Source organism: Diplotaxodon limnothrissa, linkage group LG9 (assembly GCF_057381915.1).
Source record: "Diplotaxodon limnothrissa isolate DT_005_m linkage group LG9, D_limnothrissa_male_GT1.1, whole genome shotgun sequence".
Taxonomy (NCBI): domain Eukaryota; kingdom Metazoa; phylum Chordata; class Actinopteri; order Cichliformes; family Cichlidae; genus Diplotaxodon; species Diplotaxodon limnothrissa.
In genome coordinates, this window is record NC_140604.1 from 33,689,146 (window position 1) to 33,820,189 (window position 131,044).

Here is a 131,044-nt window from a genome sequence, read left to right on the forward strand (position 1 = left end):
TGAATTGTTGAGACTGACATGTAGAGCTGCAGAGGGATTTCCAAACATGCTTAGATATCATAGCCAGTTTAAGTCAGGGTGCAATTTTCCTGCGCCAAATTAGTCTGAACAGAATATCCTAGACTTATATAGTAAGTACAAAATTACAGGCTGAGAATTGTTAGATAATAGTGTAACCCATGTGAAATACAGGGCCGTAACCCCCCCCCCCCCCCCCCCCCCTTTTTTTTTTTTTAATCTAAGGCTATAGCCTGTTATTGTCAGAAGGGGGTGCTGTAATGCAGTTTTGTGTTCTGACAACCGTGCGTCTAGTGCGCAGGAAGCATTACCTGTCTCTTCCTATGAGATCTTCCCTCTCTGATGGCAGTCAAGTGTGTGTCGGAGCTCACCGAAAAGTATTTGGTAACCTGGTTAATGAGACCAGATTGTTTTACGTATAAATGCTAATAAGCTACTCTTTTATTAGGCCCCGAACTCTGACCACAAAGGGAATAACGTCTGTCCAGTTATTTGTGTTGGAATATCCCAGTGAGTGACATGCCGTTTGTTCATCAAATTTGGTGTGTTGTTTTACTTTTCTTGTTGTTCTTTACAGTGTGTTATAAGTGTTGAATGCTTTGAGCTAAAGGTGTTTTACTGCCGATGCTAGCTGCTAATAGCTGTTAGCTACCCTACCCCCACGAAGCCATATTCCGATCGGGGAGGTATTCAGATAGAAGCACTAGCTCTGTTTATATTAGAATGGTTAAGTCTTAATAGAAATGAGCATATTTCAAGTTCATTAGTACTTGCACTGTGAATTAAGTTACCTTTGCTTGTTAGCCTTATGGATGAATGTAACCTTGATTGCGATGACTATTTACATTACTGTTTAAGCTGCTGATGTTCTTTATTGTGATATAATTGTGATAAAATAGTTGATACTGGTACAAACAAGTTACTGTAACTCTTGTAACTTGGTAAAGCTAAATGGAATGCCATTTGTTATTAATACATTTGGAAAAGAAGTTCATGAGCTCATGTTAAGAACACAAGATGGAAAAGAAATTCATTGTTCTGCACTGTTTGTGTAGATTGGTTTTTTGAACTACTAGAAAGGATTCTGGAGAACCACTGACGGCGAGAACAGCCCAAATGAGATCCTGAATGATCATGAAATGATGTGGCCAGCCATGCGATCGGATTGTAGGATTTGCCTGAGAAACTGATTCAAGCATCCCTGTATTTCAGACAAGCCCTATCCCAGATAATAGGGTTTGCACACTGACACTTCCGCTACAGGTTTCAACGACTTTAAAGGACAATTCAGACTGGACAATTCAAACTTCACAACGGGAACACTTCCATCCGTTTTATTCATTCAAAAGAGTTCTGATACAATTCAGTATAAGTCTTTCATTCGACTGTCTTTATTTTATTTGGTTCTGCTTTATATCTATTCACCTTTAAAATGCACTATTAGTGTGCAGTTTGGTTTATTGTGCTGTATATGTTTATGAATGGTACTGAGGCAATAAAGGTCTCAGTTGTTCATTTCCAAGCCAATTCCTTTTGTGAGTCTCCAAAACAAAACCTCCTTCTGAACCTAGTAAGATGTTTAGGGTCTCTATTTGAAGTGAAAGTGTACTGGTCCTGAGTACAGGTGCTACACAAATGTGGCGCACCAGCCAGGAGGTTTAATTCCTTTTATTTTTGGAAGTTTAGCAACTGGTGCTTTCATGCCTTTTGGGTCAAATCATTACATTTGTCAATGACATTCTGGGTTGGAGTAATAAGAACATGGATGTAATCCAAACTGAAGGTGTCAAAGTACCTAACTCTGTCCTAGTAGGAGGGTAACAGGTGATGAGGTTGACAATGAGGTTATTGATTACTTAGGGTAGTTTGGTTCCATTGGAAGAGTAATTAAAATAACTAGCACAGAGGCACATTTTAAAAACACAGCCATTGTGGAGTTCCAATCAGGTGAACCAGTCCAGTTCCTTAAGGATAGCTTACCTTGCAAAAGACAAAGCCATAACCCAAGTGTTGTCCATCATATCCAGCTGCTGTCTGGCTGTATGCTGCAGACAGGGGTTCGTGTTTAATCCATTCTTACCCAACTGAACTAAAAGGTCTTGCCGAACTGAGTGGTGCAGATTTTGAGGTTTTGTTAGGTGAGCTGGCCAAAATGAAGAAGTCCACTGAGAGTAACCCCACAGTTGGACCAAATGCATCAGTGCCTAGTCAAAATCCGCAGTTCACTAGTGACACAGACTGAGATGAACCAACCATCATTGAGGATCAAAGTCCTGTTAAATTGGGCAGTGGTTCAACCCACTCGCCTGAGCATGGCTCTCACTCATCCTCTCCAAGTGTAGAGGTGACTGCCTCGCACAGAACAACCACTATCTACTTACCACCTGAACAGCTCACTCCACCTGAAGTACAGAGAGTAGTAGTTGAGGATGTCATTATGAACAATGAAATGCCTTCTCAAGGTCACGCAAAGGCCCTTCTCGGAGAAAACCCCTTGCTCTACTTTCGAAGCTGATTATGATACGTGGCGCAACAATGTTGAATTCCCCCTCACAGATCGTACCATATCTGACAAACTTAAGGTAACGAAAGTAGTTGAGAGCCTTCTTCCGCCAACTGCTGACATTGCAAAGCACCTTGGTCCTAACGCTTCTTGATTATATCAGCCTTCTTTTTCAAGTCAAGTCAAGTCAACTTTATTTGTCAATTCTGCCACATGTACAGGACATACAGAGAATAGAAATTTCGTTACTCTCAAACCCTAGATGAAATAGCAAATGAACATTTAAATATAAGAGAGTGATTAAAAAATGCAAATAAAATAATTAAAGAGTAAAAATTTTAATAAATACAATACAATTTTACGTATAACAAGAAAGCTATGCAATATACAATATACAATATTCAAGTAAGGGTAAATGACATTGAGTGTAAACCAGGCAGAGTAGTGCAAATAAGCAAATAGTGCAAATGGAGATTTAGTAATGTACGGTAAGAGATAGTGTAACAACAAAGTCTTATGAGGTAATGGCAGTCCAATGCTCCACAAAGTGACTGGTAACTGGTGCAGGCCAGTGAGTGAGTCAGAGAGAGAGTGTGTGTGTGTGTGTGTGTGTGTGTGTGTGTGTGTGTGTGTGTGTGTGTGTGTGTGTGTGTGTGTGTGACAGAGTTCAGTGAGACCGTGGTGGAGAAGAGGGGAGAGGGGGCAGAATCGGGAGGGAGTTAAGCTTCCTGACAGCCTGATGGATGAAGCTTCAGTCTGCTGGTCCTGGCCTGGAGACTCCGCAGTCTCCTCCCCGATGGCAGCAGCTTGAAGAAGCTTTGCATTGGGTGCGTGGGATCAGCCGCTATGCAAAGGGATTTTTTAGTGAGACGGGTGCTGTAAATGTCCTGGAGGGAGGGGAGAGAGACACCAATGATCCTCTCTGCAGCTCTCACTATGCGTTGGAGGGTTCTATGACAGGACGCATTGCAGGCTCCAAACCACACAGTGATGCAGCTCGACAGGATGCTCTCGATGGTGCCTCTGTAGAAAGTGTACATGATGGGGGCTGGTGCTCCTGCTCTTCTTAGTTTGCGGAGAAAGAAGAGACGCTGCTGTGATTTCTTGGCCAGTGCTGTGGTGTTGTACGTCCAGGAGAGATCCTCTGTGATGTGCACACCCAAGAACTTGGTGCTGCTCACTCTCTCCACAGACGCTCCGTCAATGGTAAGAGGAGCATGTTGGGTGTGCATTCTCCTGAAGTCCACGACAATCTCCTTCGTCTTCTCCACATTCAGAGAGAGATTGTTGTCAGCACACCACGTGGCCAGGCGTCTCACCTCACTTCTGTAGTCGGTCTCATCCCTGTTGCTAATGAGACCCACCACCGTTGTGTCGTCCGCAAACTTGACATATCTTGACATATCCTATGGCACTGTTGATGATGGGGATGAGCTTTTTGCCAAATTCTTGAGCACAAACCAGAACTCAGGTGAAAAGCCTTCTGCCTATTTACAGCGGTTGCAGATAACCCTGAGTAAAGTCATTAAAAGAGGCGGCATCACTACAAATGATTCACTTCCGCTTCCGGCTGCATGGAGTGAAGTAGTGGGTGTGTCCAGCTCCGCTTATTAATTCTAAATATTGCATTTTCCAGACAACGTAATTCTTATTCTTGGTTAGCTGAAACCACACTAAAATGGATACTAAGAAGACCAGAAAATGTCTGTGAAGGTTCTCAGTCATCCAGGTCATCGTAGTCAAAGGAGCTTGCAAAGAAAAGCGTCTGGACTTCTTTAAGCTGCTTGAAGACGTTTCACCTCTCATCCGAGAAGCTTCTTCAGTTCTACACATCAGAAAATACACACAAAAGACCATAGACATCGATTCGACCACCTCAAGGACCTGAAGGACAGAATTGTTTAATTCCATGTGTGTGTCTCTTGCAGTCCTCCATAAGAGTCCTTCCGGGCGTAACATTGTTACAGAGAGACGGGTGTAAGGCTGTTCCAATTCTCAGCAGCGCTCTTCGCTTTTCCTGAGTCCTTAGCAATTCTTCTTCCTACGATGACGTTTTCATCAAGGCCAATGAAAAGAAGTTAGGAAAAAAGGAGAATGGAGGAACTTTTGGAACATACCCCATGTGGTTAAAATGTGCTGCTGAGTCACGTGACTGCACAACAATAAGTCACAGCAGAGCAGTAAGAAGAAGGCGGAAGCTTGAATGAATACCCTGAGTGTATTCATGTGTTCACGGATGGTGCTAAAAGTCCAGATACTGGAAGTACAGGGTTTGGAATAGCAGTTCCGTCGAAAAATATTGAAATAAACAGACGCACTTCGGATGGACTGGCAGTGTACTCGGTTGAAATGGTAGCAGTTTTGGTAGCATTGAAATGGGTAGAGTGTTCAAAAATCAGGCAGGTGGTTGTGTGGTCTGACTCGGCAGCTGTTCTTTCAAGTCTACAATCATTTTGTTCGAAGACAAGGCAGGGCATGCTGTATAGTATTCTGGAGACTATAAGCAGAATAAGGTGTTGTGGTGGCAATATTCACTTTCTTTGGGTGCCAGCTCATGTAGGGATCAGTGGAAATGAAAAGGTGGATAGGTTGGCAAAAAGAGTGTTGACTAAAAATAGGACTGAGATGGAAATTACAAGCAGCGGATCTGAAGCGAAAGGTATTGTTTGGAGGCAGGTTGTTCAGGAGTGGCAGAAGCGGTGGGATACAGGGAGTACGGGCAGGCAATTGTATCATCTTAAGAAGGAGGTGGCAGTGAGTAGGTTGTATAGGGGTAATAGGAGAGATGAGGTGGTCATTACCAGGCTTAGACTGGGACATTGTGCATTAAATAAAACACTACAGATGATAGGAGAACATGAGACGGGGCTTTGTGGAGTGTGCCAGGAGGAGATGGAGACAGTAGAGCATGTAATACTGCGGTGTAAGGGTTATGATGTGGAGAGGTCAGTTCTGCAGAATAGATTGAAGGAGCGGGGAATTGGGAAATTTTTGTTTTTTGTTTTGTTTTTTGGATACAAATTGTAAACTCACTGTCTGACCCATACTCCGGAACAGTAGGAGGCGGTAATGCTCCTTTACGTTGGTTGCCAACCGCCGTTAAACACAAAGAAGAAGAAGAAGAGAAGAGGGCGGAGCAAAGTGTGTGTGCACGAGAGGAGCCGAGCAGAGAGAGCTCCTTTGTCATGAAACGGGAGTAAAGTAGTGAACTTAGAGGAGAGAAACAAACTAAAGCATCGATCATAAACCACTACCAACGTCCTGATCGATATCTGCATCGATCTGCCCACCCTTGTCTCCTGGATCGTAGCTGCGATCAGCGTGAACCACGTGGGTCTCTGCTCCCTGATCTGTTTCCTGTGTTTGGAAAGAGTTGCAGCTTCATCGCGGAGTTTCTCTCGGTTTGTGGGCTCATCTAAAGGTAAGCACCGAGCTAACTTTACTGTGAGTTCAGTTCATGTTGAGTTTAGCTCCTGAATGAGGTCTTCTGCTGCTCTCCTCGGTGTCTGTTCACAGTTTATTGTGAACACGTTGAGAGAAGAGTGAGAGAGTGTTTGGAGAAAAACACCAACTAATCATTAGCTCAGCATGCTGGGAGAAGTTGGAGCAGAAAAGTCTTTTCATTGTCCCTGCAGCTGTTTTTCTGCCTGCACCAAACCTCTACAGCCTCATTTCTATTTGAAGTGATAACAGGAAGTCAGAGCGATCTGCTGCAGTATCAGGGTCACTATAACTTTATTGTCCAGCTGCTGTGGATGAACACGTTGTTTTTGTAGATCTGGGGTTTATAATAGCAGCAGTATTAATGAGACAAGGACAGCTCTGTCTTAACATAGTGAGTCCCTTTATTGGCAGACCACAACACAAAAAACCAGACGGTGCTGCATGAACATTTAATTAGTCCCTACCATAACACCCCTCCTCTGAGTATTCAATTCAGTTATATTTATATTTTTTTTTATATAGCACCAAATCCTCAAGGCGACTGTTGTTGTGATTTGGCTTCTAGGATATCTTCTTTCCGTAGTTTGGTTACTTGGTGGTATATGAGACTTGGGTGGGTGGGGGATTGTCTCAATGAGATAATATCGTGGAGAATTCCGCTCTGCTTTATATTGTCCCGTTTTCTTTCATGTCCCAGATCCAAACTTGATCTCCTGGTTGTAGTCCAGTGAGGTCTTGTGCTCTCTGTTGTTGAACCATTTCCACTGTTTCTATCTCTCCTCTCTCTCTTTTTTTCTTTTTTATGTCTCTCAGCATAGTGATGTTTATCCTGCCTGGTTTGAGGCAGGATGGAAGTATAGGGGCTGTGGTACGAAGTTTCCTCCCCATTAGAATCTCTGCAGGGCTATGTCCATTGGCAAGTGGTGTGGTGCAATATGCCATGATGGTGAGAGATGGGTCTGCTTTCTGTAGAAGGCTTTTTACTGTTCTCATTTCTCTTTCAGTCTCACCGTTTCTCTGAGGGAATCTCAGGCTGGAAGCGGTGTGGGCAAAGCCCCACTCTAGAGCAAACGTTGGGAAGAGTTCTGAGGAGAATTGTGGGCCATTATCTGACTTTAATTATGTTGGTATGCTGTGGCGTGCAAATACGGACTTTAAGTGTTCAATCATTGCTGCTGATGTGTTAGAAGACAGCTCAGGTATTTCTGTGTATCTTGAGAAATAGTCCACTACAACCAAATACTGGCTGTTACTCCAGTCAAAAAGATTTTGCAGTAGAGTTGGACATGTTTTATTGTTTCTGTCATGATCCTGGGTCCTTTTGACCCAGCATTTTGTGTTTTCTCTTCGATTTTGGTTCTGTTCTTCCTTTGTTTAGTGTTTACTCTGTTCTGCCCGTGTGTTCCTGTTTTATTGTGAAGGTCTGCGTCTTATGTGAGTGTTTTCAGTTTGCCTCCCTAGTCTCGTCACGATAATCACTCCCAGCTGTGTTCCCCACCTGCGTGTAATCTCCCTGTGTTCTCTGGGTGTATTTAAGTTGTATTTTCTGTCTTAGTAATTGCTGGTTCGTCTGTGTTGTTTCCCCTCGGTCTCCCTGCGTCTTTTCATATGTATTTCCCCGGACCTCCCTGCATCTTCGTTTCTAGTTTGTTTTGTTAGTTTTACCCAGTTTAGGTTTTCCTGTTTCACCTTCACCCACGCCATTGCTGTTTGTATTTTCTTTTGTTAAATAAATACTCATCTGCACCAGAGCTGCTGCCTTTTGGGTCCTTCCTACATTCCACACGGCTTGCCCCGGCAATTCGTGACAGTACGAACCAGCCACCATGGACCCAGCGGCAGTAAATCCGTCCGAGGAGCTCCAGGACGACATCGCGTATAATGTGGAGATTCTCCTCGGGCTATGGCTAGAGAACCCTCCAGAGGAGCTTCGTCGTGCCGTGGAAAGTCGGCTACAACGGCTCTTTTCTGGCCTGCCATGGCTTCTGCAGTCACTTCCTCCGACCATGCAGACTTTTTTCCGGCTCACACCGCACCTTCTCTCAGCCACTCCTGCCTCGCTGCCCGACTCGCCGGATGTGGTCTTGCCCGGCCCGTCGGTGCCATCTGTGGGGAAGAAACGCCGATCGCGCCGCGGGCGCGCCACCCCACAGCCGGACGTTCGGACTTCTAATTCGCTGGCTGTGGTGAGTGAGGACTCCGTGTCTTTTCCAGACGTTGTGACTGTTCATTCGGGGGCTGTGTCTTGTGTGGCGGATGTCAACGCGAGCTGCTTATCGCCTGTGCAGCTACCAGCAGCCCAGTTAGCCGCCCCGCAGACACACTCTGCTCAGCCAGCTCGGTTAGCTCCCCCGCAGCTACTCCCAGTTCAGTTAGCTCCCTCGCAGCCACCCTCAGTTCAGTTAGCTCCCTCGCAGCCACCCTCAGTTCAGTTAGCTCCCTCGCAGCCACCCTCAGTTCAGTTAGCTCCCCCGCAGCTACTCCCAGCTCAGTTAGCTCCCCCGCAGCTACTCCCAGCTCAGTTAGCTCCCCCGCAGTCCTTCACAGCTCAGTTTCCAGCGTCCCCCTCAGCTCAGTTTCCAGCGTCCCCCTCAGCTCAGTTTCCAGCGTCCCCCTCAGCTCAGTTTCCAGCGTCCCCCTCAGCTCAGTTTCCAGCGTCCCCCTCAGCTCAGTTTCCAGCGTCCCCCTCAGTTCAGTTTCCAGTACCACCCGTGCCGCCTGTAGAGCAGGCCCCAGTAGCTCCAGTGCCGCCTGTAGCGCAGGCCCCAGTAGCTCCAGTGCCGCCTGTAGCGCAGGCCCCAGTAGCTCCAGTGCCGCCTGTAGCGCAGGCCCCAGTAGCTCCAGTGCCGCCTGTAGCGCAGGCCCCAGTAGCTCCAGTGCCGCCTGTAGCGCAGGCCCCAGTAGCTCCAGTGCCGCCTGTAGCGCAGGCCCCAGTAGCTCCAGTGCCGCCTGTAGCGCAGTCCCCGATAGCAGTACGGTCCGCTGGTCAGCTTAACATTCAGCCAGGGGTCTCAAATCTCTCTGGCTCTGCATCAGCTCCTGCTGGGAGCTCGGATGAGCTCATCCAGGACTCCGCGGCTCCCACGCCGCCATCTACCTCGTCAGCTGGAGGGTCCGAGGGGCCCGTTCAGCCTCCTGTCTCCGCTGGAGGGTCCGAGGGGCCCGTTCAGCCTCCTGTCTCCTCTGGAGGGTCCGAGGGGCCCGTTCAGCAACCTTCCTCGTCAGCTGGGGGTTCAGGAGAACCGCACCAGCACCATGCCACATCAGCTGGAGGGCCCGAGGAGCCCATCCAGCCACCTTCTGCTACGCCTGGTCCAGCCTGTGCTTCGTCAGCTGCAGCTCCAGCCTGTGCTTCGTCAGCTGCAGCTCCAGCCTGTGCTTCGTCTGCTGCAGCTCCAGCCTGTGCTTCGTCTGCTGCAGCTCCAGCCTGTGCTTCGTCTGCTGCAGCTCCAGCCTGTGCTTCGTCTGCTGCAGCTCCAGCCTGTGCTTCGTCTGCTGCAGCTCCAGCCTGTGCTTCGTCTGCTGCAGCTCCAGCCTGTGCTTCGTCTGCTGCAGCTCCAGCCTGTGCTTCGTCTGCTGCAGCTCCAGCCTGTGCTTCGTCTGCTGCAGCTCCAGCCTGTGCTTCGTCTGCTGCAGCTCCAGCCTGTGCTTCGTCTGCTGCAGCTCCAGCCTGTGCTTCGTCTGCTGCAGCTCCAGCCTGTGCTTCGTCTGCTGCAGCTCCAGCCTGTGCTTCGTCTGCTGCAGCTCCAGCCTGTGCTTCGTCTGCTGCAGCCTCAGAGCCTTCGTCTGCTGCAGCCTCAGAGCCTTCGTCTGCTGCAGCCTCAGAGCCTTCGTCTGCTGCAGCCTCAGAGCCTTCGTCTGCTGCAGCCTCAGAGCCTTCGTCTGCTGCAGCCTCAGAGCCTTCGTCTGCTGCAGCCTCAGAGCCTTCGTCTGCTGCAGCCTCAGAGCCTTCGTCTGCTGCAGCCTCAGAGCCTTCGTCTGCTGCAGCCTCAGAGCCTTCGTCTGCTGCAGCCTCAGAGCCTTCGTCTGCTGCAGCCTCAGAGCCTTCGTCTGCTGCAGCCTCAGAGCCTTCGTCTGCTGCAGCCTCAGAGCCTTCGTCTGCTGCAGCCTCAGAGCCTTCGTCTGCTGCAGCCTCAGAGCCTTCGTCTGCTGCAGCCTCAGCCTGTGCTTCGCCTGGTCCCGCCTTGACTGGTCCCGCCTCGACTGGTCCTGTGCCCACCGGGCCTCGGCCAGTACGCCTGACACTGGAGAGCCGCCGCCGCTGCCTTCCGCACGGCCGGCCCCCGGACCGCCATCGCCTGAGTGGCCGCCGTTGCCTTCCGCACGGCCGGCCCCCGGACCGCCATCGCCTGAGTGGCCGCCGTTGCCTTCCGCACGGCCGGCACCCTGAACTGTTTGGACTCCTGTGCTGTCGGCCCCCTGGCCGGCCCCCTGGTCTTTTCTGTTTTGGACTCGGTTTTCCTGTGCTTTGGTGTGCTTTTCTTTTGGTTTTGGACTTGTGTTTTGTTTTTCTTTTTGTCTTCTGGCCTTCTGGTGCTCCTGTTTTGTTTTGCCTCGAGCCCTCAGTCCTGGACCCCCTCCGCCCGCCCTGGTCGGGTTGTTTTCTGGTTTTTTTTTTTTTGTTTTGTTTTTGGGCTGTCGGGAGCCAGCCCTTGAGGGGGGGGGGGGGTTCTGTCATGATCCTGGGTCCTTTTGACCCAGCATTTTGTGTTTTCTCTTCGATTTTGGTTCTGTTCTTCCTTTGTTTAGTGTTTACTCTGTTCTGCCCGTGTGTTCCTGTTTTATTGTGAAGGTCTGCGTCTTATGTGAGTGTTTTCAGTTTGCCTCCCTAGTCTCGTCACGATAATCACTCCCAGCTGTGTTCCCCACCTGCGTGTAATCTCCCTGTGTTCTCTGGGTGTATTTAAGTTGTATTTTCTGTCTTAGTAATTGCTGGTTCGTCTGTGTTGTTTCCCCTCGGTCTCCCTGCGTCTTTTCATATGTATTTCCCCGGACCTCCCTGCATCTTCGTTTCTAGTTTGTTTTGTTAGTTTTACCCAGTTTAGGTTTTCCTGTTTCACCTTCACCCACGCCATTGCTGTTTGTATTTTCTTTTGTTAAATAAATACTCATCTGCACCAGAGCTGCTGCCTTTTGGGTCCTTCCTACATTCCACACGGCTTGCCCCGGCAATCCGTGACAGTTTCATCTCTGTGTTGCTGCTGTCTTATTTGTTGTTGTCTGTCCTCTATTTCAGGAAGGCCTGATGTGCATACAAGTCCATTTCATCTCTTAATGTCGTGTTAGAAACCGCTCTTTCTGGCACTCTGGGCAGCACGTCTGCAATTGCTGCGTGTATGACATGTGAGATGGTGAAAGAGAACCTCATTACCGTATTTTCATGACCATAAGACGCACTGTACTAAAAGGCGCAGTCTCAGTTATGTGTGCCATTACTGTATTTAACACACACATAAGGCGCACTGGATCATAGGGCGCATACAAGTACCGTATGCGTATTTAAAAATAAAGCGGGAGCAAACCTGAGTTCGGTACCTTACTCACATTTCTATTACCGGTAATCGTCATCATCAACAACACACAAGCATACAAGTGTGCGTATTTAAAAATAAAGCAGGAGCAAAACAAAGTTTGGTACTCACATTTTTATCATCAATCAAACCCATCGAAGTCCTCATCCTCTGTGTCTGAATTGAACAGCTGCGCTAAATCTCCATCAAACATGCCAGGTTCACTTTCTTCACTGTCAGAGTCACTTTCCGTGCCGTGCGGCTCCTCGGAAATGATGCCGGCTTTTGCGAAAGCTCGAACAACAGTGCCAGCAGACATGTTAGCCCAAGCATCTACAATCCATTGGCAAATTGTGGCGTAACTCGCCCGGCGCTGCCTTCCACTCTTGGTGAAACTGTGGTCTCCATCGGTCATCCATCGCTCCCAGGCCGCTCGCAGCCTTACTTTGAACGGGCGGTTCACACCGATGCCCAGCGGTTGGAGTTTCTTTGTCAGGCCTCCTGGAATGACAGCAAGCTCACAGTTCATTTGTTTCACTAGTTTTTTCACATCGGCTGTGAGATGGGCACGCGTAGAGTCACAGATTAAGAGCGATGGTGATGCGTGGAAAAAACCACCTGGTCTCCTTACATACACCTCCCTCAGCCAGTCTTTCATCATTTCCTCATCCATCCAGCCCTTTTCATTTGCCTTAATGATGATTCCTGCTGGAAACTTCTCTTTAGGCAAAGTCTTTCGCTTAAAAATCAACATAGGCGGCAGTTTCTGTCCATTAGCATGGTAGCCAAGCACAACAGTGAAAGAAGACTTTTCGTGCCCCGTTGTGCGTATCGCTACCGTGCTGGTCCCCTTCTTCTCCACAGTGTGACTCACCGGGATGTCAAAAGTGAGCGGGACCTCGTCCATGTTTGTGATGTGGCTGGGCTGGATGTGTTTGTCGCCGATGTGTTTGCTGCAGTAGGAGCGGAAGATGGCCAGCTTTTCCTTATAATCCGCTGGAAGTTGCTGCGCTACCGTAGTCCTGGTCCGGATGGAAAAATGGCACCGTTTCATAAAACGAAAGCACCAAGACGGACCTCCTTGGAAATGTTCAATGTTCATCTCTTCAGCTAGTGAAACTGCTTTTAGCCGAATGGTGACCGTCGAAACGCTTCTCCCGCTCGTTCTTTGCTCGATGATCCACCGCTCGAGTCTTTCTTCCAACTCGGGCCACCTCGCCTTATGTCCGCGGAAACTCAGCTGCGTTTTCTTGACCTGCCGGAGCTTGTTTTCCAGCTTCCTCCATTTGCGAACCATCGATTCGTTAATCTTAAATTCTCTCGCCGCTGCTCGATTTCCATGTTCCTCCGCGTAGCTGATGGCCTTCAGTTTAAACTGTGCTTCGTAAGCGTGTCTCTTTGCCATTTTCAGGGTTGTTAAAACAACGATGTCCTGCATAATGCACATACCTGTTCTTTTATACAGGTATGTGCGATTGTCCCGGTATATACGATCAACGCCCACACTTCAGCCTTTAACGTTCTCATGGTGTTCTCTACTACGTCCTCCTTACAACACATAGGGCGCACCGCGCTATAGGGCGCGCCGCACTTTTTGAAGAAAATCTAAGACTTTTAAGTGCGCCTTATGGTCGTGAAAATACGGTAGCCAGATTATATCGCTGCTGTGGGCCCGGGTCAGGGTAAGGGGTAAGCAAATAGGGTAAACATGGATACCCCCTATCACCAAGCAAGTAGCCAGTGAACTCTCCTAAGACAGAAGGATACACTTCAGTTCAAATGTCCCTGAAGCAATTGGTCTTTATATATTTTAAAGTATTCTCAACTCACCATGTCCACATTTTGTGCTCAGTGTACATTCACGGAATATTTGTGAGTCATGGACAGAGCCTGGCCACTTGGCTTCCACATTTGTGATAATGTTGGCAGCATCACATATGATCTTCACAGTGCAGAGAACACAAATTAGCATCCATTACTATAATGAAATAATTTGTTAGTTTGAAATGCTACAGGGAACTATGTACCTGTACATTAATGCTGTGGAAAGACTTCCTGTTCACATAGTCTCCTTCATTTACTGAAGGAGCAATGATTGGAATGTGAGTGCCATCTATACAGCCAATCACGCCTGGGAACCGTGAGAATAAATGTAAAATTTAAGTAGTAGTCCAAGTATCACCACATCATAAATTAAGTTTTGGTCATCCTGATACCTGCAACTTTGTGGCATCCCTCTTTGATGAATCTTGTGGGTCTATGACCGGGGAACACCACAAACGAGTACAGGAGACGTTTCAGTGCAACTGTAACATTCCTGACTGCCCGACAGACGGTAGCCTTGGAAACGTGCTCAGCGTCACCAATATTATACAGAAAGCTCCTGTTTGCAAAAAACCGAAGTGCGATACAAATAATATGTAATGAACTGAGAGCATGTCCGCGATGTCACATGCGTAATATATGGCCTGAGGATGTTATCCAAATAAATTATAGATTGTGCTGAGAAACGGTAACGTTCACACAGGAAATCATCAGGAAATGATAAAATGTCCAAACGCGCTCTGATCACTCTCTCCCGGCGGAGAGCTCTGCGGAGAATTTGGGCTTCACGATCTACTGGCTCTTCAAGGACGGGGCACGCCATGTCCGACACTTCCTACTGTCAGGTTTCCGACAAAGGGGCGGAGACAGTCAGGGTTAGTTGTAGTAAACCTGCTAGGGGGCAGGTTAGCTTCACGGAGTGTGTCGTCATAGTGACTCACTCAGAATTAATCTAAACTCGCTTTGTGAAACCGAAAACCCAGAGTTTTCGTTAACTCAGGGTATACTTACTCAGATTTTCCACTAAACCGGCTTCCTGAAATAGGGCCCAGGAAGACAACTGTGGAGCTCCATAAGTGTGGCTCAAGTTTGAATACAATTTGGTGCCATTTACAATTAATACAGATAGTTTCTCTCTTTACTCTTAAAGTTAACAAATATGTTTTTTATATTTATCAATCTAAAAAAATAAACATTTAGTCTGATTTGATGTTACAATTAAGAAAGTGTTTTTATCCGAAGAGTGTGTAAATATCTGGTTTCCACTGTATATTTGATGATGTTGGTGTTTGGCTTGATTGTCAGCACAGAGAGGGAGAGAGAGGAGAATGAGGACAGAACAGAGATGGAACAAGAGCAGGTGAGACACACATGTTAGTCCAGGAGTGGGCAATCTCAGTCCACGAGGGCCGGTGTCCCTGCAGGTTTTAGATCTCACCTTGGGTCAACACACCTGAATCACATGATTAGTTCGTTACCAGCCTCTGGAGAACTTCCGGACATGTTGAGGGGCTAATTTAGCCATTTAAATCAGCTGTGTTGGTTCGAGGACACATCTAAAACCTGCAGGGACACCGGCTCTCGTGGACTGAGATTGCCCACCCCTGTGTTAGTCAAATGGTTGTTTACCAAAAGTATCACTGTATCATAGGTCCTCATGTATCTCGTACCTAGTGTTTCTTTTTAGGTTTGTTATTTTTCAAATTCTATATTTATTAAGTTATGCAGCTTGTTTGCACAACAAGGCTAAATAATTATATAAACTTTTCTCAATCTAAATAGTGGACTTTGGTAGAATTAAAAAATAAGTGTAGTGCAGGTCTATGATGATTTTTAGTTCTACTATCATCTAGTTCTGATTCTGGTTCTGTCTTGGTTAAATCCTCATTAGTCCTGTTTTAATTCCGGATCAGTTCTGGGTCTGGTTGAATTGGGGTTTAGTCCGCGTGTCATGATACAGCCCTGGTTTTGTTCTGCCTTGCCTGCCAAAACGGAGCCTATTAATCTTTCAGTCATTTCTAAACCCCCCCCCCCACCCCCACCCTTTAGGGCTAAGCCCTGGGTGTATCAAATGTCTGCCTCCGCCTCTGCCTGAAACACTTCCTGCTTTTCCAGCCTCAGGCTCCTTTAGCTTAGCTGTGAACCAGAGCTGGTCAGTATTCTAACTCACCCTGGTGTGTGATGCTGTGCAGCTTCCTCACAGATGCTGATGTTACAGGACGTCACAGCATCTCTATAATAATCCAAACTGTTGGTAACAATCCTGAAAACCTCCCAGTCGGTGCAGTCCAGACACACCTGCAGATTCTCCACAGCCTCATCAGTCCACTGCTTGAGTGTCTTCACAAAAGCTTTAGACAGTTTCAGTTTGTGCCTGTTTGCAGGGATCAAGTGAACCGTGACATGGTCTGAGAATCTTGATGTAGTTTGAGATGATGATACTCTTACTATCAGCTCACCTTCTGTTTTGTAGAGTATTTTTTATCCATTTTGTTTAATAAAATCTATGAGGTTCAAATGAAGCACCAAACTGCAGTTACTCAGTGGAGGTTCATTACTGCAGTTTCTCACCACTGTTGTTAACTGTTCCAGCTGATCATCAGGAGGAGACGAGCCATTTAGACTCAGCTCAGCCACTACAGAGGAAACAATGACTTCAACCCAAAAGGTGAGCAAGAATATCTCTGTTATTGAACCTGTGTGCAAGTTACAACTCTCATTGTAGCTCATAATTGTAATGTCACACTATCACTAGAAGGTGGTGGTAACACACCTACGACGTGTTTGTTGACATCTTTGATTCCACTAATGGAGTCAGTTTGTTCCACGACTGCATTTCACTCACTGCCTCTGTTTGTATCTCTGTCACTGCAGGACCAACATGGAGCGAGAAGTCAGCGCTCTCAGGAGGCCGACAAACCTCACAGAAGAAAGGGGCAGAAAAAATACAGCTGTGACGAGTGTGGGAAGAATTTTACCCTGGCTGGAAACTTAAAAAAACACAAAGTCATCCACAGTGGAGTTAAAGCTTACATCTGTAAGTTGTGTGGAAAATCTTTCAACCGGGCTGGAAGCTTAAAAACACACCAACTCATCCACAGTGGAGTTAAAGCATACAGCTGTGACTTGTGTGGAAAATCTTTTACTTTGGCTGCTAACTTAAAAAGACACCATCTCATCCACAGTGGAATTAAACCGTACACCTGTGACTTGTGTGGAAAATCGTTTACTCACGCTGAAAGCTTAAAAACACACCGACTCATCCACAGTGGAGTTAAAGCATACACCTGTGACTTGTGTGGAAAAAGTTTTACTTTTGCTGCTAACTTAAAAAGACACCATCTCATCCACAGTGGAATTAAACCGTACACCTGTGACTTGTGTGGAAAATCTTTTGCCCACGCTGGAAGCTTACAAACACACCAACTTATCCACAGTAGATTTAAAGCATACAGCTGTGACTTGTGTGGAAAGTCTTTTGCCCACGCTGGAAGCTTAAAAACACACCAGCTCGTCCACAGTGGAGTTAAAGCATACACCTGTGACTTGTGTGGAAAATCTTTTGCCCACGCTGAAAGCTTAAAAAGACACCAACTCATCCACAGTGGAGTTAAAGCGTACACCTGTGACTTTTGTGGAAAATCTTATACCCACGCTGAAAGCTTAAAAAGACACCAACTCATCCACAGTGGAGTTAAAGCATACACCTGTGACTTATGTGGAAAATCTTTTACCCAGCCTGGAAACTTACAAACACACCAACTCATCCACAGTGGAGTTAAAGCATACACCTGTGACTTGTGTGGAAAATCTTTTACCCAGGCTGGAAGCTTAAAAAGACACCAACTCAGCCACAGTGGAGTTAAAGCATACAGCTGTGATCAGTGTGGTAAAGCTTTTACTCACAGTGGCCTCTTACAGCGTCATCAAGTTATCCACTCTGGATTTAAGGCGTACAGCTGCCACATATGTGGAAAAACCTTCCACTTGCTAGGCAGCCTAAATATTCACCTCCGCATTCATACTGGAAATGACGTTTACTGCTGTGATCAGTGTGGGAAACTGTTTGTGAGATATAAAGACTTAGAACGCCACATGTTTACCCACACTGTGGGGAGACCTTATAAATGTGACCTGTGTGAGAAGACTTTTAAAGCGCCACGTTACCTTAAAATCCACCAACAGAGCCACACCAGAAAGAAACTGCAAGTGCAGTTACTGTGAGGTATGTATGTATATTATTATCTTCTTGTTTAAGACTGACTGTTTCGTTCAACTGTGCTCATTAAATTGTGTTCGCATGTTAGTAATTCTACTGGACTCAATTTTGGAATTTTGGAAACAGTGCATTTAGATAATGACTGAAACCAGCCCACTGAAGGAACAATGTGCTGGGAGTTCAGTTCCTTAAGCTTAATTATGCAGATTCTCATGACCATTGATCAACAACCACTGACCATTATGCAAATGTACTGTTTATAAGATTGGGGGAAACTTGCAGTCAGCTGAGACTGAAGGAGTCACTTGGATGAGTGACGAAACGTTTCTCCCACAAAATTATATGTCCAGATGAACAGAATCAATTTTTGGAGGTTTACTTACCTGGATGATTGAGCATGCATCAAGATGGGTTGACAATGTTTCTTTCTCGCTGATATAACGGGACACCTCAACGAGTTACAAAATATGATCCCCAGATAACACAACTTTCAAATACAAAGCAGCGGCAGGGATCACATTAATCTGCAAATCCTTGTTTAAAGATAAGTCATATTAGCCCAGTTTATTTTTTCTTATCATTGTTTTTGGGGCGAATGTGGCTCAAGAGTTGGCAGTTCTTCTTGTAATCGGAAGGTTGCCGGTTCGAGCCCCGGCTCCGACAGTCTCGGTCGTTGTGTCCTTGGGCAAAACACTTCACCCGTTGCCTACTGGTGTTGGCCAGAGGGCCCGGTGGCGCTAGTGTCCGGCAGCCTTGCCTCTGTCAGCGCGCCCAAGGCAGCTGTGGCTACAATGTAGCTGCCATCACCAGTGTGTGAATGGGTGGATGACTGAATGCAGTGTCAAGGTCCATAGGGATTAAGTAAAGCGCTATACAGGCCATTTACCATTGTTGTGAGGCGACCATTAATAGCATCTGCATTTTCTGTTTGTATAGTTCCTTTGCTGTTATGGTGTTCTTGTTATGGATAAAAAAAAATTTTTTTGAAATATAGCAAATCTATTTCTATGAAGTTGTTCTATATAGTGTGTAAGATAAGATGACCTTTATTAGTCCCACAGGTGGGAAATTTGTCTCGTTACAGCAAAAGTGCAAAGTTATGTAGCACTTAGCAGTTATGTAACTGTTGATATGCAGCATTATTAAATTTATTGTTAATGCAATTGTTGATATGGTAAATTGACTTTTGAGGAAATTTTAGATGGCACTCATCATCAGAAAGGTTGCCTACCACTGGTAGAAAGGTTGCTCTACAACAAAGACATTTATTGAGTCTCAGTACCAGGTCACTTTACTCTAGCATGCAAAGTGCTTTACCGTGTTGTATAAAGCACTTTGAGTGCTCAGGCAGAGTAAAAAAGTGCTTTATAAGAATCAATCCATTTTACTTGTATTTACTAAATGAACAACGGGAGGGTCATCTAACTAAAACCAATCAGTGTATCCCACCTGACCCCCTCAGAATCAGCTTACTTTTTATTTCAGGCCACTTTCAGAATTAAAATGTTGAAGGAATTCCCTGACTTACACTGTCTTTGTGTCTTTGTTTAGAAGCAGACCGACACAGAAGGATCCAGTTCTCAACCCTGTCATCACTGTGGTGGTGGGAAAGAGTTTCACTGTGACCTTTTGTGGAAAAACTTTCACTCTGCAACAGACCCTAAAAATCTGGACTTCTTTAAATTGCTTGAAGATTATTTCACCTCTCAACCGAGAATCTTCTTCAGGTCTAAGGTCAAATGGTGGAGAGTTCCAGATTTAAGCTCTGTGGGAGCGTCCCCCTTAGAGGGACCTCCTAATGATCCTCTACCTAATCGCACAAGAGAAGGTGTGAAAACGGGTGTAGGTAGGATACAATTTATACAAGGAGTATAAAAGAGGTGATATTTTTGGTGTCAATGCTGGTGTGAAGATTGTGCTGTTTTGATTGCTTTGCAAATATTCATTTCAATAAATCCAAGGAAATATTTGGTTTCAACGTTCAGTTTATTTTTAGGAAATATTCCAACAGTTAAGTGTTGATAAATGAACTTGAGTCTCTAAAAATGGGCTAAAGGAGATGTGAAGTGCAAACATATGTACATTGTGTGTAATGGGATTTGGCAAGGTTGAGAGATCTCCCGGATATAAAGAAAAATGTAAATACGAGACTGACAAAAAAATTGATAATAAAGACTTAATAAAGCAAAACACTGGATGGTACAGCTCATGAAGGCACAAACATGGCCTGCTACTGGATGTGTGAGAGGCAGAGAGAAGGGGACGGGCTCCCAGACATCGCAGTGAAGGTCAAAGGTGAAAATAAGACATGCAGAGAGAAGTCACTCACTGTCTGTGCATGTTAGGAATATAGTGATTAAATAAAGTTCATTTAGTGAATTTTTAAAAAAAAAATTTTATATATATATATACATTGCAATGGTTCTCATTAAGAGTTGGCCCTCCATGTAATAATGGGTAAAAGAGTGAATTTGGCTCTATGATTGAACTGAATTATTGAGACTGACATGTAGAGCTGCAGAGGGATTTCCAAACATGCTTAGATATCATAGCCAGTTTAAGTCAGGGTGCAATTTTCCTGCGCCAAATTAGTCTGAACAGAATATCCTAGACTTATATAGTAAGTACAAAATTACAGGCTGAGAATTGTTAGATAATAGTGTAACCCATGTGAAATACAGGTCCGTAAAATCCCCCCCCCCCCCTTCTTTTTTTTATCTAAGGCTATAGCCTGTTATTGTCAGAAGGGGGTGCTGTAATGCAGTTTTGTGTTCTGACAACCGTGCGTCTAGTGCGCAGGAAGCATTACCTGTCTCTTCCTATGAGATCTTCCCTCTCTGATGGCAGTCAAGTGTGTGTCGGAGCTCACCGAAAAGTATTTGGTATGCAATGCTGCAACCTGATTAATGAGACCAGATTGTTTTACGTATAAATGCTAATAAGCTACTCTTTTATTAGGCCCCGAACTCTGACCACAAAGGGAATAACGTCTGTCCAGTTATTTGTGTTGGAATATCCCAGTGAGTGACATGCCGTTTGTTCATCAAATTTGGTGTGTTGTTTTACTTTTCTTGTTGTTCTTCACAGTGTGTTATAAGTGTTGAATGCTTTGAGCTAAAGGTGTTTTACTGCCGATGCTAGCTGCTAATAGCTGTTAGCTACCCTACCCCCACGAAGCCATATTCCGATCGGGGAGGTATTCGGATAGAAGCACTAGCTCTGTTTATATTAGAATGGTTAAGTCTTAATAGAAATGAGCATATTTCAAGTTTAATAGTATTTGCACTGTGAATTAAGTTACATTTGCTTGTTAGCCTTACGGATGAATGTCACCTTGATTGCGATGACTATTTACATTACTGTTTAAGCTGCTGATGTTCTTTATTGTGATATAATTGTGATAAAATAGTTGATACTGGTACAAACAAGTTACTGTAACTCTTGTAACTTGGTAAAGCTAAATGGAATGCCATTTGTTATTAATACATTTGGAAAAGAAGTTCATGAGCTCATGTTAAGAACACAAGATGGAAAAGAAATTCATTGTTCTGCACTGTTTGTGTAGATTGGTTTTTTGTACTAGAAAGGATTCTGGAGAACCACTGACGGCGAGAACAGCCCAAATGAGATCCTGAATGATCATGAAATGATGTGGCCAGCCATGCGATCGGATTGTAGGATTTGCCTGAGAAACTGATTCAAGCATCCCTGTATTTCAGACAAGCCCTATCCCAGATAATAGGGTTTGCACACTGACACTTCCGCTACAGTACACCTGTTTGGGTTTCAACAACTTTAAAGGACAATTCAGACTGGACAATTCAAACTTCACAACGGGAATACTTCCATCCGTTTTATTCATTCAAAAGAGTTCTGATACAATTCAGTATAAGTCTTTCATTCGACTGTCTTTATTTTATTTGTTCTGCTTTATATCTATTCACCTTTAAAATGCACTATTAGTGTGCAGTTTGGTTTATTGTGCTGTATATGTTTATGAATGGTACTGAGGCAATAAAGGTCTCAGTTGTTCATTTCCAAGCCAATTCCTTTTGTGAGTCTCCAAAACAAAACCTCCTTCTGAACCTAGTAAGATGTTTAGGGTCTCTATTTGAAGTGAAAGTGTACTGGTCCTGAGTAGAGGTGCTACACAAATGTGGCGCACCAGCCAGGAGGTTTAATTCCTTTTATTTTTGGAAGTTTAGCAACTGGTGCTTTCATGCCTTTTGGGTCAAATCATTACATTTGTCAATGACATTCTGGGTTGGAGTAATAAGAACATGGATGTAATCCAAACTGAAGGTGTCAAAGTACCTAACTCTGTCCTAGTAGGAGGGTAACAGGTGATGAGGTTGACAATGAGGTTATTGATTACTTAGGGTAGTTTGGTTCCATTGGAAGAGTAATTAAAATAACTAGCACAGAGGCACATTTTAAAAACACAGCCATTGTGGAGTTCCAATCAGGTGAACCAGTCCAGTTCCTTAAGGATAGCTTACCTTGCAAAAGACAAAGCCATAACCCAAGTGTTGTCCATCATATCCAGCTGCTGTCTGGCTGTATGCTGCAGACAGGGGTTCGTGTTTAATCCATTCTTACCCAACTGAACTAAAAGGTCTTGCCGAACTGAGTGGTGCAGATTTTGAGGTTTTGTTAGGTGAGCTGGCCAAAATGAAGAAGTCCACTGAGAGTAACCCCACAGTTGGACCAAATGCATCAGTGCCTAGTCAAAATCCGCAGTTCACTAGTGACACAGACTGAGATGAACCAACCATCATTGAGGATCAAAGTCCTGTTAAATTGGGCAGTGGTTCAACCCACTCGCCTGAGCATGGCTCTCACTCATCCTCTCCAAGTGTAGAGGTGACTGCCTCGCACAGAACAACCACTATCTACTTACCACCTGAACAGCTCACTCCACCTGAAGTACAGAGAGTAGTAGTTGAGGATGTCATTATGAACAATGAAATGCCTTCTCAAGGTCACGCAAAGGCCCTTCTCGGAGAAAACCCCTTGCTCTACTTTCGAAGCTGATTATGATACGTGGCGCAACAATGTTGAATTCCCCCTCACAGATCGTACCATATCTGACAAACTTAAGGTAACGAAAGTAGTTGAGAGCCTTCTTCCGCCAACTGCTGACATTGCAAAGCACTGTGGTCCTAACGCTTCTTGATTATATCAGCCTTCTTTTTCAAGTCAAGTCAAGTCAACTTTATTTGTCAATTCTGCCACATGTACAGGACATACAGAGAATAGAAATTTCGTTACTCTCAAACCCTAGATGAAATAGCAAATGAACATTTAAATATAAGAGAGTGATTAAAAAATGCAAATAAAATAATTAAAGAGTAAAAATTTTAATAAATACAATACAATTTTACATATAACAAGAAAGCTATGCAATATACAATATACAATATTCAAGTAAGGGTAAATGACATTGAGTGTAAACCAGGCAGAGTAGTGCAAATAAGCAAATAGTGCAAATGGAGATTTAGTAATATACGGTAAGAGATAGTGTAACAACAAAGTCTTATGAGGTAATGGCAGTCCAATGCTCCACAAAGTGACTGGTAACTGGTGCAGGCCAGTGAGTGAGTCAGAGAGAGAGAGTGTGTGTGTGTGACAGAGTTCAGTGAGACCGTGGTGGAGAAGAGGGGAGAGGGGGCAGAATCGGGAGGGAGTTAAGCTTCCTGACAGCCTGATGGATGAAGCTTCAGTCTGCTGGTCCTGGCCTGGAGACTCCGCAGTCTCCTCCCTGACGGCAGCAGCTTGAAGAAGCTTTGCATTGGGTGCGTGGGATCAGCCGCTATGCAAAGGGCTTTTTTAGTGAGACGGGTGCTGTAAATGTCCTGGAGGGAGGGGAGAGAGGCACCAATGATCCTCTCTGCAGCCCTCACTATGTGTTGGAGGGTTCTATGACAGGACGCATTGCAGGCTCCAAACCACACAGTGATGCAGCTCGACAGGATGCTCTCGATGGTGCCTCTGTAGAAAGTGTACATGATGGGGGCTGGTGCTCCTGCTCTTCTTAGTTTGCGGAGAAAGAAGAGACGCTGCTGTGATTTCTTGGCCAGTGCTGTGGTGTTGTACGTCCAGGAGAGATCCTCTGTGATGTGCACACCCAAGAACTTGGTGCTGCTCACTCTCTCCACAGACGCTCCGTCAATGGTCAGAGGAGCATGTTGGGTGTGCATTCTCCTGAAGTCCACGACAATCTCCTTCGTCTTCTCCACATTCAGAGAGAGATTGTTGTCAACACACCACGTGGCCAGGCGTCTCACCTCACTTCTGTAGTCGGTCTCATCCCTGTTGCTAATGAGACCCACCACCGTTGTGTCGTCCGCAAACTTGACATATCTTGACATATCCTATGGCACTGTTGATGATGGGGATGAGCTTTTTGCCAAATTCTTGAGCACAAACCAGAACTCAGGTGAAAAGCCTTCTGCCTATTTACAGCGGTTGCAGATAACCCTGAGTAAAGTCATTAAAAGAGGCGGCATCACTACAAATGATTCACTTCCGCTTCCGGCTGCATGGAGTGAAGTAGTGGGTGTGTCCAGCTCCGCTTATTAATTCTAAATATTGCATTTTCCAGACAACGTAATTCTTATTCTTGGTTAGCTGAAACCACACTAAAATGGATACTAAGAAGACCAGAAAATGTCTGTGAAGGTTCTCAGTCATCCAGGTCATCGTAGTCAAAGGAGCTTGCAAAGAAAAGCGTCTGGACTTCTTTAAGCTGCTTGAAGACGTTTCACCTCTCATCCGAGAAGCTTCTTCAGTTCTACACATCAGAAAATACACACAAAAGACCATAGACATCGATTCGACCACCTCAAGGACCTGAAGGACAGAATTGTTTAATTCCATGTGTGTGTCTCTTGCAGTCCTCCATAAGAGTCCTTCCGGGCGTAACATTGTTACAGAGAGACGGGTGTAAGGCTGTTCCAATTCTCAGCAGCGCTCTTCGCTTTTCCTGAGTCCTTAGCAATTCTTCTTCCTACGATGACGTTTTCATCAAGGCCAATGAAAAGAAGTTAGGAAAAAAGGAGAATGGAGGAACTTTTGGAACATGCCCCATGTGGTTAAAATGTGCTGCTGAGTCACGTGACTGCACGTGACTGGGACATTGTGCATTAAATAAAACACTACAGATGATAGGAGAACATGAGACGGGGCTTTGTGGAGTATGCCAGGAGGAGATGGAGACAGTAGAGCATGTAATACTGCGGTGTAAGGGTTATGATGTGGAGAGGTCAGTTCTGCAGAATAGATTGAAGGAGCGGGGAATTGGGAAATTTATTTATTTATTTTTGGATACAAATTGTAAACTCACTGTCTGACCCATACTCCGGAACAGTAGGAGGCGGTAATGCTCCTTTACGTTGGTTGCCAACCGCCGTTAAACACAAAGAAGAAGAAGAAGAGAAGAGGGCGGAGCAAAGTGTGTGTGCACGAGAGGAGTCGAGCAGAGAGAGCTCCTTTGTCATGAAACGGGAGTAAAGTAGTGAACTTAGAGGAGAGAAACAAACTAAAGCATCGATCATAAACCACTACCAACGTCCTGATCGATATCTGCATCGATCTGCCCACCCTTGTCTCCTGGATCGTAGCTGCGATCAGCGTGAACCACGTGGGTCTCTGCTCCCTGATCTGTTTCCTGTGTTTGGAAAGAGTTGCAGCTTCATCGCGGAGTTTCTCTCGGTTTGTGGGCTCATCTAAAGGTAAGCACCGAGCTAACTTTACTGTGAGTTCAGTTCATGTTGAGTTTAGCTCCTGAATGAGGTCTTCTGCTGCTCTCCTCGGTGTCTGTTCACAGTTTATTGTGAACACGTTGAGAGAAGAGTGAGAGAGTGTTTGGAGAAAAACACAAACTAATCATTAGCTCAGCATGCTGGGAGAAGTTGGAGCAGAAAAGTCTTTTCATTGTCCCTGCAGCTGTTTTTCTGCCTGCACCAAACCTCTACAGCCTCGTTTCTATTTGAAGTGATAACAGGAAGTCAAAGCGATCTGCTGCAGTATCAGGGTCACTATAACTTTATTGTCCAGCTGCTGTGGATGAACACGTTGTTTTTGTAGATCTGGGGTTTATAATAGCAGCAGTATTAATGAGACAAGGACAGCTCTGTCTTAACATAGTGAGTCCCTTTATTGGCAGGCCACAACAAAAAACACCAGACGGTGCTGCATGAACATTTAATTAGTCCCTACCATAACACCCCTCCTCTGAGTATTCAATTCAGTTATATTTATATTTTTTTTTATATAGCACCAAATCCTCAAGGCGACTGTTGTTGTGATTTGGCTTCTAGGATATCTTCTTTCCGTAGTTTGGTTACTTGGTGGTATATGAGACTTGGGTGGGTGGGGGATTGTCTCAATGAGATAATATCGTGGAGAATTCCGCTCTGCTTTATATTGTCCCGTTTTCTTTCATGTCCCAGATCCAAACTTGATCTCCTGGTTGTAGTCCAGTGAGGTCTTGTGCTCTCTGTTGTTGAACCATTTCCACTGTTTCTATCTCTCCTCTCTCTCTTTTTTTCTTTTTTATGTCTCTCAGCATAGTGATGTTTATCCTGCCTGGTTTGAGGCAGGATGGAAGTATAGGGGCTGTGGTACGAAGTTTCCTCCCCATTAGAATCTCTGCAGGGCTATGTCCATTGGCAAGTGGTGTGGTGCAATATGCCATGATGGTGAGAGATGGGTCTGCTTTCTGTAGAAGGCTTTTTACTGTTCTCATTTCTCTTTCAGTCTCACCGTTTCTCTGAGGGAATCTCAGGCTGGAAGCGGTGTGGGCAAAGCCCCACTCTAGAGCAAACGTTGGGAAGAGTTCTGAGGAGAATTGTGGGCCATTATCTGACTTTAATTATGTTGGTATGCTGTGGCGTGCCAATACGGACTTTAAGTGTTCAATCATTGCTGCTGATGTGTTAGAAGACAGCTCAGGTATTTTTGTGTATCTTGAGAAATAGTCCACTACAACCAAATACTGGCTGTTACTCCAGTCAAAAAGATTTTGCAGTAGAGTTGGACATGTTTTATTGTTTCATCTCTGTGTTGCTGCTGTCTTATTTGTTGTTGTCTGTCCTCTATTTCAGGAAGGCCTGATGTGCATACAAGTCCATTTCATCTCTTAATGTCGTGTTAGAAACCGCTCTTTCTGGCACTCTGGGCAGCACGTCTGCAGTTGCTGTGTGTATGACATGTGAGATGGTGAAAGAGAACCTCATTACCGTATTTTCATGACCATAAGACGCACTGTACTAAAAGGCGCAGTCTCAGTTATGTGTGCCATTACTGTATTTAACACACACATAAGGCGCACTGGATCATAGGGCGCATACAAGTACCGTATGCGTATTTAAAAATAAAGCGGGAGCAAACCTGAGTTCGGTACCTTACTCACATTTCTATTACCGGTAATCGTCATCATCAACAACACACAAGCATACAAGTGTGCGTATTTAAAAATAAAGCAGGAGCAAAACAAAGTTTGGTACTCACATTTTTATCATCAATCAAACCCATCGAAGTCCTCATCCTCTGTGTCTGAATTGAACAGCTGCGCTAAATCTCCATCAAACATGCCAGGTTCACTGTCTTCACCGTCAGAGTCACTTTCCGTGCCGTGCGGCTCCTCGGAAATGATGCCGGCTTTTGCGAAAGCTCGAACAACAGTGCCAGCAGACATGTTAGCCCAAGCATCTACAATCCATTGGCAAATTGTGGTGTAACTCGCCCGGCGCTGCCTTCCACTCTTGGTGAAACTGTGGTCTCCATCGGTCATCCATCGCTCCCAGGCCGCTCGCAGCCTTACTTTGAACGGGCGGTTCACACCGATGTCCAGCGGCTGGAGTTCCTTTGTCAGGCCTCCCAGAATGACAGCAAGCTCACAGTTCATTTGTTTCACTAGTTTTTTCACATCGGCTGTGAGATGGGCACGCATAGAGTCACAGATTAAGAGCGATGGTGATGCGTGGAAAAAACCACCTGGTCTCCTTACATACACCTCCCTCAGCCACTTTTTCATCATTTCCTCATCCATCCAGCCCTTTTCATTTGCCTTAATGATGATTCCTGCTGGAAACTTCTCTTTAGGCAAAGTCTTTCGCTTAAAAATCACCATAGGCGGCAGTTTCTGTCCATTAGCATGGCAGCCAAGCACAACAGTGAAAGAAGACTTTTCGTGCCCCGTTGTGCGTATCGCTACCGTGCTGGTCCCCTTCTTCTCCACAGTGTGACTCACCGGGATGTCAAAAGTGAGCGGGACCTCGTCCATGTTAGTGATGTGGCTGGGCTGGATGTTTTTGTCGCCGACGTGTTTGCTGCAGTAGGAGCGGAAGATGGCCAGCTTTTCCTTATAATCCGCTGGAAGTTGCTGCGCTACCATAGTCCTGGTCCGGATGGAAAAATGGCACCGTTTCATAAAACGAAAGCACCAAGACGGACCTCCTTGGAAATGTTCAATGTTCATCTCTTCAGCTAGTGAAACTGCTTTTAGCCGAATGGTGACCGTCGAAACGCTTCTCCCGCTCGCTCTTTGCTCGATGATCCACCGCTCGAGTCTTTCCTCCAACTCGGGCCACCTCGCCTTATGTCCACGGAAACTCAGCTGCGTTTTCTTGACCTGCCGGAGCTCGTTTTCTAGCTTCCTCCATTTGCGAACCATTGATTCGTTAATCTTAAATTCTCTCGCCGCTGCTCGATTTCCATGTTCCTCCGCATAGCTGATGGCCTTCAGTTTAAACTGTGCTTAATAAGCGTGTCTCTTTGCCATTTTCAGGGTTGTTAAAACAACGATGTTCCACATAATGCACATACCTGTCCTTTTATACAGGTATGTGCGATTGTCCGGTATATACGATCAACGCCCACACTTCACCCTTTAGCGTTCTCATGGTGTTCTCTACTACGTCCTCCTTACAACACACAGGGCGCACTGCGCTATAGGGCGTGCCGTACTTTTTGAAGAAAATCTAAGACTTTTAAGTGCGCCTTATGGTCGTGAAAATACGGTAATCTCATTCTCAGTCTTTGTACTCGTGGCGGTAGTTCATCTAAGTTCTTGGAGACTAAAAGTAGCTCTAAAGGCTTGTGATCTGTCACAACATGAAACTTGATGCTGATGAGAAAATCACTTGCACGCCCAGGTTATGGCTAATAGGGCTGCCAAAAATGATTCTTTTGATAGTCGACTAGATTATTTTTGCGATAATCACGTCATGCATCCATTGGATGGAAAATGAACTGCTATTTGCACCAGCATGCATCTGCTCTTATATAATTATCATTAGCTTATAGTGTTTAAAGTATGTGCTAACCAAAAATAAAGACAAGATGACAGTTTATTAAACTTTTAATGAAATTTGCAGATTGCCTCTGTGGAGTTCAATAACCTCAGCCTCCTGCCTCTTGCTGTCTAAAAAATAGCAGGACACTGGAGTAAATTCTACCATCTTACCCTTCTGTTTAACCAGTTTTCTGTTTGACGTTTATTCAGCTGTGTGAAAACTGTAACTTTAATCTCAGCCAAACCGATTTACCAAACGGTAACATTTTTACAATAATCTTTATTCTACACGAGGTAGTTTAGATGAACAGAAATTTGAAGCATTCTTTACTGATTTAAACCTGCCACAGCTTTCTGCTACTGACCAGCAGATTATAGATGCTCCAATTACAGTGGAGGAGATTACCCGTGCAATTAACAGTATGCCACTTAATAAAGCTCCAGGATTAGATGGGTTACCATTGGATTTCTATAGAGCATTTGAGGATATGTTAAGTCCCCTGTTGCTTGATGTTTTTAATGAGGCTTTTAAAGTAGGCTCATTACCTCAGTCAATGCACTCTGGACTGATAACATTTATTCCTAAAACTGGGAAAGACCCTTTAGACCCAAGTGGTTGAGCCCCATATCTTTGCTGAATTCTGACCAAAAAATCTTGTCAAGGGTCTTCGTGGGTCGATTAAAAGTAGTAATGGCGAAAAAATTATATATATGATTCAGTATATCCAAAAGTGGCCCTATCGCTGGATGCTGCTAAAGCTTTTGATTGTGTTGAGTAGGATTATTTGTTTAAGACAGACCTTCCCAAAGTGTGGGGCCCGCCCTTAGGGGGTCACAGAGCCATTGCAGGGGGAGAGCGGTATGAAAAGGGGGGAAAAAAACCAAAAAAACCCAATGTAAAACCTGAAGATAGAGACAAAATACTGTTAATCTGACTACCTGCCATTCTGCAATTCATCTCCTGTAAACAATAACGTGGCGCACAGCGTGACGTGAAAAAAAGGCACATACCTTTGACCTCTGTATTCCTTGTCCACACGTAAACAGAAAAAAAAGAGTTTTAAAAAAAATCTGTTTTCGGTGATTCGAAACGCCGTTTACGTGTGGACGAAACAGCTGCGTTTTCAAAAATACCCGTGTAGGTGCGGACGTATTTGGAATTTCGATGGTTAATAGTCAACATAAGCTTCTATGATATGCAGATGATATGTTGTTACTTATGACCCAGTCTGGGAAGTCAATTCCAGCCCTATCAGAATGTATAGAAAGCTTTACGCTGCTTTCAGGGTATTGCGTCAACTGGGATAAATCAGAGGCAATGCCTATGTCAGGACACTGCCCTCATACTTTATTTAAACAGTGGGAGTTTGGGTGGTCTGTGAATGGTTTGAGGTATTTGGTAGGGCTGAACGATTATGGAAAATAATCTAATTGCGATTTTTTTGCCCCAATATTGCGATTGCGATGCGATATGCGATTATTTTTTAAGGTATTTGTCTTCTGTATTATTAAACAAAGACAAGCAATACATCTTATAGTATGGCCAATACTATATTACATTAATTTTAAACTGTTCTTTCCTGGAAGACAGACCTCTGTTATGATGACATGAGGTGATGCATGAATTGATGACTGACATTTTTATTTAACTTCTTCAATCACAACAGTATATTTGAACATACACAATAGTTTATTTTTAGCTTACAAACATCTGAGCATAAAGTGCTGACAAGGAACCCTGGTGTAAACATTAAAATGAAAGTCAGTACAATGTGCAGATTGCAGAAATATACATAAACAAAACCAGTGGCTTTACCACACTCAGTTTTTCGACATCTGTGAACTACTAGACAGTCATTCAATTAAAAAATATTAAATAAATAAAACTAATAAATAAAAAATACACACATCTTACTGATCTCTGCAGTCAGTAACATTACACATAAAGTGCAAACATAATAGCAATTGTATAAACACACACACAAACACGCCTTTAAAATTTAAAGGAGTGAAATTGGACGGTCTAGCCTTCTGATTAGCTAATCAGAAGGCTAGTTCTGATTAGCGTCACCGCTGTCTCGGTGGAGTTTAATAAACTCGGCCGTCTGCTTCTTGCTATCTAAAATATAACCAGACACTGGCGTAAATTCTCGACTGTCTCATACTTCTGTTTAATAAGTTTTCTGTTTGACGTTTAGTCAGCTGTGTGAAAACCAAGGAGGAACCCACCCGGGGGATTAATAAAGTTTTATTTTATCTAATCTAATAACTTTAATCTCAGCCAAACCGATTTACTCACGAACAAACAAAACACTGAAAAAAGCCCAACAATAACATTTTTAGGTTGTCTAAGTGACTTATATATTACGTTTAACCCGAGCAGCGAAACTCCGCGGTGATCTGAAAATGATGTGCCGGGAGTTGTGCCGTTCTCGGCCGCATCAGTAACCCTCGAGCTCCCGGCTAGCTGTCGAGCTGGTGGGTAGCAGACGCCTCTGAAAACGTCGAAGCACTTTTGCAAATATGGGATATCTTGATAAACCGAGCAGATATTTGATGTTTACACAACTACTTTCTCGCCTGAAAATATTTTAAAAGTTTATTTTGTGACCCAGAAAGATTAGTATGAGTAATTTTAAAACTTAGTAGCGGCCGCCATTGTTGGAAACTGGAGTTTGGCTGGGCCGCGCTATGAATTCTGGGATATGGTAGTAATTTGGACAGCCTTCGGCGCGTCGCTGTGACGTAATCGGTCTACAAATGCGGCCTCAGGAGGATGCAGCCCATGAATTTGGACATGTCCAGAGTATAATCGCAGCCTTTGCGGTTAGAAAATTGCACTTGATCATGTCGCGATATTATCGCAAATGCGATATATCGTTCAGCCCTAGTATTTGGGGATACAAATGACCTCAGATTACACTAAGATGGTCTGAGCAAATATGGAGCCAATGTTTGAAAGAATAAAAATGGAATTTGGTAGATGGTCCGGAATACGTCTCACAATATGTGGTAAAATGAGTTGTATTAAGATGATGACTGCACCCATGATCTTTTATATTTTATCCAATATTCCATTACACATTCCAGATAAGTATTTCAAAGATCTAGATTTTTTGATTCGGCAGTTTCTTTGGGGTAGCTCACCACATCGTTTAAGTATTAAGAAACTTCAAGCGAGTACAAAACAAGGAGGTTTTTCATTGCCTAATTTCCAATGGTATTATTGGGTGAAGAATGTGAAACAACTTAGAGCATGGTTACCTACTGCACCAGTTAAACCCATCTGGTCCCATATAGAGACGGAAGTTAATGGCGGTATTTCTCCTTGGAGGGAGCTGTTTGATACCAGTCATAAACGTACCCATCCTATAATTGCAAATGCGAAGACATTGTGGTGTAAATTACATAGGGTGGGTCGCTGGGACTTTATTAAATCTCCTTCGGCATCCTTATGGGGAAATAAAATAATTTTAATTGGAGGGACATCGGTTGACTGGTTACAGTGGTGTAAGGCAGGCATCCTTAATGTATCAGATTTATTTGATTGTGGGACTAAATGTTTTTTAAGCTTTGATAAAATTGTGGAATTATATAAGTTGCAGCGTAATCAATTCTGGAGATATGTCCAAATACATAGTTCATTATCAAAGTGGTTGGGAACCTGTCCTGTGGGCAGCCCTGTGGAAGTCCTGCTCTCAAGACCATTACCTCTAAGATTTATCATTTATCGCAAGAACGGTCGGCTGACCCTCTCCTTAAAGTTAAGGGCTACTGGGCCCAGGACATGGCATTGGCCATATCTTCAGTTGAATGGGATTCATGTTTTCAAAATGTTAATACTAGTTATAAAGAAACAGGCAGTAGATTTATTCAACTTAAAATAATCCATTGGTGGCATCGAACACCGCAACAATTGTATAAATGGAACCTGGCCTCTACGGACGAATGTTGGAGATGTGATGGTCAAAATGTTTCGATTTTACATATCTTATGGAGCTGTTCGGGACTTCGGAATTGGTGGGAAAATATAATGGAGGTAATTTTCAGTGTTTTGAAAAGGAGATTTGGTATCTCACAAAAACTGTCCATACTTGGCATTTTCCAGTTATACAAAAAGATTAGGCCAAAATGCAAAACACTGTGTGGCTGAAAACTAACACTGCACATCACTCTCAACACACCATCCCCACTGTCAAATATGGTGAGGCAGCATCATGCTCTGGGGGTGCTTCTCTTTAGCAAGGACAGGGAAGCTGGTCAGAGTTGATGGGGAAATGGATGGAGCCAAATACAGAGCAATCTTGAAAGAAAACCTCTTGGAGTCTGCAAATGACTTGAGACTGGGGCGGAGGTTCACCTTCCAGCAGGGCACCCACCCTATACATAAAGCCAGGGCAACAATGGAATGGTTTAAAACAAAACCTATCCATGTGTTAGGATGGCCCAGTCAAAGTCCAGATCTAAATCCAATCGACAATCTGTGGCAAGATCTGAAAACAGCTGTTCACAAACACTGCCCATCTAATCTGACTGAGCTGGAGCTGTTTTGCAAAGAAGAATGGGCAAGGATTTCTGTTTCTAGATGTGCAAAGCTGGTAGAGACAGACCCTAAAAGACTGGCAGCTGTAATTGCAGCAAAAGGTGGTTCTACAAAGTATTGACTCAGGGGGCTGAATAATTACGCACACCCCACTTTGCAGTTATTTATTTGTAAAAAAAAAAATAAAAAAAATGTTTGGAATCATGTATGATTTTTGTTCCACTTCTCACATGTACACCACTTTGTATTGGCCTTTCACGTGGAATTCCAATAAAATTGATTCATGTTTGTGGCTGTAATGGGACAAAATGTGTAAAAGTTCAAGGGGCCAAATACTTGTGCAAGCAAAACTGGTGATCTCACTGATAATGTGGTCCCATTCAGCAAAATGGGCCAAAAAATTGCATAAAAAGCTTAATATCTCAAAGTATAAAAGTTATGTGCACCAGAAGATATAGCAGGCATTAGCAGAAGGAGCAGAACAGTTTAAAGTGTGAATGGTGAAAATCAGATGAAAACTGAGGGAGTAGTTAACCAGCAAATGTCTGAGCAACTAGAATAAGGTAGAACTAGAAAAGTTGCATTTCCTGCGAAAATCCAGTGTGAATGCCGTGTAGTGGAATCTGAAAACAGCAGAAGAAGGAGAAACCGCTGAAAAAACACTGCGTAGAAGCTGATTTTTTTCCTGAAAGCTGCTGCATTCACACAATAAAGAATAAAGAGAAACAGGAACACAATCGTGTGAATGCCTCACGGCATTCGCACTTCTGCTGTTTTAATTGTGTGAATGCCGTGTGGCATTCACACAATTAAAACTAAGTAGCTGCCACCATAGTTGAAAACTGGAATTGGCTGAGCCACGCTATGAATTCTGGGATAGGTTGGTCACGAAGAATACACCTGACCCATCCTTCAAATCTAGTGAAATGAAGCACGCATTTGTCGACTGCATTTGGAGAAGTCTTCTAGTTTGGACAGCCTTTGTTATCACCTACGATACTGGAAACTGCTTCTTCTTCTTTGGCGTTTAACGGCAACTGGGATTCTTGTAGATGTAGTGCTGCCATCTTCTGTTTCAGTCCGTTAGTACACTCTTGAATCCTACGTATTCCTGTGTCTTTCAGGATCTTACAAAGCTTCAAAGGATGCGTCAACTATTAAATTAGTTGTCAGCAAATTTAATAGTCGAAGTAATCGTGACTAGTTGACAAATCCTGGCAGCCCTAACGGCTAATGCCTCCTTCTCTATTTGAGTATATCTTTGTTGTGTGGGGGTTGATGCTTTTGAAGTGAAGGTCACTACCTTGGTTGAGTCGTCCTCTTGTTTCTGAAGTAGCACTGCTCCCAGTCCATAGGAGGATGCTTAAGGCTGATACTGTTGTTTGTGCTTTGGGACTGTAGACTGCCAGGTACTCAGTACTGACTTAATGCTGTCAAACACTGTTTGTTGAGCCTCACTCCAACAGTACTTTTTTGCTACGGAGTAGTTCTCTCAATAGCTGTGTTTTCTGCTTGGTGGGGAAACATTGCCTTGATGATTAACCATTTTCAGAAATTGTCTCGCTCCACTTACATCAGCCTCCATGTTGCTGACCATGTTCACTTTTTCTGGGTCTGCTTTGACGCTTGTACTGTCAATGATCTGTCCAAGGAACTTGATCAAGGTTTTTGCAAAGTCGCATTTCTCACTTTTCAATGTCACACCTGCTTTTGTGAACCACACAAGGACTGCGACTAGTCTCTTGTCGTGCTGGGCCTGTGTGTCCAAAATGTCATCCATTTGGCAGACAACTTCGTCCAGCCCCTCCAAGACTTGAGACATTCATTTTTGAAAATGCTCAGGAGCTGAAGATATGCTGAAACAGAGTCTATTGAAACAATACCTTCCAAATGGCGTGATGAAGGTTGTGAAAAGAGCTGACTGCTTGGAAAAAGGTATTTTCCACAATTCTGAGTTAGCATCGAGTTTTGAGAAGAACTTTGCGCCTTCTAGCTGTCCTAGGGTGTGCTATACTGATTGCAACATGTGTCTTTCTCTTTTCACAGAATTGTTACGTTTGGTCAAGTCAATACACACACTTCTTCTCTGTTTGGTTTGGGTACTGGAAAGATTCCTGCACAGCAGTCAGTAGACTGCTACACTCTGGAGATTACCCCTAACTCTTCTATACAAGCTAGCTCCTTTTTGATTTTAGGCAGTAGGGAAGTGGGACCCTTTTTGGGGTCAACAGATAAATGGCTTAGCATCTGCTTTAAGCTCAATTTTGTATTCCCCCTCCATTTGTCCTAAACAGCTAAGTAGCTTCAGAAACTGCTGCTTTACCGCCTCTGCTGAAGGGAGTGACGCTGCTTCTATTCTGTCCACTAACCCAAGCTCTACACTTGTTGGGCAGCTAAGTAACCCTTGTGTCAGGTCTGCTACTACATACACAGTATTGTAGTGTTGCCCGGAGTACTCAGGTTAGCTGTAAATTTCTCTGTAACTGCTAACTGCTTTCTTTTGTAACTGCTTTTTTCTTTCAGGCAAGACTGTTACATCCGCTCTTTTGTCAATTTTGAGCCAACAGGTCTATATTGTTAACTTTTTTTTTAGTCATCCATGCATCCTCAGTTCTACCAGATGCTACTGTGCTACTTCCCTCTCTTCAATGTCACCACCTGCTGCCCATATTTCTCCCAGTGCCCCCGACCTGCACACTCTTGCATAGTGACCTTTCTTTTTACACTGATTGCAGACTACCTCTTTGGCTGGGCACAGCTTTTTGCTGTGAGGTGTTGTCTTTCCACATCGATTGCATTGCCTTGTGTCATGTTTCATGTTCCTCTCTGTGTTTTGTGGCACAGTCTGTTCTGGTTTGAAATGTTTTATCTTTGCTAATGATGTCCACGTTGCAAGGATTCTCCTGCTTGAAGTTGTTTTTAAGAAGATGCTGGTGCTTCTTAACAAGCTCACTTTGGGGAATCCCTATCACTGCTTTTTCTAACATGAGCTCTGCATCCACTTGCAGTTCCTCCGAGAGCCTCTTGTCTCTCATTCCGACAGCGAGTCTGTCAATTATCATTTCACTGTACAGCGCCCCGTAGTCACAATGCTACGCCAAGGCATATAGGGATGTAATGAACCGATCTGCCGTCTCTCCCACTTCTTGCTGCCTTCGGTTGAACTTTTCACGTTTAAAAGATAATGTTTCTTCTGACTACAAAGTGTGCCTTAAGTTTGTTTTTGAGAGTGTGGTACTCACCTCCGTCAGGTTCATTGAAGTGATCATGTCTTCAGCTTTATAGCCCAATGAATATATTAGAGAACCAGGGCTGGCCATTATTCTAACTCACCCTGGTGTGTGATGCTTTGCAGCTTCCTCACAGAAGCTGATGTCACAGGATCTCTATAATAATCCAAACTGTTGATAACAATTCTGAAAACCTGCCAGTCGGTGCAGTCCAGACACACCTGCAGATTCTCCACAGCCTCATCAGTCCACTGCTTCAGTGTCTTCACAAAAGCTTTAGACAGTTTCAGTTTGTGCCTGTTTGCAGGGATCAAGTGAACCATGACATGCTCTAAGAATCTTGATGTAGTTTGAGATGATGATACTCTTACTATCAGCTCACCTTCTGTTTTGTACTGTGTGTTTTTTATCCATTTTGTTTAATAAAATCTATGAGGTTCAAATGAAGCACCAAACTGCAGTTACTCAGTGGAGGTTCATTACTGCAGTTTCTCACCACTGTTGTTAACTGAAGGCTGACACACTGACTGAAGACATTTAGTTTGAGTGGATTTGAGCTTTCCATCTCAGCTTCTTTTGATCAAGGATGAAATACATATAAATATATTTTTGTTCCAGCTGATCATCAGGAGGAGACGAGCCATTTAGACTCAGCTCAGCCACTACAGAGGAAACAATGACTTCAACCCAAAAGGTGAGCAAGAATATCTGTTATTGAACCTGTGTGCAGGTTACAACTCTCATTGTAGCTCATAATTGTAATGTGATAATATCAGCAGAAGGTGGTGGTAACACACCTACGACGTGTTTGTTGACATCTTTGATTCCACTAATGGAGTCAGTTTGTTCCACGACTGCATTTCACTCACTGCCTCTGTTTGTATCTCTGTCACTGCAGGACCAACATGGAGCGAGAAGTCAGCGCTCTCAGGAGGCCGACAAACCTCACAGAAGAAAGAGAGAGAAAACATACAGCTGTGATGAGTGTGGGAAGGATTTTACCCTGGCTGGGAGCTTAAAAAGACACAAAGTCATCCACAGTGGAGTTAAAGCGTACAGCTGTGACTTGTGTGGAAAATCTTTCAACCGGGCTGGAAGCTTAAAAACACACCAACTCATCCACAGTGGAGTTAAAGCGTACACCTGTGACTTATGTGGAAAATCTTTTACTTTTGCTGCTAACTTAAAAAGACACCATCTCATCCACAGTGGAATTAAAGCGTACACCTGTGACTTGTGTGGAAAATCGTTTACCCACGCTGAAAGCTTAAAAACACACCGACTCATCCACAATGGAGTTAAAGCATACACCTGTGACTTGTGTGGAAAAAGTTTTACTTTGGCTGTTAACTTAAAAAGACACCAACTCATCCACAGTGGAATTAAACCGTACACCTGTGACTTGTGTGGAAAATCTTTTGCCCACGCTGGAAGCTTACAAACACACCAGCTCGTCCACAGTGGAGTTAAACCGTACACCTGTGACTTGTGTGGAAAATCTTATATCCACGCTGAAAGCTTAAAAAGACACCAACTCATCCACAGTGGAGTTAAACCGTACACCTGTGACTTGTGTGGAAAATCTTATACCCACGCTGAAAGCTTAAAAAGACACCAACTCATCCACAGTGGAATTAAACCTTACACCTGTGACTTATGTGGAAAGTCTTTTACCCAGCCTAGAAACTTACAAACACACCAACTCATCCACAGTGGAATTAAACCTTACACCTGTGACTTGTGTGGAAAATCTTTTACCGAGGCTGGAAGCTTAAAAAGACACCAACTCAGCCACAGTGGAGTTAAAGCATACAGCTGTGATCAGTGTGGTAAAGCTTTTACTCACAGTGGCCTCTTACAGCGTCATCAAGTTATCCACTCTGGATTTAAGGCGTACAGCTGCCACATATGTGGAAAAACCTTCCACTTGCTAGGCAGCCTAAATATTCACCTCCGCATTCATACTGGAAATGACGTTTACTGCTGTGATCAGTGTGGGAAACTGTTTGTGAGATATAAAGACTTAGAACGCCACATGTTTACCCACACTGTGGGGAGACCTTATAAATGTGACCTGTGTGAGAAGACTTTTAAAGCGCCACGTTACCTTAAAATCCACCAACAGATCCACACCAGAAAGAAACTGCAAGTGCAGTTACTGTGAGGTATGTATGTATATTATTATCTTCTTGTTTAAGACTGACTGTTTCGTTCAACTGTGCTCATTAAATTGTGTTCGAATGTTAGTAATTCTACTGGACTCAATTTTGGAATTTTGGAAACAGTGCATTTAGATAATGACTGAAACCAGCCCACTGAAGGAACAATGTGCTGGGAGTTCAGTTCCTTAAGCTTAATTATGCAGATTCTCATGACCATTGATCAACAACCACTGACCATTATGCAAATGTACTGTTTATAAGATTGGGGGAAACTTGCAGTCAGCTGAGACTGAAGGAGTCACTTGGATGAGTGACGAAACGTTTCTCCCACAAAATTATATGTCCAGATGAACAGAATCAATTTTTGGAGGTTTACTTACCTGGATGATTGAGCATGCATCAAGATGGGTTGACAATGTTTCTTTCTCGCTGATATAACGGGACACCTCAACGAGTTACAAAATATGATCCCCAGATAACACAACTTTCAAATACAAAGCAGCGGCAGGGATCACATTAATCTGCAAATCCTTGTATAAAGATAAGTCATATTAGCCCAGTTTATTTTTTCTTATCATTGTTTTTGGGGCGAATGTGGCTCAAGAGTTGGCAGTTCTTCTTGTAATCGGAAGGTTGCCGGTTCGAGCCCCGGCTCCGACAGTCTCGGTCATTGTGTCCTTGGGCAAAACACTTCACCCGTTGCCTACTGGTGTTGGCCAGAGGGCCCGGTGGCGCTAGTGTCCGGCAGCCTCGCCTCTGTCAGCGCGCCCAAGGCAGCTGTGGCTACAATGTAGCTTGCCCTCACCAGTGTGTGAATGGGTGGATGACTGAATGCAGTGTCAAGGTCCATAGGGATTAAGTAAAGCGCTATACAGGCCATTTACCATTGTTGTGAGGCGACCATTAATAGCATCTGCATTTTCTGTTTGTATAGTTCCTTTGCTGTTATGGTGTTCTTGTTATGGATAAAAAAATTTTTTTTTGAAATATAGCAAATCTATTTCTATGAAGTTGTTCTATATAGTGTGTAAGATAAGATGACCTTTATTAGTCCCACAGGTGGGAAATTTGTCTCGTTACAGCAAAAGTGCAAAGTTATGTAGCACTTAGCAGTTATGTAACTGTTGATATGCAGCATTATTAAATTTATTGTTAATGCAATTGTTGATATGGTAAATTGACTTTTGAGGAAATTTTAGATGGCACTCATCATCAGAAAGGTTGCCTACCACTGGTAGAAAGGTTGCTCTACAACAAAGACATTTATTGAGTCTCAGTACCAGGTCACTTTACTCTAGCATGCAAAGTGCTTTACCGTGTTGTAAAAAGCACCTTGAGTGCTCAGGCAGAGTAAAAAAGTGCTTTATAAGAATCAATCCATTTTACTTGTATTTACTAAATGAACAACGGGAGGGTCATCTAACTAAAACCAATCAGTGTATCCCACCTGACCCCCTCAGAATCAGCTTACTTTTTATTTCAGGCCACTTTCAGAATTAAAATGTTGAAGGAATTCCCTGACTTACACTGTCTTTGTGTCTTTGTTTAGAAGCAGAGCAACACAGAAGGATCCAGTTCTCAACCCTGTCATCACTGTGGTGGTGGGAAAGAGTTTCACTGTGACCTTTTGTGGAAAAACTTTCACTCTGCAACAGACCCTAAAAATCTGGACTTCTTTAAATTGCTTGAAGATTATTTCACCTCTCAACCGAGAATCTTCTTCAGGTCTAAGGTCAAATGGTGGAGAGTTCCAGATTTAAGCTCTGTGGGAGCGTCCCCCTTAGAGGGACCTCCTAATGATCCTCTACCTAATCGCACAAGAGAAGGTGTGAAAACGGGTGTAGGTAGGATACAATTTATACAAGGAGTATAAAAGAGGTGATATTTTTGGTGTCAATGCTGGTGTGAAGATTGTGCTGTTTTGATTGCTTTGCAAATATTCATTTCAATAAATCCAAGGAAATATTTGGTTTCAACGTTCAGTTTATTTTTAGGAAATATTCCAACAGTTAAGTGTTGATAAATGAACTTGAGTCTCTAAAAATGGGCTAAAGGAGATGTGAAGTGCAAACATATGTACATTGTGTGTAATGGGATTTGGCAAGATTGAGAGATCTCCCGGATATAAAGAAAAATGTAAATACGAGACTGACAAAAAAATTGATAATAAAGACTTAATAAAGCAAAACACTGGATGGTACAGCTCATGAAGGCACAAACATGGCCTGCTACTGGATGTGTGAGAGGCAGAGAGAAGGGGACGGGCTCCCAGACATCGCAGTGAAGGTCAAAGGTGAAAATAAGACATGCAGAGAGAAGTCACTCACTGTCTGTGCATGTTAGGAATATAGTGATTAAATAAAGTTCATTTAGTGAATTTTTTTAAAAATTTTTTTTATATATATATACATTGCAATGGTTCTCATTAAGAGTTGGCCCTCCATGTAATAATGGGGTAAAAGAGTGAATTTGGCTCTATGATTGAACTGAATTATTGAGACTGACATGTAGAGCTGCAGAGGGATTTCCAAACATGCTTAGATATCATAGCCAGTTTAAGTCAGGGTGCAATTTTCCTGCGCCAAATTAGTCTGAACAGAATATCCTAGACTTATATAGTAAGTACAAAATTACAGGCTGAGAATTGTTAGATAATAGTGTAACCCATGTGAAATACAGGGCCGTAAAATCCCCCCCCCCCCCTTCTTTTTTTTATCTAAGGCTATAGCCTGTTATTGTCAGAAGGGGGTGCTGTAATGCAGTTTTGTGTTCTGACAACCGTGCGTCTAGTGCGCAGGAAGCATTACCTGTCTCTTCCTATGAGATCTTCCCTCTCTGATGGCAGTCAAGTGTGTGTCGGAGCTCACCGAAAAGTATTTGGTATGCAATGCTGCAACCTGATTAATGAGACCAGATTGTTTTACGTATAAATGCTAATAAGCTACTCTTTTATTAGGCCCCGAACTCTGACCACAAAGGGAATAACGTCTGTCCAGTTATTTGTGTTGGAATATCCCAGTGAGTGACATGCCGTTTGTTCATCAAATTTGGTGTGTTGTTTTACTTTTCTTGTTGTTCTTCACAGTGTGTTATAAGTGTTGAATGCTTTGAGCTAAAGGTGTTTTACTGCCGATGCTAGCTGCTAATAGCTGTTAGCTACCCTACCCCCACGAAGCCATATTCCGATCGGGGAGGTATTCGGATAGAAGCACTAGCTCGGTTTATATTAGAATGGTTAAGTCTTAATAGAAATGAGCATATTTCAAGTTCATCAGTACTTGCACTGTGAATTAAGTTACATTTGCTTGTTAGCCTTACGGATGAATGTCACCTTGATTGCGATGACTATTTACATTACTGTTTAAGCTGCTGATGTTCTTTATTGTGATATAATTGTGATAAAATAGTTGATACTGGTACAAACAAGTTACTGTAACTCTTGTAACTTGGTAAAGCTAAATGGAATGCCATTTGTTATTAATACATTTGGAAAAGAAGTTCATGAGCTCATGTTAAGAACACAAGATGGAAAAGAAATTCATTGTTCTGCACTGTTTGTGTAGATTGGTTTTTTGTACTAGAAAGGATTCTGGAGAACCACTGACGGCGAGAACAGCCCAAATGAGATCCTGAATGATCATGAAATGATGTGGCCAGCCATGCGATCGGATTGTAGGATTTGCCTGAGAAACTGATTCAAGCATCCCTGTATTTCAGACAAGCCCTATCCCAGATAATAGGGTTTGCACACTGACACTTCCGCTACAGGTTTCAACGACTTTAAAGGACAATTCAGACTGGACAATTCAAACTTCACAACGGGAATACTTCCATCCGTTTTATTCATTCAAAAGAGTTCTGATACAATTCAGTATAAGTCTTTCATTCGACTGTCTTTATTTTATTTGGTTCTGCTTTATATCTATTCACCTTTAAAATGCACTATTAGTGTGCAGTTTGGTTTATTGTGCTGTATATGTTTATGAATGGTACTGAGGCAATAAAGGTCTCAGTTGTTCATTTCCAAGCCAATTCCTTTTGTGAGTCTCCAAAACAAAACCTCCTTCTGAACCTAGTAAGATGTTTAGGGTCTCTATTTGAAGTGAAAGTGTACTGGTCCTGAGTAGAGGTGCTACAAAAATGTGGCGCACCAGCCAGGAGGTTTAATTCCTTTTATTTTTGGAAGTTTAGCAACTGGTGCTTTCATGCCTTTTGGGTCAAATCATTACATTTGTCAATGACATTCTGGGTTGGAGTAATAAGAACATGGATGTAATCCAAACTGAAGGTGTCAAAGTACCTAACTCTGTCCTAGTAGGAGGGTAACAGGTGATGAGGTTGACAATGAGGTTATTGATTACTTAGGGTAGTTTGGTTCCATTGGAAGAGTAATTAAAATAACTAGCACAGAGGCACATTTTAAAAACACAGCCATTGTGGAGTTCCAATCAGGTGAACCAGTCCAGTTCCTTAAGGATAGCTTACCTTGCAAAAGACAAAGCCATAACCCAAGTGTTGTCCATCATATCCAGCTTCTGTCTGGCTGTATGCTGCAGACAGGGGTTCGTGTTTAATCCATTCTTACCCAACTGAACTAAAAGGTCTTGCCGAACTGAGTGGTGCAGATTTTGAGGTTTTGTTAGGTGAGCTGGCCAAAATGAAGAAGTCCACTGAGAGTAACCCCACAGTTGGACCAAATGCATCAGTGCCTAGTCAAAATCCGCAGTTCACTAGTGACACAGACTGAGATGAACCAACCATCATTGAGGATCAAAGTCCTGTTAAATTGGGCAGTGGTTCAACCCACTCGCCTGAGCATGGCTCTCACTCATCCTCTCCAAGTGTAGAGGTGACTGCCTCGCACAGAACAACCACTATCTACTTACCACCTGAACAGCTCACTCCACCTGAAGTACAGAGAGTAGTAGTTGAGGATGTCATTATGAACAATGAAATGCCTTCTCAAGGTCACGCAAAGGCCCTTCTCGGAGAAAACCCCTTGCTCTACTTTCGAAGCTGATTATGATACGTGGCGCAACAATGTTGAATTCCCCCTCACAGATCGTACCATATCTGACAAACTTAAGGTAACGAAAGTAGTTGAGAGCCTTCTTCCGCCAACTGCTGACATTGCAAAGCACCTTGGTCCTAACGCTTCTTGATTATATCAGCCTTCTTTTTCAAGTCAAGTCAAGTCAAGTCAACTTTATTTGTCAATTCTGCCACATGTACAGGACATACAGAGAATAGAAATTTCGTTACTCTCAAACCCTAGATGAAATAGCAAATGAACATTTAAATATAAGAGAGTGATTAAAAAATGCAAATAAAATAATTAAAGAGTAAAAATTTTAATAAATACAATACAATTTTACGTATAACAAGAAAGCTATGCAATATACAATATACAATATTCAAGTAAGGGTAAATGACATTGAGTGTAAACCAGGCAGAGCAGTGCAAATAAGCAAATAGTGCAAATGGAGATTTAGTAATATACGGTAACAGATAGTGTAACAACAAAGTCTTATGAGGTAATGGCAGTCCAATGCGCCACAAAGTGACTGGTAACTGGTGCAGGCCAGTGAGTGAGTCAGAGAGAGAGTGTGTGTGTGTGTGTGTGTGTGTGTGTGTGTGTGTGTGTGAGAGACAGAGTTCAGTGAGACCGTGGTGGAGAAGAGGGGAGAGGGGGCAGAATCGGGAGGGAGTTAAGCTTCCTGACAGCCTGATGGATGAAGCTTCAGTCTGCTGGTCCTGGCCTGGAGACTCCGCAGTCTCCTCCCTGACGGCAGCAGCTTGAAGAAGCTTTGCATTGGGTGCGTGGGATCAGCCGCTATGCAAAGGGCTTTTTTAGTGAGACGGGTGCTGTAAATGTCCTGGAGGGAGGGGAGAGAGACACCAATGATCCTCTCTGCAGCTCTCACTATGCGTTGGAGGGTTCTATGACAGGACGCATTGCAGGCTCCAAACCACACAGTGATGCAGCTCGACAGGATGCTCTCGATGGTGCCTCTGTAGAAAGTGTACATGATGGGGGCTGGTGCTCCTGCTCTTCTTAGTTTGCGGAGAAAGAAGAGACGCTGCTGTGATTTCTTGGCCAGTGCTGTGGTGTTGTACGTCCAGGAGAGATCCTCTGTGATGTGCACACCCAAGAACTTGGTGCTGCTCACTCTCTCCACAGACGCTCCGTCAATGGTCAGAGGAGCATGTTGGGTGTGCATTCTCCTGAAGTCCACGACAATCTCCTTCGTCTTCTCCACATTCAGAGAGAGATTGTTGTCAACACACCACGTGGCCAGGCGTCTCACCTCACTTCTGTAGTCGGTCTCATCCCTGTTGCTAATGAGACCCACCACCGTTGTGTCGTCCGCAAACTTGACATATCTTGACATATCCTATGGCACTGTTGATGATGGGGATGAGCTTTTTGCCAAATTCTTGAGCACAAACCAGAACTCAGGTGAAAAGCCTTCTGCCTATTTACAGCGGTTGCAGATAACCCTGAGTAAAGTCATTAAAAGAGGCGGCATCACTACAAATGATTCACTTCCGCTTCCGGCTGCATGGAGTGAAGTAGTGGGTGTGTCCAGCTCCGCTTATTAATTCTAAATATTGCATTTTCCAGACAACGTAATTCTTATTCTTGGTTAGCTGAAACCACACTAAAATGGATACTAAGAAGACCAGAAAATGTCTGTGAAGGTTCTCAGTCATCCAGGTCATCGTAGTCAAAGGAGCTTGCAAAGAAAAGCGTCTGGACTTCTTTAAGCTGCTTGAAGACGTTTCACCTCTCATCCGAGAAGCTTCTTCAGTTCTACACATCAGAAAATACACACAAAAGACCATAGACATCGATTCGACCACCTCAAGGACCTGAAGGACAGAATTGTTTAATTCCATGTGTGTGTCTCTTGCAGTCCTCCATAAGAGTCCTTCCGGGCGTAACATTGTTACAGAGAGACGGGTGTAAGGCTGTTCCAATTCTCAGCAGCGCTCTTCGCTTTTCCTGAGTCCTTAGCAATTCTTCTTCCTACGATGACGTTTTCATCAAGGCCAATGAAAAGAAGTTAGGAAAAAAGGAGAATGGAGGAACTTTTGGAACATACCCCATGTGGTTAAAATGTGCTGCTGAGTCACGTGACTGCACAACAATAAATCACAGCAGAGCAGTAAGAAGAGGGCGGAAGCTTGAATGAATACCCTGAGTGTATTCATGTGTTCACGGATGGTGCTAAAAGTCCAGATACTGGAAGTACAGGGTTTGGAATAGCAGTTCCGTCGAAAAATATTGAAATAAACAGACGCACTTCGGATGGACTGGCAGTGTACTCGGTTGAAATGGTAGCAATTTTGGTAGCATTGAAATGGGTAGAGTGTTCAAAAATCAGGCAGGTGGTTGTGTGGTCTGACTCGGCAGCTGTTCTTTCAAGTCTACAATCATTTTGTTCGAAGACAAGGCAGGGCATGCTGTATAGTATTCTGGAGACTATAAGCAGAATAAGGTGTTGTGGTGGCAATATTCACTTTCTTTGGGTGCCAGCTCATGTAGGGATCAGTGGAAATGAAAAGGTGGATAGGTTGGCAAAAAGAGCGTTGACTAAAAATAGGACTGAGATGGAAATTACAAGCAGCGGATCTGAAGCGAAAGGTATTGTTTGGAGGCAGGTTGTTCAGGAGTGGCAGAAGCGGTGGGATTCAGGGAGTACGGGCAGGCAATTGTATCATCTTAAGAGGGAGGTGGCAGTGAGTAGGTTGTATAGGGGTAATAGGAGAGATGAGGTGGTCATTACCAGGCTTAGACTGGGACATTGTGCATTAAATAAAACACTACAGATGATAGGAGAACATGAGACGGGGCTTTGTGGAGTGTGCCAGGAGGAGATGGAGACAATAGAGCATGTAATACTGCGGTGTAAGGGTTATGATGTGGAGAGGTCAGTTCTGCAGAATAGATTGAAGGAGCGGGGAATTGGGAAATTTTTGTTTTTGTTTTTTGTTTTGTTTTTTGGATACAAATTGTAAACTCACTGTCTGACCCATACTCCGGAACAGTAGGAGGCGGTAATGCTCCTTTACGTTGGTTGCCAACCGCCGTTAAACACAAAGAAGAAGAAGAAGAAGAGAAGAGGGCGGAGCAAAGTGTGTGTGCACGAGAGGAGCCGAGCAGAGAGAGCTGCTTTTTCATGAAACGGGAGTAAAGTAGTGAACTTAGAGGAGAGAAACAAACTAAAGTATCGATCATAAACCACTACCAACGTCCTGATCGATATCTGCATCGATCTGCCCACCCTTGTCTCCTGGATCGTAGCTGCGATCAGCGTGAGCCACGTGGGTCTCTGCTCCCTGATCTGTTTCCTGTGTTTGGAAAGAGTTGCAGCTTCATCGCGGAGTTTCTCTCGGTTTGTGGGCTCATCTAAAGGTAAGCACCGAGCTAACTTTACTGTGAGTTCAGTTCATGTTGAGTTTAGCTCCTGAATGAGGTCTTCTGCTGCTCTCCTCGGTGTCTGTTCACAGTTTATTGTGAACACGTTGAGAGAAGAGTGAGAGAGTGTTTGGAGAAAAACACCAACTAATCATTAGCTCAGCATGCTGGGAGAAGTTGGAGCAGAAAAGTCTTTTCATTGTCCCTGCAGCTGTTTTTCTGCCTGCACCAAACCTCTACAGCCTCATTTCTATTTGAAGTGATAACAGGAAGTCAGAGCGATCTGCTGCAGTATCAGGGTCACTATAACTTTATTGTCCAGCTGGTGTGGATGAACACGTTGTTTTTGTAGATCTGGGGTTTATAATAGCAGCAGTATTAATGAGACAAGGACAGCTCTATCTTAACATAGTGAGTCCCTTTATTGGCAGACCACAACACAAAACACCAGACGGTGCTGCATGAACCATTTAATTAGTCCCTACCATAACACCCCTCCTCTGAGTATTCAATTCAGTTATATTTATTTATTTTTTTATATAGCACCAAATCCTCAAGGCGACTGTTGTTGTGATTTGGCTTCTAGGATATCTTCTTTCCGTAGTTTGGTTACTTGGTGGTATATGAGACTTGGGTGGGTGGGGGATTGTCTCAATGAGATAATATCGTGGAGAATTCCGCTCTGCTTTATATTGTCCCGTTTTCTTTCATGTCCCAGATCCAAACTTGATCTCCTGGTTGTAGTCCAGTGAGGTCTTGTGCTCTCTGTTGTTGAACCATTTCCACTGTTTCTATCTCTCCTCTCTCTCTTTTTTTCTTTTTTATGTCTCTCAGCATAGTGATGTTTATCCTGCCTGGTTTGAGGCAGGATGGAAGTATAGGGGCTGTGGTACGAAGTTTCCTCCCCATTAGAATCTCTGCAGGGCTATGTCCATTGGCAAGTGGTGTGGTGCAATATGCCATGATGGTGAGAGATGGGTCTGCTTTCTGTAGAAGGCTTTTTACTGTTCTCATTTCTCTTTCAGTCTCACCATTTCTCTGAGGGAATCTCAGGCTGGAAGCGGTGTGGGCAAAGCCCCACTCTAGAGCAAACGTTGGGAAGAGTTCTGAGGAGAATTGTGGGCCATTATCTGACTTTAATTATGTTGGTATGCTGTGGCGTGCCAATACGGACTTTAAGTGTTCAATCATTGCTGCTGATGTGTTAGAAGACAGCTCAGGTATTTCTGTGTATCTTGAGAAATAGTCCACTACAACCAAATACTGGCTGTTACTCCAGTCAAAAAGATTTTGCAGTAGAGTTGGACATGTTTTATTGTTTCATCTCTGTGTTGCTGCTGTCTTATTTGTTGTTGTCTGTCCTCTATTTCAGGAAGGCCTGATGTGCATACAAGTCCATTTCATCTCTTAATGTCGTGTTAGAAACCGCTCTTTCTGGCACTCTGGGCAGCACGTCTGCAGTTGCTGTGTGTATGACATGTGAGATGGTGAAAGAGAACCTCATTACCGTATTTTCATGACCATAAGACGCACTGTACTAAAAGGCGCAGTCTCAGTTATGTGTGCCATTACTGTATTTAACACACACATAAGGCGCACTGGATTATAGGGCGCATACAAGTACCGTATGCGTATTTAAAAATAAAGCGGGAGCAAACCTGAGTTCGGTACCTTACTCACATTTCTATTACCGGTAATCGTCATCATCAACAACACACAAGCATACAAGTGTGCGTATTTAAAAATAAAGCAGGAGCAAAACAAAGTTTGGTACTCACATTTTTATCATCAATCAAACCCATCGAAGTCCTCATCCTCTGTGTCTGAATTGAACAGCTGCGCTAAATCTCCATCAAACATGCCAGGTTCACTGTCTTCACTGTCAGAGTCACTTTCCGTGCCGTGCGGCTCCTCGGAAATGATGCCGGCTTTTGCGAAAGCTCGAACAACAGTGCCAGCAGACATGTTAGCCCAAGCATCTACAATCCATTGGCAAATTGTGGCGTAACTCGCCCGGCGCTGCCTTCCACTCTTGGTGAAACTGTGGTCTCCATCGGTCATCCATCGCTCCCAGGCCGCTCGCAGCCTTACTTTGAATGGGCGGTTCACACCGATGTCCAGCAGTTGGAGTTCCTTTGTCAGGCCTCCCAGAATGACAGCAAGCTCACAGTTCATTTGTTTCACTAGTTTTTTCACATCGGCTGTGAGATGGGCACGCATAGAGTCACAGATCAACAGCGATGGTGATGCGTGGAAAAAACCACCTGGTCTCCTTACATACACCTCCCTCAGCCAGTCTTTCATCATTTCCTCATCCATCCAGCCCTTTTCATTTGCCTTAATGATGATTCCTGCAGGAAACTTCTCTTTAGGCAAAGTCTTTCGCTTAAAAATCACCATAGGCGGCAGTTTCTGTCCATTAGCATGGCAGCCAAGCACAACAGTGAAAGAAGACTTTTCGTGCCCCGTTGTGCGTATCGCTACCGTGCTGGTCCCCTTCTTCTCCACAGTGTGACTCACCGGGATGTCAAAAGTGAGCGGGACCTCGTCCATGTTAGTGATGTGGCTGGGCTGGATGTTTTTGTCGCCGATGTGTTTGCTGCAGTAGGAGCGGAAGATGGCCAGCTTTTCCTTATAATCCGCTGGAAGTTGCTGCGCTACCGTAGTCCTGGTCCGGATGGAAAAATGGCACCGTTTCATAAAACGAAAGCACCAAGACGGACCTCCTTGGAAATGTTCAATGTTCATCTCTTCAGCTAGTGAAACTGCTTTTAGCCGAATGGTGACCGTCGAAACGCTTCTCCCGCTCGCTCTTTGCTCGATGATCCACCGCTCGAGTCTTTCCTCCAACTCGGGCCACCTCGCCTTATGTCCGCGGAAACTCAGCTGCGTTTTCTTGACCTGCCGGAGCTCGTTTTCTAGCTTCCTCCATTTGCGAACCATCGATTCGTTAATCTTAAATTCTCTCGCCGCTGCTCGATTTCCATGTTCCTCCGCATAGCTGATGGCCTTCAGTTTAAACTGTGCTTAATAAACGTGTCTCTTTGCCATTTTCAGGGTTGTTAAAACAACGATGTTCCACATAATGCACATACCTGTCCTTTTATACAGGTATGTGCGATTGTCCGGTATATACGATCAACGCCCACACTTCACCCTTTAGCGTTCTCATGGTGTTCTCTACTACGTCCTCCTTACAACACACAGGGCGCACTGCGCTATAGGGCGTGCCGTACTTTTTGAAGAAAATCTAAGACTTTTAAGTGCGCCTTATGGTCGTGAAAATACGGTAATCTCATTCTCAGTCTTTGTACTCGTGGCGGTAGTTCATCTAAGTTCTTGGAGACTAAAAGTAGCTCTAAAGGCTTGTGATCTGTCACAACATGAAACTTGATGCTGATGAGAAAATCACTTGCACGCCCAGGTTATGGCTAATAGGGCTGCCAAAAATGATTCTTTTGATAGTCGACTAGATTATTTTTGCGATAATCACGTCATGCATCCATTGGATGGAAAATGAACTGCTATTTGCACCAGCATGCATCTGCTCTTATATAATTATCATTAGCTTATAGTGTTTAAAGTATGTGCTAACCAAAAATAAAGACAAGATGACAGTTTATTAAACTTTTAATGAAATTTGCAGATTGCCTCTGTGGAGTTCAATAACCTCAGCCTCCTGCTTCTTGCTGTCTAAAAAATAGCAGGACACTGGAGTAAATTCTACCATCTTACCCTTCTGTTTAACCAGTTTTCTGTTTGACGTTTATTCAGCTGTGTGAAAACTGTAACTTTAATCTCAGCCAAACCGATTTACCAAACGGTAACATTTTTACAATAATCTTTATTCTACACGAGGTAGTTTAGATGAACAGAAATTTGAAGCATTCTTTACTGATTTAAACCTGCCACAGCTTTCTGCTACTGACCAGCAGATTATAGATGCTCCAATTACAGTGGAGGAGATTACCCGTGCAATTAACAGTATGCCACTTAATAAAGCTCCAGGATTAGATGGGTTACCATTGGATTTCTATAGAGCATTTGAGGATATGTTAAGTCCCCTGTTGCTTGATGTTTTTAATGAGGCTTTTAAAGTAGGCTCATTACCTCAGTCAATGCACTCTGGACTTATAACATTTATTCCTAAAACTGGGAAAGACCCTTTAGACCCAAGTGGTTGAGCCCCATATCTTTGCTGAATTCTGACCAAAAAATCTTGTCAAGGGTCTTCGTGGGTCGATTAAAAGTAGTAATGGCGAAAAAATTATATATATGATTCAGTATATCCAAAAGTGGCCCTATCGCTGGATGCTGCTAAAGCTTTTGATTGTGTTGAGTAGGATTATTTGTTTAAGACAGACCTTCCCAAAGTGTGGGGCCCGCCCTTAGGGGGTCACAGAGCCATTGCAGGGGGAGAGCGGTATGAAAAGGGGGGAAAAAAACCAAAAAAACCCAATGTAAAACCTGAAGATAGAGACAAAATACTGTTAATCTGACTACCTGCCATTCTGCAATTCATCTCCTGTAAACAATAACGTGGCGCACAGCGTGACGTGAAAAAAAGGCACATACCTTTGACCTCTGTATTCCTTGTCCACACGTAAACAGAAAAAAAAGAGTTTTAAAAAAAATCTGTTTTCGGTGATTCGAAACGCCGTTTACGTGTGGACGAAACAGCTGCGTTTTCAAACATACCCGTGTAGGTGCGGACGTATTTGGAATTTCGATGGTTAATAGTCAACATAAGCTTCTATGATATGCAGATGATCAGAGATGGGCAGTAACGCGTTACTTGTAATCTGATTACTTTTTTCGAGTAACGAGTAAAGTAAGGGATTACTATTGCAAAAACGGTAATTAGATTACCGTTACTTTCCCGTAGGAACGCTGCGTTACTAAAACCGTGATTTTTTGCAAGAATGTCTCATGACAATGACGTAAGCGAGTGCGACGTTCGTGGCAACAGCTGTGTGCAGATCAACAATGAATAATATATCGAGTGCGGGAGAGAGCATGAGTGTGCAGCGTTTAAAGCGTGGAAGTACTGACCTTACTTTGAGTTTGATTCCATAAAAAGTGACAAAAACATTAGCGTCCATCGTGCGTGGGAAGAAAACTTCTTTTTACAGCGAAAAAAAGCCCTAGACTTCCAAACAAGCACCGAGTGCACAACGACGTAATGGGAAACTCACAGAGAAACTCGCGGATTCTTCCACTGACCGCGGCACACCTGCACCAGAGCACACCTCCGCCTACCCCAGTCCTGCTTTACAGGTGAAAATAGAGCAACAGGACCGCTGAGTCTTTGACTTTATTTATTTTCTGCTGTGTTTTACTTGCATCTATTTGAAAGAGTGAGTGTAAACACAAAAAAAAAATTATTTTATGTGCTGGAATGTGCAGAAAATAGGTTTAAATATTAAAAAAAATTTCTTCCAGTCAGAGAATGGTGCATATAATTAAATTTTTGCTTGATGCATAAAGTTAAAAGATTAAAACTAATAAAACAAGTTTTAAAAAGAGACTTTTCCATTTGATTACATTTTGTATGATGGATTATGTAGAAAAAGTAGAATTGGGCTGAAAGATCTATCGCTTTATCACCTCTTCAGGTTGTAAATCGTGTTTTTAAAAAGTAACTAAGTAATTAATTACTTTTGAAAATAAGTAATCAGTAAAGTAACGGGATTACTTTTTTTGGGAAGTAATCAGTAATTAGTTACTGATTACTTTTTTCAAGTAACTTGACCAACACTGCAGATGATATGTTGTTACTTATGACCCAGTCTGGGAAGTCAATTCCAGCCCTATTAGAATGTATAGAAAGCTTTACGCTGCTTTCAGGGTATTGCGTCAACTGGGATAAATCAGAGGCAATGCCTATGTCAGGACACTGCCCTCATACTTTATTTAAACAGTGGGAGTTTGGGTGGTCTGTGAATGGTTTGAGGTATTTGGGGATACAAATGACCTCAGATTACACTAAGATGGTCTGAGCAAATATGGAGCCAATGTTTGAAAGAATAAAAATGGAATTTGGTAGATGGTCCGGAATACGTCTCACAATATGTGGTAAAATGAGTTGTATTAAGATGATGACTGCACCCATGATCTTTTATATTTTATCCAATATTCCATTACACATTCCAGATAAGTATTTCAAAGATCTAGATTTTTTGATTCGGCAGTTTCTTTGGGGTAGCTCACCACATCGTTTAAGTATTAAGAAACTTCAAGCGAGTACAAAACAAGGAGGTTTTTCATTGCCTAATTTCCAGTGGTATTATTGGGTGATGAATGTGAAACGACTTAGAGCTTGGTTACCTACTGCACCAGTTAAACCCATCTGGTCCCATATGGAGACGGAAGTTAATGGCGGTATTTCTCCTTGGAGGGAGCTGTTTGATACCAGTCATAAACGTACCCATCCTATAATTGCAAATGCAAAGACATTGTGGTGTAAATTACATAGGGTGGGTCGCTGGGACTTTATTAAATCTCCTTCGGCATCCTTATGGGGAAATAAAATAATTTTAATTGGAGGGACATCGGTTGACTGGTTACAGTGGTGTAAGGCAGGCATCCTTAATGTATCAGATTTATTTGATTGTGGGACTAAATGTTTTTTAAGCTTTGATAAAATTGTGGAATTATATAAGTTGCAGCGTAATCAATTCTGGAGATATGTCCAAATACATAGTTCATTATCAAAGTGGTTGGGAACCTGTCCTGTGGGCAGCCCTGTGGAAGTCCTGCTCTCAAGACCATTACCTCTAAGATTTATCATTTATCGCAAGAACGGTCGGCTGACCCTCTCCTTAAAGTTAAGGGCTACTGGGCCCAGGACATGGCATTGGCCATATCTTCAGTTGAATGGGATTCATGTTTTCAAAATGTTAATACTAGTTATAAAGAAACAGGCAGTAGATTTATTCAACTTAAAATAATCCATTGGTGGCATCGAACACCGCAACAATTGTATAAATGGAACCTGGCCTCTACGGACGAATGTTGGAGATGTGATGGTCAAAATGTTTCGATTTTACATATCTTATGGAGCTGTTCGGGACTTCGGAATTGGTGGGAAAATATAATGGAGGTAATTTTCAGTGTTTTGAAAAGGAGATTTGGTATCTCACAACAACTGTCCATACTTGGCATTTTCCAGTTATACAAAAAGATTAGGCCAAAATGCAAAACACTGTGTGGCTGAAAACTAACACTGCACATCACTCTCAACACACCATCCCCACTGTCAAATATGGTGAGGCAGCATCATGCTCTGGGGGTGCTTCTCTTTAGCAAGGACAGGGAAGCTGGTCAGAGTTGATGGGGAAATGGATGGAGCCAAATACAGAGCAATCTTGAAAGAAAACCTCTTGGAGTCTGCAAAAGACTTGAGACTGGGGCGGAGGTTCACCTTCCAGCAGGGCACCCACCCTATACATAAAGCCAGGGCAACAATGGAATGGTTTAAAACAAAACCTATCCATGTGTTAGGATGGCCCAGTCAAAGTCCAGATCTAAATCCAATCGACAATCTGTGGCAAGATCTGAAAACAGCTGTTCACAAACACTGTCCATCTAATCTGACTGAGCTGGAGCTGTTTTGCAAAGAAGAATGGGCAAGGATTTCTGTCTCTAGATGTGCAAAGCTGGTAGAGACATACCCTAAAAGACTGGCAACTGTAATTGCAGCAAAAGGTGGTTCTACAAAGTATTGACTCAGGGGGCTGAATAATTACGCACACCCCACTTTGCAGTTATTTATTTGTAAAAAAAAATAAAAAAAAAAATGTTTGGAATCATGTATGATTTTTGTTCCACTTCTCACAAGTGCACCACTTTGTATTGGCCTTTCATGTGGAATTCCAATAAAATTGATTCATGTTTGTGGCTGTAATGGGACAAAATGGGTCAAAGTTCAAGGGGCCAAATACTTGTGCAAGAAAAACTGGTGATCACACTGATAATGTGGTCTCATTCAGCAAAGTGGGCCAAAAAATTGCACAAAAAGCTTAATATCTCAAAGTATAAAAGTTATGTGCACCAAAAGATATAGCAGGCATTAGCAGAAGGAGCAGAACAGTTTAAAGTGTGAATGGTGAAAATCAGATGAAAACTGAGGGAGTAGTTAACCAGCAAATGTCTGAGCAACTAGAATAAGGTAGAACTAGAAAAGTTGCATTTCCTGCGAAAATCCAGTGTGAATGCCGTGTAGTGGAATCTGAAAACAGCAGAAGAAGGAGAAACCGCTGAAAAAACACTGCGTAGAAGCTGATTTTTTTCCTGAAAGCTGCTGCATTCACACAAGAAAGAATAAAGAGAAACAGGAACACAATCGTTCACACTTCTGCTGTTTTAATTGTGTGAATGCCGTGTGGCATTCACACAATTAAAACTAAGTAGCTGCCACCATAGTTGAAAACTGGAATTGGCTGAGCCACGCTATGAATTCTGGGATAGGCTGGTCACGAAGAATACACCTGACCCATCCTTCAAATCTAGTGAAATGAAGCACGCATTTGTCGACTGCATTTGGAGAAGTCTTCTAGTTTGGACAGCCTTTGTTATCACCTACGATACTGGAAACTGCTTCTTCTTCTTTGGCGTTTAACGGCAACTGGGATTCTTGTAGATGCAGTGCTGCCATCTTCTGTTTCAGTCCGTTAGTACACTCTTGAATCCTACGTATTCCTGTGTCTTTCAGGATCTTACAAAGCTTCAAAGGATGCGTCAACTATTAAATTAGTTGTCAGCAAATTTAATAGTCGAAGTAATCGTGACTAGTTGACAAATCCTGGCAGCCCTAACGGCTAATGCCTCCTTCTCTATTTGAGTATATCTTTGTTGTGTGGGGGTTGATGCTTTTGAAGTGAAGGTCACTACCTTGGTTGAGTCTTCCTCTTGTTTCTGAAGTAGCACTGCTCCCAGTCCATAGGAGGATGCTTAAGGCTGATACTGTTGTTTGTGCTTTGGGACTGTAGACTGCCAGGTACTCAGTACTGACTTAATGCTGTCAAACACTGTTTGTTGAGCCTCACTCCAACAGTACTTTTTTGCTACGGAGTAGTTCTCTCAATAGCTGTGTTTTTTCTGCTTGGTGGGGAAACATTGCCTTGATGATTAACCATTCTCAGAAATTGTCTCGCTCCACTTACATCGGTGGGTGCCTCCATGTTGCTGACCATGTTCACTTTTTCTGGGTCTGCTTTGACGCTTGTACTGTCAATGATCTGTCCAAGGAACTTGATCAAGGTTTTTGCAAAGTCGCATTTCTCACTTTTCAATGTCACACCTGCTTTTGTGAACCACACAAGGACTGCGACTAGTCTCTTGTCGTGCTGGGCCTGTGTGTCCAAAATGTCATCCATTTGGCAGACAACTTCGTCCAGCCCCTCCAAGACTTGAGACATTCATTTTTGAAAATGCTCAGGAGCTGAAGATATGCTGAAACAGAGTCTATTGAAACAATACCTTCCAAATGGCGTGATGAAGGTTGTGAAAAGAGCTGACTGCTTGGAAAAAGGTATTTTCCACAATTCTGAGTTAGCATCGAGTTTTGAGAAGAACTTTGTGCCTTCTAGCTGTCCTACGGTGTGCTATACTGATTGCAACATGTGTCTTTCTCTTTTCACAGAATTGTTACGTTTGGTCAAGTCAATACACACACTTCTTCTCTGTTTGGTTTGGGTACTGGAAAGATTCCTGCACAGCAGTCCAGTAGACTGCTACACTCTGGAGATTACCCCTAACTCTTCTATACAAGCTAGCTCCTTTTTGATTTTAGGGCAGTAGGGAAGTGGGACCCTTTTTGGGGTCAACAGATAAATGGCTTAGCATCTGCTTTAAGCTCAATTTTGTATTCCCCCTCCATTTGTCCTAAACAGCTAAGTAGCTTCAGAAACTGCTGCTTTACCGCCTCTGCTGAAGGGAGTGACGCTGCTTCTATTCTGTCCACTAACCCAAGCTCTACACTTGTTGGGCAGCTAAGTAACCCTTGTGTCAGGTCTGCTACTACATACACAGTATTGTAGTGTTGCCCGGAGTACTCAGGTTAGCTGTAAATTTCTCTGTAACTGCTAACTGCTTTCTTTTGTAACTGCTTTTTTCTTTCAGGCAAGACTGTTACATCCGCTCTTTTGTCAATTTTGAGCCAACAGGTCTATATTGTTAACTTTTTTTTTAGTCATCCATGCATCCTCAGTTCTATCAGATGCTACTGTGCTACTTCCCTCTCTTCAATGTCACCACCTGCTGCCCATATTTCTCCCAGTGCCCCCGACCTGCACACTCTTGCATAGTGACCTTTCTTTTTACACTGATTGCAGACTACCTCTTTGGCTGGGCACAGCTTTTTGCTGTGAGGTGTTGTCTTTCCACATCGATTGCATTGCCTTGTGTCATGTTTCATGTTCCTCTCTGTGTTTTGTGGCACAGTCTGTTCTGGTTTGAAATGTTTTATCTTTGCTAATGATGTCCACGTTGCAAGGATTCTCCTGCTTGAAGTTGTTTTTAAGAAGATGCTGGTGCTTCTTAACAAGCTCACTTTGGGGAATCCCTATCACTGCTTTTTCTAACATGAGCTCTGCATCCACTTACAGTTCCTCCGAGAGCCTCTTGTCTCTCATTCCGACAGCGAGTCTGTCAATTATCATTTCACTGTACAGCGCCCCGTAGTCACAATGCTACGCCAAGGCATATAGGGATGTAATAAACCGATCTGCCATCTCTCCCACTTCTTGCTGCCTTCGGTTGAACTTTTCACGTTTAAAAGATAATGTTTCTTCTGACTACAAAGTGTGCCTTAAGTTTGTTTTTGAGAGTGTGGTACTCACCTCCGTCAGGTTCATTGAAGTGATCATGTCTTCAGCTTTATAGCCCAATGAATATATTAGAGAACCAGGGCTGGCCATTATTCTAACTCACCCTGGTGTGTGATGCTTTGCAGCTTCCTCACAGAAGCTGATGTCACAGGATGTCACAGCATCTCTATAATAATCCAAACTGTTGATAACAATTCTGAAAACCTGCCAGTCGGTGCAGTCCAGACACACCTGCAGATTCTCCACAGCCTCATCAGTCCACTGCTTCAGTGTCTTCACAAAAGCTTTAGACAGTTTCAGTTTGTGCCTGTTTGCAGGGATCAAGTGAACCATGACATGCTCTAAGAATCTTGATGTAGTTTGAGATGATGATACTCTTACTATCAGCTCACCTTCTGTTTTGTACTGTGTGTTTTTTATCCATTTTGTTTAATAAAATCTATGAGGTTCAAATGAAGCACCAAACTGCAGTTACTCAGTAGAGGTTCATTACTGCAGTTTCTCACCACTGTTGTTAACTGGAGGCTGACACACTGACTGAAGACATTTAGTTTGAGTGGATTTGAGCTTTCCATCTCAGCTTCTTTTGGTCAAGGATGAAATACATATAAATATATTTTTGTTCCAGCTGATCATCAGGAGGAGACGAGCCATTTAGACTCAGCTCAGCCACTACAGAGGAAACAATGACTTCAACCCAAAAGGTGAGCAAGAATATCTGTTATTGAACCTGTGTGCAGGTTACAACTCTCATTGTAGCACATCATTGTAATGTGATAATATCAGCAGAAGGTGGTGGTAACACACCTACGACGTGTTTGTTGACATCTTTGATTCCACTAATGGAGTCAGTTTCAGTTTGTTCCACGACTGCATTTCACTCACTGCCTCTGTTTGTATCTCTGTCACTGCAGGACCAACATGGAGCGAGAAGTCAGCGCTCTCAGGAGGACGACAAACCTCACAGAAGAAAGAGAGAGAAAACATACAGCTGTGATGAGTGTGGGAAGGATTTTACCCTGGCTGGGAGCTTAAAAAGACACAAAGTCATCCACAGTGGAGTTAAAGCTTACACCTGTGACTTATGTGGAAAATCTTTCAACCGGGCTGGAAGCTTAAAAACACACCAACTCATCCACAGTGGAGTTAAAGCGTACACCTGTGACTTATGTGGAAAATCTTTTACTTTTGCTGCTAACTTAAAAAGACACCATCTCATCCACAGTGGAATTAAAGCGTACACCTGTGACTTGTGTGGAAAATCATTTACCCACGCTGAAAGCTTAAAAACACACCGACTCATCCACAATGGAGTTAAAGCATACACCTGTGACTTGTGTGGAAAAAGTTTTACTTTGGCTGTTAACTTAAAAAGACACCAACTCATCCACAGTGGAATTAAACCGTACACCTGTGACTTGTGTGGAAAATCTTTTGCCCATGCTGGAAGCTTACAAACACACCAGCTCGTCCACAGTGGAGTTAAACCGTACACCTGTGACTTGTGTGGAAAATCTTATATCCACGCTGAAAGCTTAAAAAGACACCAACTCATCCACAGTGGAGTTAAACCGTACACCTGTGACTTGTGTGGAAAATCTTATACCCACGCTGAAAGCTTAAAAAGACACCAACTCATCCACAGTGGAATTAAACCTTACACCTGTGACTTATGTGGAAAGTCTTTTACCCAGCCTAGAAACTTACAAACACACCAACTCATCCACAGTGGAATTAAACCTTACACCTGTGACTTGTGTGGAAAATCTTTTACCGAGGCTGGAAGCTTAAAAAGACACCAACTCAGCCACAGTGGAGTTAAAGCATACAGCTGTGGTCAGTGTGGTAAAGCTTTTACTCACAGTGGCCTCTTACAGCGTCATCAAGTTATCCACTCTGGATTTAAGGCGTACAGCTGCCACATATGTGGAAAAACCTTCCACTTGCTAGGCAGCCTAAATATTCACCTCCGCATTCATACTGGAAATGACGTTTACTGCTGTGATCAGTGTGGGAAACTGTTTGTGAGATATAAAGACTTAGAACGCCACATGTTTACCCACACTGTGGGGAGACCTTATAAATGTGACCTGTGTGAGAAGACTTTTAAAGCGCCACGTTACCTTAAAATCCACCAACAGAGCCACACCAGAAAGAAACTGCAAGTGCAGTTACTGTGAGGTATGTATGTATATTATTATCTTCTTGTTTAAGACTGACTGTTTCGTTCAACTGTGCTCATTAAATTGTGTTCGAATGTTAGTAATTCTACTGGACTCAATTTTGGAATTTTGGAAACAGTGCATTTAGATAATGACTGAAACCAGCCCACTGAAGGAACAATGTGCTGGGAGTTCAGTTCCTTAAGCTTAATTATGCAGATTCTCATGACCATTGATCAACAACCACTGACCATTATGCAAATGTACTGTTTATAAGATTGGGGGAAACTTGCAGTCAGCTGAGACTGAAGGAGTCACTTGGATGAGTGACGAAACGTTTCTCCCACAAAATTATATGTCCAGATGAACAGAATCAATTTTTGGAGGTTTACTTACCTGGATGATTGAGCATGCATCAAGATGGGTTGACAATGTTTCTTTCTCGCTGATATAACGGGACACCTCAACGAGTTACAAAATATGATCCCCAGATAACACAACTTTCAAATACAAAGCAGCGGCAGGGATCACATTAATCTGCAAATCCTTGTATAAAGATAAGTCATATTAGCCCAGTTTATTTTTTCTTATCATTGTTTTTGGGGCGAATGTGGCTCAAGAGTTGGCAGTTCTTCTTGTAATCGGAAGGTTGCCGGTTCGAGCCCCGGCTCCGACAGTCTCGGTCATTGTGTCCTTGGGCAAAACACTTCACCCGTTGCCTACTGGTGTTGGCCAGAGGGCCCGGTGGCGCTAGTGTCCGGCAGCCTCGCCTCTGTCAGCGCGCCCAAGGCAGCTGTGGCTACAATGTAGCTTACCATCACCAGTGTGTGAATGGGTGGATGACTGAATGCAGTGTCAAGGTCCATAGGGATTAAGTAAAGCGCTATACAGGCCATTTACCATTGTTGTGAGGCGACCATTAATAGCATCTGCATTTTCTCTTTGTATAGTTCCTTTGCTGTTATGGTGTTCTTGTTATGGATAAAAAAAAATTTTTTTGAAATATAGCAAATCTATTTCTATGAAGTTGTTCTATATAGTGTGTAAGATAAGATGACCTTTATTAGTCCCACAGGTGGGAAATTTGTCTCGTTACAGCAAAAGTGCAAAGTTATGTAGCACTTAGCAGTTATGTAACTGTTGATATGCAGCATTATTAAATTTATTGTTAATGCAATTGTTGATATGGTAAATTGACTTTTGAGGAAATTTTAGATGGCACTCATCATCAGAAAGGTTGCCTACCACTGGTAGAAAGGTTGCTCTACAACAAAGACATTTATTGAGTCTCAGTACCAGGTCACTTTACTCTAGCATGCAAAGTGCTTTACCGTGTTGTAAAAAGCACCTTGAGTGCTCAGGCAGAGTAAAAAAGTGCTTTATAAGAATCAATCCATTTTACTTGTATTTACTAAATGAACAACGGGAGGGTCATCTAACTAAAACCAATCAGTGTATCCCACCTGACCCCCTCAGAATCAGCTTACTTTTTATTTCAGGCCACTTTCAGAATTAAAATGTTGAAGGAATTCCCTGACTTACACTGTCTTTGTGTCTTTGTTTAGAAGCAGAGCAACACAGAAGGATCCAGTTCTCAACCCTGTCATCACTGTGGTGGTGGGAAAGAGTTTCACTGTGACCTTTTGTGGAAAAACTTTCACTCTGCAACAGACCCTAAAAATCTGGACTTCTTTAAATTGCTTGAAGATTATTTCACCTCTCAACCGAGAATCTTCTTCAGGTCTAAGGTCAAATGGTGGAGAGTTCCAGATTTAAGCTCTGTAGGAGCGTCCCCCTTAGAGGGACCTCCTAATGATCCTCTACCTAATCACACAAGAGAAGGTGTGAAAACGGGTGTAGGTAGGATACAATTTATACAAGGAGTATAAAAGAGGTGATATTTTTGTCAATGCTGGTGTGAAGATTGTGCTGTTTTGATTGCTTTGCAAATATTCATTTCAATAAATCCAAGGAAATATTTGGTTTCAACGTTCAGTTTATTTTTAGGAAATATTCCAACAGTTAAGTGTTGATAAATGAACTTGAGTCTCTAAAAATGGGCTAAAGGAGATGTGAAGTGCAAACATATGTACATTGTGTGTAATGGGATTTGGCAAGGTTGAGAGATCTCCCGGATATAAAGAAAAATGTAAATACGAGACTGACAAAAAAATTGATATTAAAGACTTAATAAAGCAAAACACTGGATGGTACAGCTCATGAAGGCACAAACATGGCCTGCTACTGGATGTGTGAGAGGCAGAGAGAAGGGGACGGGCTCCCAGACATCGCAGTGAAGGTCAAAGGTGAAAATAAGACATGCAGAGAGAAGTCACTCACTGTCTGTGCATGTTAGGAATATAGTGATTAAATAAAGTTCATTTAGTGAATTTTTTTTTAAATTTTTTTTATATATATATACATTGCAATGGTTCTCATTAAGAGTTGGCCCTCCATGTAATAATGGGGTAAAAGAGTGAATTTGGCTCTATGATTGAACTGAATTATTGAGACTGACATGTAGAGCTGCAGAGGGATTTCCAAACATGCTTAGATATCATAGCCAGTTTAAGTCAGGGTGCAATTTTCCTGCGCCAAATTAGTCTGAACAGAATATCCTAGACTTATATAGTAAGTACAAAATTACAGGCTGAGAATTGTTAGATAATAGTGTAACCCATGTGAAATACAGGGCCGTAAAAATCCCCCCCCCCCCCCCCCCCTCTTTTTTTTATCTAAGGCTATAGCCTGTTATTGTCAGAAGGGGGTGCTGTAATGCAGTTTTGTGTTCTGACAACCGTGCGTCTAGTGCGCAGGAAGCATTACCTGTCTCTTCCTATGAGATCTTCCCTCTCTGATGGCAGTCAAGTGTGTGTCGGAGCTCACCGAAAAGTATTTGGTATGCAATGCTGCAACCTGATTAATGAGACCAGATTGTTTTACGTATAAATGCTAATAAGCTACTCTTTTATTAGGCCCCGAACTCTGACCACAAAGGGAATAACGTCTGTCCAGTTATTTGTGTTGGAATATCCCAGTGAGTGACATGCCGTTTGTTCATCAAATTTGGTGTGTTGTTTTACTTTTCTTGTTGTTCTTCACAGTGTGTTATAAGTGTTGAATGCTTTGAGCTAAAGGTGTTTTACTGCCGATGCTAGCTGCTAATAGCTGTTAGCTACCCTACCCCCACGAAGCCATATTCCGATCGGGGAGGTATTCGGATAGAAGCACTAGCTCTGTTTATATTAGAATGGTTAAGTCTTAATAGAAATGAGCATATTTCAAGTTCATTAGTACTTGCACTGTGAATTAAGTTACATTTGCTTGTTAGCCTTACGGATGAATGTCACCTTGATTGCGATGACTATTTACATTACTGTTTAAGCTGCTGATGTTCTTTATTGTGATATAATTGTGATAAAATAGTTGATACTGGTACAAACAAGTTACTGTAACTCTTGTAACTTGGTAAAGCTAAATGGAATGCCATTTGTTATTAATACATTTGGAAAAGAAGTTCATGAGCTCATGTTAAGAACACAAGATGGAAAAGAAATTCATTGTTCTGCACTGTTTGTGTAGATTGGTTTTTTGAACTACTAGAAAGGATTCTGGAGAACCACTGACGGCGAGAACAGCCCAAATGAGATCCTGAATGATCATGAAATGATGTGGCCAGCCATGCGATCGGATTGTAGGATTTGCCTGAGAAACTGATTCAAGCATCCCTGTATTTCAGACAAGCCCTATCCCAGATAATAGGGTTTGCACACTGACACTTCCGCTACAGGTTTCAACGACTTTAAAGGACAATTCAGACTGGACAATTCAAACTTCACAACGGGAATACTTCCATCCGTTTTATTCATTCAAAAGAGTTCTGATACAATTCAGTATAAGTCTTTCATTCGACTGTCTTTATTTTATTTGTTCTGCTTTATATCTATTCACCTTTAAAATGCACTATTAGTGTGCAGTTTGGTTTATTGTGCTGTATATGTTTATGAATGGTACTGAGGCAATAAAGGTCTCAGTTGTTCATTTCCAAGCCAATTCCTTTTGTGAGTCTCCAAAACAAAACCACCTTCTGAACCTATTAAGATGTCTAGGGTCTCTATTTGAAGTGAAAGTGTACTGGTCCTGAGTAGAGGTGCTACACAAATGTGGCGCACCAGCCAGGAGGTTTAATTCCTTTTATTTTTGGAAGTTTAGCAACTGGTGCTTTCATGCCTTTTGGGTCAAATCATTACATTTGTCAATGACATTCTGGGTTGGAGTAATAAGAACATGGATGTAATCCAAACTGAAGGTGTCAAAGTACCTAACTCTGTCCTAGTAGGAGGGTAACAGGTGATGAGGTTGACAATGAGGTTATTGATTACTTAGGGTAGTTTGGTTCCATTGGAAGAGTAATTAAAATAACTAGCACAGAGGCACATTTTAAAAACACAGCCATTGTGGAGTTCCAATCAGGTGAACCAGTCCAGTTCCTTAAGGATAGCTTACCTTGCAAAAGACAAAGCCATAACCCAAGTGTTGTCCATCATATCCAGCTGCTGTCTGGCTGTATGCTGCAGACAGGGGTTCGTGTTTAATCCATTCTTACCCAACTGAACTAAAAGGTCTTGCCGAACTGAGTGGTGCAGATTTTGAGGTTTTGTTAGGTGAGCTGGCCAAAATGAAGAAGTCCACTGAGAGTAACCCCACAGTTGGACCAAATGCATCAGTGCCTAGTCAAAATCCGCAGTTCACTAGTGACACAGACTGAGATGAACCAACCATCATTGAGGATCAAAGTCCTGTTAAATTGGGCAGTGGTTCAACCCACTCGCCTGAGCATGGCTCTCACTCATCCTCTCCAAGTGTAGAGGTGACTGCCTCGCACAGAACAACCACTATCTACTTACCACCTGAACAGCTCACTCCACCTGAAGTACAGAGAGTAGTAGTTGAGGATGTCATTATGAACAATGAAATGCCTTCTCAAGGTCACGCAAAGGCCCTTCTCGGAGAAAACCACTTGCTCTACTTTAGAAGCTGATTATGATACGTGGCGCAACAATGTTGAATTCCCCCTCACAGATCGTACCATATCTGACAAACTTAAGGTAACGAAAATAGTTGAGAGCCTTCTTCCGCCAACTGCTGACATTGCAAAGCACTGTGGTCCTAACGCTTCATGATTATATCAGCCTTCTTCAATCAATCAATCAAAATTTATTTATATAGCACATTTTTAAGACCGAAGTACACCAAAGTGCTTTCCAGTAAAATCGCAGTACAAATAAAATCACAATAAAATATAAATTACAAATATCTAAAATATAAGATAATTCCATAATCTAAATACAGAGCCAGATGTAAATTACCCTAATTCGCCTTAAATGCCAGATCAAACAAATACGTTTTTAAATGTGATTTAAAAGACTGAATGGAATCTGACGCGCGAATATGAAGAGGGAGAGTATTCCATAGCCTGGGTGCAGCAACGGCAAAGGCACTGTCTCCTCTGGTCTTCAGCCGAGACCTAGGTTGCACCAAGAGCAGTTGGCCCGATGATCTTAGTGCTCTCTGAGGGCTGTACAGACAGAGGAGATCAGCTAAGTAGTCAGGTGCCATATTGTTTAAAATTTTCTAAGTAAACAATAGGATTTTAAAATCAATTCGATATTTGATAGGAAGCCAGTGTAAATTTTTCTTGACATATCCTATGGCACTGTTGATGATGGGGATGAGCTTTTTGCCAAATTCTTGAGCACAAACCAGAACTCAGGTGAAAAGCCTTCTGCCTATTTACAGCGGTTGCAGATAACCCTGAGTAAAGTCATTAAAAGAGGCGGCATCACTACAAATGATTCACTTCCGCTTCCGGCTGCATGGAGTGAAGTAGTGGGTGTGTCCAGCTCCGCTTATTAATTCTAAATATTGCATTTTCCAGACAACGTAATTCTTATTCTTGGTTAGCTGAAACCACACTAAAATGGATACTAAGAAGACCAGAAAATGTCTGTGAAGGTTCTCAGTCATCCAGGTCATCGTAGTCAAAGGAGCTTGCAAAGAAAAGCGTCTGGACTTCTTTAAGCTGCTTGAAGACGTTTCACCTCTCATCCGAGAAGCTTCTTCAGTTCTACACATCAGAAAATACACACAAAAGACCATAGACATCGATTCGACCACCTCAAGGACCTGAAGGACAGAATTGTTTAATTCCATGTGTGTGTCTCTTGCAGTCCTCCATAAGAGTCCTTCCGGGCGTAACATTGTTACAGAGAGACGGGTGTAAGGCTGTTCCAATTCTCAGCAGCGCTCTTCGCTTTTCCTGAGTCCTTAGCAATTCTTCTTCCTACGATGACGTTTTCATCAAGGCCAATGAAAAGAAGTTAGGAAAAAAGGAGAATGGAGGAACTTTTGGAACATACCCCATGTGGTTAAAATGTGCTGCTGAGTCACGTGACTGCACAACAATAAGTCACAGCAGAGCAGTAAGAAGAAGGCGGAAGCTTGAATGAATACCCTGAGTGTATTCATGTGTTCACGGATGGTGCTAAAAGTCCAGATACTGGAAGTACAGGGTTTGGAATAGCAGTTCCGTCGAAAAATATTGAAATAAACAGACGCACTTCGGATGGACTGGCAGTGTACTCGGTTGAAATGGTAGCAATTTTGGTAGCATTGAAATGGGTAGAGTGTTCAAAAATCAGGCAGGTGGTTGTGTGGTCTGACTCGGCAGCTGTTCTTTCAAGTCTACAATCATTTTGTTCGAAGACAAGGCAGGGCATGCTGTATAGTATTCTGGAGACTATCAGCAGAATAAGGTGTTGTGGTGGCAATATTCACTTTCTTTGGGTGCCAGCTCATGTAGGGATCAGTGGAAATGAAAAGGTGGATAGGTTGGCAAAAAGAGCGTTGACTAAAAATAGGACTGAGATGGAAATTACAAGCAGCGGATCTGAAGCGAAAGGTATTGTTTGGAGGCAGGTTGTTCAGGAGTGGCAGAAGCGGTGGGATACAGGGAGTACGGGCAGGCAATTGTATCATCTTAAGAGGGAGGTGGCAGTGAGTAGGTTGTATAGGGGTAATAGGAGAGATGAGGTGGTCATTACCAGGCTTAGACTGGGACATTGTGCATTAAATAAAACACTACAGATGATAGGAGAACATGAGACGGGGCTTTGTGGAGTGTGCCAGGAGGAGATGGAGACAGTAGAGCATGTAATACTGCGGTGTAAGGGTTATGATGTGGAGAGGTCAGTTCTGCAGAATAGATTGAAGGAGCGGGGAATTGGGAAATTTTTGTTTTTGTTTTTTGTTTTGTTTTTTGGATACAAATTGTAAACTCACTGTCTGACCCATACTCCGGAACAGTAGGAGGCGGTAATGCTCCTTTACGTTGGTTGCCAACCGCCGTTAAACACAAAGAAGAAGAAGAAGAGAAGAGGGCGGAGCAAAGTGTGTGTGCACGAGAGGAGCCGAGCAGAGAGAGCTCCTTTGTCATGAAACGGGAGTAAAGTAGTGAACTTAGAGGAGAGAAACAAATTAAAGTATCGATCATAAACCACTACCAACGTCCTGATATCTGCATCGATCTGCCCACCCTTGTCTCCTGGATCGTAGCTGAGATCAGCGTGAACCACGTGGGTCTCTGCTCCCTGATCTGTTTCCTGTGTTTGGAAAGAGTTGCAGCTTCATCGCGGAGTTTCTCTCGGTTTGTGGGCTCATCTAAAGGTAAGCACCGAGCTAACTTTACTGTGAGTTCAGTTCATGTTGAGTTTAGCTCCTGAATGAGGTCTTCTGCTGCTCTCCTCGGTGTCTGTTCACAGTTTATTGTGAACACGTTGAGAGAAGAGTGAGAGAGTGTTTGGAGAAAAACACCAACTAATCATTAGCTCAGCATGCTGGGAGAAGTTGGAGCAGAAAAGTCTTTTCATTGTCCCTGCAGCTGTTTTTCTGCCTGCACCAAACCTCTACAGCCTCGTTTCTATTTGAAGTGATAACAGGAAGTCAGAGCGATCTGCTGCAGTATCAGGGTCACTATAACTTTATTGTCCAGCTGCTGTGGATGAACACGTTGTTTTTGTAGATCTGGGGTTTATAATAGCAGCAGTATTAATGAGACAAGGACAGCTCTGTCTTAACATAGTGAGTCCCTTTATTGGCAGGCCACAACAAAAAAAACCAGACGGTGCTGCATGAACCATTTAATTAGTCCCTACCATAACACCCCTCCTCTGAGTATTCAATTCAGTTATATTTATATTTTTTTTTATATATAGCACCAAATCCTCAAGGCGACTGTTGTTGTGATTTGGCTTCTAGGATATCTTCTTTCCGTAGTTTGGTTACTTGGTGGTATATGAGACTTGGGTGGGTGGGGGATTGTCTCAATGAGATAATATCGTGGAGAATTCCGCTCTGCTTTATATTGTCCCGTTTTCTTTCATGTCCCAGATCCAAACTTGATCTCCTGGTTGTAGTCCAGTGAGGTCTTGTGCTCTCTGTTGTTGAACCATTTCCACTGTTTCTATCTCTCTCTCTTTTTTTCTTTTTTATGTCTCTCAGCATAGTGATGTTTATCCTGCCTGGTTTGAGGCAGGATGGAAGTATAGGGGCTGTGGTACGAAGTTTCCTCCCCATTAGAATCTCTGCAGGGCTATGTCCATTGGCAAGTGGTGTGGTGCAATATGCCATGATGGTGAGAGATGGGTCTGCTTTCTGTAGAAGGCTTTTTACTGTTCTCATTTCTCTTTCAGTCTCACCGTTTCTCTGAGGGAATCTCAGGCTGGAAGCGGTGTGGGCAAAGCCCCACTCTAGAGCAAACGTTGGGAAGAGTTCTGAGGAGAATTGTGGGCCATTATCTGACTTTAATTATGTTGGTATGCTGTAGCGTGCCAATACGGACTTTAAGTGTTCAATCATTGCTGCTGATGTGTTAGAAGACAGCTCAGGTATTTCTGTGTATCTTGAGAAATAGTCCACTACAACCAAATACTGGCTGTTACTCCAGTCAAAAAGATTTTGCAGTAGAGTTGGACATGTTTTATTGTTTCATCTCTGTGTTGCTGCTGTCTTATTTGTTGTTGTCTGTCCTCTATTTCAGGAAGGCCTGATGTGCATACAAGTCCATTTCATCTCTTAATGTCGTGTTAGAAACCGCTCTTTCTGGCACTCTGGCAGCACGTCTGCAGTTGCTGTGTGTATGACATGTGAGATGGTGAAAGAGAACCTCATTACCGTATTTTCATGACCATAAGACGCACTGTACTAAAAGGCGCAGTCTCAGTTATGTGTGCCATTACTGTATTTAACACACACATAAGGCGCACTGGATCATAGGGCGCATACAAGTACCGTATGCGTATTTAAAAATAAAGCGGGAGCAAACCTGAGTTCGGTACCTTACTCACATTTCTATTACCGGTAATCGTCATCATCAACAACACACAAGCATACAAGTGTGCATATTTAAAAATAAAGCAGGAGCAAAACAAAGTTTGGTACTCACATTTTTATCATCAATCAAACCCATCGAAGTCCTCATCCTCTGTGTCTGAATTGAACAGCTGCGCTAAATCTCCATCAAACATGCCAGGTTCACTTTCTTCACTGTCAGAGTCACTTTCCGTGCCGTGCGGCTCCTCGGAAATGATGCCGGCTTTTGCGAAAGCTCGAACAACAGTGCCAGCAGACATGTTAGCCCAAGCATCTACAATCCATTGGCAAATTGTGGCGTAACTCGCCCGGCGCTGCCTTCCACTCTTGGTGAAACTGTGGTCTCCATCGGTCATCCATCGCTCCCAGGCCGCTCGCAGCCTTACTTTGAACGGGCGGTTCACACCGATGTCCAGCGGTTGGAGTTCCTTTGTCAGGCCTCCCGGAATGACAGCAAGCTCACAGTTCATTTGTTTCACTAGTTTTTTCACATCGGCTGTGAGATGGGCACGCATAGAGTCACAGATTAAGAGCGATGGTGATGCGTGGAAAAAACCACCTGGTCTCCTTACATACACCTCCCTCAGCCACTCTTTCATCATTTCCTCATCCATCCAGCCCTTTTCATTTGCCTTAATGATGATTCCTGCTGGAAACTTCTCTTTAGGCAAAGTCTTTTGCTTAAAAATCACCATAGGCGGCAGTTTCTGTCCATTAGCATGGCAGCCAAGCACAACAGTAAAAGAAGACTTTTCGTGCCCCGTTGTGCGTATCGCTACCGTGCTGGTCCCCTTCTTCTCCACAGTGTGACTCACCGGGATGTCAAAAGTGAGCGGGACCTCGTCCATGTTTGTGATGTGGCTGGGCTGGATGTTTTTGTCGCCGATGTGTTTGCTGCAGTAGGAGCGGAAGATGGCCAGCTTTTCCTTATAATCCGCTGGAAGTTGCTGCGCTACCATAGTCCTGGTCCGGATGGAAAAATGGCACAGTTTCATAAAACGAAAGCACCAAGACGGACCTCCTTGGAAATGTTCAATGTTCATCTCTTCAGCTAGTGAAACTGCTTTTAGCCGAATGGTGACCGTCGAAACGCTTCTCCCGCTCGCTCTTTGCTCGATGATCCACCGCTCGAGTTTTTCCTCCAACTCGGGCCACCTCGCCTTATGTCCGCGGAAACTCAGCTGCGTTTTCTTGACCTGCCGGAGCTTGTTTTCTAGCTTCCTCCATTTGCGAACCATCGATTCGTTAATCTTAAATTCTCTCGCGGCTGCTCGATTTCCATGTTCCTCCGCGTAGCTGATTGCCTTCAGTTTAAACTGTGCTTCATAGGCGTGTCTCTTTGCCATTTTCAGGGTTGTTAAAACAACGATGTCCTGCATAATGCACATACCTGTCCTTTTATACAGGTATGTGCGATTGTCTGGTATATACGATCAACGCCCACACTTCACCCTTTAGTGTTCTCATGGTGTTCTCTACTACGTCCTCCTTACAACACACAGGGCGCACTGCGCTATAGGGCGTGCCGTACTTTTTGAAGAAAATCTAAGACTTAAGTGCGCCTTATGGTCGTGAAAATACGGTAATCTCATTCTCAGTCTTTGTACTCGTGGCGGTAGTTCATCTAAGTTCTTGGAGACTAAAAGTAGCTCTAAAGGCTTGTGATCTGTCACAACATGAAACTTGATGCTGATGAGAAAATCACTTGCACGCCCAGGTTATGGCTAATAGGGCTGCCAAAAATGATTCTTTTGATAGTCGACTAGATTATTTTTGCGATAATCACGTCATGCATCCATTGGATGGAAAATGAACTGCTATTTGCACCAGCATGCATCTGCTCTTATATAATTATCATTAGCTTATAGTGTTTAAGGTATGTGCTAACCAAAAATAAAGACAAGATGACAGTTTATTAAACTTTTAATGAAATTTGCAGATTGCCTCTGTGGAGTTCAATAACCTCAGCCTCCTGCTTCTTGCTGTCTAAAAAATAGCAGGACACTGGAGTAAATTCTACCATCTTACCCTTCTGTTTAACCAGTTTTCTGTTTGACGTTTATTCAGCTGTGTGAAAACTGTAACTTTAATCTCAGCCAAACCGATTTACCAAACGGTAACATTTTTACAATAATCTTTATTCTACACGAGGTAGTTTAGATGAACAGAAATTTGAAGCATTCTTTACTGATTTAAACCTGCCACAGCTTTCTGCTACTGACCAGCAGATTATAGATGCTCCAATTACAGTGGAGGAGATTACCCGTGCAATTAACAGTATGCCACTTAATAAAGCTCCAGGATTAGATGGGTTACCATTGGATTTCTATAGAGCATTTGAGGATATGTTAAGTCCCCTGTTGCTTGATGTTTTTAATGAGGCTTTTAAAGTAGGCTCATTACCTCAGTCAATGCACTCTGGACTGATAACATTTATTCCTAAAACTGGGAAAGACCCTTTAGACCCAAGTGGTTGAGCCCCATATCTTTGCTGAATTCTGACCAAAAAATCTTGTCAAGGGTCTTCGTGGGTCGATTAAAAGTAGTAATGGCGAAAAAATTATATATATGATTCAGTATATCCAAAAGTGGCCCTATCGCTGGATGCTGCTAAAGCTTTTGATTGTGTTGAGTAGGATTATTTGTTTAAGACAGACCTTCCCAAAGTGTGGGGCCCGCCCTTAGGGGGTCACAGAGCCATTGCAGGGGGAGAGCGGTATGAAAAGGGGGGAAAAAAACCAAAAAAACCCAATGTAAAACCTGAAGATAGAGACAAAATACTGTTAATCTGACTACCTGCCATTCTGCAATTCATCTCCTGTAAACAATAACGTGGCGCACAGCGTGACGTGAAAAAAAGGCACATACCTTTGACCTCTGTATTCCTTGTCCACACGTAAACAGAAAAAAAAGAGTTTTAAAAAAAATCTGTTTTCGGTGATTCGAAACGCCGTTTACGTGTGGACGAAACAGCTGCGTTTTCAAACATACCCGTGTAGGTGCGGACGTATTTGGAATTTCGATGGTTAATAGTCAACATAAGCTTCTATGATATGCAGATGATATGTTGTTACTTATGACCCAGTCTGGGAAGTCAATTCCAGCCCTATCAGAATGTATAGAAAGCTTTACGCTGCTTTCAGGGTATTGCGTCAACTGGGATAAATCAGAGGCAATGCCTATGTCAGGACACTGCCCTCATACTTTATTTAAACAGTGGGAGTTTGGGTGGTCTGTGAATGGTTTGAGGTATTTGGTAGGGCTGAACGATTATGGAAAATAATCTAATTGCGATTTTTTTGCCCCAATATTGCGATTGCGATGCGATATGCGATTATTTTTTAAGGTATTTGTCTTCTGTATTATTAAACAAAGACAAGCAATACATCTTATAGTATGGCCAATACTATATTACATTAATTTTAAACTGTTCTTTCCTGGAAGACAGACCTCTGTTATGATGACATGAGGTGATGCATGAATTGATGACTGACATTTTTATTTAACTTCTTCAATCACAACAGTATATTTGAACATACACAATAGTTTATTTTTAGCTTACAAACATCTGAGCATAAAGTGCTGACAAGGAACCCTGGTGTAAACATTAAAATGAAAGTCAGTACAATGTGCAGATTGCAGAAATATACATAAACAAAATCAGTGGCTTTACCACACTCAGTTTTTCGACATCTGTGAACTACTAGACAGTCATTCAATTAAAAAATATTAAATAAATAAAACTAATAAATAAAAAATACACACATCTTACTGATCTCTGCAGTCAGTAACATTACACATAAAGTGCAAACATAATAGCAATTGTATAAACACACACACAAACACGCCTTTAAAGTTTAAAGGCGTGAAATTGGACGGTCTAGTTCTGATTAGCGTCACCGCTGTCTCGGTGGAGTTTAATAAACTCGGCCGTCTGCTTCTTGCTATCTAAAATATAACCAGACACTGGCGTAAATTCTCGACTGTCTCATACTTCTGTTTAATAAGTTTTCTGTTTGACGTTTAGTCAGCTGTGTGAAAACCAAGGAGGAACCCACCCGGGGGATTAATAAAGTTTTATTTTATCTAATCTAATAACTTTAATCTCAGCCAAACCGATTTACTCACGAACAAACAAAACACTGAAAAAAGCCCAACAATAACATTTTTAGGTTGTCTAAGTGACTTATATATTACGTTTAACCCGAGCAGCGAAACTCCGCGGTGATCTGAAAATGATGTGCCGGGAGTTGTGCCGTTCTCGGCCGCATCAGTAACCCTCGAGCTCCCGGCTAGCTGTCGAGCTGGTGGGTAGCAGACGCCTCTGAAAACGTCGAAGCACTTTTGCAAATATGGGATATCTTGATAAACCGAGCAGATATTTGATGTTTACACAGCTACTTTCTCGCCTGAAAATATTTTAAAAGTTTATTTTGTGACCCAGAAAGATTAGTATGAGTAATTTTAAAACTTAGTAGCGGCCGCCATTGTTGGAAACTGGAGTTTGGCTGGGCCGCGCTATGAATTCTGGGATATGGTAGTAATTTGGACAGCCTTCGGCGCGTCGCTGTGACGTAATCGGTCTACAAATGCGGCCTCAGGAGGATGCAGCCCATGAATTTGGACATGTCCAGAGTATAATCGCAGCCTTTGCGGTTAGAAAATTGCACTTGATCATGTCGCGATATTATCGCAAATGCGATATATCGTTCAGCCCTAGTATTTGGGGATACAAATGACCTCAGATTACACTAAGATGGTCTGAGCAAATATGGAGCCAATGTTTGAAAGAATAAAAATGGAATTTGGTAGATGGTCCGGAATACGTCTCACAATATGTGGTAAAATGAGTTGTATTAAGATGATGACTGCACCCATGATCTTTTATATTTTATCCAATATTCCATTACACATTCCAGATAAGTATTTCAAAGATCTAGATTTTTTGATTCGGCAGTTTCTTTGGGGTAGCTCACCACATCGTTTAAGTATTAAGAAACTTCAAGCGAGTACAAAACAAGGAGGTTTTTCATTGCCTAATTTCCAATGGTATTATTGGGTGAAGAATGTGAAACAACTTAGAGCATGGTTACCTACTGCACCAGTTAAACCCATCTGGTCCCATATAGAGACGGAAGTTAATGGCGGTATTTCTCCTTGGAGGGAGCTGTTTGATACCAGTCATAAACGTACCCATCCTATAATTGCAAATGCGAAGACATTGTGGTGTAAATTACATAGGGTGGGTCGCTGGGACTTTATTAAATCTCCTTCGGCATCCTTATGGGGAAATAAAATAATTTTAATTGGAGGGACATCGGTTGACTGGTTACAGTGGTGTAAGGCAGGCATCCTTAATGTATCAGATTTATTTGATTGTGGGACTAAATGTTTTTTAAGCTTTGATAAAATTGTGGAATTATATAAGTTGCAGCGTAATCAATTCTGGAGATATGTCCAAATACATAGTTCATTATCAAAGTGGTTGGGAACCTGTCCTGTGGGCAGCCCTGTGGAAGTCCTGCTCTCAAGACCATTACCTCTAAGATTTATCATTTATCGCAAGAACGGTCGGCTGACCCTCTCCTTAAAGTTAAGGGCTACTGGGCCCAGGACATGGCATTGGCCATATCTTCAGTTGAATGGGATTCATGTTTTCAAAATGTTAATACTAGTTATAAAGAAACAGGCAGTAGATTTATTCAACTTAAAATAATCCATTGGTGGCATCGAACACCGCAACAATTGTATAAATGGAACCTGGCCTCTACGGACGAATGTTGGAGATGTGATGGTCAAAATGTTTCGATTTTACATATCTTATGGAGCTGTTCGGGACTTCGGAATTGGTGGGAAAATATAATGGAGGTAATTTTCAGTGTTTTGAAAAGGAGATTTGGTATCTCACAAAAACTGTCCATACTTGGCATTTTCCAGTTATACAAAAAGATTAGGCCAAAATGCAAAACACTGTGTGGCTGAAAACTAACACTGCACATCACTCTCAACACACCATCCCCACTGTCAAATATGGTGAGGCAGCATCATGCTCTGGGGGTGCTTCTCTTTAGCAAGGACAGGGAAGCTGGTCAGAGTTGATGGGGAAATGGATGGAGCCAAATACAGAGCAATCTTGAAAGAAAACCTCTTGGAGTCTGCAAATGACTTGAGACTGGGGCGGAGGTTCACCTTCCAGCAGGGCACCCACCCTATACATAAAGCCAGGGCAACAATGGAATGGTTTAAAACAAAACCTATCCATGTGTTAGGATGGCCCAGTCAAAGTCCAGATCTAAATCCAATCGACAATCTGTGGCAAGATCTGAAAACAGCTGTTCACAAACACTGCCCATCTAATCTGACTGAGCTGGAGCTGTTTTGCAAAGAAGAATGGGCAAGGATTTCTGTTTCTAGATGTGCAAAGCTGGTAGAGACAGACCCTAAAAGACTGGCAGCTGTAATTGCAGCAAAAGGTGGTTCTACAAAGTATTGACTCAGGGGGCTGAATAATTACGCACACCCCACTTTGCAGTTATTTATTTGTAAAAAATAAAATAAAAAAAATGTTTGGAATCATGTATGATTTTTGTTCCACTTCTCACATGTACACCACTTTGTATTGGCCTTTCACGTGGAATTCCAATAAAATTGATTCATGTTTGTGGCTGTAATGGGACAAAATGTGTAAAAGTTCAAGGGGCCAAATACTTGTGCAAGCAAAACTGGTGATCTCACTGATAATGTGGTCCCATTCAGCAAAATGGGCCAAAAAATTGCATAAAAAGCTTAATATCTCAAAGTATAAAAGTTATGTGCACCAGAAGATATAGCAGGCATTAGCAGAAGGAGCAGAACAGTTTAAAGTGTGAATGGTGAAAATCAGATGAAAACTGAGGGAGTAGTTAACCAGCAAATGTCTGAGCAACTAGAATAAGGTAGAACTAGAAAAAATTGCATTTCCTGCGAAAATGCTGTGTGGATGCCTTACGCTGAAGATTTCTGCTGAAAAAAGCAGAAAAAGTTGAAAAAACAAAAAACATTGCCCTGAGCGAGATTCGAACCTGGCCTTTCTGATCTATAGGCGGCGTCTCACCTTACTGGACCAAACTGATTCTTACAAAGAAGAGGTGGAGAGACTGACAATTCTGGTGAAATTAGCAGAAGCTGCTTAGTATTGTGCTAATAAGAGGTGAAAAGGCTAAACATTTAGCAGAAAAGAGGTGAATCAGAAGAAGTTCTGCTGAAAAGAGGTAAAGAAGCAAAAAGATGAGTTGAAAAGAGGTGTAGAAGTGCTTGCTGAAGATGGCTGTATGTGTAATGACACACTGGAGAGTGTCAAGAAAGCAGAGCGCATGCAAGCAGGGAACATGTGTAGCAACTGTCACAGGTAGGATTCGAAACTCTGCCCCCGGGTCTCACGGCAGCTGCCCTACCCTCTGAGCCAAATGAGTTCTGGTCTCAAGCAAATATATGATGAGAGAGAAAATGTGCACTGTGGAGCAGAAGCTCAAATTAGCAGAAAAGAGGTGAAGAGGAAGAACTTTGTTGTGAAATGAGGTAAAGAAACTGAAATTTGTGCTTAAAACAAGTGAAAAAGCTGAACTCTGAAATCCTGCTAAAACAGTAGTAGAGGCTGATATTTTTCAGCTACTCACTGAGCCAAACTGGTTCTCACGTAACTGAAAAAAGGTGGAAAAGCTTAAAATTCTAATGAAAACAGCAGAAGAGGCTAAGTGCACTGTGGAGCAGGAGCTCTAATTAGCAGAAAAGAGGTGAAGAGGAATAATTTCTGCTGAAAAGAGGTAAAGAAGCAAAAAGCCGAGTTGAAAAGAAGTGTAGAAGCAGAAGTGCTTGCTGAAGATGGCTGTATGTGTAATGACACACTGGAGAGTGTCAAGAAAGCAGAGCGCATGCAAGCAGTGAACATGTGTAGCAGCTGTCACAGGTAGGATTCGAACCTCTGCCACCGGGTCTCACGACAGATGCCCTACCCTCTGAGCCAAATGAGTTCTGGTCACAAGCAAAGATATGATGAGAGGGAAAATGTGCACTGTGGAGCAGCAGCTCAAATTAGCAGAAAAGAGGTGAAGAGGAAGAACTTTGTTGTGAAATGAGGTAAAGAAACTGAAATTTGTGCTTAAAACAAGTGAAAAAGCTGAACTCTGAAATCCTGCTAAAACAGCAGAAGAGGCTGATATTTTTCAGCTACTCATTGAGCCAAACTGGTTCTCACGTAACTGAAAAAAGGTGGAAAAGCTTAAAATTCTAATGAAAACAGCAGAAGAGGCTGAGTGCACTGTGGAACAGAAGCTCAAATTAGCAGAAAAGAGGTGAAAACAGCAGAAGAGGGTGAGATTTGTGCTGATAAGAGGTGAAACTGCGGAACCAATCAGAGGTACTGCTTCTGTCTGCTTCATCAGGCTGTGTACTTGTATGTATTTCTGCCATAGACTGTTAACCAGAATCTGAGGTCCATATTAGAAAAGCTGCTAAAATCATTAAACTTTGCAGAATTGTAATAAATTATCAATATGAATTACCGGTCTGTGATAGTGTATAAATTTGTAGTTAAAAAAAAAACATGTGGGCCAAGGTGGAATCGAACCCACGACCTCTGGTCTGAAGAGCGGTGTCATTACCAATCGCGCCACCTCTAAGGGGGCGGGCGCTTTGAAAAAAAGGGTGATGAGGAGTCAGAATTAGATCGCGGTGAGACGCGAAAAACGCCGTTTTTTGGAGTTACAAAACGTCGTGTAACTCAAAAACTAGGTGGGATAGAAGCATAATTCTTGCACTGGGTGAATCAGCGGACTTTGGTGTACTTTGACTGCGATTTACATAGCTCTTTGTATCTCCGTCGCGGAGATATGACGAGAGAAGAAACGGCTTCATTTTCGGAATTTGAAAAATGAGAGGAGGACAGATTTCCACCCCTCAAACAAGTCTAACTCATCTCAGAACGGTAATAGGTGAGAAAATAATTCTTGAATTGTGAGTGTCAGGAGTGTCTGAAGATATACAGGGACAAGCCTCATGTCTTAACTTTGCTTCGTTAAGGAGATATGACGATTTGAAAATGCCTTCAGTTTCAGTATTTCAGCTCTGAGTTTCACAACCTCCCCATAGACTTTGAATGGGGAGTTTTTAGACCATGTGTCACTTCGAGGCAAATTGTGAAAAAAACGTAACTCTCACAATAATTATAGTGACACTGTCTTAAAGCCAGCAAAAATACCTACGTTTTGATGTATAATTTGTGGAAGTTGAGTGGAAATTGAGCGAGTAGCAAGGAGTTGTTCAGACATGAAGAGAAAATTCAGAACGGACGAGTGTGCAGTGGGAGTTAATTGCATAGCAACCATAGCAACACATGTATTTTCTGAAAAATCACAAAGTTGTAACTGAAAACTTAAAGAGTCATTACATGAAAACGGTAACAGATATGAAAAAGCTGAATCACACAGGAATAGCCCAATCATCTGAGAACGTTTTAAAGTTTGAATGGAGTTTCTAGGTGAAAGTATGAGGAAGTAGTTAAGTTTCAAAGACAAGCAAGTTTTAGCAGAATTGTAGAAGTTTCCCATTCATTTCAATGGGACAAATTAAAGGAAAAAAGTGTAATATTTTAAAAAGTATAATAGTAATAAGTACCAAAAGATATAGCAGTCGAAAGCAGAAATAGCAGAACAGTTTAGAGTTTGAATGGTAAAAATCGGCTGAAAACTGAGGGAGTAGTTAAGCGGCAAAGAAACGGAGCAACTAGAATAATAAAGGATAAAGAATAAAGAGAAACAGGATCTCAATAGTGTGGATGCCTACGGCATCCACCCAACTAGAAAAGTTGCATTTCCTGCGAAAATCCAGTGTGAATGCCGTGTAGTGGAATCTGAAAACAGCAGAAGAAGGAGAAACCGCTGAAAAAACACTGCGTAGAAGCTGATTTTTTTCTGAAAGCTGCTGCATTCACACAAGAAAGAATAAAGAGAAACAGGAACACAATCGTTCACACTTCTGCTGTTTTAATTGTGTGAATGCCGTGTGGCATTCACACAATTAAAACTAAGTAGCTGCCACCATAGTTGAAAACTGGAATTGGCTGAGCCACGCTATGAATTCTGGGATAGGCTGGTCACGAAGAATACACCTGACCCATCCTTCAAATCTAGTGAAATGAAGCACGCATTTGTCGACTGCATTTGGAGAAGTCTTCTAGTTTGGACAGCCTTTGTTGCGTCACTGTAACGTTATCACCTACGATACTGGAAACTGCTTCTTCTTCTTTGGCGTTTAACGGCAACTGGGATTCTTGTAGATGCAGTGCTGCCATCTTCTGTTTCAGTCCGTTAGTACACTCTTGAATCCTACGTATTCCTGTGTCTTTCAGGATCTTACAAAGCTTCAAAGGATGCGTCAACTATTAAATTAGTTGTCAGCAAATTTAATAGTCGAAGTAATCGTGACTAGTTGACAAATCCTGGCAGCCCTAACGGCTAATGCCTCCTTCTCTATTTGAGTATATCTTTGTTGTGTGGGGGTTGATGCTTTTGAAGTGAAGGTCACTACCTTGGTTGAGTCTTCCTCTTGTTTCTGAAGTAGCACTGCTCCCAGTCCATAGGAGGATGCTTAAGGCTGATACTGTTGTTTGTGCTTTGGGACTGTAGACTGCCAGGTACTCAGTACTGACTTAATGCTGTCAAACACTGTTTGTTGAGCCTCACTCCAACAGTACTTTTTTGCTACGGCGTAGTTCTCTCAATAGCTGTGTTTTTTCTGCTTGGTGGGGAAACATTGCCTTGATGATTAACCATTCTCAGAAATTGTCTCGCTCCACTTACATCGGTGGGTGCCTCCATGTTGCTGACCATGTTCACTTTTTCTGGGTCTGCTTTGACGCTTGTACTGTCAATGATCTGTCCAAGCAACTTGATCAAGGTTTTTGCATAGTCGCATTTCTCACTTTTCAATGTCACACCTGCTTTTGTGAACCACACAAGGACTGCGACTAGTCTCTTGTCGTGCTGGGCCTGTGTGTCCAAAATGTCATCCATTTGGCAGACAACTTCGTCCAGCCCCTCCAAGTCTTGAGACATTCATTTTTGAAAATGCTCAGGAGCTGAAGATATGCTGAAACAGAGTCTATTGAAACAATACCTTCCAAATGGCATGATGAAGGTTGTGAAAAGAGCTGACTGCTTGGAAAAAGGTATTTTCCACAATTCTGAGTTAGCATCGAGTTTTGAGAAGAACTTTGCGCCTTCTAGCTGTCCTAGGGTGTGCTATACTGATTGCAACATGTGTCTTTCTCTTTTCACAGAATTGTTACGTTTGGTCAAGTCAATACACACACTTCTTCTCTGTTTGGTTTGGGTACTGGAAAGATTCCTGCACAGCAGTCCAGTAGACTGCTACACTCTGGAGATTACCCCTAACTCTTCTATACAAGCTAGCTCCTTTTTGATTTTAGGCAGTAGGGAAGTGGGACCCTTTTTGGGGTCAACAGATAAATGGCTTAGCATCTGCTTTAAGCTCAATTTTGTATTCCCCCTCCATTTGTCCTAAACAGCTAAGTAGCTTCAGAAACTGCTGCTTTACCGCCTCTGCTGAAGGGAGTGACGCTGCTTCTATTCTGTCCACTAACCCAAGCTCTACACTTGTTGGGCAGCTAAGTAACCCTTGTGTCAGGTCTGCTACTACATACACAGTATTGTAGTGTTGCCCGGAGTACTCAGGTTAGCTGTAAATTTCTCTGTAACTGCTAACTGCTTTCTTTTGTAACTGCTTTTTTCTTTCAGGCAAGACTGTTACATCCGCTCTTTTGTCAATTTTGAGCCAACAGGTCTATATTGTTAACTTTTTTTTTAGTCATCCATGCATCCTCAGTTCTATCAGATGCTACTGTGCTACTTCCCTCTCTTCAATGTCACCACCTGCTGCCCATATTTCTCCCAGTGCCCCCGACCTGCACACTCTTGCATAGTGACCTTTCTTTTTACACTGATTGCAGACTACCTCTTTGGCTGGGCACAGCTTTTTGCTGTGAGGTGTTGTCTTTCCACATCGATTGCATTGCCTTGTGTCATGTTTCATGTTCCTCTCTGTGTTTTGTGGCACAGTCTGTTCTGGTTTGAAATGTTTTATCTTTGCTAATGATGTCCACGTTGCAAGGATTCTCCTGCTTGAAGTTGTTTTTAAGAAGATGCTGGTGCTTCTTAACAAGCTCACTTTGGGGAATCCCTATCACTGCTTTTTCTAACATGAGCTCTGCATCCACTTGCAGTTCCTCCGAGAGCCTCTTGTCTCTCATTCCGACAGCGAGTCTGTCAATTATCATTTCACTGTACAGCGCCCCGTAGTCACAATGCTACGCCAAGGCATATAGGGATGTAATAAACCGATCTGCCGTCTCTCCCACTTCTTGCTGCCTTCGGTTGAACTTTTCACGTTTAAAAGATAATGTTTCTTCTGACTACAAAGTGTGCCTTAAGTTTGTTTTTGAGAGTGTGGTACTCACTCACCTCCTTTTCGGTCAGGTTCATTGAAGTGATCATGTCTTCAGCTTTATAGCCCAATGAATATATTAGAGAACCAAGGCTGGCCATTATTCTAACTCACCCTGGTGTGTGATGCTGTGCAGCTTCCTCACAGAAGCTGATGTCACAGGATGTCACAGCATCTCTATAATAATCCAAACTGTTGATAACAATTCTGAAAACCTGCCAGTCGGTGCAGTCCAGACACACCTGCAGATTCTCCACAGCCTCATCAGTCCACTGCTTCAGTGTCTTCACAAAAGCTTTAGACAGTTTCAGTTTGTGCCTGTTTGCAGGGATCAAGTGAACCATGACATGCTCTAAGAATCTTGATGTAGTTTGAGATGATGATACTCTTACTATCAGCTCACCTTCTGTTTTGTACTGTGTGTTTTTTATCCATTTTGTTTAATAAAATCTATGAGGTTCAAATGAAGCACCAAACTGCAGTTACTCAGTGGAGATTCATTACTGCAGTTTCTCACCACTGTTGTTAACTGGAGGCTGACACACTGACTGAAGACATTTAGTTTGAGTGGATTTGAGCTTTCCATCTCAGCTTCTTTTGATCAAGGATGAAATACATATAAATATATTTTTGTTCCAGCTGATCATCAGGAGGAGACGAGCCATTTAGACTCAGCTCAGCCACTACAGAGGAAACAATGACTTCAACCCAAAAGGTGAGCAAGAATATCTGTTATTGAACCTGTGTGCAGGTTACAACTCTCATTGTAGCACATCATTGTAATGTGATAATATCAGCAGAAGGTGGTGGTAACACACCTACGACGTGTTTGTTGACATCTTTGATTCCACTAATGGAGTCAGTTTCAGTTTGTTCCACGACTGCATTTCACTCACTGCCTCTGTTTGTTTCTCTGTCACTGCAGGACCAACATGGAGCGAGAAGTCAGCGCTCTCAGGAGGACGACAAACCTCACAGAAGAAAGAGAGAGAAAACATACAGCTGTGATGAGTGTGGGAAGGATTTTACCCTGGCTGGGAGCTTAAAAAGACACAAAGTCATCCACAGTGGAGTTAAAGCGTACAGCTGTGACTTGTGTGGAAAATCTTTCAACCGGGCTGGAAGCTTAAAAACACACCAACTCATCCACAGTGGAGTTAAAGCGTACACCTGTGACTTATGTGGAAAATCTTTTACTTTTGCTGCTAACTTAAAAAGACACCATCTCATCCACAGTGGAATTAAAGCGTACACCTGTGACTTGTGTGGAAAATCATTTACCCACGCTGAAAGCTTAAAAACACACCGACTCATCCACAATGGAGTTAAAGCATACACCTGTGACTTGTGTGGAAAAAGTTTTACTTTGGCTGTTAACTTAAAAAGACACCAACTCATCCACAGTGGAATTAAACCGTACACCTGTGACTTGTGTGGAAAATCTTTTGCCCACGCTGGAAGCTTACAAACACACCAGCTCGTCCACAGTGGAGTTAAACCGTACACCTGTGACTTGTGTGGAAAATCTTATATCCACGCTGAAAGCTTAAAAAGACACCAACTCATCCACAGTGGAGTTAAACCGTACACCTGTGACTTGTGTGGAAAATCTTATACCCACGCTGAAAGCTTAAAAAGACACCAACTCATCCACAGTGGAATTAAACCTTACACCTGTGACTTATGTGGAAAGTCTTTTACCCAGCCTAGAAACTTACAAACACACCAACTCATCCACAGTGGAATTAAACCTTACACCTGTGACTTGTGTGGAAAATCTTTTACCGAGGCTGGAAGCTTAAAAAGACACCAACTCAGCCACAGTGGAGTTAAAGCATACAGCTGTGGTCAGTGTGGTAAAGCTTTTACTCACAGTGGCCTCTTACAGCGTCATCAAGTTATCCACTCTGGATTTAAGGCGTACAGCTGCCACATATGTGGAAAAACCTTCCACTTGCTAGGCAGCCTAAATATTCACCTCCGCATTCATACTGGAAATGACGTTTACTGCTGTGATCAGTGTGGGAAACTGTTTGTGAGATATAAAGACTTAGAACGCCACATGTTTACCCACACTGTGGGGAGACCTTATAAATGTGACCTGTGTGAGAAGACTTTTAAAGCGCCACGTTACCTTAAAATCCACCAACAGAGCCACACCAGAAAGAAACTGCAAGTGCAGTTACTGTGAGGTATGTATGTATATTATTATCTTCTTGTTTAAGACTGACTGTTTCGTTCAACTGTGCTCATTAAATTGTGTTCGAATGTTAGTAATTCTACTGGACTCAATTTTGGAATTTTGGAAACAGTGCATTTAGATAATGACTGAAACCAGCCCACTGAAGGAACAATGTGCTGGGAGTTCAGTTCCTTAAGCTTAATTATGCAGATTCTCATGACCATTGATCAACAACCACTGACCATTATGCAAATGTACTGTTTATAAGATTGGGGGAAACTTGCAGTCAGCTGAGACTGAAGGAGTCACTTGGATGAGTGACGAAACGTTTCTCCCACAAAATTATATGTCCAGATGAACAGAATCAATTTTTGGAGGTTTACTTACCTGGATGATTGAGCATGCATCAAGATGGGTTGACAATGTTTCTTTCTCGCTGATATAACGGGACACCTCAACGAGTTACAAAATATGATCCCCAGATAACACAACTTTCAAATACAAAGCAGCGGCAGGGATCACATTAATCTGCAAATCCTTGTATAAAGATAAGTCATATTAGCCCAGTTTATTTTTTCTTATCATTGTTTTTGGGGCGAATGTGGCTCAAGAGTTGGCAGTTCTTCTTGTAATCGGAAGGTTGCCGGTTCGAGCCCCGGCTCCGACAGTCTCGGTCATTGTGTCCTTGGGCAAAACACTTCACCCGTTGCCTACTGGTGTTGGCCAGAGGGCCCGGTGGCGCTAGTGTCCGGCAGCCTCGCCTCTGTCAGTGCGCCCAAGGCAGCTGTGGCTACAATGTAGCTTGCCATCACCAGTGTGTGAATGGGTGGATGACTGAATGCAGTGTCAAGGTCCATAGGGATTAAGTAAAGCGCTATACAGGCCATTTACCATTGTTGTGAGGCGACCATTAATAGCATCTGCATTTTCTGTTTGTATAGTTCCTTTGCTGTTATGGTGTTCTTGTTATGGATAAAAAATTTTTTTTTTGAAATATAGCAAATCTATTTCTATGAAGTTGTTCTATATAGTGTGTAAGATAAGATGACCTTTATTAGTCCCACAGGTGGGAAATTTGTCTCGTTACAGCAAAAGTGCAAAGTTATGTAGCACTTAGCAGTTATGTAACTGTTGATATGCAGCATTATTAAATTTATTGTTAATGCAATTGTTGATATGGTAAATTGACTTTTGAGGAAATTTTAGATGGCACTCATCATCAGAAAGGTTGCCTACCACTGGTAGAAAGGTTGCTCTACAACAAAGACATTTATTGAGTCTCAGTACCAGGTCACTTTACTCTAGCATGCAAAGTGCTTTACCGTGTTGTAAAAAGCACCTTGAGTGCTCAGGCAGAGTAAAAAAGTGCTTTATAAGAATCAATCCATTTTACTTGTATTTACTAAATGAACAACGGGAGGGTCATCTAACTAAAACCAATCAGTGTATCCCACCTGACCCCCTCAGAATCAGCTTACTTTTTATTTCAGGCCACTTTCAGAATTAAAATGTTGAAGGAATTCCCTGACTTACACTGTCTTTGTGTCTTTGTTTAGAAGCAGACCGACACAGAAGGATCCAGTTCTCAACCCTGTCATCACTGTGGTGGTGGGAAAGAGTTTCACTGTGACCTTTTGTGGAAAAACTTTCACTCTGCAACAGACCCTAAAAATCTGGACTTCTTTAAATTGCTTGAAGATTATTTCACCTCTCAACCGAGAATCTTCTTCAGGTCTAAGGTCAAATGGTGGAGAGTTCCAGATTTAAGCTCTGTGGGAGCGCCCCCCTTAGAGGGACCTCCTAATGATCCTCTACCTAATCACACAAGAGAAGGTGTGAAAACGGGTGTAGGTAGGATACAATTTATACAAGGAGTATAAAAGAGGTGATATTTTTGGTGTCAATGCTGGTGTGAAGATTGTGCTGTTTTGATTGCTTTGCAAATATTCATTTCAATAAATCCAAGGAAATACTTGGTTTCAACGTTCAGTTTATTTTTAGGAAATATTCCAACAGTTAAGTGTTGATAAATGAACTTGAGTCTCTAAAAATGGGCTAAAGGAGATGTGAAGTGCAAACATATGTACATTGTGTGTAATGGGACTTGGCAAGATTGAGAGATCTCCCGGATATAAAGAAAAATGTAAATACGAGACTGACAAAAAAATTGATAATAAAGACTTAATAAAGCAAAACACTGGATGGTACAGCTCATGAAGGCACAAACATGGCCTGCTACTGGATGTGTGAGAGGCAGAGAGAAGGGGACGGGCTCCCAGACATCGCAGTGAAGGTCAAAGGTGAAAATAAGACATGCAGAGAGAAGTCACTCACTGTCTGTGCATGTTAGGAATATAGTGATTAAATAAAGTTCATTTAGTGAATTTTTTTTTAAATTTTTTTTATATATATATACATTGCAATGGTTCTCATTAAGAGTTGGCCCTCCATGTAATAATGGGTAAAAGAGTGAATTTGGCTCTATGATTGAACTGAATTATTGAGACTGACATGTAGAGCTGCAGAGGGATTTCCAAACATGCTTAGATATCATAGCCAGTTTAAGTCAGGGTGCAATTTTCCTGCGCCAAATTAGTCTGAACAGAATATCCTAGACTTATATAGTAAGTACAAAATTACAGGCTGAGAATTGTTAGATAATAGTGTAACCCATGTGAAATACAGGTCCGTAAAATCCCCCCCCCCCTTCTTTTTTTTATCTAAGGCTATAGCCTGTTATTGTCAGAAGGGGGTGCTGTAATGCAGTTTTGTGTTCTGACAACCGTGCGTCTAGTGCGCAGGAAGCATTACCTGTCTCTTCCTATGAGATCTTCCCTCTCTGATGGCAGTCAAGTGTGTGTCGGAGCTCACCGAAAAGTATTTGGTAACCTGGTTAATGAGACCAGATTGTTTTACGTATAAATGCTAATAAGCTACTCTTTTATTAGGCCCCGAACTCTGACCACAAAGGGAATAACGTCTGTCCAGTTATTTGTGTTGGAATATCCCAGTGAGTGACATGCCGTTTGTTCATCAAATTTGGTGTGTTGTTTTACTTTTCTTGTTGTTCTTCACAGTGTGTTATAAGTGTTGAATGTTTTGAGCTAAAGGTGTTTTACTGCCGATGCTAGCTGCTAATAGCTGTTAGCTACCCTACCCCCACGAAGCCATATTCCGATCGGGGAGGTATTCGGATAGAAGCACTAGCTCTGTTTATATTAGAATGGTTAAGTCTTAATAGAAATGAGCATATTTCAAGTTCATTAGTACTTGCACTGTGAATTAAGTTACCTTTGCTTGTTAGCCTTATGGATGAATGTAACCTTGATTGCGATGACTATTTACATTACTGTTTAAGCTGCTGATGTTCTTTATTGTGATATAATTGTGATAAAATAGTTGATACTGGTACAAACAAGTTACTGTAACTCTTGTAACTTGGTAAAGCTAAATGGAATGCCATTTGTTATTAATACATTTGGAAAAGAAGTTCATGAGCTCATGTTAAGAACACAAGATGGAAAAGAAATTCATTGTTCTGCACTGTTTGTGTAGATTGGTTTTTTGAACTACTAGAAAGGATTCTGGAGAACCACTGACGGCGAGAACAGCCCAAATGAGATCCTGAATGATCATGAAATGATGTGGCCAGCCATGCGATCGGATTGTAGTATTTGCCTGAGAAACTGATTTAAGCATCCCTGTATTTCAGACAAGCCCTATCCCAGATAATAGGGTTTGCACACTGACACTTCCGCTACAGGTTTCAACGACTTTAAAGGACAATTCAGACTGGACAATTCAAACTTCACAACGGGAACACTTCCATCCGTTTTATTCATTCAAAAGAGTTCTGATACAATTCAGTATAAGTCTTTCATTCGACTGTCTTTATTTTATTTGTTCTGCTTTATATCTATTCACCTTTAAAATGCACTATTAGTGTGCAGTTTGGTTTATTGTGCTGTATATGTTTATGAATGGTACTGAGGCAATAAAGGTCTCAGTTGTTCATTTCCAAGCCAATTCCTTTTGTGAGTCTCCAAAACAAAACCTCCTTCTGAACCTAGTAAGATGTTTAGGGTCTCTATTTGAAGTGAAAGTGTACTGGTCCTGAGTACAGGTGCTACACAAATGTGGCGCACCAGCCAGGAGGTTTAATTCCTTTTATTTTTGGAAGTTTAGCAACTGGTGCTTTCATGCCTTTTGGGTCAAATCATTACATTTGTCAATGACATTCTGGGTTGGAGTAATAAGAACATGGATGTAATCCAAACTGAAGGTGTCAAAGTACCTAACTCTGTCCTAGTAGGAGGGTAACAGGTGATGAGGTTGACAATGAGGTTATTGATTACTTAGGGTAGTTTGGTTCCATTGGAAGAGTAATTAAAATAACTAGCACAGAGGCACATTTTAAAAACACAGCCATTGTGGAGTTCCAATCAGGTGAACCAGTCCAGTTCCTTAAGGATAGCTTACCTTGCAAAAGACAAAGCCGTAACCCAAGTGTTGTCCATCATATCCAGCTGCTGTCTGGCTGTATGCTGCAGACAGGGGTTCGTGTTTAATCCATTCTTACCTAACTGAACTAAAAGGTCTTGCCGAACTGAGTGGTGCAGATTTTGAGGTTTTGTTAGGTGAGCTGGCCAAAATGAAGAAGTCCACTGAGAGTAACCCCACAGTTGGACCAAATGCATCAGTGCCTAGTCAAAATCCGCAGTTCACTAGTGACACAGACTGAGATGAACCAACCATCATTGAGGATCAAAGTCCTGTTAAATTGGGCAGTGGTTCAACCCACTCGCCTGAGCATGGCTCTCACTCATCCTCTCCAAGTGTAGAGGTGACTGCCTCGCACAGAACAACCACTATCTACTTACCACCTGAACAGCTCACTCCACCTGAAGTACAGAGAGTAGTAGTTGAGGATGTCATTATGAACAATGAAATGCCTTCTCAAGGTCACGCAAAGGCCCTTCTCGGAGAAAACCCCTTGCTCTACTTTCGAAGCTGATTATGATACGTGGCGCAACAATGTTGAATTCCCCCTCACAGATCGTACCATATCTGACAAACTTAAGGTAACGAAAATAGTTGAGAGCCTTCTTCCGCCAACTGCTGACATTGCAAAGCACTGTGGTCCTAACGCTTCATGATTATATCAGCCTTCTTTTTCAAGTCAAGTCAACTTTATTTGTCAATTCTGCCACATGTACAGGACATACAGAGAATAGAAATTTCGTTACTCTCAAACCCTAGATGAAATAGCAAATGAACATTTAAATATAAGAGAGTGATTAAAAAATGCAAATAAAATAATTAAAGAGTAAAAATTTTAATAAATACAATACAATTTTACGTATAACAAGAAAGCTATGCAATATACAATATACAATATTCAAGTAAGGGTAAATGACATTGAGTGTAAACCAGGCAGAGTAGTGCAAATAAGCAAATAGTGCAAATGGAGATTTAGTAATGTACGGTAAGAGATAGTGTAACAACAAAGTCTTATGAGGTAATGGCAGTCCAATGCTCCACAAAGTGACTGGTAACTGGTGCAGGCCAGTGAGTGAGTCAGAGAGTGTGTGTGTGTGTGTGTGTGTGTGTGTGTGTGTGTGTGTGTGTGTGTGTGTGTGTGACAGAGTTCAGTGAGACCGTGGTGGAGAAGAGGGGAGAGGGGGCAGAATCGGGAGGGAGTTAAGCTTCCTGACAGCCTGATGGATGAAGCTTCAGTCTGCTGGTCCTGGCCTGGAGACTCCGCAGTCTCCTCCCTGACGGCAGCAGCTTGAAGAAGCTTTGCATTGGGTGCGTGGGATCAGCCGCTATGCAAAGGGCTTTTTTAGTGAGACGGGTGCTGTAAATGTCCTGGAGGGAGGGGAGAGAGACACCAATGATCCTCTCTGCAGCTCTCACTATGCGTTGGAGGGTTCTATGACAGGACGCATTGCAGGCTCCAAACCACACAGTGATGCAGCTCGACAGGATGCTCTCGATGGTGCCTCTGTAGAAAGTGTACATGATGGGGGCTGGAGCTCCTGCTCTTCTTAGTTTGCGGAGAAAGAAGAGACGCTGCTGTGATTTCTTGGCCAGTGCTGTGGTGTTGTACGTCCAGGAGAGATCCTCTGTGATGTGCACACCCAAGAACTTGGTGCTGCTCACTCTCTCCACAGACGCTCCGTCAATGGTCAGAGGAGCATGTTGGGTGTGCATTCTCCTGAAGTCCACGACAATCTCCTTCGTCTTCTCCACATTCAGAGAGAGATTGTTGTCAACACACCACGTGGCCAGGCGTCTCACCTCACTTCTGTAGTCGGTCTCATCCCTGTTGCTAATGAGACCCACCACCGTTGTGTCGTCCGCAAACTTGACATATCTTGACATATCCTATGGCACTGTTGATGATGGGGATGAGCTTTTTGCCAAATTCTTGAGCACAAACCAGAACTCAGGTGAAAAGCCTTCTGCCTATTTACAGCGGTTGCAGATAACCCTGAGTAAAGTCATTAAAAGAGGCGGCATCACTACAAATGATTCACTTCCGCTTCCGGCTGCATGGAGTGAAGTAGTGGGTGTGTCCAGCTCCGCTTATTAATTCTAAATATTGCATTTTCCAGACAACGTAATTCTTATTCTTGGTTAGCTGAAACCACACTAAAATGGATACTAAGAAGACCAGAAAATGTCTGTGAAGGTTCTCAGTCATCCAGGTCATCGTAGTCAAAGGAGCTTGCAAAGAAAAGCGTCTGGACTTCTTTAAGCTGCTTGAAGACGTTTCACCTCTCATCCGAGAAGCTTCTTCAGTTCTACACATCAGAAAATACACACAAAAGACCATAGACATCGATTCGACCACCTCAAGGACCTGAAGGACAGAATTGTTTAATTCCATGTGTGTGTCTCTTGCAGTCCTCCATAAGAGTCCTTCCGGGCGTAACATTGTTACAGAGAGACGGGTGTAAGGCTGTTCCAATTCTCAGCAGCGCTCTTCGCTTTTCCTGAGTCCTTAGCAATTCTTCTTCCTACGATGACGTTTTCATCAAGGCCAATGAAAAGAAGTTAGGAAAAAAGGAGAATGGAGGAACTTTTGGAACATACCCCATGTGGTTAAAATGTGCTGCTGAGTCACGTGACTGCACAACAATAAGTCACAGGAGAGCAGTAAGAAGAAGGCGGAAGCTTGAATGAATACCCTGAGTGTATTCATGTGTTCACGGATGGTGCTAAAAGTCCAGATACTGGAAGTACAGGGTTTGGAATAGCAGTTCCGTCGAAAAATATTGAAATAAACAGACGCACTTCGGATGGACTGGCAGTGTACTCGGTTGAAATGGTAGCAATTTTGGTAGCATTGAAATGGGTAGAGTGTTCAAAAATCAGGCAGGTGGTTGTGTGGTCTGACTCGGCAGCTGTTCTTTCAAGTCTACAATCATTTTGTTCGAAGACAAGGCAGGGCATGCTGTATAGTATTCTGGAGACTATAAGCAGAATAAGGTGTTGTGGTGGCAATATTCACTTTCTTTGGGTGCCAGCTCATGTAGGGATCAGTGGAAATGAAAAGGTGGATAGGTTGGCAAAAAGAGCGTTGACTAAAAATAGGACTGAGATGGAAATTACAAGCAGCGGATCTGAAGCGAAAGGTATTGTTTGGAGGCAGGTTGTTCAGGAGTGGCAGAAGCGGTGGGATTCAGGGAGTACGGGCAGGCAATTGTATCATCTTAAGAAGGAGGTGGCAGTGAGTAGGTTTTATGGGGGTAATAGGAGAGATGAGGTGGTTATTACCAGGCTTAGACTGGGACATTGTGCATTAAATAAAACACTACAGATGATAGGAGAACATGAGACGGGGCTTTGTGGAGTGTGCCAGGAGGAGATGGAGACAGTAGAGCATGTAATACTGCGGTGTAAGGGTTATGATGTGGAGAGGTCAGTTCTGCAGAATAGATTGAAGGAGCGGGGAATTGGGAAATTTTTGTTTTTGTTTTTTGTTTTGTTTTTTGGATACAAATTGTAAACTCACTGTCTGACCCATACTCCGGAACAGTAGGAGGCGGTAATGCTCCTTTACGTTGGTTGCCAACCGCCGTTAAACACAAAGAAGAAGAAGAAGAGAAGAGGGCGGAGCAAAGTGTGTGTGCACGAGAGGAGCCGAGCAGAGAGAGCTGCTTTTTCATGAAACGGGAGTAAAGTAGTGAACTTAGAGGAGAGAAACAAACTAAAGTATCGATCATAAACCACTACCAACGTCCTGATCGATATCTGCATCGATCTGCCCACCCTTGTCTCCTGGTTCGTAGCTGCGATCAGCGTGAACCACGTGGGTCTCTGCTCCCTGATCTGTTTCCTGTGTTTGGAAAGAGTTGCAGCTTCATCGCGGAGTTTCTCTCGGTTTGTGGGCTCATCTAAAGGTAAGCACCGAGCTAACTTTACTGTGAGTTCAGTTCATGTTGAGTTTAGCTCCTGAATGAGGTCTTCTGCTGCTCTCCTCGGTGTCTGTTCACAGTTTATTGTGAACACGTTGAGAGAAGAGTGAGAGAGTGTTTGGAGAAAAACACCAACTAATCATTAGCTCAGCATGCTGGGAGAAGTTGGAGCAGAAAAGTCTTTTCATTGTCCCTGCAGCTGTTTTTCTGCCTGCACCAAACCTCTACAGCCTCGTTTCTATTTGAAGTGATAACAGGAAGTCAAAGCGATCTGCTGCAGTATCAGGGTCACTATAACTTTATTGTCCAGCTGCTGTGGATGAACACGTTGTTTTTGTAGATCTGGGGTTTATAATAGCAGCAGTATTAATGAGACAAGGACAGCTCTGTCTTAACATAGTGAGTCCCTTTATTGGCAGGCCACAACACAAAACACCAGACGGTGCTGCATGAACCATTTAATTAGTCCCTACCATAACACCCCTCCTCTGAGTATTCAATTCAGTTATATTTATATTTTTTTTTATATAGCACCAAATCCTCAAGGCGACTGTTGTTGTGATTTGGCTTCTAGGATATCTTCTTTCCGTAGTTTGGTTACTTGGTGGTATATGAGACTTGGGTGGGTGGGGGATTGTCTCAATGAGATAATATCGTGGAGAATTCCGCTCTGCTTTATATTGTCCCGTTTTCTTTCATGTCCCAGATCCAAACTTGATCTCCTGGTTGTAGTCCAGTGAGGTCTTGTGCTCTCTGTTGTTGAACCATTTCCACTGTTTCTATCTCTCCTCTCTCTCTTTTTTTCTTTTTTATGTCTCTCAGCATAGTGATGTTTATCCTGCCTGGTTTGAGGCAGGATGGAAGTATAGGGGCTGTGGTACGAAGTTTCCTCCCCATTAGAATCTCTGCAGGGCTATGTCCATTGGCAAGTGGTGTGGTGCAATATGCCATGATGGTGAGAGATGGGTCTGCTTTCTGTAGAAGGCTTTTTACTGTTCTCATTTCTCTTTCAGTCTCACCGTTTCTCTGAGGGAATCTCAGGCTGGAAGCGGTGTGGGCAAAGCCCCACTCTAGAGCAAACGTTGGGAAGAGTTCTGAGGAGAATTGTGGGCCATTATCTGACTTTAATTATGTTGGTATGCTGTGGCGTGCCAATACGGACTTTAAGTGTTCAATCATTGCTGCTGATGTGTTAGAAGACAGCTCAGGTATTTCTGTGTATCTTGAGAAATAGTCCACTACAACCAAATACTGGCTGTTACTCCAGTCAAAAAGATTTTGCAGTAGAGTTGGACATGTTTTATTGTTTCATCTCTGTGTTGCTGCTGTCTTATTTGTTGTTGTCTGTCCTCTATTTCAGGAAGGCCTGATGTGCATACAAGTCCATTTCATCTCTTAATGTCGTGTTAGAAACCGCTCTTTCTGGCACTCTGGCAGCACGTCTGCAGTTGCTGTGTGTATGACATGTGAGATGGTGAAAGAGAACCTCATTACCGTATTTTCATGACCATAAGACGCACTGTACTAAAAGGCGCAGTCTCAGTTATGTGTGCCATTACTGTATTTAACACACACATAAGGCGCACTGGATCATAGGGCGCATACAAGTACCGTATGCGTATTTAAAAATAAAGCGGGAGCAAACCTGAGTTCGGTACCTTACTCACATTTCTATTACCGGTAATCGTCATCATCAACAACACACAAGCATACAAGTGTGCATATTTAAAAATAAAGCAGGAGCAAAACAAAGTTTGGTACTCACATTTTTATCATCAATCAAACCCATCGAAGTCCTCATCCGCTGTGTCTGAATTGAACAGCTGCGCTAAATCTCCATCAAACATGCCAGGTTCACTTTCTTCACTGTCAGAGTCACTTTCCGTGCCGTGCGGCTCCTCGGAAATGATGCCGGCTTTTGCGAAAGCTCGAACAACAGTGCCAGCAGACATGTTAGCCCAAGCATCTACAATCCATTGGCAAATTGTGGCGTAACTCGCCCGGCGCTGCCTTCCACTCTTGGTGAAACTGTGGTCTCCATCGGTCATCCATCGCTCCCAGGCCGCTCGCAGCCTTACTTTGAATGGGCGGTTCACACCGATGTCCAGCGGTTGGAGTTCCTTTGTCAGGCCTCCCAGAATGACAGCAAGCTCACAGTTCATTTGCTTCACAAGTTTTTTCACATCGGCTGTGAGATGGGCACGCATAGAGTCACAGATTAAGAGCGATGGTGATGCGTGGAAAAAACCACCTGGTCTCCTTACATACACCTCCCTCAGCCAGTCTTTCATCATTTCCTCATCCATCCAGCCCTTTTCATTTGCCTTAATGATGATTCCTGCTGGAAACTTCTCTTTAGGCAAAGTCTTTCGCTTAAAAATCACCATAGGCGGCAGTTTCTGTCCATTAGCATGGCAGCCAAGCACAACAGTGAAAGAAGACTTTTCGTGCCCCGTTGTGCGTATCGTTACCGTGCTGGTCCCCTTCTTCTCCACAGTGTGACTCACCGGGATGTCAAAAGTGAGCGGGACCTCGTCCATGTTTGTGATGTGGCTGGGCTGGATGTGTTTGTCGCCGATGTGTTTGCTGCAGTAGGAGCGGAAGATGGCCAGCTTTTCCTTATAATCCGCTGGAAGTTGCTGCGCTACCGTAGTCCTGGTCCGGATGGAAAAATGGCACCGTTTCATGAAACGAAAGCACCAAGACGGACCTCCTTGGAAATGTTCAATGTTCATCTCTTCAGCTAGTGAAACTGCTTTTAGCCGAATGGTGACCGTCGAAACGCTTCTCCCGCTCGCTCTTTGCTCGATGATCCACCGCTCGAGTCTTTCCTCCAACTTGGGCCACCTCGCCTTATGTCCGCGGAAACTCAGCTGCGTTTTCTTGACCTGCCGGAGCTTGCTTTCTAGCTTCCTCCATTTGCGAACCATCGATTCGTTAATCTTAAATTCTCTCGCGGCTGCTCGATTTCCATGTTCCTCCGCGTAGCTGATTGCCTTCAGTTTAAACTGTGCTTAATAAACGTGTCTCTTTGCCATTTTCAGGGTTGTTAAAACAACGATGTCCTGCATAATGCACATACCTGTCCTTTTATACAGGTATGTGCGATTGTCTGGTATATACGATCAACGCCCACACTTCACCCTTTAGCGTTCTCATGGTGTTCTCTACTACGTCCTCCTTACAACACAGAGGGCGCACTGCGCTATAGGGCGTGCCGTACTTTTTGAAGAAAATCTAAGACTTAAGTGCGCCTTATGGTCGTGAAAATACGGTAATCTCATTCTCAGTCTTTGTACTCGTGGCGGTAGTTCATCTAAGTTCTTGGAGACTAAAAGTAGCTCTAAAGGCTTGTGATCTGTCACAACATGAAACTTGATGCTGATGAGAAAATCACTTGCACGCCCAGGTTATGGCTAATAGGGCTGCCAAAAATGATTCTTTTGATAGTTGACTAGATTATTTTTGCGATAATCACGTCATGCATCCATTGGATGGAAAATGAACTGCTATTTGCACCAGCATGCATCTGCTCTTATATAATTATCATTAGCTTATAGTGTTTAAAGTATGTGCTAACCAAAAATAAAGACAAGATGACAGTTTATTAAACTTTTAATGAAATTTGCAGATTGCCTCTGTGGAGTTCAATAACCTCAGCCTCCTGCTTCTTGCTGTCTAAAAAATAGCAGGACACTGGAGTAAATTCTACCATCTTACCCTTCTGTTTAACCAGTTTTCTGTTTGACGTTTATTCAGCTGTGTGAAAACTGTAACTTTAATCTCAGCCAAACCGATTTACCAAACGGTAACATTTTTACAATAATCTTTATTCTACACGAGGTAGTTTAGATGAACAGAAATTTGAAGCATTCTTTACTGATTTAAACCTGCCACAGCTTTCTGCTACTGACCAGCAGATTATAGATGCTCCAATTACAGTGGAGGAGATTACCCGTGCAATTAACAGTATGCCACTTAATAAAGCTCCAGGATTAGATGGGTTACCATTGGATTTCTATAGAGCATTTGAGGATATGTTAAGTCCCCTGTTGCTTGATGTTTTTAATGAGGCTTTTAAAGTAGGCTCATTACCTCAGTCAATGCACTCTGGACTTATAACATTTATTCCTAAAACTGGGAAAGACCCTTTAGACCCAAGTGGTTGAGCCCCATATCTTTGCTGAATTCTGACCAAAAAATCTTGTCAAGGGTCTTCGTGGGTCGATTAAAAGTAGTAATAGCGAAAAAATTATATATATGATTCAGTATATCCAAAAGTGGCCCTATCGCTGGATGCTGCTAAAGCTTTTGATTGTGTTGAGTAGGATTATTTGTTTAAGACAGACCTTCCCAAAGTGTGGGGCCCGCCCTTAGGGGGTCACAGAGCCATTGCAGGGGGAGAGCGGTATGAAAAGGGGGAGAAAAAAACAAAAAAAACCAATGTAAAACCTGAAGATAGAGACAAAATACTGTTAATCTGACTACCTGCCATTCTGCAATTCATCTCCTGTAAACAATAACGTGGTGCACAGCGTGACGTGAAAAAAAGGCACATACCTTTGACCTCTGTATTCCTTGTCCACACGTAAACAGAAAAAAATGAGTTTTAAAAAAAATCTGTTTTCGGTGATTCGAAACGCCGTTTACGTGTGGACGAAACAGCTGCGTTTTCAAAAATACCCGTGTAGGTGCGGACGTATTTGGAATTTCGATGGTTAATAGTCAACATAAGCTTCTATGAGATGCAGATGATCAGAGATGGGCAGTAACGCGTTACTTGTAACGCGTTACTGTAATCTGATTACTTTTTTCGAGTAACAAGTAAAGTAAGGGATTACTATTGCAAAAACGGTAATTAGATTACCGTTACTTTCCCGTAGGAACGCTGCGTTACTAAAACCGTGATTTTTTTGCAAGAATGTCTCATGACAATGACGTAAGCGAGTGCGACGTTCGTGGCAACAGCTGTGTGCAGATCAACAATGAATAATATATCGAGTGCGGGAGAGAGTATGAGTGTGCAGCGTTTAAAGCGTGGAAGTACTGACCTTACTTTGAGTTTGATTCCATAAAAAGTGACAAAAACATTAGCGTCCATCGTGCGTGGGAAGAAAAATTCTTTTTACAGCGAAAAAAAGCCCTAGACTTCCAAACAAGCACCGAGTGCACAACGACGTAATGGGAAACTCACAGAGAAACTCGCGGATTCTTCCACTGACCGCTGCGGCACACCTGCACCAGAGCACACCTCCGCCTACCCCAGTCCTGCTATACAGGTGAAAATAGAGCAACAGGACCGCTGAGTCTTTGACTTTATTTATTTTCTGCTGTGTTTTACTTGCATCTATTTGAAAGACTGAGTGTAAACACAAAAAAAATTTTATTTTATGTGCTGGAATGTGCAGAAAATAGGTTTAAATATTAAAAAAAATTTCTTCCAGTCAGAGAATGTTGCATATAATTAAATTTTTGCTTGATGCATAAAGTTAAAAGATTAAAACTAATAAAACAAGTTTTAAAAAGAGACTTTTCCATTTGATTACATTTTGTATGATGGATTATGTAGAAAAAGTAGAATTGGGCTGAAAGATCTATCGCTTTATCACCTCTTCAGGTTGTAAATCGTGTTTTTAAAAAGTAACTAAGTAATTAATTACTTTTGAAAATAAGTAATCAGTAAAGTAACGGGATTACTTTTTTGGGAAGTAATCAGTAATTAGTTACTGATTACTTTTTTCAAGTAACTTGACCAACACTGCAGATGATATGTTGTTACTTATGACCCAGTCTGGGAAGTCAATTCCAGCCCTATTAGAATGTATAGAAAGCTTTACGCTGCTTTCAGGGTATTGCGTCAACTGGGATAAATCAGAGGCAATGCCTATGTCAGGACACTGCCCTCATACTTTATTTAAACAGTGGGAGTTTGGGTGGTCTGTGAATGGTTTGAGGTATTTGGGGATACAAATGACCTCAGATTACACTAAGATGGTCTGAGCAAATATGGAGCCAATGTTTGAAAGAATAAAAATGGAATTTGGTAGATGGTCCGGAATACGTCTCACAATATGTGGTAAAATGAGTTGTATTAAGATGATGACTGCACCCATGATCTTTTATATTTTATCCAATATTCCATTACACATTCCAGATAAGTATTTCAAAGATCTAGATTTTTTGATTCGGCAGTTTCTTTGGGGTAGCTCACCACATCGTTTAAGTATTAAGAAACTTCAAGCGAGTACAAAACAAGGAGGTTTTTCATTGCCTAATTTCCAGTGGTATTATTGGGTGATGAATGTGAAACGACTTAGAGCTTGGTTACCTACTGCACCAGTTAAACCCATCTGGTCCCATATGGAGACGGAAGTTAATGGCGGTATTTCTCCTTGGAGGGAGCTGTTTGATACCAGTCATAAACGTACCCATCCTATAATTGCAAATGCAAAGACATTGTGGTGTAAATTACATAGGGTGGGTCGCTGGGACTTTATTAAATCTCCTTCGGCATCCTTATGGGGAAATAAAATAATTTTAATTGGAGGGACATCGGTTGACTGGTTACAGTGGTGTAAGGCAGGCATCCTTAATGTATCAGATTTATTTGATTGTGGGACTAAATGTTTTTTAAGCTTTGATAAAATTGTGGAATTATATAAGTTGCAGCGTAATCAATTCTGGAGATATGTCCAAATACATAGTTCATTATCAAAGTGGTTGGGAACCTGTCCTGTGGGCAGCCCTGTGGAAGTCCTGCTCTCAAGACCATTACCTCTAAGATTTATCATTTATCGCAAGAACGGTCGGCTGACCCTCTCCTTAAAGTTAAGGGCTACTGGGCCCAGGACATGGCATTGGCCATATCTTCAGTTGAATGGGATTCATGTTTTCAAAATGTTAATACTAGTTATAAAGAAACAGGCAGTAGATTTATTCAACTTAAAATAATCCATTGGTGGCATCGAACACCGCAACAATTGTATAAATGGAACCTGGCCTCTACGGACGAATGTTGGAGATGTGATGGTCAAAATGTTTCGATTTTACATATCTTATGGAGCTGTTCGGGACTTCGGAATTGGTGGGAAAATATAATGGAGGTAATTTTCAGTGTTTTGAAAAGGAGATTTGGTATCTCACAACAACTGTCCATACTTGGCATTTTCCAGTTATACAAAAAGATTAGGCCAAAATGCAAAACACTGTGTGGCTGAAAACTAACACTGCACATCACTCTCAACACACCATCCCCACTGTCAAATATGGTGAGGCAGCATCATGCTCTGGGGGTGCTTCTCTTTAGCAAGGACAGGGAAGCTGGTCAGAGTTGATGGGGAAATGGATGGAGCCAAATACAGAGCAATCTTGAAAGAAAACCTCTTGGAGTCTGCAAAAGACTTGAGACTGGGGCGGAGGTTCACCTTCCAGCAGGGCACCCACCCTATACATAAAGCCAGGGCAACAATGGAATGGTTTAAAACAAAACCTATCCATGTGTTAGGATGGCCCAGTCAAAGTCCAGATCTAAATCCAATCGACAATCTGTGGCAAGATCTGAAAACAGCTGTTCACAAACACTGTCCATCTAATCTGACTGAGCTGGAGCTGTTTTGCAAAGAAGAATGGGCAAGGATTTCTGTCTCTAGATGTGCAAAGCTGGTAGAGACATACCCTAAAAGACTGGCAACTGTAATTGCAGCAAAAGGTGGTTCTACAAAGTATTGACTCAGGGGGCTGAATAATTACGCACACCCCACTTTGCAGTTATTTATTTGTAAAAAAAAAAAAAAAAAAAAATGTTTGGAATCATGTATGATTTTTGTTCCACTTCTCACAAGTGCACCACTTTGTATTGGCCTTTCATGTGGAATTCCAATAAAATTGATTCATGTTTGTGGCTGTAATGGGACAAAATGGGTCAAAGTTCAAGGGGCCAAATACTTGTGCAAGAAAAACTGGTGATCACACTGATAATGTGGTCTCATTCAGCAAAGTGGGCCAAAAAATTGCACAAAAAGCTTAATATCTCAAAGTATAAAAGTTATGTGCACCAAAAGATATAGCAGGCATTAGCAGAAGGAGCAGAACAGTTTAAAGTGTGAATGGTGAAAATCAGATGAAAACTGAGGGAGTAGTTAACCAGCAAATGTCTGAGCAACTAGAATAAGGTAGAACTAGAAAAGTTGCATTTCCTGCGAAAATCCAGTGTGAATGCCGTGTAGTGGAATCTGAAAACAGCAGAAGAAGGAGAAACCGCTGAAAAAACACTGCGTAGAAGCTGATTTTTTTCCTGAAAGCTGCTGCATTCACACAAGAAAGAATAAAGAGAAACAGGAACACAATCGTTCACACTTCTGCTGTTTTAATTGTGTGAATGCCGTATGGCATTCACACAATTAAAACTAAGTAGCTGCCACCATAGTTGAAAACTGGAATTGGCTGAGCCACGCTATGAATTCTGGGATAGGCTGGTCACGAAGAATACACCTGACCCATCCTTCAAATCTAGTGAAATGAAGCACGCATTTGTCGACTGCATTTGGAGAAGTCTTCTAGTTTGGACAGCCTTTGTTATCACCTACGATACTGGAAACTGCTTCTTCTTCTTTGGCGTTTAACGGCAACTGGGATTCTTGTAGATGCAGTGCTGCCATCTTCTGTTTCAGTCCGTTAGTACACTCTTGAATCCTACGTATTCCTGTGTCTTTCAGGATCTTACAAAGCTTCAAAGGATGCGTCAACTATTAAATTAGTTGTCAGCAAATTTAATAGTCGAAGTAATCGTGACTAGTTGACAAATCCTGGCAGCCCTAACGGCTAATGCCTCCTTCTCTATTTGAGTATATCTTTGTTGTGTGGGGGTTGATGCTTTTGAAGTGAAGGTCACTACCTTGGTTGAGTCTTCCTCTTGTTTCTGAAGTAGCACTGCTCCCAGTCCATAGGAGGATGCTTAAGGCTGATACTGTTGTTTGTGCTTTGGGACTGTAGACTGCCAGGTACTCAGTACTGACTTAATGCTGTCAAACACTGTTTGTTGAGCCTCACTCCAACAGTACTTTTTTGCTACGGAGTAGTTCTCTCAATAGCTGTGTTTTTTCTGCTTGGTGGGGAAACATTGCCTTGATGATTAACCATTCTCAGAAATTGTCTCGCTCCACTTACATCGGTGGGTGCCTCCATGTTGCTGACCATGTTCACTTTTTCTGGGTCTGCTTTGACGCTTGTACTGTCAATGATCTGTCCAAGGAACTTGATCAAGGTTTTTGCAAAGTCGCATTTCTCACTTTTCAATGTCACACCTGCTTTTGTGAACCACACAAGGACTGCGACTAGTCTCTTGTCGTGCTGGGCCTGTGTGTCCAAAATGTCATCCATTTGGCAGACAACTTCGTCCAGCCCCTCCAAGACTTGAGACATTCATTTTTGAAAATGCTCAGGAGCTGAAGATATGCTGAAACAGAGTCTATTGAAACAATACCTTCCAAATGGCGTGATGAAGGTTGTGAAAAGAGCTGACTGCTTGGAAAAAGGTATTTTCCACAATTCTGAGTTAGCATCGAGTTTTGAGAAGAACTTTGTGCCTTCTAGCTGTCCTACGGTGTGCTATACTGATTGCAACATGTGTCTTTCTCTTTTCACAGAATTGTTACGTTTGGTCAAGTCAATACACACACTTCTTCTCTGTTTGGTTTGGGTACTGGAAAGATTCCTGCACAGCAGTCCAGTAGACTGCTACACTCTGGAGATTACCCCTAACTCTTCTATACAAGCTAGCTCCTTTTTGATTTTAGGGCAGTAGGGAAGTGGGACCCTTTTTGGGGTCAACAGATAAATGGCTTAGCATCTGCTTTAAGCTCAATTTTGTATTCCCCCTCCATTTGTCCTAAACAGCTAAGTAGCTTCAGAAACTGCTGCTTTACTGCCTCTGCTGAAGGGAGTGACGCTGCTTCTATTCTGTCCACTAACCCAAGCTCTACACTTGTTGGGCAGCTAAGTAACCCTTGTGTCAGGTCTGCTACTACATACACAGTATTGTAGTGTTGCCCGGAGTACTCAGGTTAGCTGTAAATTTCTCTGTAACTGCTAACTGCTTTCTTTTGTAACTGCTTTTTTCTTTCAGGCAAGACTGTTACATCCGCTCTTTTGTCAATTTTGAGCCAACAGGTCTATATTGTTAACTTTTTTTTTAGTCATCCATGCATCCTCAGTTCTATCAGATGCTACTGTGCTACTTCCCTCTCTTCAATGTCACCACCTGCTGCCCATATTTCTCCCAGTGCCCCCGACCTGCACACTCTTGCATAGTGACCTTTCTTTTTACACTGATTGCAGACTACCTCTTTGGCTGGGCACAGCTTTTTGCTGTGAGGTGTTGTCTTTCCACATCGATTGCATTGCCTTGTGTCATGTTTCATGTTCCTCTCTGTGTTTTGTGGCACAGTCTGTTCTGGTTTGAAATGTTTTATCTTTGCTAATGATGTCCACGTTGCAAGGATTCTCCTGCTTGAAGTTGTTTTTAAGAAGATGCTGGTGCTTCTTAACAAGCTCACTTTGGGGAATCCCTATCACTGCTTTTTCTAACATGAGCTCTGCATCCACTTGCAGTTCCTCCGAGAGCCTCTTGTCTCTCATTCCGACAGCGAGTCTGTCAATTATCATTTCACTGTACAGCGCCCCGTAGTCACAATGCTACGCCAAGGCATATAGGGATGTAATAAACCGATCTGCCATCTCTCCCACTTCTTGCTGCCTTCGGTTGAACTTTTCACGTTTAAAAGATAATGTTTCTTCTGACTACAAAGTGTGCCTTAAGTTTGTTTTTGAGAGTGTGGTACTCACCTCCGTCAGGTTCATTGAAGTGATCATGTCTTCAGCTTTATAGCCCAATGAATATATTAGAGAACCAGGGCTGGCCATTATTCTAACTCACCCTGGTGTGTGATGCTGTGCAGCTTCCTCACAGAAGCTGATGTCACAGGACGTCACAGCATCTCTATAATAATCCAAACTGTTAATAACAATCCTGAAAACCTGCCAGTCGGTGCAGTCCAGACACACCTGCAGATTCTCCACAGCCTCATCAGTCCACTGCTTCAGTGTCTTCACAAAAGCTTTCGAGAGTTTCAGTTTGTGCCTGCTTGCAGGGATCAAGTGAACCATGACATGCTCTAAGAATCTTGACGTAATGTCAGGTAGGGCTGCCACAAACGATTATTTTGATAGTCGACTAGTCACCAATTATTTTTGCGATTAGTCGACTAATCAGATCATGCATCCATTGGACGTAAAACGTGGAGCTTATTGCACCAGCAGCATCTGCTCTTATATAACTATCATTAGCTTACAGCTGTAAGTGTTTAAGGTATGTGCTAACTAAAAATAAAGACAAGATGATAGTTTATCAAATTTTAATGAAATTTGCAGATTGTTTCGGTGAAGTTTAATAAACTCCTTGCTATCTAAAATATAACGGGACACCGGAGTATATTCTCGAGCATCTCACACTTCTGATAATCAGCTGTCTGCTTGACGTTTATTCAGCTATAAAAAAAAAACAAAACTATAACTTTAATCTCAGCCAAACCGATTTACTCAGGAACAAATAAAATACTAAAAAAAAGCCAAACAATAACATGTTTAAGTTATCTAAGTGACTTATATATCATGTTTAACCTGAGTAGCGAAAGACGGCGGTGGGTTTGAAAACGATTTGCCGGGAGTCCGGTGTTCCCACGGGCTCTAGTGAGCCTTGCCCCCGGCTAGCTATTGAAAATATGTGGTGTCTTGATAAAGTGAGCAGATATTTGAGGTTTCCACAGCTACATTCTCACCTGAAAATATGTTAAACGTTTATTTTGTGACCCAGAAAGAATAATAAGAGTAATATTTGCCATTGTTGGAAACTGGGCTGGGCTGCGCTATGAATTCTGGGACAGAGCTACCTCTCTTTCGGGGTTTAACGGCAGCTGGCATCCTTGTACATGCAGTGCTGCCATCTTCTGTTTCAGTCTGTTATTACACTCTTAAATCCTACTACTTATTCCTGCGTCTTTTGGGATCTTACAAAGCTTCAAACGACTCGTCGACGATTTTGATTTTCGACGTAATTGTGACTAGCCGACTAATCGTGGCAGCCCTAGTGTCAGATGATGACCCTCTTACTATCAGCTCACCTTCAGTTTTTCAAAGTTTTTATCCAATTTGTTTAATAAAATCTATGAGGTTCAAATGAAGCACCAAACTAAAGTTATTCAGTCAGTGGAGGTTCAGTAGTGCAGTTTCTCATCACTGTCGTTAACTGGAGGCTGACACACTGACTGAAGATATTTAGTTTGAGTGGATTTGAGCTTTCCATCTCAGCTTCTTTTGGTCAAGGATGAAATACATATAAATATATTTTTTGTTCCAGCTGATCATCAGGAGGAGACGAGCCATTTAGACTCAGCTCAGCCACTACAGAGGAAACAATGACTTCAACCCAAAAGGTGAGCAAAAATATCTCTGTTATTGAAACTGTGTGCAGGTTACAACTCTCATTGTAGCTCATAATTGTAATGTGATAATATCAGCAGAAGGTGGCAGTAACCAGTGTTGGTCAAGTTACTTGAAAAAAGTAATCAGTAACTAATTACTGATTACTTCCCCCAAAAAGTAATCTCATTACTTTACTCATTACTTATTTTCAAATGTAATTAATTACTTAGTTACTTAGTTACTTTTTAAAAACACGATTTACAACCTGAAGAGGTGATAAAGCGATAGATCTTTCAGCCCAATTCTACTTTTTCTGCATAATCCATCATACAAAATGTAATCAAATGGAAAAGTCTCTTTTTTAAACTTGTTTTATTAGTTTTAATCTTTTAACTTTATGCATCAAGCAAAAATGTAATTATCTGCAACATTCTCTGAGTTGAATAAATGAGTTTAACATTTAAACCTATTTTCTGCACATTCCAGCACATAAAATAAAATATTTTTTTTGTTTACACTCACTCTTTCAAATAGATGCAAGTAAAACACAGCAGAAAATAAATAAAGTCAAAGACTCAGCGGTCCTGTTGCTCTATTTTCACCTGTATAGCAGGACTGGGGTAGGCGGAGGGTTGCCCTGGTGCAGGTGTGCCGCAGCGGTCAGTGGAAGAATCCGCGAGTTTCTCTGTGAGTTTCCCATTACGTCGTTGTGCACTCGGTGCTTGTTTGGAAGTTTAGGGGTTTTTTCGCTGTAAAAAATAAGTTTTCTTCCCACGCACGATGGACGCTAATGTTTTTGTCACTTTTTATGGAATCAAACTCAAAGTAAGGTCAGTACTTCCACGCTTTAAACGCTGCACGCTCATACTCTCTCCCACACTCGATATATTATTCATTGTTGATCTGCACACAGCTGTTGCCACGAACGTCGCACTCGCTTACGTCACTGTCATGAGACATTCTGGCAAAAAATCACAGTTTTAGTAACGCAGTAACGCAGCGTTCCTACGGGAAAGTAACGGTAATCTAATTACCGTTTTTGCAATAGTAATCCCTTACTTTACTCGTTACAAGTAACGCGTTACTGCCCATCTCTGGTGGTAACACACCTACAATGTGTTTGTTGACATCTTTGATTCCACTAATGGAGTTTCAGTTTGTTCCACGACTGCATTTCACTCACTGCCTCTGTTTGTATCTCTGTCACTGCAGGACCAACATGGAGCGAGAAGTCAGCGCTCTCAGGAGGCCGACAAACCTCACAGAAGAAAGGGAGAGAAAACATACAGCTGTGATGAGTGTGGGAAGGATTTTGCCTGTTCTAAACACTTGAAAACACACCAACTCATCCACAGTGAAGTTAAAGTGTACAACTGTGACGAGTGTGGAAGATCTTTTACTGATCCTGGAAACTTAAAAAGACACCAACTCATCCACAGTGAAGTTAAAGCATGCAACTGTGACGAGTGTGGAAGATCTTTTACTGATCCTAGAAACTTAAAAACACACCAACTCATCCACAGTGAAGTTAAAGTGTACAACTGTGACGAGTGTGGAAGATCTTTTACTGATCCTGGAAACTTAAAAAGACACCAACTCATCCACAGTGAAGTTAAAGCATGCAACTGTGACTTGTGTGGAAAATCTTTTGCCCACACTGGAAGCTTAAAAACACACCAACTCATCCACAGTGGAGTTAAAGCATACACCTGTGACTTGTGTGGGAAATCTTTTGCCCAACCTCGAAACTTAAAAGCACACCAGTTTGTCCACAGTGGAGTTAAACCGTTCACCTGTGATCAGTGTGGTAAAACTTTTGCTCGCAGTAGCCAGTTACAGTGTCATCAGGTTACCCACTCTGGAATTAAGGCGTACAGCTGTGACATTTGTGGAAAAACTTTCAGTCGTGTAGAGACCCGAAATAAACACCTCCGCATTCACACTGGACATGACGTTTGGTGCTGTGATCAGTGTGGCAAACTGTTTACAACACATGCACGGTTACAAAACCACAAGTTTACCCACACTGAGGAGAGACCTTATAAATGTGACCTGTGTGAGAAGACTTTTAAATCTCCACGTTACCTGAAAGAACACCAACAGATCCACACCAGGAAGAAACTCTGCAAGTGCAGTTACTGTGAGGTATGTATGTATATTCTTGTCTTCTAATTTAAGACTGACTGTTTGGATCAACTCTGCTCATTAAATTATGTTCGCATGTAGTAATTCTACTGGACTCAATGGCATCTACTGGAATTTTGAAAACGTCAGTAAAGAACATAATAAGTCTTCAAACTAAGAACAATCATTACTGTAACTTTGTATCCATATTTGAGGATTTACAGTTGCACTTGTTCTGATTCATTATTTAAATTATTTGTAATTTTCAAATCTCAACAGGACATAAAAACTTTATGCCAGGGGTGTCAAACTCATTTTAGTTCAGGGGCCACATGGAGAAAAGTCTATTCTCAAGTGGGCCGGACTGGTAAAATCATTGTATATACTAACTTAAAAACAACAAGTTCAAATTGTTTTCTTTGTTTTAATACGATCAACATAAAAATAAAGCTAGAGCCTGTGGACAGTATGTTCAAAATAGTACAGGCACAACATAGCTATTAATTACAAAACACCTCAAGTTATTTGAAAATTCTGAGGACTAAGAACACACAAGCACACAGTGCCTCAGTGATTCACAGAAGTATATCACAGATCACAGAACTACATCAGGGTGTCTCATGCAGCACTTTCAGTGGGGTTGCATAGTTTATTTGACTCCTAATACCTGGCATCTTTTAGCTTTCACCAGCTCATCAATATCAGGCTTCACATCCTGAGCGGCAGCTAACTTCAGGATGTGATTCGAGTGCCTGTGCGTGAGCCTTGAGCGCAGTTTTGTTTTATTTATGCTCACTACAGAGAAAACTTGCTCACAAAGATACGTGGTTCCGAACATGCACAACAGTTTTGCAGCGAGGGCTGTCAAGTTGGGGTAACCTGGCAAGAGATTCTGATAGAATGTGTTCAAGCCAGCTGCGGCAAATTTGCCCTTCAAATCCGAGTCACACTGCAAGTCTATTATTTCAAGTTGGATCCTGACAGGCAGATCAAAGGGATTCACGGTGAACAGCGAGCAAAAAACTTTGAAGTCTTTCTCCAGTTCACCAAAAATCTGAAATCGTTGCTCAAACTAGTAACAGTCCCGTTATTTTATCTTTAAACCGCTTCATATCTGCCACACTTTGGAAGTGAGCTGCATCACCACCAGCGAGCTGCGTCTCCCACAATAACAGCTTCAACTTGAAAGAACGTATGCTGTCATAATACTGCGTGACAACGTGCAGCTGTTTGTTCAAGTTATTCAGGTGCTCTGTAACATCCACCATAAATGCAAGGTGCTGCATCCATTCTGCGGAATGAAATTCTAACACTGGTTTGCCCTTTTCTTCCATAAACTGTTCAATTTCTTCTCGTAAATCAAAGAAACGCCTCAGCACAGCACCTCGGCTCAACCATCTTGCCTCAGTGTGGCATGGCAGGCCATAGATGTGGTCTTTCTCTCTGAGAAGACTGTCAAACTGACGGTGATTGAGGCTTCTGGATCGGATGAAATTAACAGTTTGGATGACCACCTTCATGACGTTATCCATTTTCAGTGACTTGCAACACAAAGCCTCCTGGTGCCAAATACAGTGAAAAGTCCAAAAATCACGTCCTCCATTTGCAGATTGCACTTTATCTCTGAACTTTTTTACAACGCCTGCTTTGAGGGCGCACCATCTGTAGCCAGGCTAACAGCGCGCGACCAGTCCACCCTGTCCAGCGCGCCGACGAGTGCAGTGAAAATATCAGCTGCGGTCGTTGTATCTGTCATCGGTACCAACTCCACGAACTCCTCGGTGACGGTCAATGTGTCATCAACTCCGCGGATGAAAATTGCCAGTTGTGCAACATCTGTAATGTCCGTGCCTTCATCAATTGCAACTGAAAACACAATAAATGACTTTATTTTTGGCTTCAACTGGCTGTCCAAATCCGCTGAAAGATCAGAAACCCTGTCGGCAACTGTGTTTCTTGTCAGGCTGATATTTGCAAAGGCCTGGCGCTTTTCAGGGCACACAATCTCCGATGCCTTCATCATACATGTTTTTACAAATTCACCCTCACTAAATGGTTTTGAAGCTAGTGCAATGTCGTTAGCAATGAGGTAGCTAGCTTTCACTGCAGCATCACTGATGTCTCAGCTGTGAGTAAACACAGACTGCTGTTTCTTCAGACCCGCCAACAGTTCATTCACCTTCTCTCTTCTCCGCTGTCCTTGAAAGTTGTCGGCATGAAGACTCACATAGTGGCGACGGAGGTTATATTCTTTCAGCACTGCAACATGCTGGGAACACACCAAACATACAGCTTTCCCATTCACTTCTGTGAATAAATAGGAGGATGACCATTTTTCTTGGAACACTCTGCACTCTGCATCCACTTTTCTCTTTTTTGACAGAGACATATTGGGGCAATAAGGGTGCCAAAGCACATCAGGTTTAAATTTCGCGGGCAAAACAAAGTAGCTCACAATTGCTATTGCGCCATCCAATGGACACAATTGGAACAGCAGCTTCTTTATTGAAAAATTGCTGCTCATTTTTATACTTTACAAAATCATCTCACGGGCCGTTTTAAACCCGTTTGTGGGCCTGATCCGGCCCGGGGGCCGTACGTTTGACACCCCTGCTTTATGCACAGCACAGGTGTCCAAACTTTTTGTAAAAAGGGCCAAATTTTATAAAGTGAAGATGCACGGGGGCCAGTGGTTGCTTTTGACATTTTTTCTTCATGACAATGTTACATGTAAAGACAGGGTGGGCCATTTATATGGATACACCGTAATAACATGGGAATGGTTGGTGATATTAAAGTCCTGTTTGTGGCATATTAGTATATGTGAGGGAGCAAACTCATCAAGATGGGAGGTGACCATAGTGGCTATTTAGAAGTCGGCCATCTTGGATGCAACTTTTGTTTTTTCAATAGGAAGAGGGCCATGTGACACATCAGATTTATTGGTAATGTCAGAAGAAAAACAATGGTGCTTGGTTTCAATGTAACTTTATTCTGTAATGCATTACTTTTAATAGTCTATAGGTTTTACTTACATTTCCTCAAAGTATGGTGAGCCTCTGTTTGCAGCCAGGGTACCAGTGCTTGTTGCTGTTCCTCTACATCAAAGACAGTTATTGTAGCCCAGTAAGCTGAGTGTTATAATGTAAACAGAAGAAATGTAATTGGACGTTGGCAGAGATGCTCTTTATTTCAGGCAACGTTCAGGATGATAAAGTTGAAGGAATTCCCTGACTTACTCTGTCTTTGTGTCTTTGTTTAGAAGCAGAGCGACACAGATGGATCCAGTTCTCAACCCTGTCGTCACTGTGGTGGTGGGAAAGACTTTCGATGTGACCTTTGTGGAAAAACTTTCACTCTGCAACGAAACCTAAAAATACATCAACGTAGACACACTGGAGACAAAATGAACTACTGCAAAGAATGTGGGAAAGGCTTCCCCACGTTAGGTGATTTAAAAAAACACGAACTCTTCCACAGTGGTGTTAAAAAGCACATCTGCGACCAATGTGGGTCATCCTTCACCACTGCAGGTGAGCTTAAATGTCATAAACGAGTCCACACAGGAGAGAAACCATACAAGTGCAGACACTGTGACAGAAGCTTTTCACATCCAGGGTCTCGTAACAAACATGAAAATAGACACATGGAAGAGAACTTCAGCTGTGACCAGTGTGACAAGAGTTTTAGGAATCTCACTACATACTCTGATCACAAACGATCCCACGTTTCAAATAAACTCTTTCACTGTTACCAATGTGTAAAAACGTTCACTTCATTATCTGCTCTGTGCAAACATCAGCGTCATCATGAAATCACTCCCATCTCTGGATCACAATGAATCTGAAGATCCTCTTCTGGTTTCTGGGTCAGACTTAAAATCAGATCAGGTTCCACAGAGTTCAGCTGGAATCTGCTGCAAAAAGTGTCAGCTGATGTCAGACTTGGATCTGATGATGTAGCTTTGATTTCTGGACCTGCAGGAAGTAATCCTGAATGTTTAATTTGGGAAGGTGTAAGTAAAGATATGCACATCAATTTTCCTTCTTTTAATTTTGCATAAATAAGATAACCTTTATTTGTCCCACGCGTGGGAAATTTTATTGCTCTAAAATGTTATCCCTCTTACATTCAAATAATTTTCCTTCAGGAAACAATAGTGTTTAGCAGTAGTGCTTGTAATATAAATCTATAGAAATATATTTTACATCCAGTTACTATTACAGCAAAAGTTCAAACTTCATGTTTAAAGAAGAACACTGCAATAATCTAATCAGTTCAATATTTTTCTAGTTTTATATTTTCATTGTTTTTGAAGTCTTTATTTCTATTTTACTGTTTAAAATTCTGTTTGAATCTGAATTGGCTTTGGCTGCATTTCAATGCAATAATTTATAAAGAAATTTATACCACAAGGTGGAGCAGTGAGTCTATTTATGCTTTATTTAATCAAGCAAAGAACACATTCATATATACAGTGTTGGCCTGCAGAGGGTAAAGTATTTTTAGAAAATTTGGATAAAGCATCAAAGAACTGTTAGAGATTAAAGTTCTCAGAGGACTGTTGTTTGTCAGCTCAGGGCTTATTTCTAATTGGTTCTTTAATTGTTTAGTGTGAGGGACATGAGTGATGTCTCTGTCAGCAAAAGAACTGCAAAGCTGACAGTGATAAAGATGCTAAAGAAAACCTTTAAAACATTTTTTCAGTAGTCAAATGAATAAATCAGTTTCTATATTCTTATTGTGCAGTGTGGAGGGTTTTTTTTTCTTCTTTTTGTTTTTTCTTGAAGGATAAAGTGTCATGGTCCTGAGTCTGAGGACTCAGTGTTTTGTGTTTCCTTATGCTTTTGTTCATTCCGAGTATGTATTCTGTTGTGATTTTGCCATTTGTTAGGTTTCTGTTCTTTGCCTGGCTGCTCCCTTCTCTGTGTTCCCTCTGTCTGTCCATGGTGTTATTGTGTCTGCTCATGAGTCTGCCTGTCAAGTTCAGTGTCCTGTCTGGTTCTCTGTGTCTGTTAGTTTCCTGTTTTATTCTGAAAGTTCATGTCTCATGTCAGTGTGTTCAGTTTTACCTCTCCCTGTCTCGTTAGCCTAATTGCTCCCAGCTGTGTCTCCCTCCTGTGGCCCATTCCCTGATTACTCCCTGTGTATTTAAGCCCTGTGTTTTCCTGTGCTCTGTCACGTCGTCTGTTTAGTTCCATGTCAGTCTGCATTATTCTGTTACCCGGTATTCATTCTGCGTCTCTCTGCCATCTCTCTTTGTTCATTTTGCTCCTCCTCCCGTGAGTGTCTGCTTTAAGTTTTGTTCTTTAGTTTTCCCAGTTTAGGTTTGTTTACTCCCTGCTCTGCTCTTCCTGTTTTGTCACCTTCTCACCGCTGTAAATAAAAACTCACTCGCACCCCAGCCAGTACCTGCATTTTGGATCCTTTTTTCAATACACCACACGACTGCCCCCAGCCGTGACATAAAGGTTACTCTTTCAACTTTGGTAAATGACTCTCCAAAGGAAACGCTTGTACTATAGCGTAAAATCTGGGATCTCCATCAATTGGTCTCAGAACTGAAGAAGTCCCTCAAATTATAGGTGAAAATGCTTGAAGAAACACAAAGAATTCCAGTCACAATTCTTTCAGTCACCATTGCCTTTTCCTCTGGTTCCTCTACAAATATTTGGATCGGTATCTGCATCGATCTGCCCACCCTTGTCTCCTGGATCGTAGCTGAGATCAGCGTGAACCACGTGGGTCTCTGCTCCCTGATCTGTTTCCTGTGTTTGGAAAGAGTTGCAGCTTCATCACGGAGTTTCTACCAGGGTGAGATGCTGGAAGCAGATGTGACCTACCTAGCTAGAGAAGCTCTCGTGGAGGCTGGCTTAATTTTGGAGGAAGAAGGTAGACAGCAGTTAGCATAAGCTGGCCTTTGACTGGACTACAATGAATGAATTGACGACAATGAAAGTCTGGTTGGAACGCTAAGTTGAAAACGGGCGATAGGGGAAATTGGTTCAAATGAAGCGAGTGCTTCAAATAGTAAGAGAGGAATTCAAATTAATATTGAACCTTAAAAAGAAGAAGAATGAGAACATACGATTAAGTCCAATTGTGGTATCAAGAGAACTGAAAAAGATGATAGGAAATGTCAAACAAGCAAGAATTCTAAGGTATGGGAACCTGTTGATGTCAGGTAAGACAGAGGAGGAAATAAAATAATGCGTACTGAGAGGATATGTAAAAAGACTGTTGTAGAAAGGAGGCTTGAGGGAGAAAATAAAACAGTCATTTATGAGATCAGTCGTTGTTGATCAATGGACATGATAATTTGCATATTAATGATCAAGGAACTGACCTCACAGAATATTGTTCAGCTGAGACTGAAGTCACTTAGATGAGAGATTAAATGTTTCTACCGCTGAAAACACTACGTTCAGATAAACTTTTTAGGATTTACTTATGTGGAAGATAAATTAATATCATTAACAAGCTCTGTGACATAATATTGGGTCTGTTCTTTAGATCTGTTGTTTAACTTCTTTCACTTGGGATATCACCTCTCTCGCGACATTCATCATACTCCAGCCTCTCATTATCACCTTGACTGCATCCCAAACTAAAGTGGGCTCAACCAGGCTATTCTTATTCTCTTGTAAATATCCAATGATTTCTCTCCTAGTGTCTTTTATAATACTTTCATTGTTTAGTATACTCATGATCAGTCATTTTACTCCTGGATAAATGGATTGTCTTATGGTCAGAGACATCTGCTGTGTTGGTAGAAGACTAATTGTTCTGATGCCTGTTCACTACATTCATAAGAAAGTAATCAATACCAGAGCATATATAATGAGTAACTGAGAAGTGTGTATCTCCAACAGTTGATTCTGTTCATCTGGACGTAGCGTTTTGTGGAACAAACATTTCATCACTCATCCAAATGACTTCTTCAGTCTCAGCTGACTGCAGGTTTCCCCAATCTTATAAACAGTACATTTGCATAATGACTGAAACCAGCCCACTGAAGGAACAAATGGGCTGGGAGGTCAGTTCCTTAATCATGATTATGCAAATTCTCATGACCATTGATCAACAACCACTGACCAAAACCCACTGATCAAAGAGTACCGAGCCATGAGTACCGTTCACAGAGAATTGTGGAATGGCTGAAATCACAGCATTGTAAGATGGGGAAAGATGTACCGTTAGGCCCCCTCCTCGATTCAGAGATGGTCTTTCCCTTTTCACATAAATGGCCTCCTTGACTCCGCGGCTTTGGCTGCATTTCAATGCAATAAATGCAGCTGGCCGCTGTGTCAGTGGGGATGGTGTTCGCTCTGTGTTGTAGCGTCCTAATGACACCCAGTTTGTGCTCCAGTGGATGATGAGAGTCAAACCTTAAATATTGATCCGTATGTGTAGGTTTACGGTGCACGCCAGCTTCCATCAGTATGGGGGACATCTAAAAGCTGACGTGTACCGTAAACCTACACATACGGATCAGTATTTAAGGTTTGACTGACTAAATGTGTTTATCCCAGCTGGACTTTTGTCAAAGCTGGAAAAGCACCTAAAGAAAGCTCCAGCTGATCCAGGAGAGAAGGACAACCGCTGCCTAAGCGAAAACCTGTAGTGATCCCATATGTGTCAGGAGTATCGGAGCAGTTGAGACACATTTTTTCTAAACACCGGGTCTCTGTGGCTTTTAAACCCCAAACACGCTGCACAAAAAATTGGTCCACCCCAAGGATCGGGTCCCCCGACACAAACAGAGTAACATAGTGTACGCTGTTAAGTGCCAGGAGGACTGCCAGGATTTATACATCGGGGAAACCAAACAACCTCTGGTCTATTTACACCTACAGGCCAGTGGACACTCTTTCAAGGATGAGGATGTACACATCTTGGACAGGGAGTAGGGATGGGTATCGTTTTGGTTTAATCCGATACCAGTACCAAACCGGTACTTTTGAAACAGTGCCGGTGCTTAAATAATGGAGAACACACAATTTGTCCAAAAAACTCTCACGTTTAGCTGGGGGGGGGGGGGGGGGGGGTTTGTGAAAAGATAACAATGTTAACCTTTTCTGCAGATATGGGGCATAAATAGTATCACTTTCGGCTGGAAGTTGTGCATAATCAATGGAGAAAAAAACACAAACTTTGTCCAAAAACCTCTCATGTTCAGCTGTTTTCCACTTTTTCTTTGGTCATTTCAGCCTTTTTAGCCAGGGTGAAGGGAGTATCTGCCATCAAACAAGAAGACAGCCGCATGTAGCTATGATGATGTTTGCTAGTTCACCTTACATGCATTAATGTAATAATGTGGTTAGCCTACTCAACGTAAATTACACACGAACAACATTAAGCTACTCACGCAGAGAAGAATGGCTGCTGCTGCATCATCATCCTCATCATTTCTGCTACACTGGCAGGGCTAGGGGCCAGGACTCTCCTCTTCGGGTTTTTGGGGATGTTGCTAACTCCGGGTCCGATAACAGGCACCACACCCGCAGTAGATGTGCTCGGTGTGAGGTCTCGCAGCAAGCTATCAAATACGGCGCATTTCTCGGCTTTTAACAAAATGCTATACGTCACCAGGTGTTTCATCAGATTCGAGGAGTTACCTCCTTTGCACAGTGTCAGCTTGAAGCACTTGTTGCAGGCTGCTGAGTTTGCATCTTTTGCTGTGAAGTACAGCCAGACTTTTGACCGCTTCGCCTTGGGCATTTTTAATCTGTAGCTCTGCTCTAAAAGAACGTACGTACCTGTGCCCGCCTACTACGCTCGCAAAGGTAAAATGATTGGCTAGAATTCAAAGCATATTACATCTCGGGGGGGGGAGCACTGAAAGAAAGCACAGAAATGTGCTGTGAATGTGTAACACAGTCATGTGTGTACAGAGTGTACAGTAGGGGACTCAGTACACAGCCTTGTTGAGAGCCGGTGTTGAGGCTGAGGGCTGAGAAAAGATGAGGCCCCACTCTAACTCTCTGTACACGATCTGAGAGGAAGTCTCTGATCCAGCGGCAGGTGGTAGCAGGAAGTCCAATTTCCAGCAGTTTAACTATTAGTCTGTCTGGAAGTATCATATTGAAAGCAGAGCTAAAGTCAACAAAGAGCAGCCTGGCGTAAAGGCCCTGCACTTCCAGATGAGAGATGGTGGTGTGGAGCGTTGTAGCAATGGCATCTTCAGTTGATCTGTTAGCTCTGTATGCAAACTGGAGCGGGTCGAGTGTGGGTGGCAAGCAGGACATTTTGTGACATCGGACTAGTTTCTCGAAGCACTTCATTATAACAGGTGTTAGAGCAACTTGTCGGTAGTCGTTGAGGCTGCTAATGTTAGTATGCTTTGGCAGTGGGACAATTGTGGCTGACTTTAGGCACGGCGGGACGCAGGACTGGGACAGTGAAGTGTTGAAGATCTTAGTGAAGACCCCAGCCAGCTGGTCTGCACACTCTTTTAGGACCCTTGCGGTTACCCCATCTGGTCCGGCGGCCTTCCTGGGGTTCACAGCCCTCAGTGTGCGCCTCACCTCATATTCCTGTACTATGAGGCTTGGGCTGCTGTTGCTGTCCGATGTTTTTGCTGCTGCTGCCTCTGGTCCCTTCACCTCTAAGTGTGCAAAGAGCAGCACAATTTAGTGGTTCAACAATACAGAATAAGCTCATGATTCATATATGAGTCTCTCCCCGACAACAGCGAGGAAATTGAGATAAATACGAGGAGGCTGAAGGAGAACCAAAATGCTTTTGATATAAGAGACAACTGTTCTGATAGAAATCCCTGAGCACTGTGCAAAGTGTTCTGAGGATTAGGACCCAGGTACAGATTTATCCAGAGGACAGATGCATCAGTACAAACTGTTTCATCCTATAAACCTGAACTCTGTGAAAACTGACTGTTCAATGTGCTAAAGAATGGAAAACATTATTTCCCATCATACCATGAGCAACATTCAGGCATGTAACACAGTAAAACTTTTATTTTTTACATATTCAGCAGAGAGAGTTAGCTGTGTGCACTGCAAAAACAAAAGAAGTGTAACTCATTTCTGCTTGATTTCATTAAAAACTGTGTTATTAAGAAATAATAAATGGGGCTAGCCTCAAAACACTCAGCGTTGGGACTGACTGGAGAATTTCAGGACAGAGCCAAAGTTTTGGAACTGAAATAAAAACTTAAGCCAAATTACACAGTTGTTCCACAAACATTTCCCATCATAAAGTTAAACTGTCCTAACACCTACAGGCATAAGACAGGATACGTTTTTTTTTTCAATGTTGGATTTTGTGCAATTTGCAGTAAATTGTGTGCCACAGACTTTGTAATTTACATTTGTGTGACTTATTTAATTATTTTTCTCCTGAAAGTGAACCTCTTACAAAAACATATGCCAAAACTTTTAGTCGCAAACTAACACTGAGCCGCTTCAGTAAATCCAGAAGTTTTTTAACATCAAAAGAAGTCTTTGCTGCTGCAGACGTTAGTAAATCTGACCCAACATGTTACTTCCTCTTTAAAATTCAAACTTTGTAAAGGAATATTTTTAAGAGACGGTTCTCATTTATATGACCACCATAAAACAACAGGGTTAGAACATATTGTGGCGAAATAAGATGTTTGTTTTGTAATCTTCAGCACATTGTAGTTTCAACAGGGCGGACAGCCGGTGTCACATTGTTAAAGAGAGATGAGAGTAAGGCTGTTCAAATTCTCAGCCCGCTCTTCTCTTTTCCTTAATCCTTAACAATTCTACTTCCAACGATAACTTTCTCATAGAACACAAGGAAAAGAAGAAAGGGGGTCGCTTTGGAACACACCCCACGATGTTGCGCTGTGCAGCTGATTCACGTGACCGGACACCAACAAACCACGGCAGAGCAGGAAGAAGAGGGCGGAGCAAAGTGTGTGAGCAGGAGAGGAGTCGAGCAGAGAGCGCTGCTTTGTCATGAAACGGACGTAAAGGACTGAACTTAGAGAAGAGAAACTAAAGCATCGATCATAAACCACTACCAACGTCCTGATCGATATCTGCATCGATCTGCCCACCCTTGTCTCCTGGATCGTAGCTGAGATCAGCGTGAACCACGTGGGTCTCTGCTCCCTGATCTGTTTCGTGTGTTTGGAAAGAGTTGCAGCTTCATCGCGGAGTTTCTCTCGGTTTGTGGGCTCATCTAAAGGTAAGCACGGAAGCAGAGCTAGCGATTTTTCCAGTCGGGCTAACAAAATCTATCTCTGCCCGTCGGGCTGTCATAGGAAGGAAAAATATATGTCAATGCTTTTGCATTCTTTCGGAAATGTAGCTGGGTAATTATGTCTTTGGCATCGGTGAGCCACTGCCAATATGTGACATATTGAAATCACGTTTGAATTTGCGCTTGTTTTTTGCTTTCACGTTGCAATCGCGCGAACTGTGTATAGAGAGCGACAGCACTGATTGGTGAGTGACGATTATTTGTGCACCAATTCCTCTGACGTCGTCTTATTAATCGTTAGCTTACTATGCAAACATGACGAGTGAAATCTCCCGCAGCTTAAACATGTGAGAGGTTGATCGCGCAGAGAATCGCTGAGCTTTACAGGGAGTGCAGAATTATTAGGCAAATGAGTATTTTGTCCACATCATCCTCTTCATGCATGTTGTCTTACTCCAAGCTGTATAGGCTCGAAAGCCTACTACCAATTAAGCATATTAGGTGATGTGCATCTCTGTAATGAGAAGGGGTGTGGTCTAATGACATCAACACCCTATATCAGGTGTGCATAATTATTAGGCAACATCCTTTCCTTTGGCAAAATGGGTCAAAAGAAGGACTTGACAGGCTCAGAAAAGTCAAAAATAGTGAGATATCTTGCAGAGGGATGCAGCAGTCTCAAAATTGCAAAGCTTCTGAAGCGTGATCATCGAACAATCAAGCGTTTCATTCAAAATAGTCAACAGGGTCGCAAGAAGCGTGTGGAAAAACCAAGGCGTAAAATAACTGCCCATGAACTGAGAAAAGTCAAGCGTGCAGCTGCCAAGATGCCACTTGCCACCAGTTTGGCCATATTTCAGAGCTGCAACATCACTGGAGTGCCCAAAAGCACAAGGTGTGCAATACTCAGAGACATGGCCAAGGTAAGAAAGGCTGAAAGACGACCACCACTGAACAAGACACACAAGCTGAAACGTCAAGACTGGGCCAAGAAATATCTCAAGACTGGTTTTTCTAAGGTTTTATGGACTGATGAAATGAGAGTGAGTCTTGATGGGCCAGATGGATGGGCCCGTGGCTGGATTGGTAAAGGGCAGAGAGCTCCAGTCCGACTCAGACGCCAGCAAGGTGGAGGTGGAGTACTGGTTTGGGCTGGTATCATCAAAGATGAGCTTGTGAGACCTTTTCGGGTTGAGGATGGAGTCAATGGTGAACAGATCAAAACACTGACAGAATCCATGGATGGCAGGCTTTTGAGTGTCCTTGCAAAGAAAGGTGGCTATATTGGTCGCTGATTTGTTTTTGTTTTGTTTTTGAATGTTAGAAATGTATATTTGTGAATGTGGAGATGTTATATTGGTTTCACTGGTAAAAACAAATTGAAATGGGTATATATTTGTTTTTTGTTAAGTTGCCTAATAATTATGCACAGTAATAGTCACCTGTACACACAGATATCCCCCTAAAATAGCTAAAACTAAAAACTACTTCCAAAAACATTCAGCTTTGATATTAATGAGTTTTTTGGGTTCATTGAGAACATGGTTGTTGTTGTTCAATAATAACATTATTCCTCAAAAATACAATTTGCCTAATAATTCTGCGCTCCCTGTATGTGAGTACGTGTGTAAAAGCAGCAGGATATATATTTCAGTTCTGCTGAGCCAAATAAGACAGGTCAGGGTGAAGAAGTGACAGCCAAAGAAAAGCTTACCACAAAACAGAAAAGTTATGATAAATCAGACTATAAGGCAAAAAGAAAGTGCAGCTTTATGGTTTCATGGACAAAATAATTTCTGTGGCTGCAATATGACGAGCTAAATAACCAGGGCTGCACATAAGTGGTCCGCAGGTGCGCATTCGCTGTCAAAATAAAAAAACGTGCACAAGATAAGAAGTTGCAACGCCTGTTTGCGTACATAAGATTTTCTGGAGGAGGACAGACATTTGTTTAGAACTCTTAAAGATGTCGAAGAAGCTCCTTTAAGCAATTACTTTGGTTTTCCTCCACCTCCAAAGAAATGTCAGGAGTACAAACCACAAAAGAAGCGCGTATTCTCGGAAAAGTATTTGCAGGAGGTGAGCTGGCTTCAAACAAATGATGAACGCACAGAGATGTGGTGCAGAATGTGCCGTGAAAATCCCACTCTAGTGGACAAAAACAGTGCTTTTTATATGTACGCAAACGCGCGCTGCAACTTCTTATCTGGTGCGTCTTTTATTTTGACAGCGAATGCGCACCACTTATGTGCACCCGTGTAAATAACATAATGTTCTGCCGGGTGTGTTGTTGGTTTTCCCTCAATTTCTGAGTCAAGTGCCTTTGTTACTGGGACCAATAATTTTAAGAAAGGCCCCCATTAAGACCCATTAGAAATGCACGAAATGCATTATTGCTCAGTCAGCAATATCTTTCCCAGAACAAACACAATTGCAAATAACATACTAAAAATACCTTTAGAACTAATTATTGTAACTCAAATTGGCTTGGTAAGCTCAGTGACCCCTGACCTACATACACAGGTGAATCCAATAATGAGAAAGAGTATTTAAGGGGGTCAATTGTAAGTTTCCCTCTTTTAGTTTGCTCTGAAGAGTAACAACATGAGGGTCTCAAAACAACTCTCAAATGACCTGAAGACAAAGATTGTTCACCATCATGGTTTAGGGAAAGGATGCAGAAAGCGGTCTCAGAGATTTAAGCTGTCTGTTTCACAGTTAGGAACATATGGAGAAAATGGAAGACCACAGGCTCAGTTCAAGTTAAGGCTCGAAGTGGCAGACCAAGAAAAATCTTGGATAGACAGAAGCGACGAATGGTGAGAAGAGTCAGAGTCAACCCACAGACCAGCACCAAAGACCTACAATATCATCTTGCAGCAGATGGAGTCACTGTGCATCGTTCAACCATTCGCCGCACTTTACACAAGGAGATGCTGTATGTGAGAGTGATGCAGACGAAGCCTTTTCTCCGCCCACAGCACAAACAGAGCCGCTTGAGGTTTGCTAAAGCACATTTGGACAAGCCAGCTTCATTCTGGAATAAGCTGCTGTGGACTGATGAAACGAAAAGTTATTTGGGCATAACAAGGGGCGTAATGCATGGAGGGAAAAGAACACAGCATTCCAAGAAAAACACCTGCTGCCTACAGTAACATATGGTGGTTCCATCATGCTGTGGGGCTGTGTGGCCAGTGCAGGGACTGGGAATCTTGTCAAAGTTGAGGGACACATGGAGTCCACTCAGTATCAGCAGATTCTGGAGACCAATGTCCAGGAATCAGTGACAAAGCTGAAGCTGTGCCGGGGCTGGATCTTTCAACAAGACAACGACCCGAAACACTGCTCAAAATCCACTAAGGCTTTCATGCAGAGGAACAAGTACAACGTTCAGGAACGGCCATCTCAGTCCAGACCTGAATATTATTGAAAATCTGTGGTGTGAGTTAAAGAGTGCTGTCCATGCTCTGAAGCCATCAAACCTGAATGAACTAGAGATGTTTTGTAAAGAGGAATCGTCCAAAATACCTTCAACCACAATCCAGACTCTCATTGGAACCTACAGAAAGCGTTTAGAGGCTGTAATTTCTGCAAAAGGCGGATCTACTAAATATTGATTTTATTTCCTTTTTTGCAGTGCCCAAATTTATGCACCTGCCGGATTTTGTTTAAACAATTACTGCACACTTTCTGGAAATCCAGTAAACTTAATTTCACTTCTCAAATATCACTGTGTGTCTCCTATATGATATATTTAACTGACATTTTTAATTGTAGCAACCAACGATTTATACAGGAAAATAATGACTATTAACAAGTTGCCCAAACTTTTGCATCCCACTGTATATGACTTCATAGTTTTATGAGTTGTCCAACTGAAATGTAGATGTTTTGTATAGACAAATGGTCCTTCAACCAGAATCCAGACTCTCATTGGAAGCTATGGGAAGCATTTAGAGGCTGTTATTTCTGCAAAAGGAGGATCTACTAAATATTGATGTCATTTTTCTGTTGAGGTGACTAAATTTATGAACCTGCCTAATTCAGTAACTATTGCACACTTTCTGTAAATCCTATAAACTTCATTCCACTTCTCAATATTACTGTTTGTCTGCTATATGATATATTTAAATGAAATTACTGATCCAAAAAAACAATGAATTATGAAGAACAATCCTGAATATTATCAGGGGTGCCAAAACCTTTGCATACCGGGAGAAACGTTTCATCACTAATTCCAAGTGACTTCTTCAGTCTCAGCTGACTGCATAAACAATACTTTTGCACAATGACTGAAATTCACCCACTGAATAAACAATGGGCTGGGAGGTCAGTTCCTTGATCATTAATATGCAAATTCTCATGACCACTGACCAAAAACCACTGATCAATGGCCATGAGTACCATTCACAGAGAGTTGGGGAATGGCTGGAATCACAACATTGTAAGATAGAATAGAATAAACCTTTAGTTGTCCCACAAGGGGAAATTTAGTGATCATGAAAGATGTGCCTTTAGGCCCCCTCCTCGATTCAGAGATGGTCTTTCCATTTTCGCGTAAATGGCCTCCTTGACTCTGCTCAAACTAGCGTTCCTCCCGGTCCAGGATGTCTCATCATTGAAAGAGTTCCCACTGGCCTGTAGGTGTAAATTGACTGGAGAGTCCTGGCCCTACTAAAGAATGTTATCTTGTTTCAGGATACATAATACCTGCCATTATCCAACCCATTCACAGTGTTGAGGAAAGCCTAAGCTGAGAAGGCACCTAAAGTAAGCCCCAGGCGGTAGAGAAGGACAGCTGCTGGTTAAACGAAAACTCTTAGTGATCCCTCATGTCAGCAGTATTGAAACAGTTCAGACATGTTTTTTTCTAAATGTAGTCTAAGTGTCAGGAGGAATGCCGTGATTTATACATTGAGGAAACCAAACAACCTCTGGCAATGCAGATGGCACAACACAGAAGAGCTACCTATGTTCACATCCACAGGTCAGTGTGGCCTGTAGGTGTAATTCTTAATTCCACTCTGCCTAGATGATACCCATAAATCAGGTGATGTTATGCCATCATTTCTTAGTACACAACAAACACTTCACATTAGAATGAAAAAAAAATCCCAAGTGTGCGGAAGTAGAGGCAGTAGTAGCACATTTAATTATTTACAAGCATAATGTTTGTTTATTGACATACATGGGCAATCAGAGCAATCTGCTGCAGTATCAGGGTCACAATAAACTTTATTGTCCAGTTGTGGATGGTGGAGAGTACCAGCTTTTTAAACCCTGGTAGGGGTTCTCCCTAAAGAAGTGTAATTGACCCACTTTTGATCACATGCCTTATCACATAAGGGATAAAATACATATCTATACTTTTGTGTCCCAGCTGAGTAACAGGAGGAGAAGAGTCTGGTGGAGCAGCAGAGGAACAGTTTCAGCCATTTGGATTCAGCTCAGCCACTACAAAGGAAACAATGACTTCAACACAGGAGGTGAGAAAAATATCTCAGTTACACTGTTATTGAAACTGTGTGCACAGCTGGTTGTTATCAGCAGCTTTATCTTTTCCATCCTGGGCTCCTCCATAAATAGAGAAGCTACATTCACAAACAAAAACCACAGAAGTTACAAGAAAATACAAAGATCACATTTTATCAGAACACATTGAAACAACAATGTCATCAGTTGGACTCAGAATTTGTTATGAAGTACAAGATTTTCTCAAGTAATCAATATTTCTTTAATAATGTCATTTTCAGTCCAACTCTCATTGTAGCACATCATTGTAATGTGAAACTATCACCAGAAGGTGGTGGTAACACACCTACAATGTGTTTGTTGACATCTTTGATTCCAAAATGGAGGCAGGTTCAGTTTGTTCCACGACTGCATTTCACTCACTGCCTCTGTTTGTATCTCTGTCACTGCAGGACCAACATGGAGCGAGAAGGCAGCGCTCTCAGGAGGCCGACAAACCTCACAGAAGAAAGGGAGAGAAAACATACAGCTGTGATGATTGTGGAGAAGATTTTACTGGAAAGTCTAACCTGAAAATTCAACAACTCATCCACACTGGGATGAGACCATTCAGGTGTGACTTGTGTGGAACGTCTTTTACCAAGACAGTAAACTTAAAAAGACACCAACTCATCCATAGTGGAGATAAACCGCACAGCTGTGACTTGTGTGGAAAATCTTTTACCCAACCTGGAAACTTAAAAAGACACCAGCTTGTCCACAGTGGAGTCAAACCGTACACCTGTGATCAGTGTGGTAAAACTTTTAATTGCAGTGGCAACTTACTAAAGCATGAAGTTACCCACTCTGGAATTAAGGCGTACAGCTGTGACATTTGTGGGAAAACTTTTAGCCTTTTAGGGAACAGAAATAGACACCAACGCATTCACACTGCAAATGGTGTTTACTTCTGTGATCAGTGTGGGAAACTGTTTACAACAGATGCACACTTACAATTCCACATGTTTACCCACGCTGATGAGAGACTTTATAAATGTGACCTGTGTGATAAGGCTTTTAAATCTCCACGTTACCTGAGAAAACACCACCAAATGCACTCCAGAAAGAAACTCTACAAGTGCAGTAATTGTGAGGTATGTATTTATATTTTTATCTTCTAATTTCAGTGTCACTGTTTGGATCAACTCTGCTCAGTAAGTAAGTAACTTGTTAGCAAGTTAGTAATTCTGCTAGCTATAACAGCAGTGCTGGCTGATGATCAGATTTCAATCATTATTTCTTTTCATCCATGATCATGAAAAAAGTTCATTATTACTTTTCTGTATTCACAATATCCACGTTGTACCATATTTAGGCCCACATTACATTTGCCATGGCTGCTGGAATTTTGACAGTGTCAGTAAAGAACATAATAAGTCATCTAATTAAAAACAACGGTTACTGTTACCTTGTAGCCATATTTGAGGATTTACAGTTGCAATTCTTTTGAAGCGTTATGTTAATTAACCTTAAATTAAAATCTCAATGGGATATAAAAATACTTCATTTACAGAATATTCAGTCAACTCTCACAAATCTCTTAAAACATTCCTAATATAATACAAAGTGAAAATTTCTCCCTCTTCTATCTAACATTCACACTCCATTGGATCCATCGGAGAACAGCTTGGGGTTAGTATCTTGTGACATGCAGAGTGGATTATGTAGATCAGCAGTCGCCACTAATCATTTTTATCGTTAACTGGGTTTCCCTGGGTCTTTTCCCGTTTTTTTTTTTGGGTACTGGTTTTATTTTGTTGCATTTATCCTCCCCTCCTTGAAGGCCGATTCGTGAAAATATACACAGACATAAAACAGTCCGTGGCACAAAAAAGGCTGGGGACCGCTGAAGTAGATGACCTGCTCTACCTTCTGAGCTACAGTCACCCTTGAACAGTGGTTCTTAACCTTGTTGGAGGTACCGAACGCTACCAGTTCCATATGCACCTCTTTAGCGAAAAATAAAATACAATTTTTTTTTTCAAATTCAAGACATAGATGAGCCGTGCATGTCACGGCGGAGGCTTTACCGAAACCCTGAAACAGACTCACCGAACCCGTAGGGTTCGATCAAACCCAGGTTAAGAACCACTGCCCTAGAAATTCCTCAAGTATAGAAAAACTATCTGTATTATATGGTGTCCGTAGAGGTGTTAAAGATGGGAGGCAAAAGCAGAGAGGGGCTTTTTCTTCTAGTCCCGAGCCGGTAAGTAGGATACGAGAAGACTGAAGATCTGCGGTGAAAAGACTTAGAGAGAGGGACAACAGAGGAGAAGTCATAGCCCTTCACTGTGGATCGATTGATTGGATTATGAATTTTAAACTGCGTACTCATCGTATGCTGAGTTAGGATCAGAGTCAAGAAGGTGAAGTCGGGGAGCCTTGTACTGGAAACTGGATTCTATCAGTGCGCACGATGATCCTCCTTCCCTCCTAAAAGAAGACACACCTCAACAACGGTTGTAGTCACTCAGCAACAAAATAGTTAGTTTATAGTGTGATAAATTGATTATTTGGATTTGATTGATTAAATTGCAATTAAGCTGTTTGCTAACGCCTGCTGAAATCTTGCTTTAATAAAAATTATTTATCTTAATTCAAAGTCAGAATTGTGGACATTGATTCTATTACCTTCTTAAAACAGTAAATGGTAAGACTTTGTGTGTTAACCCATAACATCAGATTTAGGTTCTTATAGGTTATTCTAGTACTTCATTATAATACGTCCTTGGGATGTACTGTCCAGGTCACAAAATTTTACTCAGCACAATAACAAGTGCTATAGATCATTAGAGGAGAGCTGCCGTTAATAACTGTGGCTTACAAATATGTTTCATTAAGGTTGCAAATGAGAGCATAGAGTCAAAGGAAGTGCAGGGCGGGCACTTAGATGAAGGCAGTTAGAGGCTGAGCGAATCTCCTCGCCGCCGGCTTAAACTAGTCTCAACTTCACCTATCAGGATAATACCCGTAGGGAGTAAGCGACTCTGATCCAAAGGATGGAGAGCTGTCCAGACCACCTGTACAGGGGTAACTGGGATCTAACAGTGTGAATGAGGTATGTTGCATAAAGCACTTTGAGTGCTCAGAGTAGAAAAGTGCTCTGTAAGAACCAGTCCATTTTACTTGTATTCACTGACTGAACAACAGGAAGGTCATCTAACTAAAACCAATCAGTGCATCCCACCTGACCCCCTCAAAATCAAATTCTTTTTAATGGTCTGTAAGTTTTATTTACATGTCCTCATAGTATGGTGAAAGGATGTCTGCAGACAGGGTACCAGTGCTTGTTGCTGTTCCTCTACATCAAAGACATTTATTGTAGCCCAGTGAGCTGAGTGTTATAATGTAAACAGTAAAATGTAATTGGATATTGGCAGAAATGCTCTTTATCTGAGGCGACGTTCAGGATAAAAATGTTGAAGGAATTCCCTGACTTACACTCTTTGTATCTTTGTTTAGAAGCAGAGCAACACAGATGGATCCAGTTCTCGACCCTGTCGTCACTGTGGTGGTGGGAAAGACTTTTGTTGTGACCTTTGTGGAAAAACTTTCAGTCATCAGTGGAACCTTACAATACATCAACGTAGACACACTGGAGACAAAATGAGCTTCTGCAAAGAATGTGGGAGAGGCTTCCCCACTCCAAGTGAATTAAAGCGCCATGAATTCATTCACAGTGGGGTCAAAAAGAACATCTGTGACCAGTGTGGGTCATCATTTTTCACTGCAGATGATCTTAAAAGACATAAACGAGTCCACACAGGAGAGAAACCATACAAGTGCAGACATTGTGAGAAATGTTTCACACAATCAAGTAGTCGTAACCTTCATGAAGGTACACACGGAAGAGAACTTCAGCTGTGACAAGAGCTTCAGGAATCTCGGTTCATACTCCGAACATAAACAATCCCACGCTGTAAATAAACTGTTTCACTGTTACCAATGTGCAAAAACATTCACTTCATTTTCTGCTCTGTGCAAACATCAGCGTGATCATGCAGGACTGAAATCACTGTATCACAATCAATCTGAAGATCCTCTTCTGGTTTCAGGGTCAGACTTCAAAACCTTGAGATCAGGCTCCACAGAGTTCAGCTGGAATCTGCTGTAAAAAGTGTCAGCTGATGACACACTTGGATCTGATGCGGTAGCTCTGATATCTGGACCTGCAGTGAATAAACCTGAATGTTATAACTAGGAAGGCACAAGTATAAATATTTACATTAGTTTGTGTGTGTGCGTGTGTGTTTTAAAAGGAATTTTAACACTTATCCCCCTACAAAAAGTAGTGTTTAGTCTCAGTACTTCCATGGATGCTTTTGGTGTTTAATAACCAGTAACCATCATGGCTTGATAAATAGACAAATAGATATATTCCCACTCTTAATACACCCAATCACTGCAGTGTCATTAGATAAACATTTACAGGTGGCATGTTTCTGCTTTCTACTAGAAATCTGAGGTGTATAAGGTAAACGGCAATGGAGATCAAAATCCTTCGGCACTATTATTTGCCCTGCAGTGAACTGGAACCTGTTCAGCATGTACTATTAGAATGTCAGGTCTATGTTCAAGAAAGGAACAAGGCATTAATAGCAATTTTTAAGAAGCTGAATGTGACTAGGCTCTTTGACATTCATTTAAACACGAAGCTTCAGAAGGATTTCATAAGATGATCTATACCGCAGTTAGACTTCGGTCTAGCAAAGAGGTGATAAAGATGATTGTGTTACTAACTCTATTGTGTCTTTTTCTTTTACTGTCTGTTGAATTCCCAGTGCCACCAATCTAGGCAACACAGTGGTATAGGATAGTGATGTGCAAATGAAGCAAAGAACCATTTCATCAACTGAACTGAAAATGGGTTCATTAATTCAATGCTTTGTTTCAGCGCATCTAGTGGCGAAATGGGAAACAGTGGGAAAAAAAGTCTAAATAATCATGTACTAAGCATAACTGGGGGTTGTGCAAAAGATACAAATATACTTGTGTAAAGATGGATTTACTGGTCAGTTGATTCTGTAAATGTACGTACTGTAGCTGAAGGAAGGATGTGCTGGGATGGTATGGTGTGCTCATGTAACTAGGGCAGGGTGTGAGAAGGGATGAGGTGCCGAACATTTAGTTTTTATTAAAAAATAATATTTTTTCCTCTTTTTAGAATTGCTTAATTTTTTGCTGACAGTTTCTTCATGGCACTGATGAGGCTTGGTGTTGCTTTGCTACCACAAACAAATGTAAGGAATTGCTTGGACATGTTCTCTCCCATCAGTTCTGCTGTCATGTTGGTGGTATTGCCCATTATGGCCATCTTAATAAAGATCTATCTGTCTATCTATGTCTCCGTGACTCTCTTCTGCTGGAACATTTCCACTGTTACCATGTAAAATGGGTTGAGCAATGCTAAATAAGATGCTATTTTTCATGGTCCTTGGAAGAGAGAAGATTAACTTCTGTTCTGAGTGATGCCGTATGTGTTAACAGACCTCTCTGCATTGAATCATATCTGTTATTAACCTCTGTCTCTCTTCCACAGCATGTCTTTATCCTGTTTTCCTTCTCTCACCCCAACCGGTCGCAGCAGATGGCCCCGCCCCTCCCTGAGCCTGGTTCTGCTGGAAGTTTCTTCCTGTTAAAAGGGAGTTTTTCCTTCCCACTGTCACCAAAGTGCTTGCTCATAGGGGGTCATATGATTGTTGGGTTTTTCTCTGTACCTATGTAGCGCCTTGAGGCGACTTTTGTTGTGATTTGGCGCTATATAAATAAAATTGAATTGAATTGAATGCCCGAAGTCCTTGAGCTGTCTGCCTCTCATCAGGTAGCGCTGTAGCATTAAGAAGGTGCTGTTCCAGGGCCTGTACATAGGAACATGCAAACAAACATTTTTAAACATTTGATACATAACTATCAAGGTACATAAGCTGTGTCCAGCCTACGAATCCGCCCGACAAATGTGTCCTGTTTTTTTCCCCAGATTTGAAGGATGGGTCGTTGTGTCCTTTGTGGTCCACCATATTCCAGAATTCATAGCACGGCCCAGCCAATTCCAGTTTCCAACAACGGCGGCCACTACTAAGTTTTAATATTACTCTTATTAATCTTTCTGGGTCACAAAATAATCTTTTAACATATATATTTTTATTTTTAAACCCATGAAAGCATCCTTTTTCCCAGTAGCTAAATCACTTTTTTTTTTATCTTAAATTGTGTCGAGTGGGAAGTTTAGATTTTTAATGTCATGTGTGATGTTCTTGTATGTGATTTATTTACTCAGAAATTCCACAAATGTGCCTCTTTTGACAATAATCATTGTATATCTCAGTTTTAACTTTCAGTTCAGTTCCAGTTCAGGGTCACCTACACGGTATCTGCCCACCCCGAGTCCATCACAGGGTTAAATAATTTTGGTCTAATTGAGTAGGATTAATGTGAACTCATCATAAGAAGGTTTTAGGTTTATTCTTTAGTCCAGGCACTAGGACTACCTCAAGCCTTACTTGAGTCAGGATTCAAAGTTCTGTCTGTCATTTTCCTTAATTATGTTCAGCTGTGTCCAGTTCCCAATTAGCCCTGAGTGTGTGAGAGAGTATTTGTAGCCCTGTCTCATATCTTTTTAGTTAACATGTTAGTTTATGCTTCCTGAGATTCTGTTGCTCTTCGTTTTCCTTGCATTGTGGACTTGAGTGGATAACCCAAATAAAGGTTAGTTTGTGTTTATTCTGTATCCCTGTGAGTCCTGTGCTTTGACTTATGCCTTGCTGAGCCCTGACAATGTAAGAACTTCTGAATGTGCCAGAATCTATTTGGGTCTTAGTTACAGAGAGTTCACTCTGTTATGGCGAAGCATGTGGTCATCATCATGACTGGTCCTTAAAAACGCAGCATCCAACAGGAATACATGCCTTCTCCAGAAGTCTGCACTAAAAGGCAAGATTTTTATTGTTGTTAGGTTTTTAAAAAACCCAAGTTTTCTGTGTCATAAGAGTGGTTCACCCGTTACTGGGTTACGCTGGCATACTGTCACTAACTGGCTCAAAGCAAT

The 131,044-nt window shown here is 42.4% G+C and overlaps 2 protein-coding genes and 1 pseudogene across 5 annotated transcripts; all 3 read left to right on the forward strand.

Annotated features, from left to right (window-relative positions):
- Nucleotides 1–15,901: 15,901 nt before the first annotated feature.
- Nucleotides 15,902–85,868, forward strand: LOC146625974 (uncharacterized). Of its 4 annotated transcripts, XM_085363089.1 has the most exons (6): nt 15,902–15,967; nt 16,174–17,193; nt 37,585–38,483; nt 58,980–59,853; nt 83,114–84,284; nt 85,831–85,868. In XM_085363089.1, exons 1-5 carry the CDS (start codon nt 15,950–15,952, stop codon nt 84,281–84,283), a joined length of 3,981 nt encoding a protein of 1,326 aa, XP_085219215.1. In that variant the 5' UTR covers nt 15,902–15,949; the 3' UTR covers nt 84,284; nt 85,831–85,868. The 4 variants fall into 4 exon arrangements, with proteins under 4 accessions (XP_085219215.1, XP_085219216.1, XP_085219218.1 ...); XM_085363090.1 differs by lacking the exons at nt 58,980–59,853; nt 83,114–84,284; nt 85,831–85,868 and adding an exon at nt 22,093–22,098 and having other exon boundaries at nt 16,174–17,409; nt 37,555–38,754; XM_085363092.1 differs by lacking the exons at nt 58,980–59,853; nt 83,114–84,284; nt 85,831–85,868 and having other exon boundaries at nt 16,174–17,334; nt 37,555–38,754.
- Nucleotides 85,869–92,601: 6,733 nt separating this feature from the next.
- LOC146625975 (uncharacterized) lies at nt 92,602–107,318 on the forward strand (annotated as a pseudogene).
- Nucleotides 107,319–123,936: 16,618 nt separating this feature from the next.
- On the forward strand, nt 123,937–127,866 carry LOC146625976 (uncharacterized). The gene is made up of 3 exons (XM_085362224.1): nt 123,937–123,974; nt 124,413–125,093; nt 127,462–127,866. The coding sequence occupies exons 1-3, from the start codon at nt 123,957–123,959 to the stop codon at nt 127,864–127,866; spliced, it is 1,104 nt and encodes a 367-aa protein (XP_085218350.1). The 5' UTR covers nt 123,937–123,956.
- Nucleotides 127,867–131,044: the final 3,178 nt, after the last annotated feature.

What these genes read in the sequence shown, in the direction of transcription:
- LOC146625974 (XM_085363089.1), top strand. An exon ending in GCTGTGATCAGTGTGGTAAA is followed by an intron (nt 17,194 to 37,584) that starts GCTTTTACTCAC and finishes GAGTGTGGGAAG; the next exon opens with GATTTTACCCTGGCTGGGAG. An exon ending in ATCCACTCTGGATTTAAGGC is followed by an intron (nt 38,484 to 58,979) that starts GTACAGCTGCCA and finishes CAGAAGAAAGAG; the next exon opens with AGAGAAAACATACAGCTGTG.
- LOC146625976 (XM_085362224.1), top strand. An exon ending in ACAAGTGCAGTAATTGTGAG is followed by an intron (nt 125,094 to 127,461) that starts GTATGTATTTAT and finishes ATCTTTGTTTAG; the next exon opens with AAGCAGAGCAACACAGATGG.